The sequence below is a fragment of the Chlamydotis macqueenii genome, chromosome 21, assembly GCF_036417535.1.
Source record: "Chlamydotis macqueenii isolate bChlMac1 chromosome 21, bChlMac1.mat, whole genome shotgun sequence".
Taxonomy (NCBI): Eukaryota; Metazoa; Chordata; class Aves; order Otidiformes; family Otididae; genus Chlamydotis; species Chlamydotis macqueenii.
In genome coordinates this window covers 5,494,483-5,634,419 of record NC_141576.1, presented here as the reverse complement: position 1 = coordinate 5,634,419, position 139,937 = coordinate 5,494,483, and the positions used below count along the sequence as shown (strand labels likewise).

At 52.1% G+C, this 139,937-nt stretch overlaps 1 protein-coding gene across 4 annotated transcripts; it reads left to right on the top strand.

Moving 5' to 3' along the window:
• Positions 1–45,582: 45,582 nt before the first annotated feature.
• CASZ1 (castor zinc finger 1) lies at positions 45,583–139,523 on the top strand. Of its 4 annotated transcripts, none has more exons than XM_086764600.1 (19): positions 45,583–45,703; positions 87,628–88,197; positions 95,406–96,246; positions 98,718–98,786; positions 103,635–103,725; positions 105,803–105,967; positions 108,491–108,663; positions 109,419–110,287; positions 112,248–112,389; positions 113,590–113,653; positions 116,198–116,358; positions 119,777–119,899; positions 121,182–121,517; positions 123,136–123,334; positions 123,864–124,035; positions 126,823–126,971; positions 128,817–129,051; positions 130,435–130,728; positions 134,241–139,523. In XM_086764600.1, the coding sequence occupies exons 1-19, from the start codon at positions 45,655–45,657 to the stop codon at positions 135,488–135,490; spliced, it is 5,952 nt and encodes a 1,983-aa protein (XP_086620726.1). In that variant the 5' UTR covers positions 45,583–45,654; the 3' UTR covers positions 135,491–139,523. The 4 variants fall into 4 exon arrangements, with proteins under 4 accessions (XP_086620726.1, XP_086620724.1, XP_086620723.1 ...); XM_086764599.1 differs by lacking the exon at positions 130,435–130,728 and adding an exon at positions 69,049–69,208 and having other exon boundaries at positions 45,620–45,703; positions 112,245–112,389; XM_086764598.1 differs by lacking the exon at positions 130,435–130,728.
• The last annotated feature ends 414 nt before the right edge of the window (positions 139,524–139,937 follow it).

Genomic DNA, 139,937 nt, shown 5'->3' with positions numbered 1-139,937 from the left:
GCTGGATCGGAACGTGGCGCATTGTCCTTGCGTGTGGCTCCGCGCCAGGTCTGATCGGCGGTATCGGCCGCTGTTGAGTCTTGCAGGATGTAGGACCAGGAAATGACTTGGCGCTCCCGCGAGCTCCTCGGTGCGCAGGAGGGTGCGTGGATCCCGCGGGTTCTTGCGGGAATGGAGGAGGCGGCATGGCTGGGAAGAGGCAGCTCTGCTTCACGACCCAGCTAAGTTTGCGAAGTCACAACTTTGGGGCGAGGGCTAAGTTAGGGGAGCAGGATGGGCTCCTCCACCACGGCGTGGGGTCCACCTGGCGCTGGGAGCGAAGGAGGCATCTCCTCCTCTCCTGCCATCTCTTGCCCTTTCCTCTTCTCCCTGGAGGGGCTGCAGGACCGGTCAGGTACCAGTGCCTCTCCTGTCGTCTGTTCTGGTTTTGGAGCACTTCAGCACTGCCAGGCTTTTACGAGTCCGCTTTTATGACTTGGTGGCCTTTTCCCATACATCTTGAACACTTCCTGAGCCTTGTGAGACACCGGCCTGGCACATGACTTGCCCCACAGCCCGTAGCCAGGCGGTGCAGCCAGCTCTCCTGGCTGGACTGCTGCCACCCGTGCAGGTAGCTGCCGTGGCCTGCGCTCCAGCAGACGTTGCGTGCTGTCGCTTCTGTCCTTGTTGTCTTCACGTCTCTCTGCTTGAGGTTCCCTGGCTGCCTCAAGTGACTCCTGGAGGGGAAGAATGTTAAAAATTCGCTCTTGTAGTAAGTTGGCACCGTATCCAGCCACCGTCTGCTCCGTGCCAGAGCTTAGCGAAATGTTGGCGAGGGCTGCGGCTCGGTGCTCAGGCCCCCCTTCCCCTTTTGTCTCGGTTGGTTTGGCAATTGCACGCTGGTGACACAGCTCGGGGTGGCACGGGAGCTCTGCTGCCCGTGTGCAGCTGGAAAGTGGAAAGGGATTTCCAGGCAGAGCAAATGATGAAGGGAAACGGGATGTGAGGGTCGGTGGCAGCCAGCCAGGGTCGCGCCAGGCGTGTTGCTAACCCTGCCACCTTCTCTGGAGAGATGCCGAGGACGGATGCGCACCGCACGGCCCCGGGGGAAGGCGCGCGGGGCGCGTTGCACCACAGGCAGCCGGGTCCCTTGGCTGCTCGTGAGGAGAGGCTCTGCGGAGGGCTCTCACCCGAAGGCAGGGCTGCTGCCAGGCTCCGGCTGCTGCGCATCCCGTTTGTTGGCACTGTGGTTGCGTGCGCGGGAGCTGTTGGCCTGGGCAGGCGAGGAACGGTGCCGTCTCCTTCACGTTGTTGCTTTGCATCTTCATCACTCTGTCTTAGTTCTCTCGTTCATTTGTTCTTAATTATTTGTTAATTTCCTTCCCTTCTTCCTCAATTTGTTCTCTCAGTCGTTTGCGCTCTCATTTGCTTTTTCTTTCTTTTGCTGCTGTTGTTTGCTGCCTAATTTCCTTCTTTCGTTCCTCTCCCTCTAAGCTCTTCTTTCTCTCATTCCTTCTGCTTTTTTCTCTTATTCTCTCTCCCCTCCCGTGGGCATTTCCAGTATCTGTGACTTTTTTTCCTGTGTTGTTTCTGATCCCAGGTGCGTTGCTTTCCTTCAGAGACAACTCACTCTTCCGTGCCGAGCTCCTAGGGCTGCTGCCCTGCTTGTGCAGTGTCCCTTACCTTGGGCTTTGGCTTGAAACTTGGAGGGTGGCCCAGTGAGTGAGCACCTATGGGGGCTGGCATTGGGAAGGGAAGGAGGGGACAGCACTGCCATCCTGCCCCGAGCGGAGCTTCGTGGCCAGGGAGCGGTGGTGGCTGGCCCTGCTCCTCGCGCCGCTGGACATGGCACCCAGCGGAGGAAGGAGGACGCTTTGGCAGGGCTGCGTCTGTGACCTGCGCCCGGGCGATGTACGTGTCCGCAGCGGTGCCAGGCTGGGCGCTGGCCGCGGGCAGACCTGCACGTGCTGGTGCGCTCGCCTGCACTGGTGCCGAGACGCCAGCGCCTGCCTTCCGCCCGCCTCCGCTCGTGCGCCCCTTCCCACCGACCTGTTTCTCCCGCACCGCCGTGTTTTCAGCCACGGGTTTGCCTCCCCACGCCTCGGCGCGCGCACGCGTGCTGACGCCCGCGCCTCCGGCCGGCCCGCGGGCGCGGGGTGCCTCGCTGCGTCCACGCGTTTGCCTTCCTTGGCACGCGTTTCGCTACCGCACATGCCCGCGCGCATTGGCGCTCGCGTGTTGCCGGTGCGCGTGCCGCCGCTGCGTACGCTGCCATGTGCTTTCCCATGCGCTCGGCCTCGCACGCTGCCATGCGGTGAGTTACCTCCCCCCTGCGCCCCACCGCTGCCCCCTCCCCAAAACCCAGGCCGACTGAAGTGCTGTAACATAGTAGCTGCCTGAACTCCGATTCAAAGGTTAATATCGAAATCTGGAGCGGATTACCTAAAAATTACTTACAACACCATTAAAATTCTGAACTCTTTTTGTTGTGGCTGTAAATTAATTTAAAATGTCAGTTTTTTTGAGAAATCCAATAAGAAATTGAGCCAACGGAGCAATCTGTAAACTGTCTGGCACGGAGGAAAGTGTGTCTTTTCAATCGACAAGAAAAAATATGGGGCTTAACTGGAACCATATGGCAGCGCACTTGAGAGAAATCTGCTGGAGAGGAGGGAGGGGAGGGGGAGCCCGTGCGGGCGGGAGCAGCGGGAGAGCTGGCAGCTTGTGTGGGAGAGGAGCTGGGGCCGCCCGGCGCGGGGACCCGCGAGGCAGGTGCACGGAGGTGGCCGTGCGGGAGAGGGCAGGCCCCGAGGAAGCGGGAGAGCTGGGTGCTCTGCGGAGACCCCCACGGCTGCCCCGCGTCCCGTGTGGGAAGCGGCGGAGGTGTTCCCAAGGACGCTGGTGTGAAGGGGTGTCTGGTTGGGGGACAGGGCTTGACAGGCTGTGAGGGGGGCACCGAAAGCTGAGAAGTGAGGGCAAGTGGAAAATGAGGCGTTAAAGTGGATTTTCTTTGGCGTCTATGCCCCTTGCTAGCCCACCAGCATCCTGCCGCCCAGGTTCTCCATCAGCCTCCCAGCCTGGCCCCTCTGACCAGTGTCCCCCGTGCCAGGAGGTGTGGATGGCTCCTTTGCCCCGACCCAAAGGCAAGGCGGGCGCTGGGGGGCTGGTGGGGAAGGGCTGTGCCTTCACATCCCCATCCCCTGCCCCAGCCCCCTCTCCTTTGGCTCCCATCCCCACGGCATTCCTCGTGCTGGTGAGAAACCCCGCTTCCCCTCTGCGTCTCCTGCCTGCCGACATGTGTTACCCATTAGGCCTTAATTTCAGAAGATTTACAACACATTAAGTAATTTGTAGGTTATTTCAACTTTAATCTGCTGAAGTCGAGAAAATCAAAATTAAATTCAAAACACACGGATCTTCAAAGTACTGGGATTGGGGACGGGAGGGGGTTGTTTACCAGCCCTCGCTTGTCTCTTCTCCTGTGCTGCTGCCTCCGTGCCTCTTGCCCCCTCCTGCGACGCTGCCCTTCCTGCCACCTTTGCTGGGAGGAGGGCTGATGAGGGCTCTGCAGATGGGATTCAGGGACCTCCTGGTTTTGGTGGAGGGGTGTCAGTGGTGGTGATGCCGTTCAGAGGTCCTCGAGCTGATTGACCACCTCCGTGGCACACGAGGGAAAGCATTGGGCAGTTTCTGCTCTCCCCGTGCTCGTGTCTGTCATTAGCTCGAGTGGCAGATGTGCCGATGCTCCTTGGGCTCCAGGGACAACGAGTTTGCCGCTCGGCGCGTCACTTCCCTGCCTCTGTGTTGGGAAGAGGATCATGCCCTGGGAGACTGGGTGTGCTGAACCTGTAAGGCGTTCATATGCTACGGAAAGGGAGACTCTCAGCCCAAAGGAGCTAAACCAGAGGTGAGGACCTGGGGACAACAGTTGTTCCAGGCTTTCCTGTTGTTCTTCTACATCCACTGGCCCTCTACATCCCACTCTGTCCCTCACAAGAGTATTCCTCCTCCTGAAAAGGGGCTGCCGTGATCACCTTCACCTCTTCTTCTTCTTCCGTCTGTAAGTAAGATCACAGGAACGCTGTCCACGTTGTGGATCTAAGGTTGGAGATTTCCCTGTGGGGTTTATCCAGTGTTGCCATCACAGCACGGAGTACACCTCCTGCCCATAGCAGATCAGATCAACAACAGCTTTCAGAACTGGTTGGAAACTGGTCTGATCATTCCCTGCTATGATTGGAAAAGCCAGAACTGAGATCTTCCTTAAACTGTTGGGGTGGGATAATGAGCTAGTTGAATCACGGAACTGGGAGTCTTTTCTGATGAAGAGAGGCTGGTAAGGCATTATCTTGGGGCTCAGGAGATCTGAGATTTGTCTCAGCTTTCTACTGTGCCAAGTTTTCTGTTGATCTAAAGCAAATCACTTACCCCATTTGTGTCCCCGCCTGTGTAGTTGAGATAACAGGCTTGGAGGAGAGTTGTGAGGGGGGATGTGATGGCTCTTAAACGCTGCGGTACTGAGAGGCTGGGGCTCGTATGGCTCCTCAAGTGGAGTCCCCAGGTGGTCTCCGTGCCTCAGTTCCCCCATGTGCGCAGGGAAAATAATAGCTTTTTTCTCTCCCTGGAGTCTGATGAATGGAAAGTGTGTGTGTCACAGCTCTGCTATTTCGCACTGATCTCTCCACCCACATCCTAGACGGTTTCCGGGTTCCCAGCCCACCAGATCCCTCAGGCATCTCTTCAGGGGCCCTTTCCTCTTCCAGTTTAGTGCCGCCTTATCCCAGAGCTGGGTGGTGGGGTGCAGCAGACATCCCATTTGGGAGCAATCCAGAATTGCTGAAAGGATGAGCGTGCTGACGCGTTGGTTTTTGTGCGTCCCTGCATTGCAAGGGTGCTCAGCCCAGAGCTGACTCTGTTGCCTTGGCTGTCTGTGAGCCAGATCCCCTGGAAGTTGACTTTATCAGGAAATGTGTCATTGAATTACACTTAGGGATACAAGCATTTTTGAGGGCGATGTCCCCAGTTCTGCTCCAGCAAGGAATCTGGAGGTGCAGGAAGTCTTCAAGTGTGTTACGCTTCATCTACATCTGTAGGTTTTCCTGCTTCAGGCCTGAATACCTGGCTCTGTCCATCTCGTATTCTTGCCTGCGCTGGGAAATTGTTATCAGTACCATCACGGATTTGTATTTTCTCTGAGATTACTTCACACGCCTTCCACAGCTGCTCTGGCCTGTTTAAGGGGGTAGATGTGGATACGGATGTGGAGTACGACTCCTGTATTTTATACAGACCACTGGGCAGCCATCGGAGTAGTAACTTTGGGTCCCTTTTGGCCTGGGTTGGTTTTAAACCAGATGTCAGAGCGTGTGTGGTTTAAAACAGAAGTTGTTTTTCTAGTCTCTGCAGAGTTCATCTCCTGGGTCTTCTCTTTGCGAGGAAGAAAGAAAAGGATTTGTGTAGAGCAGTTGTTTGCTAACCCTTATGAAAAGTCTTGTGTGGAAAAGGTAAAAATTAATTTTGCTGTGTATTAGCTGTCCAAGCTAAACCCTAGAGACCAAAGCAGATCCACACTAATAAGCTAAAACATGTTAAAGCCACAACCTGCCTTGTCCACGTGAAGTATGTCTCTGTTGAAGTGGATGGCAAAGCTCCTAGTGACTTCGTTAAGACCTAGATTTCACTTCAGGTTTAATGGTGTCAGGAGTCTACTGGCTTTCTTGCTCCTGTCCTAAGACCTTGGTCCTGTCCTAAGACCCTGAAAGTTAAATGAAATACTTCTGCCGGCCGCTCATGCAGGTGGTGGTGCAAATCTGTGTTTCTTTTTTGGTAGCGAGTGCTGGGCTTGTAGGAGGCACAGAGAGATCTCCTCCCGGCACAGGAACGCCGTTTAGCAGTTAGTCTGGGCTCTGGGGCTGTGACGTACTTGTCCTACTGCCCAGCCCTTTCAGCTTTCCCCCACCTCCTGCCCATGAGCGTAGGGGGCTTGCGGGGGCTGATGTGCTGAGTTAATGGAGATTTGTAGAGAATGTAGGGATCCTGTGGTGGAAGGTGCTGGAGTGGAACATGAACACGCGCTCTGACGGTCGGGTTGCCGTTTAGTTCATGTCGAGTGCCCTTGTTCCTCTTGTGAAGATCAGGGAAAGTTCAGGCTTCGTGTAAGGCTGAGGAGCGTTATTGCCTGCTTCGAGCAAAGGGGAAACCAAGTCACAGGAAAAGTTAAATGAATAATTTACAGGTGTTCATGAGCCCTTGGCAGAGCAGGGAGTGGTTCTTGAGCACCCGCCTCTCAGTCCTGTGCTCTAACTTCTAGATCAAACGTTCCCAGACTTCTTTCAATGGATGGGAGGCAGCTGAATAGAGAGTTGGCCTGATTGATGCCCTTTCTGTACATAATCACAGAATCTCCCTGTGGCAATTCCAGCAATTGCTTACGTGGGAGGTAATGGCAGGAAAATACTCACAGTAGGATTTGTATGTGCTTTGTGTTTGCCTAAACCTGATCTCCTTGAAGTCCCAGAAGTTTGACTAGCCACTTCAATGCCAGGAGAATTGACCCTAGCGCTAGGCATTTCTGCAAATCCGTGAAAGCAGGTAGCTGGGGAAAGGAGGAGGAACCGTCTGTATGTGAGTAGTCAGCTCTCCATCAGGTGATTTTCTAGGGCAAGTATCAAGATGAACACCCAGCAGCTGAGAACCTCTGCTTTGAAACCCTGCTGCCTTTGGGATATCTCATCCCTGGTGTCCTTGTCCATCTTGGACTCTAAAATACAGTAATCTCTGGGTCTTTTGCTCACTACATGGCGTGCTTGGTCTCTGGCAGAAGTGCAGCCTGTGCAGCGCTGGGTGAGCGGAGCAGCTTGGCAGCCCCTCACCTCTCCTGCGGGCTTTGACCAAGGCCACGGCCTCGCAGCTCGTGCGGGCGTGCTCAGCAATGGCTTTAAATTTGCTAGCCGCAGTGTGGGCAGCACAGAATGTGGTACAGGCCGATTGCCCAAGCTCCGTTCAGCTTCTCCAGAAGGTTTTGCAGCCCTCGCAGAGCTGCCGTGGCTGCTGAGCCTGTGGTACCCAAGCCGGCTGCTTAAAGCTGCCGTGCATGCATTTTGTGTGTGCAGGGTACGGCTGGGACTGGGGTAGGGAATTTGTCCAGTTAGATATCTAAGGGCACGTGGGAAACTTTGGGTATGCTCTTTCCCTGTCTGATGGTGTTTGGTTCGGTGTCTTTGGACCAAAACCACTTCCTGGTTGAACTGCTGAATTAGAATGAGTTACTGGAGCGGAGAACGTGATCCAGAAATGCTCAGCTGGGCAGTGCTGGTGAGATCCCAGTTAGGTGCATCTTCTATGGGCACCTCTTGAAGGTGTGAGGTACAGGGATGCTTCCTAAGCACAGTTTGTGATAGCGCAAAGAGGACGGGGGAGGACCAACACGAGTAACTCCTGAGGCTTTTGGAGGATAATGGAGCATCTTCCCCAGAAAGGGTTATGAAAAGCCGTTTCTGAGTGACTCTACTGGTTGGGCTGGAGAAGGATGCAAGCTGGAGGGGCTTGGCGTACAGCGGGAAGGAGGCCCCGGCTCATCCGAGCGTGCCAGGCAGGTAACCGGTTGCCCTGTTTCTCCTTGGTGTCTGCTAGTCTCCGAGTCCTGGTTCACAGCTCCCTGCAAGCCAGGGATGGAGGAGATCCTATGAAAATGATGATATGTGACAATCAGTCACAGCAATTAGTGTTTTGGTTAACAGGCCTTTTTTGTTTTCTCTCACCCAGACAGAATGTCACAAATAAATCCTCGCCTGCATTTGCATATTAATTGGATCGGAGACGTCAAGCATCTTTCATTAAAGAAAATGATCTGCATATTTGGAGACATAAAATAGTTATTTTGATGGGTTTTTTTCATAAGATCAGGGGGTGGGGGAGGAAGGTGATGGGAGCAGTGGAAATTGAGGTAGAGCAAAGGCAGAGAAAGCAGCTTTGGTGGTTAACCCCTTGTGGCCCAGAGCTAGCTGGAGCCCAAAGCAAAAATAATAATATAAATAAATAAATGACAGGGTTCCGAGCAGCTGGTAGAGCACTGCGTCATTCTGCCATGGCTTTGTTCTTGGGGCCACGGTGGTGGTGGGTAGCCACAAATGCACTTCGAAAATGTCTTCCCCTGCCAGCTCTGTCCAGCCACAAAGTTACGGGGTTGTTACGGGCTCCTCCTTGTCATCTGGCTTTCTCAAGAGCACCTTGGCTGTCCTGTTGGCCATGCCAGCTTCAGGCCTTTTGGATGACAGGGCTCTGGGATCCATGTGCCATGGGCGCCCTCAGTGCCTGGAGCAAGCAGAGCAGTTTGGCCAGAGAAGGAGATCCTTGTGTTCAGATCCTGCTTCCCTTGCCTCCAGCTGGGATGAGCGAGGTGCCGGAGGGCTGGGGCTGGATGTGAGCTCCTGCGTCGGCTGTGACCTGGGTCTCCATCAGCTCTCTCGGTTCTTCCCAAGGCAGTACTTCTCCCTCTCTCCCCAGACAGCCCATGGCAGTGCCCGTGGGGCACGTAGGGATGAAAATGGGAGTTCTGGTGACAGGGGTTTCTCTGCATGCTGGGCTGGGAGTCAGTGCGAGCTGTGCAGTAGCAGATTTGAGGCAGGGAAGAAACTTTCCCAGTGCCCCCAGTCCAGACCAGTGGTGGTGTACATGGTGGATAGGAGGGTTTGTGCTTTAACTCCTGGATTTCTACCCCTACCCTAGACTTTGAGTAATTTTTTCCTTCATGTTGGCAGTAGCATTGCCCAACAGCCCAGGGCAGGATGTGAGGAACATGACCCTCTACTTTTGAAACTGTCTGGGGATTTTCTGCAGGCAGCATGCAGTGGCTTGAGATGGATTTTGGCCAGGACACTGAGGTTAACACTGCAACGGGATCCAAGGGTATGTTCGCATGAATGTAAATGATCGTATTATGGCAGATTAGCAAGTTCCCGCTTGTTAGCCGTGCTGCGGTGTGGGACCGCGAGCACACTCCTTGCCTGCTGCAAATTCCAGGTAAAATGTATTAACTTGAAACCGCTGCAGACAGGGTCTGAGTGACTGGGGTTTCCTTTGCAAGTTACTACGGCATCGGTGAGTGCCCCCACTGCACGAGTGGCCTGAGTGGCACCTGCTCACATGGAGGCCTCCCTCCCTGGAGCCTGGTCCCGTCCTCACCTGCTGCTCCGGTGATGTGGACCAAGACCCTTTCCAGGCTTATTTCACGGAAGTGTCCCCAAAGACGAGCTGCTCCAAGCTGGCAGGTGTGGCATCAGCTTTGGTTGTGCAGGTTCCTAGTCCCTCTCTCTTCAGAGCTGCCCTCAGGAGTCCCGGCTGAGCATTGCAGAGGAAGGCAAGCTTGAGATTCCCTGCCCGCTGCTGCGGGTGGCAGGAGCTGGCAGCCTCGCCAGAAAGTGGCCCCTGGCCCCAGGGATGCTCGGAGAGGAGCCCGTGGAGGGGTCCCTGCTGCTCGCGAGCAGTGGCTGGGGTGGCACAGCTTTAACTCTTGACGAAGTTTCCACTCCCTGCAGGAATGCTGCTGGGCTTGGGTCAGGGAGTGGGTGGCGAGAGCCAGGCACGTTTGCAATCCTGGCATCATCTGTGGTACGCTTTGCTTGACTCGTCTTTTAAAAGCTAATCCAAGCCAGAAGGACCCCTGAGGACGTTTGCTGGGGTCAGTTTTGAGGACTGCCCATTCCTGTGCTTTAGAAAACAGGAGATTTGGTTCAGAAAGCCCGCCTGCCTTTTGGGCAGAGCACTGGGCTCACCATGGGACAGCCTGGCACGAGCAGACCTCTCGGAGGCCTCGTTTGCTCAGCGGAGTTCCCCCACACGGCAGACACAGCTCGGTCTTGAAGCTGAGAGAGTAAGGACAAAGCGGAGGCTCAGGTTAGACAAGAGTTGTCAGCAGTGGAGTACGCAGCGTGGGGGCAGCTGGGGTAGGTTTAAGGAAGCCAGCTGGGAATAGATGAGAGATAATTCGCCTTATCAGAGTGCGAGGGAGCAGGTCTCTCCGGGCGTTCGGAATGGCTGCCAGAAGGTGGGGAAGATGGTACCACCTAGGGCATGTGAGTGCTGGTTTGGGGACCCAGCTTCTTTTGATGGCTCTGCCGTGACCCATCTAACCTTAAACGAGTCATCAAGACATGAAATCTTCTCTCTCAGCCTTATTTCCCTTTGCCCACCTCATATTTTAGCCCAACTGCCAAATACTGGTCAGGGGCTCAGTATTCCCCTGGCACACAAGGGATCAGACCTCTTGGAGTGGCCGTAATGGAGGCTGTAAGGCTGCCTCCCCTCCCTGCTTGGAATCTCATCAGGAAAGGCTCTGGCACACGATGGAATCTTCAAGGCGCTCTCTTCCCTGGAAAGATTCGGCTCCTAGCACCAGAGAGCTCCGTCCTAGACGGAGGGACTGTGTTTCACACCCCGATACTGCCTTGTTTCGCAGAAAAGCCTGAAAGCCTGCAATTAGCCTTGGTTCCTCTCTTCACCCCACACATCAAGGCATGTTGCTGGGTTTTTTTTTTCAGAATCCTGATCCTAGGAAGCCATCCGTATCCAGGGAACTTTATCACACGCACTCGAAATAACCCAGAAAGCTGCCAGCCCCATATTAGGGAATGAATCCCTGTCGGAAAGTAAAGTGAATGCAAAATTTATTGACAGGCTACTGTGACTGCAGGCAGTTTGTGACCCAGCCCCTCCTTTTCGTCCACCCCCTCCCCATGAACAACCCACAAACCCTCTTCAGTCCTGCAGCCTTTATATTTAGCATGTCTGGGTCCCTTGTCTCTGCTCCCAGCGTTTGCAGTGCGCACGGGAGCCTTCCCAAGGGAATGAAATACAAACTTGCGGGAAAGGAGGTCTGCACAGTGTCCTCTCTGTCTGTCCCACACGCAGTCTTCTCCATCCTCTCCAGCAGCTCAATGCAAATGCTTAATGGAGAAAATAAAGATATCCAACAAAACCCCAGCACTTGTCAGCCAAAAAAATCCCTTTCCTGAGCTCAAAGAAGGCAGAGTTTTGCTGTCCTCACTGCTCCGGCGCGAGGCAGGGTGATTTGATGGTTAGAGCAGGAGGTGTACAGGAGTGAGCTCCTCCTCGGCGATGCCAAGGACAGTGCTATCTCAGTCAATCGCGTTCATCTTCAGTGACTAAGTTTCCCCATTTGTAAATCTCTACCATCTCTGCAGCCTCCAAACGCCTTTCGTGTCTACTGGTGAGTTTCCTGGAGAGGTTCACAGAGCTTCTGGAGCTGCTGCTTGAGTGTCAAATTCTGCTTGAAGCGGGCGTTTGGGATTCTTGGTTGGGACTTTTAACAAAAGGTTTTGTTTATGAATTTTTTCCTGCTCTTGCTTATGAGGAGGGATAGGCATTCAGGAATATCTTCTGAGAGATAGCCTGGGCTTAGGCGAATTGCTGGTGAGATGTGAAAGGTCGCTGTGCTGTATACATATTGGGTTCCAGAGAAAAGAAGCAAAGTGTAGGATCCCTGGAAACATTCCAGGCCAGGCTGGATGAGGCTCTGAGCAACCTGCTCTGGTTGGAGATGTCCCTGCTCCTTGCAGGGAAGTTGGACTGGATGGGCTTTAAAGGTCCCTTCCCACCCAAACCGTTCCATGGTTCTGTGTGCGTTAGCACTTGCACTGCACCAGGTGGTTTTTCCCTTGCAGTTCTCATGAGAGGCAGGTAACTGCCAGGTTCGCGCTGTGCCGAAGCAAAGAAGGGTTCAGCGTTGGACCGTGGCCACCAAGCGACTCTGCATCCAGCAAGGACCATTCCTCCTTTCCCGCCCCTCAGTCTGCCTCTGACGCTCTTGGGCTCCTTGGGCCCTGCTGGGACTGAAGCTGGGGCAACAGGGAAGAGAACATGGGAAGCAGGGAGAGAGGGAGCTTCTTGCAAGAAATATTTTCACCGAATTTTGACCAAAAGGCAGGGACTCCCAGAAGAGTCAGTAGAGACTTGTAGCTTGGTAGGTGAGCAACAGAAGATGCACTTGGTCTGCAACCTTTTCATCTCTCTGCTGAGATAGCCAGAGTTGATAATCTGTGCCGGTCAAGGTGCCGGCTTTTCTCCTGTGGCTGGCTGCCTCCCAGCAGCTGGGCTGAGCCCCGTCCCACCTCTTTGATTCACTTAGCTCCAGTAAGGACAGCCACCAGCTGGAGCTGGCCCTCGCTCCATTCGGAAACACGGGCTGACTCTGTCCTCACTCTTGCTTTACACCGGGAAACTGCAGAGGGCTTTTAAGTTCGCTCCTGATTTACGCCGGTACGGATGGAGAGGAGGATCAGCCCTTGGCCGGCGTTCAGACTGGTGACCTGCAGGTGTTGCTGGCACAGCCACGTACTGGGGCTCTGTGTGCTGCGTACCTGTCCCTACCTGATGCTTGAGATGTGCAACTCCAGTCTTTCCGCTGATTTCGCCATCCAGGACGTACCAGCACTGCCACAGATATTTTATTTCTTAAAAACCACTAAAACTCGAAGGGGCAGGGAGGTGCGCTGCTGAGCGTGTGGTCCGTTGGCGCAGGAAGGCATGGCCACCCCCAGCGAGTGAGGGCACACTGGGGTTGTGTGGGAGGGGAGGGCTCAGGTCTGAGGGCCAGGGTGGTTTGGGCAGAGCCACGTCTCCCTGCGCAGGAGTTTCCAGCAGAAGAGGGTTTCGTGGTTTGCGGTGCATTCAGCTCAGCGGACGGGAACTACAAATTGTCTCTTTTCAGTGCCTGCTGTCCTTTAGCAGGCGGCCGGCACCATCAATCACACCCAGACACCATCAGGAAATGATTCCCAATCAATTATAATTGCTCTTCACCTACTTCCTGTATAAATCACTGATGTTTTACTGCAGATGCCAATGGAACAGGGGAGCGAGCGTCTCTTCCCTCAACTTTCTGTGTGTGTCTCAGGCCCACCCACTGAGTTCCTTGGGATGGCCCTGCCAGGCTGAGAAACAGCAGGTGATGGGGATTTAAAAGCACCGGCGTGTTTTATTGCTCCTGGAAGCCAGGGACAGGGAGGAGGAGGATGATGCTGTGTGCTCTCCACATCTCTGGGACCTGTCCTCAGGTGAGGAGAGGGGCTGTGAGGCAGAGCCTTCAGTATTTAACTGCTTGCAGAGGTTTTGTACGGAAGCAGCGGAAGCAGAGGTCACAGTAACACTGGATTAGGTCCTAAACAGCCTTTCCCAGTGGGGTCATGGGTGGAGTTTTCCAAGCAGGTGTTCTCACTTTTTTATTAATTCTTTTTCTGGTTCCTCTCTTTCCTTGTTTCTTCTTAATCTCCTCCAGGCTTGATTGCATGCTTGGCAAGGAGAGGTGCGAGTGGTCGGAGCTGGATTTGAAGCAGAGTAGGAGACGTAGCTAAGCCAGTAGAGACCCAATGCTATTTGGTTTTTGTGGTATCAAAACATCGTGAGCCCTTCTGTTGATATCTCAGCAGTGCGTAAGATGGGATCAAACACCTTTTGGGAAGGGGAGGTCAGAGACCGAGTTATCCTTTTGGAGAATGGCAGAAAGCCAAGCTGTAAAGGAGAACTACTCAGAGACCGTGGTGGTGGAAGAGGAATGGGGTGAGGAGTCTGGGTGCACGCGGGACTGCCAGGTGGCCCAGGCTGGGCACGCAGCGGGATTGCGAGTGGCGGTGGAGCCGTGCCACCGCGGATCCCGTTTGGCCTGTGCAGCCGGCGCTGGCTGGGCAGGAGCGTGCGTGGATGTGGGCGTGTGGTGGCAGGGGAGCCCGGCCAGACGAGAGCGCGCCGAGGCAGGCGCGGGCGGGCGGCTGCAGCGACTTCCAGGCGGATGATTATTTTATGGAGTCCTCAGAAGTCCAAAGTTATGTGTGTTTGTTAAGCGCCGTAACGCTGAGTTTATTTAATGTGGTTTTAACTGCCGCACGCTTTTATAAATCAAAATAATTAAAAATAATAAATTTGAAGGTTAAACAACAGCCTGCGCTGTGGCGAAGAGGAGAGAGGATGTCTCCGGGCTGTGTTTGTGGGGAGGGAAGCAGGGGTTCCCGGCGGCTGCCTGTGCGGCTGTCGCATCGCTTGGGGGACGGGGGCAGATTTCAGGCTGGTGTAGCAGGGGAAAGGCAGTGCCAAAGTCCAGGCTGCGGCACAGCCGTATCTTTTCACACCCTGTGGGGAAAAGCACATCCAAGGAGCAATGGCAGCCCAGGTTTTGTCTTCATGACAGCCCAAAACCTCCGGTTCTCTTCCCCTTCTCCTGGTTTAAAAGCACCTACAGACACTTGGGTTTGCCGTCCTCCTCATAGGATTTTCCGGCTATCGATATTCTTCTTGTTGCAGGGCATTTCTATTGATGCCACATCTCGGCTTGCATTATTTACACAGAGCTATCGAATCTGTCCCAGTATCCAGGACAGAACCCAGCCTCCCTCTTTAAAGGTTAAACAGGCTGGGTTCCCTCGCAACGTGGGCTCGCTGCTCGGGAAATGCAGGGCTCTGAGCAGCTGCCTCCCGCTGCTCCCCCCCTCCCGTTTGAGCTCGGAAAGGTTACCCTGAGGTGCCTGGGACTGGGATGTGGAGGGTGCTGGAGAGTGTGTGTGTCTCTTTAAATGCTCTTTGTGTCAGCGTGATAAGGAATTTGATGGCTTTATCAGAAATACCAAAGCTTTATTTAGCAGGGTGAGGCGAGCGCCACTCGGCTCCACACAATCTGCTGATAAATTGGAAAAAAAAAAAAAAAAAAGGAGGCGGTGGGGGGAGGAAAGTCTAAACTTTCCTTGTTTGCCTTTGGGCATGGCCCGGCTTCCAGGGGACGCAGAGCTGGGCTATTCCCTGCCCGACCACAGCCGCGCGGGATGGTGAAGCCAGGTGTGTATCAGTGTCCTTGCTCGAGAGCAGAGGCCTGTTAAAGGATGGAAGCAACTTGGTTTTATCCCGTTTACTTTTTTGGTGTCCCCACTGTCTCTCTTCACGTTCTCATCTTGTCCCCACTTTACTGCTTGTCTCATCTTCCCTTTCACCTCTGCCCATGGTACTCAGGCGTTTTTGGCCAACATCTGGCGTTGAGAGACGCCAACATCCCACCGAGCTGTGAGAGGACGTTTGCCAGGGCTAACCCCGAGCTCCCGCTGGCGATGGCGTACCTCCGACGGAGAGTAGACTTGATGGAGGAGCTGGTTTGGGTGAGCTGCTGCTCCTGGAGCAGAGCTACGTGACCTGGTTTAGACTATTGCAGCCCACCGTATCGCGGGGACCTCCTGCAGCGAGGGCAAAAGCGTGTTGGAGAAATCTTCCCTTCTGCCCACTGGTGATGGGTTTAGGGAGGGCGGCGCTGCGTGAGGAGGCTGGGATGCGTGACCCCATCCTGCTAGCGCTGTGTAATGCTTACGCTGCTTTGCTTCGAAATGGGCTGAACCTTGATTTGGTGGTTAAATCATGGAACTGGGAATCCAGCCTCTCAATCTCCAGCCACAGCTCTTCCACCAGCTCCCCCATGGAAATCTGCTGCCTTCCCCTTGCCTCTGTGAAAGGACTCCACGCACAGGAGCAGAGCAGCAGAGAAGGAAGGAGCGTGCAAGGTCTTCCAAAAGAGGGCTCCACCAAGGCCAAAGGAGTTGCGCTGCCTTACTGAAACAAGTCTAGCCCCATGTTTCTTTGAGATCCAAGTTGGTACCCAGTATTTCTCCTGAACTGTGTTTATAGTTAACAGATGACATCTATTATATATCGATACCATGTTTTGTTGTTCATTGCGTGCCTGCAAGCAGGCCACACACATTGTCACAGATCTGGTCCCTTCCTGATCTCGTGCCTCCACACCTTTTCTTTCCATCCTTCTGTTCATTCTTACTCCTCCTCTTTCCTTTCTCTCTTTCTTTTGATTTTTCCTCTCCCCTCTGCTTGCACGCACACACACAAACCCGTACACATACAGAGCCCTTTCACAGTTGGATCATCTGTTCTTGGCTCTCGCCCACATCTCTTTTTGATGTGGTTTCTAGAGGGTTTGGGCCAAGTCCCCCATTTCTCTCTCTGTCATCAGGAAGCCTGCTGCAGCCTCTGATTCCAGCCGGATCTGGTTAACTCTCTCTTAGGAAACCTTGCCACCTACTAGAGTAAGACTGGTGCTCTAAGCCTGGCCGGAAAGGAGCAAGAGGGCTTGGGCTAAGTTGCAGCCTGATACTCTGGACAGTTACTCCTGATTTACACTGATGTCCCTGAGCACGGAACAAGGTCCTGAGCTGATGCAGCGTGGAGCGTCTGGAGGCACTGGCTGTGGAACCGCTCCGTTAGAAGGTCTGTTACCCTTGTTGGCATTGTGTGGGGCTTCTCTGCTGAGCTGGCAGCTGAGGGGCAGCACCCTGAGCTCTGGGCAGGGCTGTGGCTCTCAGCTGTCATTTTGGGGCTTCTCATGAGAAAGTAGAGCACATTTGATCTTGATCCCAGCCTGGAGCATCTTTTGGCTTGCTCAAAGCCCTAACCAGTGCGTTGCTGTCCCTCAGACTACTGTATGGGAGGGCAACCTGTTCACTTAAGCACCAAGTCAGAGAGAACCGTGATCCCTGGGAAATGCAGCTTTCAGTTCTCCAGGAGATTCATCCTCCTTCGCAAAGCGGTGTAAAGCTGGTGCGATTGCACACGTGAGAGGGCGAGTAGACGAGTTTAGAAGAGGCTTAACAGCAATTAGTTTTAAATGACCCCTCTTCTCTGGAAGGTTTCAAACATCCCGAGTCGCTTTTGGGAAGAGAGGCTTTCCCGCGTGCTCCGTGTCGGAGCCGTCTGTGCGGCAGCCGAGCGGCTGCGTGGCAGCTGCTGCGCTCAGAAGTGCGTTGGAGTCCCCTGGGGGCTGCTGCTCGGAGCCGTGCTTTCAGCGCGGAGCGGGTGCGTTGGGCAGGAGGACGGAGGCAGGGGACACAGCCCTCTCTTCTCAACGCTCTTCTCGGGAGCTGCTGGCTCAGGCTGCCGTTACGGCTTCACTCAAATCCTGTTAAGTCGGCAGCAAAACTTTCTCCAGCCTCAGTCCGTGGGCCAGTAAAGAGCAAACGTTTTCAGTCAGGTCAGTTGCAGGGCCAGGGATGGATTTAGGAAAGGAATACCTGAGAGACGGCTTGCTTTAATGAAATGGGGAGGGAAGTGAGAGTAGATTGCTTTGGGCATGGGTAATGGGGCATGGAGACCTCGCTGACTCAGCCGCCGCTGCAAACTCTGTCCTGGTCACTCAAGCTGCGGCCGCTTGTCCTCTTGTCTGCAATGAGCCCATCATCTCAGCCCGCTGCCCAGCAGGCTCGTGGCCCCTGCCACAAAGCATCTTTCCGTGTGGCACTAACTGGTTCTTGCTGGCCGTACCAGCCAGGAGCCGGGGCTGGAGCGGCTGCGGAGCCTGGACCCGCTTTGGCTTCTCGTGCAGCTCGGTGACGAGAGTTAGCCCCGTGGCTGCCCAGTGCCGCTGTGTGCACACAGCACACACACAAACTTTGCATTTGCTGCAGCCAGTGATCCTGGACTGAATATTTTCCTTCCTAAAAGGAAAATTTGAACAGAACGGGCTAAAAGGCCCTGGGCTCCCCCAGTGTAGGCCTGGGGTGCTGGGACAGCACAGCTCCTCCCTGAAGCTGGCTAATAGAAATCAGTCCTGATTAGGATTAGTCCAGCCAGCACTGAGCTGGCAGGCTGATAATCTAATAAAAATTCCCGGGATTGGTTTACTCTGGGGAGGATTTGCACTGGACGCGGGAGGAGCAGGATTAGCCCAGCTGTGCTGGGGATGGGAGGGTGGGCAGGGAGGCTGCCGAGAGGGTGGGGGAGCAAGACAGACAGCAAGAGTAAGTGGAAGTGACAGGGTCAGACCAGGCCTTTGTCCTACAGCCTGATTAGAGAGTCTGCCCCCAGTTTCTTACACTTTGGGATGTTGTCGGACAAACTGGAGCTTAAATCTGTCAGAGCGCAGTAGAGATTGGAGTTGACGTCCCGGGAACATATTCCTTGCTGTGCAGAAATCCAGCCCTGCTGGGAAAATGTAAAATGCCCATCCCAGCCCGCTCTGAGCTGGAGGAGATGTGAGCTCAACTTCTTCCGTCGGCTGTGTTGGGTGGTTGAGGCCGAGCAGCTTGTCCAGAAGCAGGTACCTGCCAGGAGTGGTCCATGTCCAGTTCCAGACTGATCTCTCCAGCTTCATCCCCTGATGGAGAAGTAGTCCTGGAAGCCAGATTGTTGCTCCTCCAGCTGAAATCACCAGGCTTCTCTTGACATGGTGGCAAAGGCACCCACCAGCTGTGAGTGAGAACTCGTCAGGAGATCCTTGTTCTTCCAGGGAATCTCAGGGTGGGCAGAAAAGCTCCTTTGTAGGCAGGGAGAAGGCCTGAGGTGGCAGGCAGTGAGTCTTCAGACTGGAAGTGCCAAGGACTTCTTTGGCTGCTGTTGTTGAGGAAGACTCTCAGTAGGAGAGGCAGAGCAGGAAGGTGTTTTGCAGGCAGTATTAGCCAGACCCCAGCTATGCAGGCGCTGAGGGACATGCTTCACAGTGTTGCTGTTTTTTTAGCAGCCCTGAGAGTGCTCCATGTCCCACCTTGATTTGCTTTGGGAGCTGCTGGTGTGTCTGGTGCAGTGCAGAGGCATGAGGAGCTCCCGTAGCCCTCCTCTGGCTGCTCCGCTGGTTAGCAGGGGAAACCCAAGCTGCCTTTCTGCTGCAGGGCTCCTCAGTGTAAAAGGCAGGAGAAAAAAAAGAGTCCCACAACCTCCTGACCTCATCCTTTAACTCTCCCTGTTCCTCCCTTCAACTCATCTGGACTGCCTCTTCTGTTGCTTGCCTGGGAAGTTCATCACAAAATCCCAGACTCTTCAAATGCGTCTTACCCCGCTGGGGACACTGCGGTTGGGAAGGGATGCCTGCAGAGAGGGACCCTTCGGAGCACTGAGCAGGGAGTCCTGTCTGGAGCAGAACCAGAGCAGCCACTCCAGATGTTCCTGGAGACAAGGCAGGAGCTGTATAGGATGCAAACCCCCTTCTGGAGCCTGAACTCCACGGAGAAATGCCCTCAAAGCTCCCGAGGTTGCAGGTTGTGTGAGGAGGTTTTTTCCTCTTCAACAGCTGCAGCTACTGTGGATGGGCTGGAGCATTTCCCAGCTGAGCGCATCGCTCTCTGGACCAGCATCCTAAAAGCTCTGGGGTGTGGCAGTTGTGTGGGAAACATCCCCTAACCATCAACCCCCACCCCCAAAAAGAAAGAAAGAAAAAACCTCTAAGATGAAACCACGATAACTAAATAACGAGAGCAGTGTCCTCTCCAGGCTCGGGTAGCTGCATATATGATTGTCAACTTGATGAAATCCCCCCGGATGTAATGAGCTGATTTTCTGCTGTTAATATTGCATCTGCTGATGAAGGATTCGTTAGGATAATGGAACGGAGCTAAAATATAAATGACTCGCTGTCAAGAAGCAGCTTTTGCTTGTGTTCTCCTGACAGTTCCTCGGCCACGGCGAGGGAGTTTTGTGCGCTCCGCACACGTTTGCGAGGTGTGTGCGGTTATTTGGTCCTGCGTGTACGGGGACACGCGTGGCAGGTCGTGTTCCCTACAAGCCGCTTGGCCCGGTGGCCTGTAAGCCCTCGGTGCCTGCCCGTCCCGACCTGCCGGCACGCTGCTGGGCGGCCGAGGCACCGGCGTTTGCCTGCGTGCCGGTGACTGCTGCTTTTTGCCTGCCGATGGGGACGGAACGGTGCTGCCGTCGGAGAGAAAGTTGCTCGTTTGCTAGGCTGAGGCTGCCAGGAGAGCTGAGGGAAGGTGTGCTGCTGGAAAAGTGTCTGTGCTTTTTTACTCCAATCTTTTTTATATCTGGCGTGTTCCTTTTCTCTTTTTTTTTTTTTTTTTGTGGCCAAAGTTCCTGGGTTTTCTTTCTGAACAAGAGAAATCAGTTTAAGCCTGTTAGAAAGTGAAACCAAATTTGCTCACAAAGCTTTTTGAAATGCAGAGTATTATTTTCATTGAAAAAGAATTAAAAAAAATTGATAAAAGTGGTCTCTTTATTGCTGAGTGGCAATCTTACATCTGTGCGTAAAATCCCAAGGTCCCACTGCCTGTCCTGTGAGATGGGGCTGTTGTTTTTCCGTGCAAAAAGTAAAATGGAGCCAGCTCCGTCACTGAGAGAGTTCGGCTTTCACACGATTTCGCACACGCGTCCCCAGCGCTGGTGTGCTCATCCTGCTTCAGGGTTGTGTGCGCGCGTTTGAGCGGGTGTTACATCTTTGTTATCGGATGTGCAGGGAGGAAAGCTAAGGATGTGTTTGTAAGTATCTTTGGTATCTTAGACTTTCCGTACATTTCCTAACAGCGTTAACCAAAAGACAGCATCACCAGCTCCTCCTTTCGCCCTGTGCCTAAGGGCATTCGGTGTTTTCCCTGAAAGTCTGTGTTTCTGGGCACAGGAGAACGAATGGGGATCTCAGCTTTCATTATTTGTTTGGGTTTTTTTAGTTTTTAATCATATTTCTCGCTCTTCTGATTACCAAGGAAGAAAAAAAAAAGAAAACATGAACTGTAATGGCACAAAAATGAAACTTAAGAAGATTTTGCTTTCTGTTGTTATTTTTCAAATCACTTTTTTCAGCCAATAATGTTGGAGATTGGAGCAGTGCTTTATTTTTTTTCTAACAGCTGGAGCTGACACTCCAGCTGTGCTGTTTTCCCGGAGGTGTGAGGCGGAGGTGTCCCAGCCCCTCTAACCTGCGTGTCTTTGGTGGGTGTTCAGACTCCTCTCCCAGCCCAACAAAGCCTTGCCTGGCCCGGCTCCACTTTTGGGGAGTTCCTCTCACCGTTCAGACTCTTCTCCTAGCGAGGAACATCAGTGGTTTAATGGAATCATTCTTTACAAAAGACCATGAATATAAATGATGGGGGAGGGGGGACACACATGAATATGATGCTAGACATTTTGCGTTGAAACATATTTGATGGCAAACAGCTTTCTGACGGAGTGACATTCAGAGTGTGTGCTGTGTGCGTGTCTAAACGTATATGTATCACTTTCCAGCCCTTTTTTGTGAAAACATTTATTTGCTCTTCAAAAACACTACATGAAAGAAAATTTTCAACTAAAAAATTACTTTCCCCAAGAGATTTGGCAGGAAGAACAGTCCTTTTCTGGCCGGCGTTCGTTCCGAATCTGAGCTGGTTGTGTGACCTGAACGAGGAGGTAGCAGTCCCTCGCGCTGGAGGCAAGGTGTGAGGAACGGTCAAGTCCAGGGCTAGCTGCAGGCGTCTTCCCTGGCCCCAGCCCTCAGGAACCCCCGAAGAATCAGGACTCTGGTGCACCAGAAAAGGCAGAGCACTTTCCAGGGGATCAGAGTTACTCCCAACAGGAAGGTGGTGCAGAAAAGATGGAAAGCTTTTTGTGCTTCCTTGCTTTTTATTGCACAAGCTGTAAAGTCCTGGACTCACGGAGGAAGAAGCTGGTGAGCAATTTGCAATTTCTGTGCTGCCTTTTGGCAATAGTAACGTAGCCGGTCCCTGGCAACTGAAAGTTGTAAGCTGGGCTCCAAAAATGTGAGCTCATCCTAGAGGCTTTGAGATGGAGTAGGTAAATGCCGAAGGGTACGGCGTTCTTGGACATGCTTGGTGAATCCCTCAGCCTTTCTGGGCTTTTCTCTGCAGAATTACTCTTGGCAAGGGAGAGAAGATGGGCAGGGAGGTCTGACCAGCGTCCTTCCCTCTTGGCGTCTCTGGGGCGTTTTATACCGGTTGCTTAAAGGCAAAGAGCCAGATCTCAGGCCAGCGTAAACCAGCACAGCTCCTTCGGTGTCAGCAGGGCCTCCCTGATTCACACCCGCTTGGGCTCTGCTCCCGCCGTCGGGGAAACTCTTTTGAGGAATTTGGTTGCAAATTCAAGCACTGCTTGGCTGGGACAGCGTGTCTGCGTTACGGGATGGACCCGCTTGGCTCCGGGGGCTTGCTGGCGTTGGGCAGGCTCGACCTGCAGCAGCCAGCCTGGGGGGAATCACAGACCCTCTCTCCCCAAACCCTCCATCTCAGTTTTTCCTCTATTTCTGCTCTTGCCCGCGTGCCCCCAGGGCCCAGCAAGCCCTGTCACCTCTTCCCACGTACCTGGTCTCTTGGGCCATCACTTTGAGCGTATATGTGTGTTTCTGTGTGTCACTTTTTTTTTTTTTTTTCTGGGGTCCCCTGCTTCATCATTATCTTAATCACCGTTGTGTTAAGTTTCATGCTTTCTTTGACCTTTATTTTTGGCCTGGTTATGCTGTTTATCTGCCTCTGACACTTGTCCCCTGGTGCTATTGCCAGGGAAACCCAGCACAGAGGCCTTTCCCTTTTCCCCCACCCCATGTCCCTTTCTGTTTAATTTTTTTTTCTTTCCTCTTTTTTCTTTTTTTGTCTTTTAACATGGTTTTCCTAAAAAGTTTTTTAATCAATCAAATTTGAGGCAGAAAATAGGCTTGGTCACGCCTGGTCCTTGGGTCGTGTGACACTCACTGAGGGTCCTGACAGCTCCTCAAAAGGGGCACCCGGGACGAGGAGGGGGGGCCGGCAGCGCGTTTCCCCAGGAAAGGGCCCGTTTCCATGGCACTGCCCCCACCTCTCCGCCATCCGCCAGCCCGACGTGGGCCTGAGGCTCTTCAAAAGGGCCATTGGGAAGCGTGCGTGTGTGCGGGTCCGGGGAACAAAACGGTGGCGCGGGGGCGGCGGTGGCGGGGTCGTGCTGGCTGCGCTGACAGCTGCCGGGGTTCTCTGCCACCGGAGCTCGTGGGGAGCCAGCGGGAGCGACGGCGATTGAGCCAGGGCCCCAGCCAAATCCGCATAATCAGGGGCTTTTCATAAATGCCCCATTTTTCATCCCCATCTGAGGCATTTGCTCCCAGAGAGCTGGTAGCCCTGACGTGGAGGGACAGGCTCTGCCCTCCTCGCTTGCTCTGCTCCCCCTGCACCCTCTCCCTCCTCCTCTGTCCTCATCTTGGCAGGTTGGTGGGCGCCCGCTCCTCTGCCAAACTGCAGCTTGTGCCGCTCTGGCTGTGGTAGGGCCCTGCCGGGGCTGGGACGGTGGAGGGAGCGTGGGGCTCCTCATGGCCGTGCCCATGGTGCTGGCTCCTGCTGCGGCAGGACCCGGTCCCTGCGTGCACCTCACCGTCCTTGGCACCGTTGCTTTTCCCTCAGGTCCCCCCCTGCTTCCCTCACCTCCGCCTCTCCCTGCCCTGCCCTGGGAGACCACTTGCCCTTCTGCTGCCTTCATCCAGGGCTCTGTGCTGGGGATTTTAAAGCCCTTTTCTTCCCCCCTCAAGCTCTCTTCTACTCTGCTCCCTCCTGTCTGTCTTTTCCCTATGCCCTTTCCAGTTCTCCATTTGTGCAGGGTCTTTTTCTCTCTCTCTTTTTTATAATTAATGATTAGTTTTAATTGGTTTGCTTAGGCAGCCTGACAGCAAATTAGCAGGAGCCAGCCCAGGGCTGCCGAATGCCAAGTTTGGGGATTGCTGTGTCGGGGCGGGAGGTGAGGTGAGCTCCTTGGGATCCTCCCTTGGCTCTCCCCCACCTGCTGTGCTGGGAGATGGGGGTCTGGGGTGCCACCAGTGCTGGGAAGCTGGAACCAGCCATGGATTGGGAGCAGCAGGTCTGCTGTCTCCTGTCCCTCTGTCCCGTGCCTGGCTCCCGCGCTCCAGAGGTGGCCGACGGGCGCTGAGCTGCAGTATTACCTCCAGGATATGGCCCATGTCCCTTTTCTACTGCCCAGCACTGCTTTTCCTCCTTTTTCCGTCACCTTTATCGAGCTGGACTGGGCTCTTCTCAACAGGTTGGAGGGGGAAAAGGTGAGAGGCAGGGCAGGGTTTCTCTGGGGAGCGCTGTGCCGAGGGGGAGGCTGGGGAGCGATGAAGCAGGCGGCTCTCCCGGCGCTAAAAGGCAGGTAATGGGGAAGGGGTGGAGAGGGAAGGGGGGCTTTGCTCTTTTCTTCCTTTGCAGTGATTTCTCTTTGCTTTGCTTTTCTTTTCTTTGCCTTTTTTATAGCTCCCATTTTTCTTTTTTATGAGAGAGAAACGGCAGGGTTCTCCCAGGGCTGGGAAGAGCGCTTGGTCCCAGGCTGCTCCCAGCCAGATGGAGTGGAGGAGAAGGGGGGCAGTGGGCCCGTAATCCTGGGGGGAGAGTTTTCCTGGTGAAAGAGGATTGGAGATGGAGTCTAGGACATTTCAGCATGTTGTTTTAGGAAGAAGGGGCAGACCATGGCCTGTTTGGGATGCTCGTTACCCTCATTTTCAGCACAGAACTTTGCTGAGAACACTGACAGCTGTGTAGGCCTAACAGTCAGGGGATGGAGCTGGTTTGTACTACGCTATCCATCATGGCAGCCAAGAAAGGGGGAAGCGGGAGATGACACAAGTTTCTCTCTCCTTCAGCCCGTGCGTTTTTCCCTGGGCAGCCCACGATCAGTAGGAGACAATAACTGGGTGTCACTGTGCGGTGACAGCGTGCAGGCCTCTGTCCCGGGAAACTCAGGCCTCCTTCACCTGCCCCTCGCTCGGCCCTGTCGTCGTGCCGGTTCCTCCCCTCGACTCACCGGCTCCTTCCCCTGCATAAGCCGGACTTGGGCCAGTCTAGGGACATTTCTGTGTTACTGTCCCATCCCCTCACTCCTGAGAGAGTGCGTGAGCCGCTTTCCTCTCAGCGTCAGCGCCTGGAGAGGATCCGCGGCCCAGGGCCCCGGCTGGGCTTGCAGAGGAAAGGGATGAGGTTTGTCTTTGCCTTTTTGTTCTGAGACATCTACTCAGCAGATGACAAGGCCCAGCTGCATCTGTAGAGCAACTAGGATATTCCAGCCCTTCCGCAAAAGCAAGAAGCCTTGTTGAACTGGTGACAGTAGGGGATCTTCCTGAATCTTCTCAGTTGTCCTTGCTTCAGGTGTTAATGGGTACGTTTGCCCTTTCTGGACACCAGTCCAACCCTCTAGCTGAGTGTTAATATCTACATATGCCTTTTTATGGGATGCAGAGCAGACGTAGAACTGAAATCAGAGGGATCTGGTGTCTTCCTGGGGTTGCTGTCATGCAGGAATAGCCTTTTCGTCTGTCACAGAGGTCCCTGCTGTATTCCAGATTCATGAAAGATGGAAGCCCGCACAAACACGGCTGCTAGCAGATCCGGGTGTTGTTTGGCTGTGAGTGTACTGGCAAGCACCATGCTGTGATACCTGCTGCAGCCTGGCCCCTTCCCCAGGGACCCGTACGTTTAGAGCTCACTGAGGTGAAAATACCGATAATGCACACAGAGACTGATGCTGTGCGGGCATCCCCCGAGGCCCAGAGGCTTTGGTCACGGTGCTCATTCCTCTGCCCCTGCCCTGTTCAGGCCATACTGCTCAAGGGTCACTCCCCAGTCCTGATGAGACCCTCAAGAGAGTCCGTCGCGTGGCTTTGACAGTGTTTTGGACCTTCGTTGAGCTTTGCGCCTCTGCAGAGCAAAGCTAGAGATGAGTCTTCCTTTCCTGGGGAGAGAGGGAGAGGGATGAGGGAGAAGTGTGGAAAAATACCTGCTAGAAAAGGCACTTCGGTTCATTTTAGTTCTGCGATCTTGACATTTTGGTTGATTTCAGTTCTCTGTGATCTTGGCTTACTCCCACAGCTGATGTCCATGGAATAGCAGAAGACACATTTTGAACTGCTGCAAAACTTCCATGTTCTGCACACTTGGGAACTCCTCTTTTCCTTTTCACGCACTCCCCTTCTCCGAGGAGGTGTTAAGACCCTTTTCACTTTCTTGTAGGCTCTTTACATTTCACTGCACTTCATTGAGCCAGAAAGGGCTCAAGGAATTGGCCGTGTGCTGCACACCCTCGTGTGCCAGCAAGACGGGGACAGAGCCAGCTGAGCCTGGTTGTGGCCCAGGCTGTGTCGTCTGTTTGTTCGTCCCATATTGTCCAGTGCTGAGGAATAAGTCACGCTCAGACTTTTTTTTTGCCAGGCGAGGCTTGGGCCAGGCAAGGCATGTGACCGTGTGCCCGAGCCCTGTGCTGTAGCTCCTACGAGTGAGTCACTTGCGGCGCGCGGCAAAGAGCCGAAGGAGTGGCAGCGCTGTGGGGGCTGTATTCCCGCCCACGGGGCCGAGCTCAGGGTGTGGGGCACTTGCTTTGCAGCTTACCAAGTTTATTGCTGATACTGGACTGATCAGGAACAGTTTCAAAAACTGGTAGTGCCACTGGAGCGTTGGGCACTGTACAAAGTTAAGGGGAGGTACGGCTCCTTCCTTATGGGAGTAGCCAACGCTCTCCATGGTGTCAGAGCTGTCCCTTCACTTCTCGTTCTAGCAACATGGGTGCCCCCTCTCCCTTTGCAGGTTAGGGGACTCCATTGTGATTGTGTAGTTCTTGACAATTGAACAGCGGCTGAGGATCACCAGCTGTTTCACCGTCGAGCTATGGGGGGGAAACTGAGGCATGGAGCTGAAGGTGCCTGAAGATGCCTTCAGAGTTCTGGAGTGACTGACTGAGGGATTATCCATCCTTGGTTGCACATCCCGCAGGCTGCCAACACAACCCATCGTTGTGAATGAAACTGAGGGGAACAGGAAGCAGCGATATCTCCTGCGTTTGGCTTGGCTTGCTACCCTTCCTCTCCTCTTCCTCACTACCAGCACGTGCCCTCAGTCCTGCCTCGGCCGGCAGCCTGAGCCGGCTCCTTTAAGGCAGGCACGCCGGGGAATTGCGCGCGGTGCCAGCCTTCGCTGCCAGTGCCGCTCCCGCTTCCCCCTCGGAAAGTTTCCTGCCCAATTGTTATGTGCGATCCGATCTGAAAGTTGCTCTCTAAGCTTCTTGTCACATTTTGACTTAATGAAGTGCAACTGGAGTGGGAATTGGGGTTCATCACGCCAGTCTCACTGCGCTCCCTTGTTGTCAGAAAACAGGGGCGGTTGGGGACCGTAATGCAACGCTGCAAGTCGTTATCATTCCGGTCAGTCTGTTTAACACAAAATTAAACAAAGAACTAATTAGTGCCTCATGAATTAATAAATGCGCAGTTGCCGGGTAGGAAGGGGAGGAAGGAAAAAAGGTTGTTGAAGGAAAGATACTGAAAAAGTCGAATTAGGATGTTGTGTCAAGGGGAAAAAAAAAAAAAAAAATCTGAGTCCACTTTGGCGAAGAGTTTGGATCCATTGGTTTCCTTGGAATAAACTCCCCTCCTTCTCCTGTGTCCTGCTTGTCCGCTCTAGAGCAGCGATGTACGGGCAGGCGTGGGGAAGAGGGAGGTCTGGATTTCTTCACCATGTTCCCTGGAAGCTGGAGCTGGGATCCACAGGCCAGTAGCCAGATATAAATATTTATCCAAAGAGCTTTATGCCCAGATGTGGGAGCTGAGAGCGTGCGTGGTGGAAGCCCTTCCTTGGAAAGGAGAGAGGCTTCGAAGATGGTGATGGCGAGCAAGTCTCCTCTCTTTGTCCGAACGTTCTGGAGCTTCCTACTTTCTGGTGAGGGGTGTTGTGAGGGGTTTGTGTCCCCAAAAGGTTTGTTTCCCTCTGACTCAGGGGAAGAAGCCCACCTTTGGTCTCCCAAAGCAGACGAGAGGACCAGGGCAAGTGAAAGGGGAAGCCCCGTGGAGGAGGGCAAGGAGGAGAAGGAAGGGTGGCGGTGGGGTAAGAGGAAGAGGGGCCGGGTGAGGTGGCACCCGTGGCCTCAGAGGTGGCAACACATTGCTCATTTTTCTGGAGAATCCAAGATCGTCACAGTAACAGTGTGTAATCTCAGATTAACTGTGTCCCAGCAACGCTCCCGTTGCCCCTGCTCCTTGCCCGGCCCGTGCCGGCTGGCCCCGCTTCCCGCGCGGAGGCATGCGGTGCCGGGGAGGACGGCCAGCGCTTTCGCGGTGGAGCTCGGCGTGCGGGCTGTGCCGGACGCCCACCCGGACGCCCACCCGGCCGGCCCCGCAGGTGCTGTGTCGTGCGGCGCTGCGAGCGAGCGGGCTCTGCTCTGGCGCGTTGTCAGGCAGGGAAGCAGGCAGAGCTGGGGGAGGGAAGAGTCCATCCTTAAGAGGACATGTCAAGTACAATTAGCGTTATCTGTCTAAATATGTACTGGGAACACAGAATACAAGAGGAGGCCTGGCTGGCTTTAATGGAGACATATGCAAGGTCATATTGCCTCATACAATCCCCCAATCTGATTTGGGGATTACACATTCTAAGTAAATTGGCGTTATTCCTCTTGCATCATTGATAAGCTGCGGCCGAAAGAAGGGGAGTAAAAAAAAAAAAAAAAAACAATTAAAAACTCAAACCCAAGAATTGACCGTGCACAGGGGGCGAGGGAGTGAAGCCAGGAAGGCAGAGTTACAGGCAGAGCTCGGGAAAGGAGGAGAGAACAAAAGGGAGGGAGAGAAAAAAGAACATGACAGAACGGCAGAGAAAGCGATGGGAAGAGCAAGGAAGAAAGGGAGAACAAAGGGAGGAAAAAGGTGGGAGAGAGGATGGGGGAGCCGGAAGGACAGAGGGTGCCAGGGTGGGAGAAGGACCTCAAGTAGGGGAGCTGGTACTCCAGCCGTGCCCTCAGCCTCGTTAGCACCAGGATTTGAGTGGGAAAGGAAGGAGCCAGGCTGGTTATGCATCTTCCTCACCCAGGGGCTCCCTGCGCTCAGTGTCCGTCCGTCCATCTGGGATATCTCACCAGCTCCTTCCCGCTCTGGGTCCCAGCCAGCACCAGGCATCTATCTTTGGCACGGCGTGCAGGCAGCGGTGGGGTGCCAGTGACAGGAGGAGGCCATCCGCTCGCACGGAGCACCGGGGCCCCCGAACGCGGGGCAAGGAGCAGTGGCAGCACAGACTCCCCAGAGCCAAATCCCTCTCGCTTTTCCTCTCAGAGGGGCTAAAGCGGGGTCCCTGCGAGGCGCTGGGTCGTGGCACGCGCTGCTGCACCCTGGAAACCGAGACGTGCTGCGAGCCGGTGCTTGGCACGGGTGGTTGGGGCTCCTGGATCCAACCACGGACTCACTGTGCGTGACCTCGGGCCAGTTTTTCATGTCACTGCCACGTCTCGGGCAGTTGTGATAGCTGTTTTGGCAGGGCTGCAAAGCAGAGGCTGCGGGAACGGGCCAAGCACCCTTGCCACTGTGCATGAAGCCGCCCGTGCTCCCTCCCACCTTCCAGCTCTGGGAGAGGGAAGTCCCTGGCTGGGGAGCAGTCCTCCCCCTCCCACGAGCTCTCCTCCCCCCTGCCTGTGCAGGATAACCCCCTCCGGAAGTCTCACGGCACGGCTTTTATGCTCTGTCACATTTTTGGAACATATGGTTTTAAATAATTCAATTTACTTTTCATGTGTTTTGCTGTGACTTTTTCTCTCCTGTCCCTTTTCTCTTTCCTCCTGGCTCTCTGCGTTCTCCAGGAAGGAAGACACATGGATGAGTGGATTAAGGGGGTTCAGTGTCTTGGGACCCAGTCCTGTACACCCTTGTCTTGTGCCCCACTGGTGTGCAAGGGAGACCTCAGCACTGGCCCACTGGTGAACCTCTGGGAAAGAGGGGTCAGCAGAGGAAATGGGAAGATCGGACGGGGAATAATTTGGCATGGAGCAGAAGGCACCCTGGGTTGCGTGGGCAAAGTCCGGTGCGGACCAGCACGAGGTCTGTCTGTGGTACCTGGGAAGCGGGATTCAGGCCAGTAACAGCTGCTCTCTCTATGCTAAATTATTCCCAGCCCTGTTAGGAGCCTGGTGTACAGCGAAGTGCAGAAGTGCGGTGTGCATGGCCCTGCGTGGTGCAGCCAGAAGCAGGAAAGCTCTTTATTCCCGTGTGAAGTCTGAATGCCCCAGGCTGGCCCTGCTTGCAGCTGGGTTCTCACCCAGCTTTTGAGAGTGTCTGCCCCTTGGCCTTGCTCAGGTGTGCCCTGTTAACTGGTTTCTTTCTCTTCCCTCCCCAGAATGAAGTGAATTTAGAGCTAAAACAGAGGCGAGAACCCAAGCCTTGAAATCTCCGAAAGGTAGGAGAGACTTCAGACTGCAATGGGTATGTCACTTCGCCCTCCTGGGTTCTCTTTTCCTCTGCGTGTCTCTCACACGTTATGGCCTGGTCTGGGGCTGTGTCTGCACTGGAACTTCTGGGACTGAACGTTGTTAGTTAGAAAGAGAGATGAGGACAGAGGGTGCCAGGGTGGGAGAACACATGGCCTATGTGTGTCCTAATCCCGTCTTTGTCTTTGTACACCAGTTGTTCTGGGCACCTGGGTTTGTCTCTGTGGGTTTTCCTCAAGATCTTCTCTGTTGCCTCTATCTTTACAGATAAAAAAGTGTGTAAGGGCTGTGGTGAGGAGGGTACGACTTTATCTTCGTCCATGTGGGCTGGTGGGAGACGGAAAAGGTCCTTTCACCAAATAGGATGCCGTCTCCATCTACTGTGAGGCTTTGCTGAGCTCAGATCATGTAATTTAAGATGGTGACGTGCACGCTCTCCTCCTCTGGCACATTTTAGTCTGTTCAGACTGCAGCACCGTGCTGGTAGGGCGGAAGCAGCTCTCTGTCTCCAGCAGAATCCTAACTTTTCTGAGTTTTCCCTTTACCTAGACCCTCATGGTCTGTGTTACTGCAAAAAAAAAAACAAAACCAACTTCACAGTCTCCTAGAGCTGGATGGTCACTCAGTCCATGCCTGATAAGAGTTAGAGGCTTGGAGCCCAGGGAAATGAAGGGTGGTTGTCTCTCTTAAAATCCTCATCTCCATGTGCTGGTGAGAGAGTCCCTGTGCCACCTCAGGTGATGGTCACTGAGAAGTCCCTGCTACGCCAAGGCAGTTCCCACTGTCCTTGCCTCTTCCTTGTGGCCCCAAGGGACGACAGGGCTCCCCTGTGTGTCACCCAAAGAGTTCCCACTCTCTTCCCCGTGCCTCTGGGCCGTATCCTCTGCAGCGCCGCCAAGTCTAGCCTCTCCTGATGCTTTTCTCCCTCCTTGGGTGCCAAGGCAAGTCTGAGACCAGGCCAGGGCAGGAGTGGCAGTGGCGGTGGGGTGGGTGAGGAGGTGAGGAGCGCTCTGCCCTGTGGGACATCACGACAGAGGCGGTGGGAGCCCTCACTGCGCCGTCTCTGCACTCGGAGCATCCCCGCGGCAGTGGGGACCCCTGAGCCCCAGCATCAGGGAGCTCGTATGCTGGGTCCGAGCGGTATCAGAGGGGCCCCGGGCTGGCGGGGGCAGGAGGGGGCCCCAAGGCGGGCTGGGCAGTGTCAGAGGTGACCGGTGGAAGGCCAGTGTTATGTAAATACCGCTGCTGTAACATGGCAGGCCTGAATGGCCCTATGCGTCCATCCATCATTGCTGGGGAACAGAAGCCTCCCTGGGAGCACGGGGGGCCGGCAGCGCGGGGCATGCAGACACAGGCAGCATGTGCCCTACTCATAAACTGTTTGTTTTCTTTTTGTCTCTCTCGTTTCGGGGCACCCTGCCGAGAGCAACTCTCGTTTTTGTCCTTGCAACCTCTCCCCCAGCCTTCCCCCCACCACCTCAGCCCTTCCTTTTCCTCCCTTCTTCCCCCCGGCTCTTAAAAAAATGGGGGCTCAAAAAAAAAGAGAAAAAAAAAAAAAGAGAAAGTCCCCAGTTCACATTGCGGCTTCTTTCTCTGACTTCAAAGGCTCCCCATCATTGTTTGGGATCGGCAGGCAGTGGCCCTGAAAACGTGATCACAGCCGGGCACAGTGTAGGTCACCACCGAGCGCCATGCTCCGAGCGCTGAAAGGAACAGGCAGATTCTTCCCTTTTCATGCTTCACAACCCTGGTTACAGCGCTCTGCCTCGCCCGCGTGCTCCTCGCTGCGTGGCTATTCTTGCTCTTTTCTCCTCCTTTTGCTCCCGCCCTCCCTCTCTCCCTTTCTCTCAGGTCCCTCGTTTCTCTCTTCATTTGCTCTCCTTCTGCCTTCCTCTATGCCCGGCATCACTTTCCACACTTTCTTTCTCTTTCTTCTTTCCCTTACTTTTCTTCCTCACTCTCTCCTGCCTGCGTGACGCTGCTGCCCCGTCTCTCTCTCTCTCCCTTTTTTTGATGCTCTGTCGTATGAATCACTGTTTTCTTTCTCCCTTTTCCCTCTCCCACAGGTCAGGCTGGAGGTTGATTTCCTCACGCTCCCCGTTCCTGTTCAGTAACAGCCTTCCTCTGACATTTGCCCGTGTTTCTGTCTTCCCGTGTGATATCTCACTCACCGTGCCCTGAATTGCGGAGGTTTTGTAATCTCTGGATTAGCCCCAGACAGCCTGCGGTCCTGTTCTCCCCGCAAGGTGCAAGCTGACTGCTTTCATGTGCGATGGGCTTACTCCTCCGGAGTTCAGCGTGGCTTTATGCGGGGAGGCAGCGCGCGCGGTGCCTGCCCACAGCGTTCGCTTCCCAACTTCCTCTCTGGCTTTGCTGGTTAACCTGCAAGGAGCTGGCAGGCAGGGTCGGTGCTGTGGCCGAATTTGTGAAGCCAGGGGCTGACCTCACAGATATCGCAGGGAAACAGAGGAAACATTTCAATGCCATAGGTCTCGTGTGGAACGTGACACTGGTGGTGGTGCTGGAGGGCAGGGATAAGGCAGAGTGAAGTTGTCCCAGCAGTTTGAATGGGCATCCCAGAATGCTTCTGAAGTTAATTTCAACCAGGGAGCATCCCCTCGTTGTACGGAAACTTGAGCCACGGTCAGATGGCAGCTGGTGTCCTGCAGAGCGTCCCCCCCAGCAGCACCCAGGGTTTCGTTTTGTCGGCAGCAGAACCGCGCAGGGCTCTGCACCCCTCCAGCACCCAGCTGGGGTGCAGCTGCCCTGTCCTCCGCCCCCAGAACCGGAGATCACGGTGCTTGTGCCTCTGGTGATTTGTGAGGTTGTTTTAATGCCGAGGAGCCCACCAGGACTTGTCTCTTGCTAAATAGGCATATTAAGGGACATTGCGGCAGGGGTTATAGAGTAATAATTTGTCCTAATGAGCTGGTGTCACGTTCTCCTAGGCCGAGCTGTGTGTGAGCAGGAGCCGCGGTAGGAAGGGGCTGCGCTCGCTGACCTGTCAGCCCAGGTTAATGAAGTACTGCGGCGCCTGGGGGGTCAGAGAGCAGGAGCTCAGCCAGCCCGCCGCGGCTCCGGGGGGGCGTCCTGCACGGCCGGGGCTCTCCCCTGAGCTGGATGTCCCCGGGAACGGCCTGTGCCCTGCAGGATGGAGCAGCGGGATGCACGATGTGACACTGGGATCGCCGTGCTGAGTGCCGCTCTATCCTCATCAAACTGTGCCTGGGGTTTGGCAGGGGTTTGTCTTCCGGCCGTGCAGGACGGCCCAGGCTGGCACACATGGAAGGAAGCTCGAAGAGTAAGAGAGAAGAGATCTCGTCTCTTTTATGGGTTCTCCCAAGACTGGCAGGGCTGAGCTCCCACAGAGCCAGACCAAAAGAAAAATTCCTCGCGACACCAGGGAGTAGGTTCAGGCAGGTGACTGGCGGTGATGACCGGTGTTGAGCTGAGAGGTTTACAGAGATGCCGCATATTCATCCTCACCTTCCTCTGTGTGCAGAGGGTATGAACTGCCAGAGGAAGGGCTCTCTGTCCTTCCTGTTCCCTTTTTCTCCTCCCCTTATGCTTCTCCGTGGCTTGCTGAGATCCTTTGCCTTGCGTGGCAACACTAAACCCAAGCAGTCACTTCCATCCCTTCTGGGTGGCTGGGCAGCAAAGGCACAGGAGAGTTTTGCCGGGTATTTGGGAGCAGGCTGGGGGCAGGACGTCCTGGGCAGCTGCGGTCCGAGCAGGGTGCTGCACTCTCTGGGAAAGGGTGGGAGAAGCCAAGAAGGGGGAGTCCTGGCCCAGCTGCTCCACTGGGGATCCGTGGCCTGCCTTGCCCCTGCGGATCGCACCACCCATCCGTGCTGGGGCAGGACGGTGCCCTCGGCCACGCCAGCGCCCTGTGGTCTACAACACAAGCCCTGTATGCCATCTTCCTCCTCCTCCCACTCATCTTTCTTTTCTCCTCCCCCTCCCCACTTCTCTTTGCTTTTCTCTGTCTCCATCTCTCTCCCTTTCATCTACTCGGAAGGCTTTACTCTACTTCCTTGTCACCCTAATTGATTGCATTAACCTTTCAGCGTATTGGATTTCCCCAGCACCGTGCAGAGAGCACTGTGCAATATGCTTATAATCTGGGCTGTAATGGACAGGGAGCAGTCAACGAGCCCCTGCTCCAACAGGTTCTGCTGACAACTTCTTCTTAGGGAGGGGGAGAGGGAGCGTGGTGGCGAGGCCTGCCCGGCGCGGCGGTCCTGCAGCCTGCGCGGACCCCACCTCGCTGGTCCCCAGTGAGCAGGGTGGCAGTCGTAGCTTGTGAGAGCAGAGTCCTTTGAAAAAGATCCAGCTCAGGGAGCAGGGGGGGAGATGCTGTATTTGACCCTGTTCCTGTAATTTTTTCTTGGATCTGAGCTCCCTTCTCCCTTGTCTGCTCTGTCTATAGTTTTGTTCCATCTATTCCGTACTAAATTAACGTATGCTTTACATTCAGGCACTTGTTGCTAGTGGCAGGATGAGAAGACAATATCATGGAATCTGCCTATTTTCGTATTGTGCTTGCCTTTCCCTTTTCCTTTAATTCTGGTGTACAAGGATGTGAGGGAGGTGGACACTTTTTGTGGGGTTTCAAAGGTAAAAGCGTAGGAATATCGTGCTCGTGAGGAAGGCAGCACCAGGGTGCAGAGAGATCAGGAGGCAGAAGCCCTGAATTACGTCTCAGGCTTGGCCTTGGGTAAGTCCTTTCACTCCTTGGTACCTTATTTCCCCCTGATTTCGGCGCCCCATGACGTGCTGCAGAGTCTGCAGGAGGGCTGCGGGGAGAGCCAGGGCTGTTATCTCTGCTTGCTGGGCGAGGATGGGAGAGTGGCTGCAGACAGGTGGTGAAGCTACAGCCAAGTGTCACCGCTCACGCTGGCTGCGAGGCAGGAAATAAACCCACAAGATCAGCGGCAAGAGCATGCGAGTCTGTTAAAGGCCTGGCATCCTGCTGGTGACCAGGGCCAGAGGTGAGAGACGCTTTGGCGCTCGTTTTATTTTAAAGGACTGCGATGGTGGACCTGCCACAATCTTCTGGCGATGGTGTCCCCTTTGAGGTATCCTGGTGCAGGCCTCAGTACAGCAAAATGCTGTCAGCACCAAGTTGAGTTTTGCTTAAGCCAAAGTCATTTAAGCACGTGTTTAGAAGATTCACTCAGCGTGGACCATAGGATGAGCCATAGATGCTCGTGAGGCCCTTCTATAGTTCCCCTTTTTAAACAGCGTTTAGCACAAGATGGGTCTTCACGTACGGTTACAGCTTGCAGTGTAAAAATAGCAATAGTGGAAGGGTTTCTGATCGCTTCGTAGGTCTTTAGCTCAAGCGTTACATCATCTTGTTAAAAGCAGAGTTTCTCTGCCGCGGGGACATTTAGAGACTTTGCAAGTTCCTGAGTGCACCAGGAGGAGGGGACAGGGCTGTATCCAAAAGGTGAAGGTAAATTCCCCAGTCTCCCTTTGTTTTTCCAGGAAGAAAGGAGAAATGACAGGAGTCAGAGACGAATAAAAAACTTTATTCCAGGTTATCATTCAAAAAAGTGTGAGGCATCTTACAAGCCGGGATGTAGTTGAGGGGAGGGACTTTATTTTGTGTTAAATAGAGAAGGAATAGGAGCAGGAAGCAAAGGATGAGAAATCTCAAACAAGCAAGAGAGAAAGAGAGCGAGCGAGAGCAGCACCTCCTAAATGGAAGAGTAAACAGGCACTCGGAGGCATTAACTTAATTGATTGTTCTGCAACAGGCTGAACGCTGTGTTATTCTGTCACCGTGGCAACAACCCAAAAAAATTGTCAGCCTGTTTGGATGAAGTGAAGCGAAACATTCTCTAATTTGCGGTGATCCGGGTGTTTGTTTTCCTTCCGAAGAGGCGGGGGCTCTATTGATCTATTGTTTGCACAGAGCTTTTTTTTCATGGCGATATGGGGAAAGCGGGAGGCCGGGGTGTGCTCCCCGGGGCAGGTGAGACGGGGGTGTCTCTGCCGTGTTTCCCCGGCTCTGCCGTCGCAGGGTGGCGAATCCAGCTGAAACTCCAGCGGTAGGAACCGTCCCGAGGAAGCTTGAAGACAGGGGAAAGTGTTTGGCTGGGATGAGCTTGTGCCAGAGCTGCTGCTCCAGTCCTTCCTGCTGTGTTGGGTTCTCGCAGTCCTGTCTCTGTGACGGTCTCTGGTGTTGGGTAAGGACAGCCACAGCCGCACAGGGACAAGAGCAGCTCTGTCCCCCCAGTTCCCTTCCCAGGTGCATGTTAGTGTGTGCAGACCTCTGCCAGTGCACTCTCTGTGCTGGTGGGATCTTTGCGCACTCGGTGGAGGAGTCGTGTCTGAGTTCTACCCCAGGACTACTCAGTGTTGAGATAAGGAAGCACCCACTTTGAGCTCCCCCTCATAGCAGCAAAGAGACGAAATCTCTGGGCCAAAGGATGGAGGATTTTGGCCCCTGGGATGGGGGCCAAGCTGCTGCAAGAGGCTGTGGGAGGTGGGAGGTGGGGATGGCCGTGGTGGGACGGGTGGGAAGGGTGAGTGGCTGCAGGCACAGCTTGGGCCAGGCCCCGGTGGCGGCGCGGGTGGGAAGAGGCACCGCAAGCTGTCCAGTGGCTTGTGCACCTCGTCAGCTGCGTCTGGCCGTGCAGAGCCCTGGGGGCCAGGAAGGAGCTCCTGGGGATGCCGCTCGCTGTCAGCACATGCTTGCTTTCCGAGTGAAATGTCGCTGCAGCGCTTGCTTCAGCTGGGAAATGCTCAGGCAGAATGGGAAAGCCCAGGAGACCAGGGAGCAAGCCCACGTGGCCAGGGGTGAGCGGCAAGGCCTTGGGCCAAAGACGTGATGCCAAGAGACGGGTGCTGTGGCAGCGGAGGAGAAAGTTGGCAAAAAGGTGCCTTGCAGGTCCACAGCAGGGTGAGCAGGCGAAGATGGCTCCGAGCCAGCGTGAGGGTGAGCGGCAGAGGTGGCTCTGGGCCAGCAAAGGAGAGCAGCGAGGGTTTCCTCCTGACAGAGGATCAATAAGGGGGACAGGCTGCTGACCTTCCTCGTGCATGGCCCTGCATGGAGGTTTCACCCTCTCGTTTGGGGTTTTCTGCGCTCCCACGGCCTTCGGGCACCCCGGTGAGGAGCTCTGTTTTTCCCGCCCAGGCAGATCATCCTCATTTCTCCTCGGCGGTGTCCCAGCCCACGCGCAGCTCAGTCCAGCTGCTGCGCAGGGGCTGGCCAGCTGATCCTCAAGGTTTCAGGGAGAGCTGTGGAACGTGTTAGTGTCAAGAGCTGGAGAGTGTTGCTTTGTGGGGTGTGCAGGGGCAAAAAAAAACCAGTACGTCCCTGTGCTCCTCCTGCCTCCCTCTCTGCTCTTTTCTCTGGTGTCTTGGGGGTTTTTCCTCCTCTGTTTTTACTGGTTTTGCTTTGTTACCCTTTTTTCCTTCTCCCTGTCCTGTATTTCACTTTCCCCATCCGGTTTTTAACTCTTCTGCTCTGTTGCTCTTTCTCACGGTGTGCATGTGGGTGGGGATAAGAGACCGTCGCTGGCAGGTGAGCAGTGTCCCTAGGCACTGCGTCCCGCTTGGAGATCTGTCCCCCGTGCTCCCCGTGGGTGTGTGTGGGTGGGGGCACCGTGGGCGGGTGAGAGAGGAGTGCTTCACGTCTCCAGGGAGAACGCGGAGCTGCCAGTGAAAGTTTGGTGGTTATTGGCGTCAGGAGAAGCTAAATAACCCTGTAACTGGTATGAAGGTGAATTCATGGTCTAGTGAGCACTGAAAATACGAGAGGGCTCTGAGACAGGCAGAGTGTGGAGAAGGGAATGCAGCTCGCCCGTGGCTCAGGGCAGGGCTGTGTCTGTAGAGCGGCGCGGGGATGCGTGCTGTTGCCATCCTGAGCATCAGCCGCAGCACGCCGCCTTCCAGGGCGCTGGCCGGGACGAGGAGGGTGCTCGGTACCACAAGTTTGGTGACAAATGAGGCATGCACACATTGACACGGCAAGAATGCCCGCAGAGAGAGTCTGTGTAGCTCTGGCTGCAGACAGCCACGCATCTGACTGCATAGTCACACACGGTGGCCGCGTGCCCACGCGGTGCTGCGAAGCTGTGCACATACATGTGCACAGACGTGAGGAGCCATGCAGGATCCCGCAGGTTCGTATCCCCGCGTGTCCCCTGTGTGTGTAGATGCATCCACAGCTTCGCGAACGTAGGGGCGCAGGCACGCACATGCTAGAAACGCGGTCCTGTGCCGTCTGCGTCGGCTCGCAGTCGAGTCAGATTCCTCTCCGGTGTAAGTACGCTCTGGTCAGGCAGCACAGACCGATTTATCCCAGCGTATCTTGAATGTCTGTGTGGTTACCTGCTGTGAGCGGGAGAGGAGCTGCAGGAAATCTATTCTCCTTCCAGCTGGGAGAGGCTGATGCCTCGGAGTACCGGGAGATGTGCAGAGAGGAAACCCCTTTCAGCTTTTTACCTGGAGCTGGTAATCTCCTTGCGCCGAATCCCTGGAACAGGGGAATTGCATCTGAAGCTCAGCCAGTGGTGATTTAGTGTTAGACGTTTGCAGAAAAGACTTTGATTAATTCGTAGTAAAATCGAGTAACACTTGGGTGCCAGCACCACATTCCAGGGTGAGCCGGCGACCGAGGTGCGCGCTGGGCGGGCTGCCAGGTGCCTGAGCAATCCCGGCGGAGGTGGCAGCGCCATCCAACCCGCAGCCTCTCCCTGCTTGGGCTTCTTAATTATTAATTTATTTTTCTCCCTTCCTTGGCAAAAAAATAGTATTTGGTAACGACCTCAAATTGCAAAATGCTGATGATTTGGAGAATGTGTCACAGAAGCTCCAGGGTGATAAAGGGGAGACGAATCCCAGCCAACAATCCGGCTCAGCCAGTTTGCCTATTTATTAAAGAAAAAGCCCAGATCATTAACTTTTTTGTTGTTGTTCTGTTTGCGGGCAACTCCCTGCTGGCAACTTTCGGGCGCCCAGTAAATTAAACCGAGTATCGGCCTGGTTCGGGGCAGCCTGAGCACCTAGTTAGAGCTGTGAAATGCGTTAGAAACTGTCTTCGTTTATGTTAGCGCATGAATAAACCCTTTAGGGTACCACGCAGAAGCGCTCTCTGGCATAAAAGCGGTGTTGGAAAATCCTCCCTCGCTGCCTTGCGCAGGGTCAGGTATTGTAACTGGAGAGCTTCGCTTCGCTTCTCCTCCCGCCGCTTGTTCGCGCGGTTAATTGCCCCTCCGTACGTTGCCGTGCCGTGTTGGTCCCCGGAGAAGCGGGGCTGGAAGAGAGCATCTGTAGGCACAGGCTTCGTTGGGTCCCCGTTTGCCTGCTCGGTTTGGTCGTTGAATAAAGAACAGTTTCGGGATGGGCTTGCCTGCCTGGTGCCTCTGTGAACTCAGAGAGTTCCCTGCGCTATCAAGGAAGGGCGATCACGTCCCCCTCCTCTGGAACATCCCACGTGTTTGCTGAAGTAGTGCTTCAAGCTAAATCGGTTTGCTGAGGGCTCCAGCTTCCCTTAATTCGGTGTCAGGACCGGGCTTGCATGGCTATTATTCAGGAAGCTTTATCAGAAGCACAAAGCTAGCATCTGCCCTCCTGCTTCCCTCTGGGCATCACCAGCTCTCCTGCCCTGGGTTTGGCACACAGAGGCTCCAGGGACGGCCTCACCGAGCCCGTTTGCAAGCAAAACTCGTTTCAGCTCCTGCAGAGGCTCGGCTGTTGCGCTGGGACAGGAGCGTGGTGGCTCGTCACTACGGGCAGAGCAGCGCGGAGGTGCGGAGAACCAGCTGGAACCGAGGAGCTCGTGTGGGAGAAGGGAGCGGGGACGCTGCCGAGATCGCCAGCCTCTCCTCTTTCTTCTTCCAACCCAACTGAGCTGTAAATAGGGCTGGATTTTAGGTTTTAATCCCAGCTGATGTTCGAGCTCTTTCCCTGAGAGGTAGCCACCTCCTTCCCGAGGCCTGGTTCATGTCCCTCCACAATCGTTTCTCCGGTGAAGCCTGCCCAGACCCGTGCTCACGTGGGTGCTGATGGGAGAAGGGTATTTTTCAAGGTTTCTGCTAGGTTTTTTTCTTCTGAAATACAAGGATGTGCAATTTTTTTAGTTTCAATTTAGCATTGGAGAATTTTATAATTTAGTAATTAAAATCTCTGATAGGCTTTAGAAATTGCAGCTAATTGAATTTAATGGGAAGATGATTTTCAATTTTATTTGATTACCCGGACCCCTGGCATTGGTATTTATGGGAAAAAAATGGGAAATGTGCTGTGTGGGCTAAGATGGCATAATTGAATTAGGGCTAATCGGATTTCTTCGTCATGAATTTCACTATAATTTTCCTATAATTTTCCATTAGATATCTAGTTTACAAATATTCACAAAGAAATGAAGCTCTTTCGGAATGGAGATTGCTGGCTAACAGGATTACAGGGACGATAGCTCGGCACTGCCAGCCCGGGCTCCTTCAGTAATGCAATCGCTGCGTCTGCCTCACACTTACCGCCCGCCGCTGCTCCCCGCACCCCCTCCGGCCCACTGCCAGCGCTCCCGAGGGGCCGCCGCCGCGCTTTCTCCAGGGTCTTTGCTGCCTTTTTACCGTGGTGGCCGCGCGCCACTTCACCGCACACGGATCCTCGTGCACATCACACACACGTGCCCGCCGGTGCTGTGCCGGCGCGTGTGCGCGCGCGGTGGTGGCGCGTACCCGGGCTCGCTCAGTCACTTGCGTGCGTGCTGGCATATCCCCTGTGTCAGCACCAGCGATGCTGCGGCAGGCTCGTTGCACAAGCAGGGCCAGCCCACGCTGATGCACGCGTGCGGCACCGTGGGCATCGCTGCGCGTGCTCCTCACTGATGTTTGCCTTCCCTTCCTGTTGCTGTGGTGGGGATGCTGCTGTCGCATCCCCGGGAGGGATTGCAGTCGGTGCCCACTGCGTCCAGTCCAGGGTTTCCTTTCTCTGTTCTTGCTCTGCCCATTTCTTACCGCCTCTGTTATCTGCCCTCATTGTCCCTTCTAATAAATTTAGATTTAGAGTAGATACTAGGAAAAAATTTTTTACACTGAGGGTGGTAGAGCACTGGCCCAGGTTGCTCAGAGAAGTGGTGGATGCCCCATCCCTGGAAACATTCCAGGCCAGGTTGGCCGGGGCTCTGAGCAACCTGGTCTGGTTGGAGATGTCCCTGCTCCTTGCAGGGGGGTTGGACTAGATGACCCTTGAGGGTCCGTTCCAACCCAAACCATAGTATGATTCTAAATGAGTGTTCGAATAGAGTGGAGACCATCCCTACTCCACAGTGTAAGATTCCTGGAAAATCCAGCCAGTGTCTCTGCCTGTCCCATCTCTGTTGCTTGCTGGGCTGCAAACTGAAAGCTTTTCCCTGCCTGCCGGTGTGACCCGGCCCGTTTCAGTTGCTGGGGGAGCGAGTCATTACCCTGAGGAATAAGTAGGGTAGCATCTCATCTCTACCCAGAGCCGCTTGCCACCTGCATAGCGTCAGGCCTTCCACATACGTCCAGAGCAGGACAATCTCTGCTGAAACCTCCGTGACAGTCCAGCCCTGGCGGCATCACACCAGTGTGCTGCAGGAACCGTACCAGGACCTCCCGTGTTCGTACGCTTAGGTGTGAACGTGCGAGTGTGCACGGGACGTGTACCTCGCGTTTTGGTTTGCGTGTGTGTGCAGGAACACAAGCTGCCTTGCCGCTGCTCTGGACAGAAATAACCTTTTTGGGTTATGTTTGCCCCCTGCTCTGCAGGAGTGGGTTTTGCCCAGCCTGGGACCTGCCCTTGGGCAGCGGGTTGCTGGTGCCTCCGAACGCCGTCCCAGTGCCTGGTGTGCCAGGCTGGGGCTCGGGGGCTTCGTGGGGGCAGCTCTGGGCCCAGTTCAGGGTGGCATTTGCTGGTTTCATGGCAGAGCGCCTGCTCTTCAGTGCCAGGTACCTTCCCTGTTGGATGCGGTGCCCGGGTAGGACTATCCCCTTGTCTCCTCGCCCTGAAATCCCCAGGCTGCACTTTTAATCGCTGTAGTAAATTGTAACTAATTGTTAGTGCGTTCAAACCCCTGCCAGTCCTTCCCCCTAAGTCTTCTGGGTCCCTGTGGGTCACGAGGACACGCAGCGTACGTTCACTGGCCTGCTCCCAGTACAGCCGTTCCCTCTGGGCAGTGGTCAAGAGCTGAGCAGCGTTTGGCTTCCAGCGGATGCTGGAAGCTGTGGAGTGTCTGGGAGAGCAGCAGCCACATGGTGGGGAGCTGGTGTCAAACTGTTTGAGTCACGCCAAGGAACAGTAAACGGCAGAGGCGATCCCGGCAGAGCCCCACCCGGCACACTGAGACTCGGCACGGCCGCTTTGGCAGCGCTTTCTGGGCACCATGTGCCAATAATGTGATTGAAACTGAATTGAGAAGGAAGGAGCGAGAGAGAAGGAAAGGGAAAGAAAGCACGGATTGTCTGCTCCTGCCGCCCAGGCCCCGAGGCCTCTGGGCGCCTCCCTTGACGAAACAGAAATCAAACAAAATTACAGAAATAGGGCAAGAGCATTTGCCTAATAGACTCCCCGAGCAGGAGCAGGAGGAGGAGCGCAGTGCTGCCAGATCTCCAACCTGCAATCTGGGAGCCAGCGCCCTGAGCCCACATGAATCCAGAGCACGGCCCCAGGCCCCGGGGTCAGCTCCAGCGAAGGAGGGAGAAACTGCCAAGAAAATGGGATAAGCATAAAAAAACAAAGGTAGAAGAGACACACAAAGGGGGATGTCCCACATATCAGAGTGACTCACCCCCTGCTCAGCCCTGGCACACTGTCTGCGGGGAAAGCATTAAACTGTAATAATAATAATAAATTAATCATCCTTCCCCCTCCCATTGCACTTTTCATCTGAGGATCTCTGAGCACCTGGCAAACATTAATTACTGAGAGCTCCCGACGCCCCTGGGAGGGTGGGAAGGGACAAGGAGAGATCTCTTCACCTGCCGCGAAAGGGCAGCAGCGGACGGCGCGGCTCTCGCCCTGGCACGGCGGCGCGGTTCAGAGCAGGATGAGGGGTGCTGCTGTCCCTCCAGTGCTCCTGGGGACAGGGGGTCTGGGAGCCTCCTCGTGCCAGGGCATGGTGGGAGACAGCTTTTCCTCCGGGAAGGTCCGTACCCTGAAGGGATGGTGGAAGAAGGGGAGATGCTGCCTGAATGGGGGGCACGGGGGTCCTCAAAGGATCAAAAAGCTCCAGAGCCTCTGAGAGAGGAAAGAACAAACTTTTCTTGGGTAAGAGGCAAAGGAGGGAGGATGGGGAAATAAAGCCTGATCCTGTGACTGGAGATCGCCGAGATAGGAAATCAGGCCTTGCCGTTGCGTCAGCTGCAGGGCGTGGACTTCACCTGAAAAAACACCTTGGCGAGTTGTTCCTGCAAGGAGGAGCGGGAGGGACAGTGGGAAGTCTGCGGGGGGGATCCTCGGGGTGTGTTTAGGTTGTGTGTGTGGGTTCATGTGTGTCATGGTCTGTGGATACGCGTGTGTTTGACTGGGAGCGAGCACAGCGTATCATTTTCTTTGTTGGAGCGCATATGCATGTTGCGTGTGCGTGCTGGGACGGGAGGGGTGGGGAACGTTTGGATGCGGATGTGTGAACGTGCTCGGCTCGGTGCATGTAGAACAGGTATGTTTGGAGGGTCTGTGCGGCTGCATGTGTGCGGTGACACATCTGTGTTACGGTGTGCGTTCCCTCTCGTGAGGAGTCGGGAATGCAGCTGGGACCGCTCTCCGAGGGAGCAGCGGTGGTGAGCAGAACTCACTTGAAAAAAACAAACCTTGCTCACTGCTTAAATATTAAGTTCGCAGGAGAAGTGGACATGGAGAAATCTGGGTGATGCGAGGTGCAGTGAACTTATGGGACCCGGCAGCAACCTCCCACCTGAAAGAAACCCTTGGGTCCAAACTGAGCTCTTACAAAGCCAGAGATAAGCCAGCACAAACATTTCTGGCACTCTCCATCGCTTCCCAGGGCCGGATATTCCCTGGCAGGTGCTGTAGCATCTGACTAGGGCGTAAGGACCAGGGTGGGCTCTGGCGAGGGTTGCGCGTGACATTAGCTGGCCTGGTGTCCGTGTTGGGGCCGAGTGAAACGCAGGCAGGCGGGATTTTTAAAGGCAGCACGGGGTGACAGTGGTGGTCGGAGCCGATGGCAGGGTCAGAAACCCGCGGGGGAAGTGGCGGCGATGCCGATGACGCTTTGCCCTTGCCCCAGGTGGGAAGGGGAGCCCGGTGCCGGGGCTCGGCTCGGGAGCTGCTTGGCTGGGCTCCCGGTGGCTGGGCAGCACCGGAGCAGGGCACGCTTGCCTCCTGCCTGCCACTGCTGTCCCACCGCGCTTCCTGGCCCGGGGGGTCCCCGGCTGGCTCTGTTTCACTAGCCTCTTAATTTTTTTTTTTTTTTTCCTGGGAAAAGCCACAATACTTGTGGTTTTCACAAATGACTCCCCCTCTCCTCTTCCTTCTCCCTGCCCTCTGGCCTGGTGCGCTGCTCCTGTGTTTTTCACCCGCGCGGACGCGGCGCTTGCTGGGAGCTGGGCTAGGCGATGAGCCGCGGTGGCAGCGGTGGCTCTCTGGGCTCAGGACGCTCTCCGTGCGCAGCGTGTCCTGCAAACAGACCTGGGCTCCTTCCAGCCCTGTGACAAACCTGTCCGGCCACTTTTGGCGAGTCGCTTCCCTGGCTGGTGCCTCAGTTTCCCCATCCCTGCAGTGGGGTGATGATGCTGGCCTCCTTTGAAAAGCACATGGAGTTCTGCTTATAAAAAGGATTTAAGAGCTGGTGAGCTCACGGACTGCTCCCCGGCCCTGGTGAGAAGCCCTGCTCTGCCAAAACCCGCGGAGCCAAAGGTGGCGTGTTCACAAAAACAGCCTACAACCTGCTCAAAATACCTATTTAATCAGGTAAATAATCTGCTCGTTTGTTTTAAAGAAAGAGGCTTATATCTGTGTTTACCCAACACGCCTCTTAGAACCTCCCTCACATTCTTTGCTACTTAGAAAAATAAAGCAACAAAAAATGAGGAAATTCGCTGCAAAAGAAAAACCACCCCTCCTGTGGGCCAAGGGCTCCCGCGGCGGAGCAGCGCTGGCTTCCTGCGGGGCGTTGGGCAAGATGCTTTAACGTCCAGGATTGTGACACCGGCGGCGAGTACCCCACGGGCTCCAGCCCTCCTCGGTGCCGTGCCCCGGACACGCGTGGGACAGCCTTGCCGCCCCGGACACGCGTGGGACGGCCCTGCCCTTGCCCGAGGGCTGCAGGTCCTGCCCCCCCCCCCCCCCAAACCCCCGCCCCGGGAGGTGGCGGCGTGGTCGCTCGCCCCTCGCCGGCGGCTCCTTCCTCGCCTGCTGCCGCCACGCCACGCGTGGGTCCCGCACTCCCCGCCCGCTCCTTCCCGCGGGGCACCGCGGCCGCTTCGCTCGGGCCGGTCCCGGCGGGCACCCCGCGGCCCTGCCTGCCCCCGGGTGCGGGGCTTCCCGGGCCGGGCCGGGCCCGCCCCAGCTGACCCCGCCGCCGCCGCCGCGGCCCCGCACCTGCCCCCCGCGCGGGGGCGTGTCCGCCCGCCGCCAGTCACCGCCCCCCGCGGCGGCCGGCGCCCGCCCCCGGCCCCGCTGCCAAAGTGACTGGGAGAGGGACCGGCACGGCAATGACATCAGTGCTTTAAACAACTTGTTATTCGGGAGCAATCAGCTGCAATTAGGTATTAATTAAGTATTATGAAAGTTGATTATTTAAGTGAATTCGGCTTTCGTCTCTCCGACTATGGTAAGTGCGGCACAATTGTCCTTTCCCCCCCCCCCCCCGCCTCCTCCCGCAGCCCCCGGTCGGTGCCGCTGCCCCCCGCGCCGAGCGCTCCCTGCCCCGGCCGCTCCCCCCGCACCCCACACCCCTCCGGCTCCGCGGGGCCGGGCCGCCGCGCTCGCTTCCTCCGGTGTCCGGTGCCGCCGCAGCGAAACTTTTCCCGGGTGCGGGGCGGGTGCGAGGGGCTGCCGGGCCGAGCGGGGCGCGGGGGCGGCACCAGGTGCTGCCGGGGGCTCGCCGCCTCTTTCGCTTTTCTTTCGCTTCTCTCACGGAAGTTGGCTTCCTCTCCTCCCGCCGCCCCGGCCCCGCTCTCCCCCGGCCCGGCCCGGCGAGGTGAGGTGAACCGGGGGCTCCGCTCCGCCGGCTCCTTCCCGGCAGCGGGGCGAGGCGCGGGCTGGCCGGGAGAGGATGCGGAGGGGAAGTTTGTGGGGGTTTTGAAATGATTCCGCGTTTATATTGGTTGTAAGTTGTGTGGGTTGTTTTCTCTTTCATTTCGTTCCCTTTCTGAGCTCCGGCGTCTCGTTGGTAAAGGTTGCTTGTCAGGTTCTTGTGCTGGCTAAATGAAAAGGAATTTAATTTATTTGGGACAAGGCAGTGGCAGATGAAGAGGCTGCTTATTACATTTAATGAGTTTTGTTTTTTTTTTTTTTTTTTTTTTCCAACCTGGGCATATCTGGGATGGGTTTGTTTTTGTCCTTCCAGGGGAGGTATGTGAGACCTCCCCCACCCCTTCGCATCGCGCAGGGAGGAGGAACGGTGGCCGGACTGGGGTAATGTTTTGGTTTTAGATTACAGGCCTCAGCATTAGGGCTGGGTGTGTTTTTTTGGCTGTAGCTTTCTGTGGCGCATCCCCTGGTTTTTGATGGGGTATCAGGACGAGGAGCAGGGGCTGGCCTGGCGCTGGGCTGGGCGGGTGCGCGGGCTCGGCTGGGTGTGGTGGTGGACCGGGCTCCATCGGGCTGCGGCCCGATTGCAGCCGGGGCCTCAGGGGCTCGCTGTGCTGGTGGGTTTTCCAGCCCGTGGCCAGTCTGGGGCAGGGTCTCGTTTAGATTTCACAAAGTGGGCAAATTCAGAGTTTGATAGGAATCCCTTGGCCGTGTTACCTCCCTCTTTGGAACCCGGTCTCACCGCTTCAGCCCCGTACCTGCTAACACAACTGTACCTGCTCCTCCAAAATGGTGTAAACCATTCCTTCCTGTTTCAAAACTAAATGGCAGCGATGGGCCAAATGGGCCTGCGCTGGCGATCCGCCACGGTCCACGTAATCGCTGCCAAAGCGTATGTGTACGTGTGTGTGTGGTGTTTTTTTTAATAAGGAGTAAGATGGTAATAAACTGGTTGATGATTGACTGGGCCTGAACTATGTACTCTGATATTTTGATGGAGAGGATAATTTTGTCGTCGTTTATTCCATTTATTTATTTATTTCTATCATTGATATCAGGAACCCAGCGGCTCGGGAACTGCTTCCACCCGCGAGCGCGACGTGCCGGCTCTGGCTGGGTCCGGCCGTGGGCGTGTGGCTGCCTCCCTTCTAGATCAAGGAGCTGGGAGGCTGCGTGGGCAGCCCGGGATTTAAGGATGTGGTGAAACTGCAGGAGGGCAAATGCTTTAAAGACTAATAAACAGTGATTTACCCCTGATCCCCATCTCCGGGAGCTCTGGCGGCGCGGAGATGGGATCAGCAGGCGGCTGCCCCGCGTTCCCGGCCGGGCTTGGCCCCGCGGCCGGCGAGGCGCTGCCCCCTGCCGGCTGGAGCCCTGCCCGCTGGCCAATGGGCCCCCGCGCCCGGCCCCCGCCCCCGCCCTGCCCCGCTCCCCAAAAAGGGCCTGCAACGCCTTCCCGCCAAAAGGGACCCTCCTCCTCCTCGGAAGTTTGGTGGGCGCTTGGCCTTCCCGCCACCGCCGCGCCCGGGTAACCGCGCGGGTTTCGGTGCTCCGGTGTGGGAACCCGGGGCCGCAGTAAGCCATGGAAATGAGGATCTGGGAGATCTGTTGAAGTCAGCATTACAGTCTGTGTGTGGGTGAACCCGTCTTGTCATGATCTTGGGGCAAAGACCTGCCCCATAATCACCACCTCTAGCCCTTATCTGCTTGGGCCGGCTTATCTCCCTCAGTCGCTGCCTCCTGAATTCTCTCCAAGCCCTCAGGCTGTGCCTCCCCGGAGGCCGTGCCCGAGGGCTGCTCACACGAGCTGCCAGCTGGCGCGGGCGAGTCCGGAGGGGTTTCTTTCCCAGAGGGAGCGGGTATGTGGGGTCTGACGGTCTGCTCTTGCTGAGGCCTTTCTCAGCTCACTCAGTCCTTGCGTGGACCTTCTAGGGCCAGGAGCGTTCGTAGTGGTTAAGGGCTGGAAAGAATTCATGGACTGAGTCCATCCGCCCGGGATCGTGGTGAGATGTTCTCTACATGTGACTTTCTGCAAGTCTGGTTGTAAATATCTTGAGTGACTGGGCACCTGTCACTTCCTTTGGGAAACTGTTCCCCAGCCTAATTATCCTTGGTATGAGATTACAGGAACTGATCTCAGAACGTGGACCAAGAAGCCTATGGTAAACGGGTGGAGAAACACCCAATTTTCCACTCACAGGGTCATTTTGTGACTTTGTTTTGTCAAATCGCTGTTGTTGTTTGGAACACCCAGTGGATAGGAACACCTTCTCTGAGCTGCTGCCAACTTTTTTTTTTTTTTTTTTTTGACAGTACAGATTTTTGGAGAGACATTGGCTGAGTCAGGGTTGGTATCACTCCTGTGCTGAGCTCATGGTCTGCAGAAGGTTCACGGGCAGTTTGTTTGGGTGTTCGGGTGGCTTTCCAGCAGTCCTAGAAGATGCTTGTTGAGTGCAAAGCATTTGAGTGCTTAAGCCTACCTAGTGAAGACTCTTCCTTGGGAGAGGCTTTACCCAGGCAGGGATTAACCTTCTTGTCATGGTGTTAAGCAGGGCCTACTTATTACTTGAAGAGCGTGCTTCAAAGCCGGTTGGAGTCTGTAGGAGGGTTTCTACTGATTTGGCGCTGCAGAGTGATAACTCACAGAAAGACCAGAAAGTTGATCCTTGAGATAATAAACTTCTGTTTCCCCGCCTGCAGCCTGTCTGCTGGGTCCTGTTCCTTCCAAGCCAGGTCTGCTACCGCCAGAGTGGGGTCTGCTGATGTGTGCAGGTACTGCATCCTTCCGCTGGGAAACACGGTGTCCGAGAAGGGGAGAGGCAACGCGCACTGAAACCGGCTGTGAATGATACAGATGCCTTGGCTGGAAGGGGTCAAATATTTAATACGTAGCTTCCGTATCATCACTTTCCCTTTCTGTTTTCCTGGACTACTTATGCTTCCGCTCTCAGTCCTCCTTCCCGCTCTCAGAAAAGACTCTCTGAGCTGGGAATTTGTTTCAGAACTTTTCCCTGTGCAGCCTTGTCTGCCCCGCTTCCCATGCTGCCGGAGCGCTCGGCTGTCCTCGCAACGGGTGCCTTTGTGGCCACCCTGACTCTCCCTCTGACATCAGTCACACCCCTGGGCTGCTGCATAGCCTACAATTTAGGTTTCCCTCTGAAAAGTTGGTTGAAAGTATCTAGAAAGTAATGAAAAGTCCTGTGGGAGGTGAAGACAACCACTGCCCGAGCTGCATCTCCCACCTCCACCTGGGCTCCTTCCCTCCCTCCCAGGGGTTGAAGACGCAGCCGTTCCCAGGGTTTGGGAGCTCAGGTGCCACCCAGGGCTCAGCTCCCAGAAGCGCTGACATGGCAGAGGCCGCGCTGGCCGATCCAGCTGGGATTTGGGAGAAGCCGTGTCCTCGTCCTCGGCTGTACTTTTGCAAAGCAAAGAGGGGGGCAGAGGAAGGCTTGGCTGGAAGCAGAGGAGGGGCAGAACCTACAGCCAAAAGTCCCACGTGGCACCGTCTCCTCCCCTCCGGTTCAATGCGGACTGGATCAATTTGGACGTCTTCAGCAATAAAAAATGCCGATGTCGTCCTAATTCACCAGGCCCCGAGATGACAGCAAATTTACATTTTTTAATTAAACTAGCAGCCAGTTTTTATGAGAGGGGGCTGGGTTATGCAAATCAAATGGTTGTGTACGAAAGATTAGGAGAGTTTGGGAATAAATTCCACAAATGCTAATAAAAAAAAAAGAGAGAAAATGAGAGGGGGGAGGGAGAGGGACATTGTTCCATTAGCCCCTTTTAGACTGATTTCCCTAGGGAGAAGGCAATGGGGGGTGAGAGATGGCGGCGGCTTTCAGAGACAGGTAAAATCCATTTTGAGGATTGAGAGCCCCTTGGACCAGGACCTTGTTGCTCCCTGTTTCCTCTCGCAGGGGAGATGGAGGCAGACATCGGTAGCAAAAGAAAAACTTGCCAGCTTCTAATCCCTGTTCCTGCTTGACCGGTGATCTTATGGACTGAAACACCCGCCGGCGCTGGGGAGCTGGAGGCTTCGTCACAGTGGTGTTGCAGGAGGGTGGACCTGGTGGGGTGACGGAGCAGTTCCTGGGTGGGCAAAGCCCAGACTCTGGAGCTGCTCCTGTTGGGGACCATCCTTGGGCTGAGCTGAGACCAAGAGCAGGGCTGGTGGTTGGGATCGGTACCCCGGAGCTACCCCCACTCTTCTGTGCGGCTTTTGCTGGTGGGCTGCTGGTCCCTGGCAGGAGCTTGCTGGTTAGTCCGGCAGTAACTGTGATGGCAGCTGTGGGGCTGGGCTGCCCTTCCGCACAAGCACAGGCTTCGTCTGTGGAGCAGAGCGTGTTTTGGAGAGGGACGATGATGCTTTTCCCTTCCCCAAACTGTAGACCCCTTGTTGCCCATCCATAGGGCTCTCAGCGGGCTGAGCCCAGCTGTTAACTTCTCTTCCCAGTGCCTTGACCTGGCCCGAGCCTCCTTCTCAAGAGGTTTCCTATCTTTCTTCATGTGGTGATTCCAGAAAATAAAACAGTTTGTCCAGTCTTTTCAGGAACAAGTAGTTACAGTGAACCAAAAACATGCACTTCACTCGTGTAAAATATGTTCTTGTTTAAATTTCCCAAAGAATTCTGAGTTCTCATTATGTTTGGGAGTTAGGTATGGTGGCCAGGTACCAAAGCAATTGTTTGCTCTGCCATGGAGAAACACAACCAGAATATTTCTGGAGGCTGGGAAACTTCTTAAAGCTTCCAGTCCTAAGGCAGTTTCATGCAGAGAACGAAAGCTGAACAACCCGTGTAGGCTGGCAAGAGAGAGCGAGGGGTGGAGAGAAGGAGATACAAGGAAAAGAGGATGGGAAGAGTAAAGTCACTGGGTGCGTTTTATGGCAATCCCCTGAGGATTTGGTGCCTCACTAGAGAATTTTGCCACCCATTCCTGGTTTTGGGGTGTGAAATAATGATTCACCTACGTGCACATGTTTGGCTTTGGAGAGGTGACATTTTAGCAGAGGCTCTTGTGAAATCGGGAAAAACTCCGCTGGAGCATTTCTGGAGGTGTTCCCCACACCCAACACCTACGTCCCCGTCACCCTGTCCTGCACATGCACATCTGCCCCGGACACTCGCCCACTTCCACGCTCCTGGACGCTCACGTGCCCCGTGTCGGTGTTGTGCTGAACTCTGAGTTGCTCTGTCTGGACATCGCCTTCCTCCGCGCTCCGGTTCTGTGGGCTTGTGTCATGGTGGTGATCCATGGATCTTTCTTAGCAGCAAGAGAAGACCGGTATGGTCTGTGCCCTGTGCGTTGGGTGCCCCTGGGCTCCCACGGCTCCTGCCGTGCGTCTCCCACTGTTCCTGCTGCCGGGGGGGAACGCTGGCCTTGGCAGCAGGCTTGGTCCGCAGCCGCAGGCAGTTGTACAGGGGATTTTTGTAACACGAGTTTCTGAGCTGAACCGGGGCCAAGTTCAGCCTAAATCTAACAAAGAAAGCTCCAGAACAGGTCTGTGATTTGGTGTGGGATGAATAACTCCTAATCTATAAAGTGGGCATAATCATACTCCCCTGTGCAGCCCAGAGCCAGGGCCGGGCGCTTCAGTGATGGAGATAAGTGAATGAGGGCTGGCTGCTCTCCACGGATGGGTGCGGGGGTCGGCAGGAGCGCTCCTCCCTCCAGCCGGGGTGTGGTGGCTGGGGCGTGGGAGAGCCGAGCCCGCTCCCGCTTCCCGGGAGCTCCTGCGCCCGCCTGACCCGTGGCACCCTCGACGTCCCGGCAGCTGCAGCGCCGCAGGCACCCCTGGGTCCAGGGCGGGGTGTCGCGCACCCGCAAGGGGGGCTCTCCAGGACGTGGGCAGGGCGATGCAGAGCTCCAGCTGGGCTCTTCTGTTGTAATGGTGCTGCGGTGTCAGCCCCTCTCCCTCTGGCTGGGCCAGGGCAGAGCAGAGGAAGAACCAGGAACTTTCAGCTTCCATACATGGGAAACTGTCAAAAGCCAGGTAGCAGCACCAGCTTTTGTCTGGTATTTCCAGAAAAACCCGGCGGGACCTGGCATCCCAGGGCATAATTTATTATGGAAAAATAAAATAATAAAGTCCCAATCCCTTTGAGGCCTGACTCATAGAAGCATCTTCTCATTAAAGCAGCTCCACCTCTCCGCATGGTGTTTGCCAGCACCGTGCCCGTATGAATCCGCGCCCTGAGCCGGCCCGCCCAGGGCCACCCTCCTCCTCCTCGCTGCCTTCCCCAGCACACCTCTCCTCCAGCACCCCTTCCCCTATCTGGAGGAGCACGACCAGTTCCACATCTCAAGCCAACTTCTCCCCAGGCCTCCTTTCTTCAGGCCAGGGGGATGTTTTGTAGACAAACGTCTTCATCTTTTCACCCGCCTCCCACCCCCTGCGCTCTCAAGTTCTCTGGGCACGGCCCTGGCTCCCACGTCCCCCTCTCCCTGCCATGTGGTGTGGAGGTGTGCGTGGTATCTTTCCATGGCTTTAAGCTCTCTTCCAAGTGGCCCTCTGCAAGCAGGGAAAGGAGAGGAAGCTGCTCCTGGAGTAATTACCATCTGCATGTCCCGGAGGCAGGCAGCAGATGTTAGCAGAGGAGGACTGGGTTGGAAGAGGATGAGGGAACGGAGACTGAGGAGAGAGGGTCCAATTTTTCTCCTTGATTGCACGTGAATATTTTTAACAGAATGACAGTTTTGCAAAGTTGTTCCATGTGCTTGGAAACTTTCAGGGAAAGCTCCCTTGCTCTCTTGCTGTGTTTTCCCTCATTCCCTCGTGCATTTCTCAGCCGTTTTCTGTGCTGCACTCTTTAACTCTTCTGACTAAACAGCTTTCCTTTACGTCCTCCTTCCTTTCCTTATTCCCACAGTCCCGTCACTCTTCGTCACCCTCCTAAACTTCCCATTCTGCCTTTGATTCTGTCTTGGTTTTCCTTTCCTTCCACCCGCCCCCCCACCTCCCTTCCATTATCTTACTCTTATTTTTCCTTTCCCCATTTGTCTGTGGGCTGATATTCAGATGAGCAAACTTCCTCCAGTTACAGGAGGTCATGAATATTAGGATTTTTCTATAAAACGATGAAATATGGCTCAAATTACTTTAAAGAATAGAGCCCGTTTCATAAACCACCTGCTGGTTTTTTGAGAGAAAGCACAACCACGCTCGCCTGTGTGCTTCAAGCAATTGTCTCTCATCTCCACCTTGCCAAGCTTTGCCGTTCCAATTTCTTCTTCTGAATTTGTTGCTCTTGGTGGAGTACGTCTGCTCTTCCCAGACTGCCAGCACCCAGCGAGTCTGGGTTTGGACAGGTTGGGACAGGACGGCGATTCTGGCAGGATCCTCAATACTTTGGACGATGGTTTGTGATTGTGCCTTTTTTTTATTGCAGTGAGCTTATTTTGGGGGATTTATTTTTGTTTTCAACAACATTTTGGTCAGAAAACTCCTTGCCTCTCGGTTTGACTGGGAGGGGGATGTCATATTCACGTAGCACCCAGTGGGGCATGGAGACCCACAGACACCCCTCCCTTCTCCATGTCTGGCTGGTGTGGACCACCCCTCTCCCCGGGTCGTGAGGAGGGCTGTGGTGGAGGTGTCCTGCTCAGGCCTGGACACCAGCCCGGGGCTGTGGCCATACCCCCCAGCTTTCACGGTAAGCCTCTGCGTGTGCTGAGGCTGAGCCGAGCCCTCGTTCCAAACTGAGCTGTCAGGGCTGGTTTTAGTACAGCCCGGCTCACCGCTCAGGCTGGGAGTTTAGTTTGTCTGTTCCTGGTGAGGCGAGTGCTGTGTCTGCAGCATCCCAAGAAATAAGTTAGAATAGATGTGTGCCGGAGGTGAGTCCCTGAGCCAGGCAGGTGCCCTCTGCGGGGACGGGGGTGCGCGCTGCTGTCCCCTTCCTCCCAGCCATGTGGCTTCGGAGCTGTGAGCGCAGCGGGTGCAGACGCCCTTTCTCCTGAGACCTCAGAGAGCCAGGTGTGTGCTCCATCACATCCTATCCTGCCCGTGGTCCTGGCTGTGTTTGGCCGGGCAGTGCCCTGCCTTTGCCAGTGCCAGCGCAGCTGGGCCGTGAGCCCATTAGTGGGGACGGGGAGAGCGGTGGAGCGGTGCCCCAGGGGCCTGGAGGGGCACGGGCAGACGGGTCTCTGCGCTCCGCTTGGGAGCTGCTGTGAGGCAGGTGTGGGCCATGCCCACGGGGACAAAAGAGGACACCAGCTTCTCTCAGACTTGTGTTTCGTTTTCAGTCCGGCCTATTTACAGTCATCATAGTTGCTATTTTTTCCCCAGTTACATGGATGTGTCTTCCATCTTGCCTGAGCAAACCTCTCCGTTTTCCGCCCGTCTGTCCTGGGAGGCACACAGCATCGTCCCTCCTGGGCAGAGACCACTCTTCTCCAAGGAGGCTCCTCTTGGCCATGCGCTCCTTCCAGGAGCCCGGCGCGGCCCTGCCGCCCTCTCCCACCCAGCCCGGCGTTTCCCTGGACAGAAACCGCGTACGCAGCCTGGGCTGTGTGAACACGGAGTTTGTTTTGCCAGGGTGACCTGTTTAATCATCTCATTTTCTGGTGGCCGTTTATTCCTCGTTTCCACGGTTACAGCCCCATTAAGAGGAGAAGCAATAAGGCAGCGAGTCAAACAGGTAATAAAAACATTAAAGCCATGTGCGCACTGGGAGGGAGGGAGGGCGAGCGGCACTCAGTGAGACGAGACGGGCCGTGCCAGGGAGACAGAAGGGTCGCGGGGAGCCTCCGTTCCCAACCGCTGCAGGGCCCTGACTGCCAACACGGCATCCTGCAGCATCCCACCCCGCTCCCTCGGAGCAGCTGCCGCTCAGGACGGCCTCGTGGGTGTCAGCGTGCTGCGCTCACTGCCGCTGTGCTGCTAACGCAGAGCTGCGAGTGCGCACAAGCGCTTGAAATCAGAGTATTTTTGCAGCTGTATTTTATCTCAGGGCTGTGACTGCCTGGCAGAAGTTGTAGCTTGCCGTTCCTGTGCAGTCACCGTGATGCTTGTCGGCCCAAACGTTTGCTGTGTGGTACTTGTCGGGGTCCCTGCTGTTACCGGGGTCAGCTGCACTGCTACCCCAAGGAGCACAGCTCTGCCGAGTTGTGCCTCTGCGCAGTTCCTGAAGTGATGCTGACTGTTCGAAACACCGCACTAAGGTATTTACAGCTAGCTACCCAAACCAGCACAGCCTGGGGTACCACGGCAGTGCTGTGAGGCTCTCCTCGGCAGAGTAAGTCTCTGTTTCGGGAAGGTTGCAACCTCCAGGAGAAGGTCAGGCTCCATGGAGACAGGACAGCTAGGTCTGTGCTCCTTGGAGACTGTGGGGAGCGGGTGGGAGCTGTTCCCCCTGGGAGCGGTGGGAATGCCTTATGGGTGAAGCTAGAAACGGAGGGAACGCTGCGGAGGGCAGGCAGCATAGCTGTGAGTTCCCTGTCTTCTGCTAGGCGGAATCCCCAGATTTCTGTTTTTCCATTGTGAGCTCGTAAAAGGAAAGTAGCAACGTTCAGCAGCCTAAAGCAACTTCTCTAGAGCGAGGAGAAGGCAGAAGAGCCCTGCTGTCTCAAGAAAAAGAAGGGAGTTGCTTTCAGAGCAGCTCGCTTCCCTCCAGGCAGTGCTCCTCAGGGGTCTTGGTGACCCCTTTTGTGACTGTGCTTGTTATCCCAGACCTGACTGTCAGCGAGGAGATTGTGACCTGTCTCCCTTGGGAAACTGCGGGATGGATGTACTTTCGGGTATAAAACCATGACCTGACTACAAAAACCAGCAGAGTTACTTTTTGTTATCATTTCCCAGTGGCCGTGGAGGCCAAGTGGCATTGGATCTCAGATGAAGGTGTTAGCGAGTGAGTTGCCGTTTTTAATACAGGTCTTTCGTGCGCGGGCCAGTAGCTGTCCCTGATGGTTGAATGGAGATTGAAATGGTGTCACTAAGAAATAATTTTAAAACTTCCTTGGACTCTGCAAGCCTGAGGATTGGATTTTCAAAGCCACTCTGTGTTGGCCAAATTCTGTTTCTTTGGGGTTGGAGGTTGATCTAAATTGCCCCGTCTCGGAGCAGCGAGGAAGGCTGGGGTCTCGCAGACCTGCCCTGGGCTGGGGAGTACAGGCTTTGCAAAGCTGCTCGTCGTAGAACTGGTCTGTGAGCTGACTTGGTAATTAAGTATGAAAACGATTCTCCAGGACCCACTCCCACTGATGTGAAGGGCTCCGTCCACTCCTGAGAGCGCGGAGCGGGGTTTGACCTTTCTTTGTGTGATCTCTGGTTACGCCATGTTGTGCGGTGCATTACCCAGGGTAGGTACAAACCCTGATGCTTTCTGCAAGCTGCTTACAATTAATGGGCTTAGGGAAAACAAGCAAACCGTGTGGCTGAACACTCCCCAGCTGCGGGAGGGTTTGAGCTGCCCGGTCGCTGTCGTAAAGGAGCAGGTGCCCACGGGCTGGAAGAGTTCTGGCCTTTGGACGAGGGTGAGTTTCAGTGTGGGTGAAGAGAAGAGGTTAAATGTAACAGTCTCCCTCAAATAGGTGGCACAGCCCTAACAGCAGAACAAAAATATTCAGGAAAGCAAACAAGGAAAAAGAAAAAGAAAATAGTAATGGAAATGAAGGGAAATGGAGTAAACTAACTCCGAGGGTGTTCTACCTGCTAGCTTTCTCTGTTTTTTCTACCCCATTACAGCCCCGCTTTGCCCTGTTGGGATTTTAAAAAAATTATTTCTGACGTTGTTTTTGAGTTTTATAGTTTCTTTTCTCCAGACTTTATCAGAAAGCATATTTGTGGTGAGCGCCTGTGAAAGGACCTGGCTTGCTGAGTAAATATTCAACGTGGAAATGAGCTGCGTGACCTTGAGGGGGGGAGAGGGAGGAAAGCTGCGAGAAATTCATAAAAAGCTGAAAAAGAAAAGAACAAGGAGAAGGGAGGGGAGAGGAAAAAAAGATAAAAGGCCTGGCCAGCCTGGAAGAAGTCACACAGGAGAGAAGTATTGGTCTTTCTTGTTAAAGCAGTGATAGACACGTAGTATTTGACATCTTGAGGAGGCCCGATTCTCAGCTGTGCGAAGCACTGACACTGAAAAATAGGCCCATTTAAGGGGACTCCAGTTGGGCAACACAAGTCAGTAGTCACTTTAGATCATCTTGGCCCGCGTTCAGAAGGGTGAATTTTATCCTTGGCGAAAGGCCAGCGAGAGGCCTTTCTGTGTACTGTTCCCGTTCCCAGAATAGGACTTGGGGTGGCTCCTGGGCCTCGTGCCGGTCCGTCGGGGCACAGGAGAAACCTCCGTCCCCAAGTTCTGCCCTCCCCGCGCGGAGGCCACCGATCGCCGGATGGACTCACGTGTCACAGCCCTGTCGTGGGTCTGAATTTATTTGTGGACTTTGTGGGGCTGTGAGTGTCTGGGAAAGGTGCTGGACGGGGCACAAACCCCTGCCCTCAGTGCAGGGGTAGGAAGGACGGCAGTGCAGGGTCCACTGCCCGCAGTGTGTGAGATTGGGATGGAGATACTTGCTTTTGGAAACTAGCGAGGATCTCAATTGGAAAAAAACATGAAAATACCGTTGTGAGGAAAATGCCTAAGAAAATTTGGGTAGAAACATGCCACCGGAGACCAAGATGTGAAGTCCAAATGCGCTCTGGAGTTCAGGGTTCCAGAACTGCCTGGCTTGGGCTTGAAGGTTTTTACTTCAGTCCCACAGTCCAGTCCTGGATGATCTAAACTGGATTTTTAAGTTGTATTGTAGGGATTGGAGAGAGATGAGTATTGAGTTTCTGCAGGTTTGTGTTTTTCTGTATGGGATGTTCCTCTAGTGTGTCCTTAGTCTCTTGATGACCCCAGCGCCGGGAAGCCCCTCGGTCCTGCAGCTGCAGCCGTCAGCTCTCTGCTGCCCGTTTCCATGGGTCGCAGGCGGGATTTGGGTACCCAGGGAGTGGCACCCGGCCGTCCTGGGCGCTGGAGCACAAACCCTTGCACTGGTCTCCAGGCAGCCGATGGCTTCTGCTAGTTTTTGTTGTCTGAATGCATGAAAAAAAAGATTGGATGCATTTAGGATCTCCTTAGAGCTCATCGTGTTGGCATTTCTTCAGCTCCCCAAATTCTCTTCGTTTTCGGGAGGGGAAGTCTGACTTCACTGGCGTCAGCACTTCACAAACGCTGCGCACTGACATCAGCATTTCGGTGTGGGGCAAGGAGCGTGCCGAAGCAGACCCCTCGTTTGTGTCGAAACAGTGCTGATTACCGTTCTTTGGTTACAACAAAATAGCTGCTCTAATGATCTTTGCATATACATCTTTAAATTTTTCTTCATTTAGGTGAGGGGATGATTTATTTCTTTCTGTAAGCCTGAAAATTGTAGAATTAGCTTTTCGTTGCTGGTATGGGAGAGCCCTGCTGCACGGCGGAGAGCTTTTTTTTGATTTCTTTCCAGTTGGAGTGCATGAAATAGTAGGGAAAAGTCTTGTCCAGTGATGACCTCAAAATGATTTCTGTAGCGGCGCAACGTGATGTCAGACAGACAGTATGCAGCTGGGTGGGAAGTGCAGACAGAGGGGCACGGGTGCCTGACACAGGGAAAAACCGGCATAAATAAAAACCGTTCGTTCAAGGCTTGGGAAGGAACTGGAGCAAAGTCACCGGCGCAGATGCCAGGGCAGGGAACTGTAACTGTACGTTTAATGGCTTTGGACGTTTGCTTTTACGTGACAGTTGCTGTTCAAGCAAACAGATTGGAGAATTCCAGTCTTGCGTGCATTTCAGGGATTTTATTTGTATGTATTCGGCGCAGGACACGAGCAGGATGGGCACGCAGGGGGTGTACGCAGCGGGAGGAAGGGCCCGGCGCCCTGCTCCTCCCTGCCCTCACGCTCCCTGCCCCGTGCACCTTGATTTACCCACGCGTCTTCATTCCCTGAGGTGAGCCCTGAAGTCCTTTCTCTGCCCTGAAGTCATTCTCCCCCCAAATTCACCTCGCTCACCCGCTCCCCATGGCTCCTCGCGCTGTCCTGCGCTCCCAGGAGCATCCTCTGTCCCGTTCCCATGGGTGCACATCCTCTACCTCAGCCACGGCACCCGGCACCGGCCGGGGACCTCTGCGGCCTGCGGGAGCCCTGCCCTGTGCCGACGGCCCCGTCTGCAGAGCAAGCGGCCGTGCACTGCGTGCCCACCCTGCCCGGCTCTGGGTTCAGCTGAGACCGTCCAAAGAAAGGCAGAGGCATGTTTTGGCAGTTTATTCTCCAAAAGGAAAGCCTGCAAGGGGTGAGGGGCAGACTCCTCGCAGCGAAGGTGTTAACAAATAGCAGGTGATTAAACATGACAAGCGGTGACATTTCTGTGTGGGGTTCTCAGTACCAGCAATGCCAAGAATGAAGCTATAAACCCTGACATTTTGTGTTATGCACTGAGGTTTTTAATAGACATCTTTCTCTCCCTCCCCCCTGTTTATTTTTTTTTTATTCCTTTTTTTTTCTCTTCTGTCCCCTTCTCCCTTTCCCTCTCCTCTCCCTTCCTGCCCCCCACCCTGGCTCTGCCCCGTCCCAAGTGCCCCCCGCCTCCGCTCCCCGTCCCTGCCCTTGTTGTTGCTCTCTTGCCCTACCAGACTCACTTATTTGACGGCCTTCACTTTCTCTTTTGTTCCTCTCTTCCTCCCTATTTTCTTGTTACACTTTCCCAAGCTGTTTTGCTTTCCGTGGCATCGTTCCCCCTTCCTTGTTCTTCTCTCCCTCCTCCTAACTCCGGTCCCTGCCGTACGCACAGGCCCTTGCAGCCTTTCTCGCGCGTACGCCCTCCCACGCTTTTTGCACGCACACCGCCACTTTCCGCACACTTTTCTGCTCTCCCCCACACGCTCGCTCTCTCCGTCTCGCACTCGCTCTTTTCTTTCTCCGCTTCCCCTCTCTTGCTCGTCTCTCTTTGTCACTCCCTTCTCCGCCGTCCTCCCTCCGTCTGCTCCTCTCCGCTCGCTCCCCTTCTCCCTCCCTCGCCGTTCTCTTTTTGGGCCCTGATGTAATTCGCCAACCATGGGCAGCCGGGCCAGTTGCTTGTCAGGGAGCAGGTGTCCCACCCCTGAGTGATGTTTTTGTTAATAACATTTCTGCCCTGACTCAGAAGCCGGCATTTTGGAGATGGGTTGTTGGGGTTTTTTTTAAGGCCAGGAGCTGAGGAGGCTGCGCTTTTGGGAACAGTTGCCGGGTTTGTGCTAAAAGGACTGCAACAGTTGTTGTGCTGAGCGAGAAACGTTGGAACAACTGCAGATTCCCTCTCTCTCTCCATATCTATCCAAAGGGCATTTGGAGGTGACACCCAGTGCACCGTCCCCCTTGCAGCCAGCTCTTATTGGAGCCGGCGGGCTGCCGCTGGCTCCCGGCTTTAGGAACAGGGACTCCTGCTGCCGGAGTTGGCCCTACCTGGCAGCCCTCTGTATGGGGAAAAAAAAGCTTTTTTCACCTGCTGCCTTCTCCTGATGAGATTATGGGCACAAAATGCCAGGGTGACCGGAGCGTTCAGATGCAGAGCTCTCCTCCGTGTCAGCAGGTCGCTTGGTCTCCAGGGCTTGGTAGTAATGGCCCAGCGACACGATCTGAACATAAGAGAGTGGTCTCCAGGCGCACAGAGATTTGTGTGGGGTTTGGTGGTGGTCATCTGCTCCCCAGTGTCTGACTTGCCTGGCCCACTGTGTCTTATCAGGCTGCGGTCTCCTTCACGGAGAGGCCAGAGGGCAATGCGTGGTGGTTTCCACTCGGCAGGATGGAAAGTGCGTGGGCTGCCTCGTCAGGGCCCATCTTCTCTGCCAGATCAGCTTGGCTATCAGTACCGGGGTCTAAACCTTCCCCATCCGGCTGGCCCCGGCGACAGTCACACTGCCAGAGCCGTTGTGAAGTGCCGCCTGGGGACTGGAGGCATCTCCAGAGCCTCTTTGAGCCACACAGCGATTCCTCCTCACCCAGCTACGGGAGTCTGCCTCTCCCAGGCCCCCGGGGAGGGTCCGTAGGGAGCTCTTGGAGCGTTACCGTGCGCACGTGGTCCGTGCTGTGCGGCGATGGCCTGCCAGCCCCTCACTGTAGCTGGCACTTCTGTGCTGAGAGCATCCAGGCAGGCAAGGGGCTCTTGCGGGTGGACAGTGAGGACGGAGGCTGGGGCAGCTCCCATGTGCAAGAGGGCACCGGGGCCCCAGCGTACAGGGCTCAGCAGGTATTTGAAATGAGTCCAAACTAAACTGCAGCTTCAGTCCCAGTATTTTCTCTTCCTTGACTCTGCAGGCGTTCTAAAAATCAAAATACTTCCCCCTAAAGACCCCACCTTCCCATAAAAGTGCCTCTCCCTCCCAGTCCGCCCAGGTCTTATTGATCCAGCACCAGAGACGGTGGCTGCAGCTTGAGTTGCCAAGTAGGGCAGATCGATAGAGACTTGGTGTGGGATTTTTGGCAGCTGGGACATCCATTTGTCCCTCCTCCCCTTCTGCCATCCCTCCGGGAAACGGCCGGCGTCACAGTGGAAGCAGGTGGAGCAAAGCCCCGTCCTTACGCGTTCCTCTCACCTTGTCCTTCCCTGTCCTCTGCGCTGCAGCCGCCGGGATTGGAGGCCTGCGCGGGAGCACGCACGAGGCCGCGGAGAGCACGTGGCACGTGCGGAGCCAACAGTGGTCCCCTCCTCTGCGCTGGCTCCACCGGCCCCTCTGTGTCGCTTACGCTTTGCGATGGCAAACTTCACCCTTTGCGTACTGGGGCAATCCCGTGCGTCATTCCAGCGTCCCCAGAGCAGGATTTGGTCTTTATTGTTTTCCAAGCTCTTCTTGTTGAGCTTCTTCCCTGCCTGGTCCAAAGTAACTCCCCTCCACCCTTCTTCCCTGCTGTGGCCACCAGTGCTGCTGTCGTCTTTCTGCAGATGGGGAAAGCGAGGCACAGTGACACGAGGTGAGGCACGGTGACACGGAGTGAGGCACGGTGACGTGAGGTGGCTTCCTGAAGGCCAAGAGAAGGAGCCAGTGCTGGAGCTGGGGTTAGGGGCCACGTTTCTGGCTGTCCTTCACCAGTGGGCCTGGGACACTGCTCCTTCCCCACGCATGAGGCTCCACAGGGTGCCCCGTCTGTGTGGGTCCAAAAGCTGTGGGCTGGTCTCCATCATGAGCCTGGGGAACCGGAGGCGGAGGGAAGCAGTGGGGAGTAGAGCGGTGCTGTGCAGGCTCCTGGGTGTCAGGAGAGAGGGGTTAGCTCTGCTGTAAGACATCCTTAACCCTTGCCAGCCCTCCTGGCTGCCCAACCTCTGGCAGGTGCCGAGCGCCGCGCGCGGTGAAGTTAATGAAATGAGTATTTCGGGGAGGCGGGAGGGAGGCTCTGTACTGCACCCTGGGGCCCTGGGTTTATTAATGGTGACCTGCCATTAAAGACTAAAGTGCTAACCTGGTCATATTTAGCAGCTTTCAATGGTATCCCAGCGGCCTCCGCCTGCAATATCAACTCCTGCCTTCCCCCCGCAGCCCAGGCCGGCAGGAGCTGACTCCAGAGTTTCTCTGCTAGGATGAGTCTGGTGGGCAGCACTAAAGTCTCCGCGCTGCTGCCGCCAGACAGATTTCCACCCCCTCCTGCTGCTCTGAGCAGCTTCCCGCTCCGACTGCCAGGTCTTGCCAGGGAGAGCTTGGAAAAGAGGACCAGATCCTGGCGTTGTGTTCTTCTTTGCTCAGACAGAGCCCGGGGGTCACGAGGAGAGGGAGACGTGCCAGTATGAAGCGCGCAGGATTTGGCCGTGAAGGAGGGGGGTATTCAGGCTCTGCACAGAGCTCCCCGAGAGAGCACTGGTAAATTATGCCTCTGAGGTGGCAGGCTGGGAGACGAGGCAGCAGCTCTGCCAGACCTGATTAAAACAGGACTTGGGGCTAACGGCTCTGGGTCAGAGCGGGAGGGTGGCTCGCGATGTCACTGTCCCTCTTGCTCTGGTCCGAGAGGGGCTTGGAAAACCCAAGCGTGCGGAGATGTCCCCTAGGGAGCACAGCAGTTGGAGATTGCAGTGACAGGCACTTTAGAAAGATGCTGAGGGCTGCTGCTGGTCCAGGCAGGAGTCAGTGTAAGCAGAAGAAAAAAAAAAAGCCCCAGAGTCTCCTTGAAGCTAATTCTGCTCTGGATGCCTCCCCAGAAGCAAGACCCTGCTGTGCTCTGTGTGCCAGTTGAGATTATTGCCTTCCCTGATCACTTCTTCCTGGATTAAAAACTCAGCACAGAGTATTTTGCCATGTGTTATTCCAGGATACCCGCTAGAAGCTCCGCATGGCGCAGAGCCTGGCAGAGAGATGGGGGAATCACGGGGCATCGCCAGCTCGGGCTGCTCCCGCTGCTCCAGCCGCGGGGCGGGGATGCGCCTGCCCCCTCGCACCTCTGTTCTGCCTGGAGTGGAGGCACGGAGAGCCGGGCCCTGAGGGATTTTCCTCTCTCCAGCAAGCCCTGTAAGCCATCATCTCTCGTCCTCACAGCCCTGCCCTTCGTGTGGGCACGTTTGTCAGTGTGGGCTTCAGGCCATTCCCCAGCGAGGGCAGGGGCCTTGTTCCAGCGGAGAGCTCCAGCCCTCGCAGCCTCCCAACAGGACGAGTGCCGGTTTGGCAGCCAGGCTGGGGGCAATCCTCGCTCTCTCCTTTGGCTCTACGCCCCAGCTGATCCCGAGCCAGGTTTTGCTGTAATCCCTACATCCTGTTGCAGGTCCTTAATCAGCTGGAGCCAGCCTGGAAAAAAAACAACCGAAAAAAAAAAAAACCCAACCCCAAACTGTTGTGGTTCAAGCTCTCCGCTTCTGGGTGGTGGGGAGGAGTGTGCGGCAACCTGCCCCGGCACGAGCTGGGAGCCGGAAGGGCCGGGAGAGATCACAGCTCCCTTGCTAGGGATGAAAGCAGAGAAAAGGGTAAGCGTGGGTTTCTTCTGGGGGTCTCGGCAAGACCCGCTCGTTGCCATTCCCCTGCAGAGGGGACGGGCCTGGGTTTGAGGCAGTGGTTCCTCCTGTTCTGCCACCGCCGGCACGGCTCGGGACGTGGCCCCTTCAGCCCTCGCTGGGCAGGCTGGCAAACTCCGGGTTGTTGTTGAGTTGTTTTTTTTCCCGTTTAATGCATAGAATAACACTGATGGGTCTGAACAGCTCCAGCCAGGCGACGAGGGGAAAGAATAACAAGCTCCTGAATGTCAGGCGAAATTATGGGCCATCGCTATTTAGGGTGAGTCTGGTGGATTTAGGGCCTCTCTGTTCTATTGTCCCAGCTGCTCTGAGCATTGGAGCAGGCGAGACACAAGTCGGGAATTTTATGTGCAGGGGAAGGCTGGTTCTGAGCGTTTCCGGAGTTGAACAGCAGCGGTGGGGGACAGGGGACAGTATCTTTTGGGAAGTTGGTGAGATAGGATACTGGGAGGAGGTAGGAGGCTGGAAGTCCTGCAGAAGTGGTCATCCAGCAGAGAAGAGAGCCCCTTTGCTTCCTGCTCTTTGTCAGGATCCAGCTCCAGATGTCCGTCAGACTCCCCAAGTCCGTGTTCTCCATCCATGGGACCTTGGCTGGCTGTCCAGCCACCGCTCTCTGCAGGAGCTTCCCTTGCAGACCCTCCCTGTCTCCCTTCTGCGTCTTGCGAGCGCACGGCTGTTCAGCCCCTCGTCTTCTCGCCCGTCTCTTGTGAAGCATTCAGGGAGGGAGGTGGAATGAAAGACAGTGCATAAACGGGTGCATTGAATGGGGATGAGGGGTTTCAGTGCCTTCTTTTGGACTGCTTTTGGCTTGCGCTGGTCATATAACCAGGGCTGGCACCGTGCTCGCGTGGCCTGCCAGGTATTGGGGGGAAGAGCCCAAACGAGCAGCGTAAGAGAACACGTAAAGGATGAAGAAAGTGCTTTCCATGGGAAAGTGAAGTCTGCACGAGTCCTGAACAAGGTGTATCCCAAGCTTCCAGATTTTGGCAAATACATCATGTCCCATGCCAGGGTGGGGAGGAGCTGCAGAGAGCAGGAAGCCGTTCTTGCCTGGCTGTCTTCACCGGCGTGAGGCTCAGCAGGGTGAATTCTTTGCTTCTTTGGGGCTCTTTTTATTTGACCGGATTAAAAAGCCTATTTGAGTTTCTTAAACCATTTAATCTAAAATCCCCAGGTAGATGCGCCATTGGATTCGGTTTTAAGCTTACGAACAAAATAGGTCTGTGTTTGTCTCTTCGTTGTTTTGTTCTAAAGGAGATCGGGTTTGACCCGTCCTCCCTGGAGCCGGGGGGGAGTGGGGCTTCTTGCGCTTATGAATCCCCCTGAGCTTTCCGAAGGGTGGGAAGGTGCGGGGTGCTGGCGTGACCTTCCTGCGGCTCCGGGTTAGGTGTGCGTGTGGCCTGGGCGGTGGCGGGAGGAGGGAGCAGAGGCCGGGCTCCGCTGGCCGGGTTCTGTAAAATCCCATTAAGACCAAGTAGTGTGGGGAGGTGGGAAAGGAAGAGACCGTAGGAAATTTGAGAAGATGGGAGGAAAGCATACTGCAGTGTGATCCACTGGAGCGATCTGGGTAATTCTTTCCAGTTCCCCCAGTGCTTTGAGAGGAGCTGGTTCTCTTCCGCTCCCAGCACGCCCAGCACCTTTCAGGGTTTCTTCCTCTGCCCAGCCTCTCCACCCTCTTGGGGTTCTTGTCTCCCTTCCAGCTCTGTATGGCTTTATTGCTCCACTCCATGCACTTCTGAGGAGGTTTCATGGACATGGGACCAGTTGGGACTGCTCTCGGATGGGCCCAAAATGGGACAGTTCATGATTTGTGTTTGCAGGAGAGAGGTGCTAATGATGCCTGCAGGAGCTACAGGAATGTCACAGCTCCGTGGCCCACAGTGTCATGTTTCTGACAGTGGCTAGTGCCAGATGCTCTGAAGGAAGGTACCAAACCCCCCAGCAAGCAGCTGTAAAGTGATCTGCCCCCGTGTCCCCTCGATGTCCTTTCCGTGTGTCCGGCAGAGACCAGCTCGAGTTGGTGATGCCTGCATGGGGTGACGGTGGCAGTGCTCAGCCCAGCCCTAGCAGGAGAGGTGTCCCTCCAGCTCCCATCCCCAGTGCTGGCAGCGGCAGCAGAAAGCCCAGCAGAAAGGAGGCCGCCTGCCGTCCCAGCTCCTTCGTGCAGCCGTGGAAAGGCTCGTTCCAGCCTTCTCGCCTCCTGTGGTCTTTGCTGGGAGCAGAGGAGCCTCCTGTGTCCAGGGCTCTCCAGGAGATGCTTTATGAAAGGGGATGGTGGGAACAAGGCTGTATCCTTCTCCCCCCTCTTCTCCTGAGGAACTGGAGACAGACAGAGGGACAGGCGTCTGTCCGATAGCTGGGATAGAAGGGAGCCCTCTTGGCTTTGCCGAGGGAGCCTCTTTCTATATGGAAATGAAGAATTTAGGCTAATGGAGCTCAACCATCTCTAATTTTGCGATGGCAGGAGGATTTTGATTGAAAGTAATTAAGCAAGCTAGCTGTAAAATTAATTAAAGCAAAAGGGGGGGATTTTTTTATTGGATTGGATAGCGATATAGCGGCTGTCAAATGGGGGACGGATGGGGGTGACCTGAATTCTCTGCCCTCCCTCCTCCCACTCGGGACGTTTATGTCACTTTAATCTCCTTACAGCGGCTGGTGTGCATTTGTTTGAAATAATCAAGGAAATATGGTCAGAAATTGTCAGCTTTCAGATCTAATTTACCTGACAGCCCTGCGCGGACCAGTAAGCCTCTGTGTGCGTGTGTGCGAGTGTGTGTGTGTGGTGTGTGCGACTGTGTGGTCATGGAGGACTCCTTGTCTCCCTTCTCCCCGCTTTTTCTTCATCCTGTCTGCTAATTCCTAGCAAAAAGACTTCTGACATATCTGGGACCACCCAGCACCTTGCAGGAAAAAGAAAAAGAAGTTTGAGATTTTTCCTGTGGTCCCTTCTCCACCCCCACCTTCCATCACTGCCTCCTCCCAACCTGCTGCCTCATCCTTGCACCATAACCAGCTTTAGGGTTTAGGCAAGATAGGATTAGGGGAGGTGGCTGTAATTCTTTATTCCAGATGGCTGGCAACTGCTAAACCCACTGTCACAAGTACCGAGTTATAAAAATACTTAAATTAGGCCCTTTGTTTCAGCCCATGTCCCTGCCAAGCAACTCTCCCAGCGTCCGGCCAGGAGCTCCGCTTGCACGGCCCAGGTGCGGGCCGCTGAGTCGAGGCTGTAAAGATGCTGGGGAGAGGCTTCTCTGGACGCACACCTCTCTGGGTTCCCGTGCTCAGCTCCGTCTGCTTCTTTTCCCTTGAGCACTCGAAGGGAGATCCTGCAAGAAGAAAGAGCTTGGTGTACATGTGTGCTCACCGAGCAGGTGAAGGTCCTGCTCCAGGAACATACCAGGGCTGCAGCTCTCATACCTCTTACTGGGGTGACAGAGACCCAGATCCCCCGCTCTGGACCTAACCCCGCAAGTACCCGGTGATCTGAGCTCCGAGTACTGGAAATTGGGGAGGGAGGGCAGCTGCCGTAGGGTCAGCGTTTCCTCAGAGCTGCCCTGGTGCCTCACATCTGTCTTGCTAGGTTGACACTTCGGGTTATTATTTATTATTTATTATTGTTCATTAAGTGCTGACAGAGTTGGGGCTTTTGTTTGTTTTGTTTGAGTCTCCATTTAGAGGCCTTCGCTGAGGCAGACTGAAGTGCCAAGACCTCAGGCACTCTTACAATTACAGCCCGTGATCCTATTGTATTGTTTATGTAATGACTCTCAATCCCAAGGGATTCTGCAGCCTTTCTTAGACCCGAGCACCCAGCACCTGGCAGGGAGAGTGCCGGGCAAGTGCTGGCCCCTGGTGCCAAGGAAAATCTCTGGGCTTTATGTGCTAGGGGATCATTAGTACGGAGCCAGATCAGGCTGGACCTCGCTGCGGGGATCCACATGCAGGGAAGATGATTAAGATGCTTCAGGAGGAGCAGATGATTCATCCCTGCCGCAGTCTGTTTGGTTGCGGGGTGTCTTGGTGGCTCAGACCTGATGCTCTGGCTGTTGGGTGTCCGCAGCCCGCCAGTCTGTCTCCGATACAGCGAGCTGAGTGACTGGTCTTCGTGGGCGGGCCTGTGTGACCAGTCCCCCGAGTGTCTCAGAGCACCCCGAGCCATCTCAGGGACTGAAACTTTCACTCCGTTAAGTAGATGTGTGGAGGGCGCCACACCAGCTCTGAACCCCGCCGGACGTGGGCAGGACACGGTCTCGCCCATGCCCAGCCGCGTGCGGCTGCGCTGAGGTGGGTGGTGCTCTCAGCACCACGATTCCCAGGTTTATTTCCAGCTTTGCCATTGATTCGCTTTGTATCTGTAGCCATGCGAGTGCATAGCTGTGTGCCAGTGCTTCCTCATCAGCATAATGGGTATAATTAGGCTGCCCTGATTGAAGATAGTGCCAAACGCTTAGTGTACTGGCAGATTTTTTTCTTTTGTTTAAAAGTCCTTTCCAAAAAAAAAAACGAGGTAAGACCCAATTTTAGAGTGCTGGTTGCCATATTGTGGTTCAAATATGTGCGGATTAAAATCTCCGACAATATCAAACCCTTTCCGTGTGGGATGGGTCTGCTGGAAAGTGTGGGCTTCCCACAAACCCAGCAGAAGCGGAGCTAGGTGAAGACCAAGCGCTTCTGAGCACACAGGCTCCTCCCTGTTCAGCAAAATACGGGGATTGCAGGATGTGGCACTGCTGATCTTCTGTGTTAATTACAAATATAACAATGTCGTATCAAGAATAGTCTAAATAATTTTGTGGCCTGTTAACCGAAAGAGAGTGTGAGTGCTGGGACGTGGACCAGGCTACCCCTGATAGTGGTATCTGAAGTCAGTGGTGTCTGGAAGAAGGGTCATACTGTGCTGGCCGCTCCTGTTTCCTTCTGTAGATTGCAAGACCAGGTGATTAAAAGTGCATTAGATAATTTTCTAACATAACGTTCCCTACAGGCAGTTACTGGCATTGCTGTAGAGGCATCGTGAACGACGTGTTGGAAAAGGAAGTGCGCAGGACATTCTTTCTGCACTGTGGAAATGTTTGAGACCCCCGTGCAAAGCTGTGCTCTGTTCTGACTCCAAGTCTCCTCAGACATGGCCGAGGAAAATGCACGTGAGTGCTGGCCTGGGGGCACCTTCTGTTCTTCTGTTTGCTCCTACTTGTACCTGCTCAACACCTCTCCCCTCTCAAGCACTGCCGCTCTCGCGGCAAATGAGTCTGGGGACGCTGACTCCAGCACAGCCAGGAGCTGGGAAATGTCCCGTTGTTGGGTGAACGGGAGGAAAAGTTCAGGTTTGGGTGGCGTGTCTTTTTCTCTCCATTTGATGTGAGTGGCAGTGGAAAGCCACAAGCTCAGTTCTCCCGTCACTGACGTGGTGTCAGCTGGGAAAATCATTCTTCTGAGCTTAGCAGAGTGACGTTAGCATAAGAGCTGTCAGAGAGGGGTCGAGCGCAGTGGGTCTGGAAGAGGAGAGAGACACTGGGTCAGAGTGTCTGGGGTATTCGATGTGTTGATTTTGCTTGCTTGTGCTCAGGACTGGAGATGATCTGCTCATCCTCAGTCTGTGGAGCAGGAGAGTCCTTCAGAAGGCAAACTGGCAGCTCAGCTCACGTGTAAGGGAAAAGGGCGTCGGTATGTCTCCCACTCACCCTCTCCCTTCCCCCTTCCTCCCATCTCATGTTCTCCCTGGAGCACCACGCAGGTTTATCAATTTACACCAGAATGCAGTAGAATCACTGAGGTTGCCAAGGCCTTGGTTTCGTTAATTCTGAACCCTGATATGCCAGCCTCCTGCTCTGGCACTCATTTGCAGGGCAGTCGCTGCTGGTTCAGGCTCGCCTCATGGCTTATTAAACCGGCACCTTTGGAACCTGGGCTGAATTCAGATTCCTAACATCTGATTCCCCCATGTCCCTTGCTCCCCTAGTGCCTAGAAAACAGCTTATTAAAAATCACCGTTGGTAATTGCCTGGGAAGTCACACTTTTAACACTTCTCTTCAGTTCTTGGCAGTGGAGCTCTCTCCCAGACCACGGAGTAAATCATGGCCATCCCTGCTATTTATTCCAGACCACAGAGAACTTGAAAATGTTCCTGTAGAGCCAGTCTGCCCTCAGGAAAGCCACTGGATCCCAGTCACAGTTGTATTTGGGGGGAAGGAGTTCTGCATGAGGCTGAGGGTTAATGACTCAAAGGCAGTGATTCCCCATCCCAGGGCAGGAGCTGCCAGCAGGGAGCCAGGGTCTGCAGGGACCCTGGGCCCACCGCTGCTCTGCGCTCTCAGCATCCACAAATCCCTCTGCTCTGCCGTGTCTGGAGGTGGCTGCTTCTCCCGGGCCTGGCGGAAGAGCAAGGGCTGGGAAATGGGTTGCGGAGCAAGTGGGCATCCCCACGGGGACTGAGCGGCGGTGGGTGGCGGGAGGGCAGGAGCAGCAGCGTAGCCAGGACCCCTCGTCAGTATTTGTGGCATTTGTCGTGTTGGTGGGTGTTTGTCAGTAAGTGACAGCGTTGATCTGGACACCACCGAGCTGCTGGAAGTAGAATGAGACCTGTTAACTTTGAAGTAGCTTGAAATGTGTCTTGCGCTGCAGTGCCAGGGTGGCAGCTGCAGAGACAAGCTGGTTAGCTCACCACTGAGGAAGCAGAGGACAGAGTCCTCCTCACTGGCAGGGGAACTGAAGAGGAGCAATCAGCTTCACGCTCTGAAGCCAAGCCTGTGGCATTTGGGGTACGCTGTCATTGCAGGACCGCTGCACAACTCTGAGATAGCAGGTTAGCCTCTTGGAGGTGTGAGCAGGCACACTGGGTCTGAGCGTCCTCGCTCGAGTGACTCGTACTGGTGTGATACTGGGGCTTCTGGGGCCATCTCCTGTGGTTGTTCACAGAGCTGCCACAGACTCCCGTCAGCGGTGGAGTCTGGGAGAATTTTCCTCCTCCTGCACCCCAGCAGAGGAGGGAAGGGAGGCTGTGGAGTGAGTAGGAGCAGCTGGGGCTGGATGGTCTCCACGTGCATCCTCGTGGCAGTGGGGCAGCTCCCCAGCCCCGGTGAGAGCCACGCTGCTGTCCGGCTGGGCTGGCTGGCCCGGGCTGCGAGGTACCAGACTTGGGGGAGGGCTTTGGGGGAGAGGGCTCAAGGCAGCGCTCCCCGAGCTCACTCTGCGCAGGAGATACACCCTTACGGAGCTGTCTTTTTATTTGCAAACTGAGCAGTTGTACTGGAAGAGCTTTAGCAAACATGGGGCTGCACAATGCTATGTGTACTGAGTCACACGTCAGGGCTAGAGCCAGCTAGCGCTGTGAGCTACTGAGGCAAACATTTGAGAATAGTCACAATAGGCACCAAAAATATCTTCAAATGAGATCTTTCTGCATTGCTGCATGTTGGGTAAGAGGGAGGGCTGACAACCTAAGCTAAAACTCTACCCACATGCTCTGGAGCTCATCCTGGGCAAGGCAGGCAACTGGGATGGGAACAAAACACAGGAAAAGCAGTTTTGCTCCTTTAAAGGGAGCCTTGATTAGCCAATTTCACATAGGTTGGGAAAGTTCTGCTCTGGTGGGAAAGCCAGGGTTGTGGTCCTGCACAGCGAGGTAGGCTCTGGTGCTTGGCCCTGTGGTTGTGGCTGTGCTGGCGTTTCAGGAGGGGATGACCCCAGAATTGCTAACACACTGCTGGATCTGTAGCTCAGAGCTCCCCGCACCTGCACCGGGCCAGGGCAGGATCAGGCCCTACAAGATGTCATCTTCTGTCTGGTTTTAAAGCTCCCAAGCGAGGGGGCTGCTCTTGGGGTCTCTCGTAGAAGCTTTCCTCGTTGCAAGATTTTCTCAGGGTTTGCTCTGCGGTTGCCGTTTCCTCTCTGCCACTCTCTTTTGAAGTAAAGGAGCTACTTCCCCAAAGCCCAGGTCTGGTTTCACAGACACAGTTCCCCAAACTCCAATTCTGGGAGGCTTGTCTGGGCCATCTCAGCAGAATCGGAGAGCAGGCAGCGGGGCCTCTCGGCGCTGTCCGGCACTTGCACAGACCGAGCGCAGGGTAGCAAGCACCGAATCCATCCCAGCCTCCTGCCAAGTGACCCTTGGGCATCCTTTTCGCCGTCCCCCCGAACCCTTCCCTCGCTGTCTCCTGCTCTCCGCACCCCGGCGCTGGGGCTGGGGTTGCACCTCGGCCTCGCCGCGGCCCCTCCGAGCACGCGATCTCTCCCACTGGTTTTGCAGCCGTTTTTTTTTTGGTGGGTTTTTTTTTTTTTTCCTGCCAGCGCAGGGCACTGAAAAGTGCTGGCACTGCCAAAAACCCTGTGTGCACTACGACTCCCCAAACATCCCTTTATTTTTATTGTTCTGTTAATTACTGTTTAAACTTTAATAAGTCACTTCGTCAGGAGGGGGGACCTGCAGTGAGGTTTCTGTGCAAACACTGGGCCCGGCAGTGACTCTGGTGTAACATAACCCTTTATACAATGTGGGAATGTTTAGACTGTAACAGAAACTTGTTATTTTAATGACAGTTAAAGGGGGAAAAAAAAGAAAGGAGCGAATGAAAAAGGGAAGCAAGTTTGTTAGGGAAATGGCTCATCTCAATCTCTCTGTCTGGCCTCTTTTCTCTGGGCTTTAATGGGAGCTGGATAAGGAGGCTTTATGGCTTCTGTTGGAGCGGGTCCTGTTCCCAGAGATGCCCTACTCGCGGCAGTATGTGGTCCTCTCTGTTCCGCAGGGCGAGGCTAACGGCGGAGAGATGCTGATGGAAGCAGCATGGCTTGATTTTGCTCAGAGGCAGCAGCAGATGCCGAAAGCCAATTTGAGCTCAGTCTAATTATTCTGACCCACACGAGAGACTTTCCCCTTCTATCCGGAGCTTCTTCCACTGTTTAAGTTTTTAAGTAGCTGTGTTGAAACAGATGTTGGGATGACATAGATAAGAGGATCCACATCCCATGGGAAAATGGACCTCCCAGCTAGAAAATGGTGCCTTATTTAACTGGTCACCACTCCAAAGGAGGAACCATTGTGGACACCTGAGAGGGGGAAAGGGAGGGACGGAGAACCTGGCTCGTACTCTCGGCGGTGGGAGGACAGAGAGTTCCCAGGCATCATTGATTGTGGATTGGGACTGTTGACATCTGTATTGCTTTGAGGTGGCGGAGGGTGCCTGTGCCGTGGCTGGTGTCCCTGCATCACAGCGCTGAAGTCCCCTCCAGGTCTGGCTTGGCTATATTTAGCACTCGCTATAGACAGGACCATATAGAGTGATATATGTGGCCTGAAAACCTTCAACTCCTGCTGACCTCTCTGCTGCTACAGTGAAATCCCCAAAATCCGTACAGTCTGGGTGAGGAGTGACACAAGACCCTTCACCTTTTCCCTGACAGGTTTCATCTTTCCCGCTCCTTGAGTTGGTCGCTGGTCCCTGGCGGTGCCAGTCCCCTTTCTGTGCCAGCCCTGGGCGGAAGGACCACAGGGACGGAGGGGAGAGAGGCGTGAAGAGGGTATGGGGGTGCGGACTGGGGCACAGGAGGTTTGCAGGAGATGTTGGGGAGGAGGGAGCTGGGTTGGTGTTGGGAGCTTGAGGAAAGACGAGAGGAGGAGCACGCTAAGGCTGAGGCTGGCAACTGGGAGGGGAAGGGGGACACAAAGGGCAAAACTTTGGAGGGGAGGATGGAGGATGTGGGGTGCATGGAGCACTTTGCTGGAAGCAGAGCCTTTCACGGCATCGAGAACCTTCCACAGGCGCCAGCTCATTGCCAGCAGTCCTGTTCCTCTGTGCAGAGCCCCTCTCACCTCTTTGCCGAGTTTCTGACCAAAACAGGGACCTGGGGGGCTTGCACTCCGTAAAGCTTTTTGGTGAGGGCGAATGCAGGGTGGAGCGGGAGGGGATGGAATCGTGGGCCGGGGGGGGGGCTGTGTTTTCCCAAGTGGATGAGCACGCAGGGAGCAGGCCAAAACGGTTCACGCTTTCCTCGCCCGCTGCTGGGGTTGTGATTGTTATTGATTGGGTTTGCTGTTCTCGGCACTTTGTGTTTTTCCAGCTGAGCATTGGCTGCCCCTTGAATTTTTATTTTTTTTATTATTTTTTTTTTTTTTTACCTCTGCATTAGTTCAAATAGCCCCAAACATTGCACACGGGGCAGGTGCGTGTGCAGCACGTGTGTGGTACCGGTAACACGTAAGCCTGCTGTCCGTAGGATTAAATTCGTGGGTCTGTGTTCTCTCTGGAACTGTGTCGTACGAAAAGGTAAAGAAATTCACTCTTGTAGAAAAACCAGTGCCGGGGCTTCACGTTGAAGGAAATAATAGGAACGTGCACAGGGATTTCCCGTGCTTTGGCGTCTATAATGTGTGTCTGGCTGGGGGTGCAGGAGCTTCGACCCCAAAGACAGAGGGCCAGGGGAACTGTTAGCTGGAGAAATAGTTTTGTTTCGTTTCCAACGTGTGGTCGTGACTTTCAGACCCCGCCGAGCCCCTTGTGTTGGCCTGCTCTCGCTCCGGCCTGGCGTGCTCGTGTCCGTCCTGCGCAGAGCTGCGCCTGCTCACGGGGCCAGGGGCAGGAGCCGTCCCTTTAGGAATGGCATTTTCCAGGTTCCTGTGTGAGGCTGAACATGTCCCAGCTGCAAAAATAACTAGCCTCTGTACCCCGCGGAAACAGGAGCAGCAGCGACACATCTGTCTGGTCCGGGCAGAGCCAGCTTGTAACTAATGCCCCAAAGAGGCACCGAGCGGCGGCGAGCCACTTCTCAGGGTGTGGAAACCCGAAATAGAGCCCTCTGGGGAGGAGCAGCCCGTTGGAGGGGCGAAGCTCTGCCACAGGCAGAGCAACAAATACCCCTGGGCCTCTCCTAGGACCGGTGGGTTCCAGAAAGACGTTAATATTGACTGGCTTCTCTGGACCAGCCGCGGGGCGTGCAGGCTGCTGGCGGGGCCGAGGCGAGGGGCCGGGTACCAGCATCCCCAGCCTCTGCCCCCCCAGCCCCCGCGCCCGCGTCCCCCGCGGCCGGCGGGGTCACTTTGGTTGGAGAGCGCGAGCCGAGCTCAAGGATAGAGCCCCCTGGACGGAGCCAAGGAGCCGCTGTATAAAAAACGCTGAGGTTTTCCTTTTCTGTACAGCGCGTTTCCCTAAATTGCCTTTGACTGTGTGCATCGCTAATGAAAGTTTATGCCCTTGTTAGAAGGACAGGCAGGTCCGTTCCAGTTAGGGCTGGGTCTATCCTTCTGCCAACTGCCCTCCCCAGCACACACACACGCTCGCTCGCTCTCCCTGGTGAATAAGTGGAGGCTGTTACAAAAAAAAAAAAAAAAAAAAAAAAAAAGAAGGGGAAAAAAAAAAAAGAGGAGGGGAAAAAAATTTCCATATTTGTGTAAGTTGCTTTAAAAGCATTTTATCATGTCATAAAAAAAAAGGAAAGTACTCTCGGAAATTGATCCTGCGCACGAGCCCATTGGACAGAAGGACGTCGGGATGTTAATGGCTATTTTGCTCCAGGGTGGCTTATTAAAAAATTTATACATAAATGCTTAAAATTGCATAAATTATTTAAAAAAAAAACATAGTAAGCAATTTGCAATCCCGATCCACTTTTCCTCTTTTTCTTTCCCTTGTCATCCTTTTCGTCCCTTCTTTCTTAGGGGGGAAAAAAAAAAAAAAATCCTTCCTCCTCTTCTTACCCTTGTCCCCTCCCTGTCTGAAAATGTGATGTGTCCAAAATTGTACATGGATGTGTGTAAAATAAATACGATTTTACATGTGACTCGCCACTGGCCGTTGGAGCTAGCTACGAGGGGGAAATAAAAAAAAAAAAAAGAAGGGAGAAGAAAAAAGAAAAGAAAGAAAGAAGTTTGGATATGATGAGTGTTTCTCGCAGGCGTGGAATGTCACCCACATATCCTGGAGATTGTACTGGGGAGGTTTATGATGGTTTCCCATTGATTTGTTTCCCCGACGCAGCTGCCGACCTCTATTGAGGGACAAACATAATCAGCACTGACGCAAATTAGATGGTTATTCGTTTTGAAAATTGACAGAAAAACAATAAAAAAGATGAAATGCTCCCAAATCAATAGATATAATGAAATTCAAATAATCCGAGAGATGAGGTCTCCATGGCAACTGATAATGTGGAAAAGAAAACAATTTAATAAAGGACAGACACACTTTGAAAACAGATTGGGCAAAGGGAAGGCGGGGGGGCGAGGGAGCAAGGGGGGCCGTGGGTTGGGTGGCGGTGGGAGGGGGCAGCGGGAGGAGGTGGTGGTGGGGAGCCGGAGCCCGCTGCCTCTCCGGTTGGTTAGCGGTGCTGTGGTGAAGGATCACTGTCCATCCCAAGGACGCTTGCCATAATTAAGAGAGGCTTTCGGTCCAGAAAGTGCAGATTCAGGTTTTAATACACAAAATTATTTCAGGAGCACTGAATCGGAAAGTCGTTTGTTATGACCTTCCTGAGAGGCCTGGAGCAGGGCATGTTGGAGGCGCGGCGGCTGAGCCAGCTGAGTTATGGCATATTTGTGTTTTTATAGTGCGGAGGGGAGGGGGGAAGGGGGGAAGAAGGTTAAACAGTATTTACAGCTCAGTTGTTTTCAGAAAGGAAAGAGAAATAGAGTTCATGAAAAGATGCGAGTGGAAGAGAGAGAGAGAGAGAGAGAGAGGGAGAGATCCCCTGCCCGGCACACTCACTCCGCTGGGACGCCCGCTCCGGTGGGACGCTCACCGATGCGCTTTTTGCCTTAAGGTGTGAGGTGCAGACGGGCTGGGGGTAAAGAGGGGCTCCGTGGTGGGACGGGGAGTGCGTCTGTCCCTGCTGCCGGCGCTGGCTGCAGGGTCCGGCTGCGAGCCCGCCGTCGTCTCACTCCAAGCTGCAGAATAAACCGCTCCCGGCGTGCGGGCTGGTGCCGAGAGCGTGCGTGCGTGCACGTGTGCGTGTGTGTGAGTGCATGCGGGGTGCTCTGCGCTCGCACGGGTGGCTGCCTGTGCACGTCCGCGTGTGCGGCTGCGAAAACGTGGGTGCTCACGGCGCGCGCGGGGCTGAGCAGAGCTCTGTGCGTGCGGGCGCGTGCCTCCGGGGAGGCGCGTACGCTGCGTTTCTGTCTGTGTATTGCGGCGTGCGGACGTAACGCTTGTGCAAGTCACAGGTCCGCAGACGTCGGCGCGCAGCGGCGTGCGTCCTGCGTCCGTACCGTTTCACAAGCACGTGTATGGGCGTGCGAGGGCGTGTGTTTGCGTGCTGGGTCGTGTGTGCCTCTGCGTGTGATAGCGCACCTGCACGGCCACGTTCTCGTACACGTGTGCGTTCCCACTGATGGGCATTTGCAATTAGCGCTAGCGCTGGCACATGGATGGGCTCACGAGGACGGGAGGGATAAGAAGATGAGCCCTAATGACCAGCAGGAAGAGCAGCAAAAGGCAAGACAGAGAATTAGCGTGGGTGTGAGCACCGGGAAGCGTGGGGCGAGTGCCCGGGCAGCTCAGCCCGTGGGGTTTCTCTCCCGTGCCGCTGTGACAGGACTGCTGAGTTAACGAGCTTGGGGATGACCCACTGCTTTCACACCAGAGCTCGGCTCTCCTCTGGGCAGGCTGTGAACCTTTTCCACATGAACGGGACGGACAAGTGTTTCTCCTAACTGTGTTGCACAGCATGTGCGGGTGCCAGGCATCTCCAGGGACTAGGGAGCTCCTAAACTCCCAGTGCTGGATGTGATGGGTGCCAGCTCCCAGCCCCACCCGGGGATTACAGAAACCTTGGAGGGATCTGAGTGCCCCCTTTGCATACCGAGCCCAGAGCACGTCACCCGCTCGCATACGGCTCGGGCAGCGGTCATGGCCGTGGGGAGGACGTCACGCAAGCGGGAAGGGCAAGATGCTGCAGTTTGCTCTCCGTCATGCAGCTCTTCCCGAGGTCTCTCTCACATCGTGCAGGCTAACACACTGATGTACTTTGCAGGACCAGAAAAACCACAATAATGAACTTCTTCTGGCCCTGTGTTTCTTAGTGATGCAACAAGCATTCAGGCTCCCAACTCCCATTTACGCTCCTGACTTCCCACTGCAATTAATTAGGAGTCTGCGCTCTTTGGTGGGTCTGAGCTTAATAGTGCTGAAAGGGATTGCAGATCGCTCCTGAGCGGCCTCCCAGCTACCAGCTGGGTTTGGAGGGACCCTTTTTAGGAGGTGGCTCGCTTAACCCCTGCGCTCGATTAGGAACGCCGCTGGGCCTGGCCTGAAGCCAGGGAGCTGCTCTCCACCTTGGAGGTGGGTTTGGATTCTCTGCAAAGTAACTCGTTAAAGACAGTCACCGAGAGGGACTGATGAAACTTTGAGCAATTCCCTTCCAAATCTGCATCCTTTAAGAGACTTCATGTCTCTCCCAGGTCCTGGTTATTCCCGCAGCGTCGGGTTCCCTCTCCACCACCTCTCTGGTTCCCTCTCCACCACCTCGGTGTTTCGCTGCACCCCCTGCCCCTTTCGGCATTCACAGAGGGCTCTGTGCGCCGTTTCGAAGAGGCTCATGTCTTGGCCTCTTCATTCCTTGGGAGCTGGCTCCCGTACGGGCTGGCTGGCCCCGCTCCGAAGGTTTTCCCAGCCCTCTTGGCTCTCCACAACCCCTTCCCTCCCTCTCCCTGCGTCCCCCGTGTCCTCCTGGCATAGCACCCGCAGCATGCACGTGTGTCTACGGAGAGGTGAAGTTAGGCAGTGTGTTTGCATTGAGTTGCCCTGACAACATGTCTGGCTTCATCGGGAGTTTTCCAAGGGCCACAGCCAGCCGGCAGGGACCTGGGGGTGATGAGCTGTTACTCTTCGCTCTTCATTTTACGTCTTTTCCCCTCAGTTTTCTTCACAACCTGTGGGGAGATTGATGGTGGGATTGTGATGTAGATGTTAGCGGTTCCGCTTGATTTATAGAGTTACTTAGGCTGAGTGAGGCCACTTAGGCTCGTCTGGGTAGTAAACCTTTTAACTGGACTAAAAAATTAATAATAAAGAAATAAATAAGGCAAGGAGGAGAAACTGGATGAGAAAAGCTGATCCTCATGGCTTCGTGTTATCTGAAAGAAAGACTCTGGAGATAGAAGGCTCCCAGGGAGCAGTGAGACCCTGCTTGCGGCGTTAGGCTGGAGCTCCGAGTTTCGTGGGACCAAGAGGAGGAAACTGTTGAAATGTCTCCTCAAAGATCCTGCCATTGGCAGATGGGCTGGAAGGTTGGCTGCAGGACGCAAGGGACTTTGGAGCTTCAGACTGTCCCAAGTCAGTGCTTTTCCTCTGCTGTTACTTGAATTGCAGTAGCACCTAAAATTGCAAGCGAGGTACTGGTCCCAGTAAGCTAGGCAAGAAATCTCGACCCAGATGGCTGGCATCTGAGGAGACCCAGGAGGTCAGGGGCAGACGGGAAGCCTGCGTGGTTGTGTGCCCAAAGAGAAGGAGCAGGTCAGTAGAACCAGAGTTCCTGCCCCCCGTTACTCACTTTTTTCCCTCTTCTTTCCGCTCTGCTCCTTTTGCTAATTCTGCAAGTTCCCTGTGTCACTTGGGTGCAGAAAGAGGGGCTTGTTTCTTGTCCTTTGGAGGCTCGGGGTACACGAGTGCAGAGCGGGCAATGGGAAGGGCAGGGGCGAGGAGCTTTGTCTCAGAACTTGGGGTGAGCAGCAGAGCCTTAGCGGCTCTCAGAGCAGGGGGCTGGTGGTAGACAAGATCAAAGCACATTTAGGATCATTTTTTGAGATCTGCTCAGGAAAAGGTTCAGACGTGCGTTACTAAAGAGCTGTGAGGAAGGATTAGTCCTGTCCTTGCTCGCCATTGAACCGCTTTCCCCACCAGCTGTGCCAAACGCCTGTGAAGAGCTGGTCAGGCGGCAGCAGGGCAGGTCAGCGGCAGGTGAGAAGGCAGCGGCGCAGGGGAGACCGTCGCGGTGCGAGGGAGCAGGGCCGGTGCGGAGGCCGTTGCGGTTCAGCTGTGCAGGCCCCAAGCAGGGCTGAGCTGAGGCAGGGTGAGGAGGACGGGGTCCGCGCAGGTGAGGAGGCCTCTGCGGTGGGAGAGGGCCGCTGCGGCAGCCCAGGAGCCGGCGCAGTGCTGAGCGTTAGCAGGTGTCCGTCCTGCTCTGCTGCCCGCCAGCCGGGCTCCGCTCTCCGGCGGGGACTCTGCGGACTCCGGAGGACTCTGAGTTGCAGCCCACTGCACCATTGCAGCGGCAGCGGCTGTGCCAGGGCCAGCTCACTCCCAGTGTGAGGTCTGCGCTGCCTTTCTCTCCCTGGCCAGTGATATATGGCATAAATTAGGCCTCTGAAGGGGGATACTGCATCCTTAAGAAGAAATATGTCCTCATTTTTCTTAAACACCGTTTGCACTGAGTGAAATGTTTAGAAGGGACGCTGAGGGATAACTTTATTTCTTACTAGGGAGTTCAGAGCCGTTCAGTTAAACCCATAAAACATTGGGAGTAGGGAAGCTGACAGCCTGCCCGTGCATTAGAAAAGCCATTACTCATCTAGGGGAAATTCACCCCATGCTGGAGCCTCGCCTTACCAGTGGGGTGGTCCAGGGGAGGACGCAGGATCATCTCCCTTGGCCATCTAAGGGGTCAGGCAGGACGCTCGGAGGTGGAAAGGACTCGGTTAGTAACAATCCAGCACAGTGACAGAGTGCTGATACGGAGATCTCAAAGCACCGAGTAAAGACGGCTGGGTTCAGCCCGCTGGGCTGGTGGTCATCCTCGTTCCTCCTCCTCTGTATGGGGAAACTGAGGCACAAAAAGCTGGGGAGACTGACAGCTACACCATGGTTGGGAACCAGGCTGGAAGCCAGCACTCCTGGTTTTTAACCCCCGGCTTAAATCTCTAAAAACAAATTCCCTTCCAGGGCGAGCCATGAAAGTCAGGAGCTCTGACCCCCTGCTCCGTTTCTGCTGCAAGGCCGTGTCCCAGGGTGGAGTTGGGAGTCCTGGCTCCAGCTTCATTGCTCCGACGTTCAGCCCTTGCTTCCCGACGGGATTTAGAAAATCCATGGAAGACGAAAGCAAGGTCTTGTAGGTGGCAGTAACGGGAATTCCTGTGTCGGACGATGGTTGGTGGTGTGTTGGGCTGTGTTACAGGTGTGGCTTCTGCTCTCGCACGGGCACCTCACCGGTGCCGGCTGCCATCGTTCCCGCAGCGACTGGTTGTCCGAGGGCACAGGGCCACGGGCGCCCGACATCGTGGCAGACAAGGCATTGGCCAGCAAGAGGGTGGTGACTTTCTAGTTGATATTTTATTTTGGAGGCTTGACACCAAAAGATTTAATATTTGTTTGAAATGAGAAACAGTTCTCAAATGAATTTGGAGAGCCTGGGAATTAATGTCAGCCCCCCTTCCCCTCCCTAAACACCCCTCCTCCCTGTCAGCTCAGCCCCCCCCTTTCAATTTCTGAAGCCTGCTGATTTGAATATTTATAAATATCAGTAAATTATTTATTGTAGCAATCTGCTGTGCCATTTCACCAATCGCCGTTAACACTTTAGGGCTCGCTCTTCAGGAGGACGCAATGAGGGAGAAGGGGCACCGGGGGGCTGGGAGCAAACTCTGGGGAGGGGGCTCTCGTGCCGGGGCAGCGCCCACGTGGCTGTGATGCCGGGAGGGGTTGCCTCTGCGTGCGGCACAAGAAGAGATGGGGGTGTTTGCAGGAGAGGATGGGGACCCTGTGTGGCCAGTGCTAGGGGTCACTGCAGGGGGACACTGGGGGAGGACGTGGCTGGAAGGGGCGGCTTGCGTTAACGGGGCAAGGCAGCGGGGAGGATTGTCTGACGGGATGTGCCGTCGGCTGCAACACCCGGCTTTGCCCTGCCGTGTGTGAGGACCTTGCTCTGGCTTAGAGCTCAGTGGTAGCTCTCTGCTTCTCGGTTCTGTTCCCTGGAGAAAGAAAATTCCATTTCTCCTGTCCCATTCCCTTTCTCCGTAATTGCACCTCTGCAATGACAATCCACACCATTCAGAGATGATGCGGCTATTTTCTCTTTGGGGCAAGGGTGGGCTCCCCGTCTTCATGAGCTGTTCTCCTGGAGAAACCCCGGCAGCAGCACCAGAGCAGCCGGGTGGGAAACAGGAGCTGGCAGCCCCAGTGCAGGGCACCAGCATCTCCAGAGCCCCGTCGTTTCCCCCTCCTCTCAGGATGCCTTTTGTTGTTCACTGCCCAGTGCTGGTTTCTTTAAGCTGCCCCTCACTGTCACCAGAAAATTACAGCTGAACTCTGCGGCTGAGAAGGTTGAGCAAAGGGAAGCAGGACAGGCTCGCTGAAGGGAACTGGTACTGGTCTCTGCCCCTTTAGGCAGGGGTTGAACCAGGCTCTGGGAGCTGGAAGTAGGGAGAAAAGTGGCCTCCTGTGTAGCTGGAGATGGCAGCGTGGCAGGCAGGAGAAGGTCAAGCAGTGCTGAATGCGGGCAGACGGCATGCTGACAAGCACCGGCCACGGGGACCAGCGCAGAGTCCCCAGCTTTCCTCCATGGTTTACGGATGGGGTGTGCAGGGAGAGCCCTGACGGCGATGGGAAAGCAGGGAGCGTCGCTGGCAGCGCTTTGGTAAGGACGCCCTGGCTGCTCACTTTGTTTCTCCTCCCACGTCTTTGATTCTCCTTCTCCTCCCTGCCCAGTGCTGAGCTGGAGCCTGTCGGGTCTGAGTTTGGCACTGAGGGCTTTCCCCAGCTCCGCGCAGACACGCGCAGGCGGGATCCATGCTTGCAGGGCAGAGGAGGTTGTTAAAGAGCCTTTGTGAACTCCCCAAGGTCAGCCAGAAGAGACAGCATCCACTAATCCAAGGTCATTTCCTGGGCTAAAAGCAATAAAATGTTTTATTGATAAACTGAAGAGGGGAAAATATACACACTAAATCCACTCTCACACATTGTGGGCCATGCCTGGGCTGTTCCTGCCGTAGCCCTGGCCCTGCCTGGGATAATGCACGAGTCGTCGTGCTGGAGGGGAGATGTTTGCTGGAAGGGGCTGAGCCTTTGGCTGCCTTCCCTGCCTCCTCCCGGCGTGTGGCTGGGCACTGCCAGGGCGCTGCTCCGGGGAAACGCATTCCCAGTGCCCCAGCGGCCCTGTGCTGTGAAGGTTTGGCTCCGTCTTAGGGACGGCAGCCCAAGTGTGAAGAGGCTCTGGCAAGCAGCATCCTCACCCCTCCACCCCAGCAAGCTGTGCTGCCCGCCCTGCTTGGGACTACTGGGCGGACTGGAGTCACTCCAGTCAAGCTTGCACCACAGTGGTTAAAAAAGAAAAGGACTGTGCAGCATGTCGGTCCTCCTACCCTCCCCCTCCCCGCCCCAAATAATGCTGTTAATAATTAATCGAATGAGAGCTTGCAGCTCCTGGAAAGCTGGCACTGGGACCTCCCTCTTGAACGGAGCTGCTCAGCTGGGCTTAAAACTCTTCAATAGGAATATGAAAGCTCCATCTGTTCGATGTTCCCGGCCCTCTGAAGTGACAGCGCGCCGTCCCTCCCCAGCCAGAACCCCTCTCCCCACAGCATGGGCCCTCCTGCCCCTCCTCAGCCCCTGCCCCATTCGGTGGGGGTCCCTCCTGCACCCCCAGCTCTTCCCACGCCGTTAAGCTTCTGCCGTGCAGCCAGGGCCCCTTCACCTCCACCCATGCCAGCTGGTTCCTCCAGCTCCCACACGCTCCTTTTTCACAGCCAGGACCCTTTCTCCCTCTACGGGCGTGCGTTTTCCTTCGCTGACCCCAAGCCAAAGCCAGACGATGCCGTATTTCTGTCCATGCTGCGAACCCCTTCATTCCGCACATGCTGTGCCCCCCGCAAGCCCCTCTTCTTCCGTGGGGGAGGCAGAGCTAAGCCGTGCCCACCTTGGCAGCACCCCAATGTGGAGTTCATGGGTGAAAAGGCGCTGCTTTGGGGACTGCCAAAGGGGCGGCACACGGGTGGGGACCCAGGGAAAGAGGGGTGGTGGGGGCAGCGACCTGGGCTTGTTGGCAGCAAATTCAAGGGGTGACAAGGCAGCAAAACGGTGAGGGGAGTTTTCTCCTCGTCCTCGCCGGGCCTGGTTGTGGCAAGCCCGTACCTTTTCCCCAAAGGGAGGTTTGCTCGCAAGATGCCACCGGGCTGGGTGCGGAGCGGAGGGAGCCGGTGTCTCCTCGCAGGGTGTGGGGAGGGGGCAAGCGGAGCAAACTCCCGGTGGCATTGTTTTCAGAGGAAGCGCTCAGTGTAAATAGAGCATGTGGGAGAGTTTGTCCTGGGCAGAGATGAAAAGTCCGTGTGACAGGCTCGGGTTATAAACGGCTTCCTCAGATTGATGCGAAATCAAAACATTTCTATTTAGACGAAGAAAATGAAGGGGGATGTTTACTTAGCCTGGAATCTTTAAACAGTGTGATGGAGATGCAGGGTGATTTGGGGTGGGGAGCTCAGCCTGGGGGGGAGGGAGCCGCTGACGGCTTCGGGGGTCCCTCCCTGCCTGACAGTGCTGGCCTTGAGCAGATACGAGGGTCCACAGCTCGATTCCTCTCCCTCTGCCCAAGTGAAGGAAACTCAGATGCTGTGGTCCGCTCTGGCCTGATGGCCATCTTCAGCGGTTCTTTGTAAGAAGGGTTTCCCTTCTGCTTTGCAAATCGAGAGGCTAAAAGGGGAACAGAAATGTTGATAGAGGTAAAGTCTCTCCTGTTCCATAGACTAGGAGTGAGGCAATGGAAAGATAAAATGATGTGTCCAGGCTTGCGGAGAGCTGGTTGCAAGGTTGGCAGAAGTTGGGAGTTCTTCCTGCAGCCGTATGTGCATGAGTGGGACGGCGATACCTGAGAGCCCTGGTACGGCAGAGCAAATCCCATCTCAGGAAGGTCTCTTGGAGGGTTAGTTTTATAGAGCAGGAAAAGGTACATTTTCAGAACTGGCTTTATTTTCAACTTAAACTTTAGGAAAAGATTCTCAAAATGTTAAAGAGCAGAATTGCTGTCCTCAAAAAAAACATCCCAAACACAAGGACAGGGAAGATGCAGAGGGGAAGGGCAGAAGCTGGGGGGCAGAGGGGCAAAGCCAGGGTGTGTGAGGTGGAAAGAGGCAGAAACGGGAATGGAAGACAAGTTGCAGGCTCCTTGGGGTTGCTGCATACGCAGCAAGTGCAGCCTCGGGAACGTCTGTTCCTCTCTTCCTTTGAATAAATATTTATGTATTCATTTGCCGGCTGGTGCACGCACTTGGCTGCTCACCTCCAGACCAGAATAATGGGACCTGTGCTCGTTGCAGAAAGGGGGAGGGCAGCGGGGATTCGGGCTGCCGCGTGTCTGCCTCCCAGTTATCTCCAGCTGCGAGCCGTGCTGATCTCACCAGTTAAGCGGGGCCGGGTATCGTGAGAACGTGAACGGGGAATCACCGGGCAGCGCTGGGGAGAGCGGCGCTGGTGATTCAGTGCTGACCCAGTGCCCCAGCCCTGGGCAGGCGCCGCACGGCACGGGAGGCACCATCCGAACCACCTGCAGCCGCGGAGGCTCCGCTGGCCCTTCGCCCAAGCGTACAGGCGTGAGCCATAGGTGTCCTGGCCCAGCTCCAGTTGGAGCTCACGGCAGCCTCCTGAGATTCCCTCTGTGGTACCAGTTGCGCGTACGATCGGCCTTCACTTTCCGCCCTAAATAGAGTGGGAATGTGATGGGGAGGGAAGGTGCCAGCGCACAGAGACTTTTGCAGCTTCCTGGGCGTCTGCCTGTGCCCATCAGTACGCGTGAGGACTGCGCGCGCGTCGGGGGAATGTGTGAAAGGGAAGCGCGTGGGGAAACGTACGGGGATGTATTTTGGGGAGATGGGGCTTTTTAACCCGTACGTGTATGACTGCGTTTATGGAGCGTGCCGGCGCATGCACACAGCTCTGGAACAGCTATAATTTCTAGACGGGGAGGTGTGTTTTTCAGGGCGACGTGTGCTTTCCCTTCGTGAAAGCATGATTGCACGTAGGTGTTAGTGCCGGGGGGGTGTGTCGTTGGAAAAGAGAGGAGTACATTTTGCCTCTCTTTGTGTGGGGGGCTGATATATTTCTTGGGGTGTTATTTTTCTTGCAGTCCTTGACAGGGAAGTGTGTCTGAAGCTGTCAGGAGTTTACGCTAAGCAGCCACTCTCTGGCTCTTGGACAGCAGGTCTAAAGTTTCAGTCTGTTTGTATTGGGCTGTCATGTTATGGGATTAGGGGCTGTCACGGTGGCTTCTGGATGCGTCGTAGGGGGTCTGATTAATCTCACTCTGCTTCTGTGGAGCAGCACCTCTGTGCTGGTGACAGGGAGGTGTGGGCTGAGCTGCCATGGAGGAACCCCTTCTCACCGTTCGAGGCCTGGAGACGGTTTCTGTTCGCTCTCGGTGTGATGGGCTCTTCTTTCAGCACGACGCAGAGTCCAAGAGCACGTTTTGGAGGGACGTCCAGCAATGTCCACACAGTAGCTCCAGTGATGGCGTGTGTCCGGCAGGCGTTTTACCGGGCGCTCTTCCTGAGCCCTGGGACACAGAGCGGGCTCTGGGAAGAGCCAGGCTGTGTGCAGGTTTCCTTCCTTGGGACCTTTAACCCTTCTTAGTCTGGGTGTCACTCAGAGGTATCAAAAATAAAGAGGGAAATGAGACAACGCAGCTGCTTTAGAATCAGTTTTTTGCTTTTATTTGTGATTGAGTCTTGTTAATTGTTGGTGCAATAATTATGCAAGTGACTCTGTGATAGGGACCATTTAGTTCAAGATTCTCTGTGACCTTGAAGTTAAGACCTTACCTTCTTCCTTTCTCCCCCCACTTTCTCTTACCCCTCCTTTACTAGCTGTCACATATGAATAAACTACATTAAAATAACAAACCAACACTAATTAGCTGATTGTGCTGGGAAGTGTGAGAGCAGAATTTCCTGTGTGTGCGAGAGCGAGCGAGCGAGCAGGCAAAAGGGCCTGATAAACCGATACCAGCCCAAGGCGATTTTCTCCCATATGACTGCCACACACCAGTATGGTGCTCCAGAGCACGCGCTTCCCAGGGCTCCTGTCCTCCGTACTGGTTCTTTCTGGTCCGTACTGGTTCTCTTCTCTGAAACTATGCATAAACCCCATTAAGTGGATTAGGCTTGGGAAGCTGTTCTCCCTGCTGCAGGTGCTTGGGTGCAGTCACTGGCTGGTGTGGTTTTGGCAGCTGACACATCTGGGATGGAGCTGGGGACCTAAAAGCAGGAGGTGCTGCAGTCTGAAGGACAGAGCAAGTCAGGCTTTTACCAGACTTCATATCCTGCTTGAGCCGGGAGCAAAGCCTGGTCCATACCACGTTCACCTGCCTGAGACGTTTGGGGCCTTTTTCTGCCCAGTTCAGTCCCAGCATAAATACGTGCCTCTTTCTTGAGGCCAGTGGCATCCTTTGGTACCAGCAGGTTCAGAGCGTGCCTCTCACCGGACTCTCCTGGCTGGGCTTCCACTCAGGGCTTAGGAAACAGATGGCAGTCCTACCTTTCAGGAGATGACACTGGCCATGCCTGAAGGCCTGTTGGGTTGGGACCAGCCATTTGTTGTTTGGGTTCGAGTTGTCTGATCCCACTAATGCCCTTCCTTGCTTCTTTCCCCTCTCTCCTTCCAGCTGAAAGAACTATATGCACTGACGCAACCTCAGGAAAACCCACAATGGCTGCCAAGCGCAAAGGCGGCCTGAAGCTAAATGCAATCTGTGCCAAGCTGAGCCGCCAGGTCGTCTTCGACCACGGGGGAGCCGAACAGGGACGAGCGGACAAGGGGCCGCAGCGGGAGAGCAGCAACAAGGACCTGCCTCAGCCTGGGACCAAGGAGCTGGGGACGGAGTTTTCAGATGGACTCAGCCGCGTGCAGAAGATTGAGGAGGACAAAAGGAGGGAGGTGATTGAGAAGTGGGTGAACGGGGAATACAACGAGGAGCCCTTGCTGGGGCGAGCAGAGGGCAAGGAATGTAAAGGTGCGGAGAGCGCGGAGGTGCCCCCCGAAGGGGTTTACATGGTGCAGCCCAAGGGCTGCAGTGATGAGGAAGATAACGGGGACGAGGCGGACGCGCTGAGGGGCTCGCAGGATGGCAACTTCTTGGATGACAGGGATTCAGATGGGCCAGCCTCGAAGGATGATGCCTACCGGTCCTCCAGTGGCGAGACAGGCTCCAAGCTGGGGGCAGGAACCGCCTCAGGTAAGCCCTCTGCCCCCTCCCCTCTCTGTGCGGGGCAGCTTCATGGGATCGTGTTTTTTGTCGGATGGATGAAGCTGTTGTGTGTCGATGCCAAATACTGTCAGCGTCTGGCAGCCAGGGAGGAGGGTGAAGGCCCCAGGCCCCTTACACAGCCCTGGCATTTTGCTCTTGGGACCGAGCTGAGCTTGCCTGTGCTTCAGCCTCCCCTTCCCCAGAGGGAGTTTGCTGGGGTGGACGTGGCCGGGTGGCTCTTCCCAGGCCACAGAGCCCTTGGTAGAGTGGGTGTCCCCCCACAGACCCGATCACACCATTCAGATGGAGATAGCTGTGGGGAGTACTGGCTCCCTGGTTATGTATTTCCACATGGGGAGGGAAAAAAAAAGCCAGGTGGGTTTATCCACATCGCAGGCCGGCCGCGCTGGGCAGCACAGTGCAGGGTTGTGCAAACATACCCGTGCCCACCGATCAGAGCTGACCACGGGAGCCGGCCCCGCCCCGCCCAATGGCGGGCCCACGGGAACATTCTGGAAGGAGCGGCCGCCGCGGCGGGAGGCAAGCGGGAAGGCAGCGGCTTTCCCCGGGGGAATGGGCGGGGAGGGGAGGCCGAGCTGGGTCAGGGCGTGCCCAGGGTGGCCGCCCGTCCCGGGCGGGACCCCCGCCCTCTGCTGCTGCTTGGGGGCTCGCCGCTTCGGGACCGGCAGTGAGATGGGAGCCAGCCGCTGTCTAGCACGGCCTGTCTTTATCAGCCATCCCTGGCTGGCCTGCCAGCACAGGTGCCCCTTTCTGGGTGTTGAGTAAGAGCCTATAACAGCGCCGTCCAACATTGTGTTCCCTTTTTGCTGCTACACATTCCTTCATCCCGGCCGGAGGGGCTGCGTTTTGCCACGTTATAGCCTCCTTCACGAGGCAGGCGTGGGAGGCCCTCCTCCAGCGCTGCGGGACACCCGCGGTTTGGGCTCAGGCCAGTGAAGCTGCCGGTTCCAAACCTGTCTATCGCCCCTGCTTCAGTCCAGGATGCTGGCTTGTGTGCGGTTGCAAGGTGTTTTCTCCCAGGCTGTGTGTGCGTTTCTTATTTTTCAGATAGCATCTACTTTATTTTTGTGGTTCATTCAAAAGCTGAATTCAGCAAGAGATGTTGGGGGGAAGCCCCAGCTGAATTTCCTTCTCCCTTGCTGATACCCAGGGTCCCCCCAGATTGATTTTGGGAGATGTATGAGTGCTGAGCCTCGGTAAAAGCTTAGGGTAAATTGAATTCTCTCCATTAGGGCAGAGCAGCTCCCTCCCCCGATTTGTCACCCAGCTGGGTTGGCTCTGTAATTGAAAGATCTCCCCCTAATCTGCTCCACCTGCACGCACCCCTCCCCTGATCTCAGCACTTTGTGAATCCGTCAAACTTTCCTCCTTTTGTGTGCGCGCATGTTTTCCTCCTCCTGTTAATAAGGCAGCTGAAACTCATCTCCGTCTGTCCGTTCCCCTTCTGGAGAGGCACATTCTCTAGTCTTCACGAGTTCAGTGGCAGCGCACATAATTATGCATATAAGATATAAACAGAGCTGTTTAATTATCCTTCGCCACATCAGTGACAGAGTAATTAACAAACATTGCAAGATCAATGAGGAAAAGTGTGACCTTCAGTTTCCTTTGATAGGAAAGCCCTTGTCGTTCCCAGACACAAGGTGATTGTGCCTGGACTCCGTTTTTAGTTTGTTTTAATCCTCCCCCCACTCCATTTGCAGCTTTTATTTGCTACGAAAACTAGAAAGAGGGGAACTTAAATGTAAAAAATATGTTACCCAACTGGGAAAAATGAGGTTTCTCATTGGGGTAGGAGTTCCCAGTAAAATGCCTTTGTAGGGCTGTATTGTCAAAGGATTATGCAAAAATATATAAGCGTTCATGGGGGGCTGGGGACTCATTTATGTTTAAAGCAGGTAATGGCACATGCGGGGTCCAGTTTACATATACAGCCGCATGGGATTTGACTTGCAAACAGACGTGCTGCCAGGTCTTGAGCATTTGTTTCAAGATCACTGTTGGAAATGTCGCTTGCAATGTTTCCTTGGAAAGCACAAACTGAAACATCGCTTGCTTTGGAAAGGACAAAGTTCTTTTCCTCGTCTGCCTTTTCCTGTCAGTGTTCCAGAAAATGGATTTTAAGCTGTTCCATCACTGAGTCCTCTCAGACCTGGTGTTTCTGGGTGCAATTTAAGTTTATTCCAGTGAGATCTGGAACTGCCTGTACCGAAAAGGAGGGGTTTATTTTCCTGTGAGTTGAGGGGTAGCAGGAGGCAGTCAGATCAAAGGAGAAGAGTATAGCTCTACCCTCCTGGTCAATGCGGCTTCAGGGGAGTCATTGCAGGAACCTGGTTTTGGAGATTCTTAGCACCCGTTGCTCCCTCTGAGGACATAGAGGGTACAGAGCTGACAGTGCTCAGCAGCATTTAAAATTGAGCCCATACTTCTTTGATCAGCCAGAAACTTGGGTAAAAAGCAGGAGCCACGCAGAAAACCAGATACTACATCTGGCTGGGTTTTCTTGATCAGTGGGGAAAGTGATCCTAATTAGATGGGGCTGAGGAGGGTTCCTGCTTGCTGGAGTCCTAGTGTGTACACACACAGCCTGCTGTATGGGACTTCAGCTACTGCTCGTGTCCTCCACTAGCACCTGCTGTAGTCTGATCCCACTTTTGTCTCTTTCCAGGGTCAGACAGTGAGCCTTGTGCATCAGGCAGGAGTTTGCAGAGGCTTGGTCCATGCTGTTCAGTCCTCATGCTTTGAAACAAGATGGGGAATGTGCATGTACGGCATCCCTGTTTCTTCTTCTGAGGCACCCCTTGGAAACAGGGGACTAAGAAGTTGGTGCTCAGTCTTGCCCCATGTGCCCCCCTCTCTGATACAGCTAGGAAACGTGTTCAGGGGTCTGTCAGGAGACGGATGTCAGAAGCTGATCTGGACATGCAGATACATTTCTTCATTCATCCACGCACGCTCTCTTGCACACTGACTGACCCGTACTTCGCTACACACATTTATATATAGCATTTAGATTTCCCAGTACGGTCCCTGACAGAGAACCCTTTCCGCAATCTCTCACTGACGCACACATACCCAGGGAGATTTTCCTATGCAGTCCCGTGTTCCTTACCCTGCCTGTTACTGACATAGCAGGCTGAAGTACTCACCAGGAGCCTTCCCCTGTATGAGCTTTCAAAGTTCTCCTTTCTTTTCGAAGCCTGTTGGCTGAGTCTCTTAGAAAGGGAATATTGGCCCAGTTTTCAACAAAGGGGGGTTTTCTCTTCATAATTTCCTGGGGAGACTCCGCTTAGGAGAACACGCGTGATGAGTGCCAATTTCTTGCTCATTATCCTCAAGCCCCCAAGTCTCACGTTTTCCCTCCCAAGCAGAATCAAGGACAGAGCCCTGGCTGGGATGTCCCATCCCCCAGTATCCAGACCTTGCACTCCATTTGGGCTGTTTTGCTTTTCCTTCCATATATAGTGTGCTGCTGCAGGCTATTTTTAGCCCCTTTTTTGCTAGCTTCGGATCCTTTGTGATACGATAGCTGCTCTGAGACGCACAGATCTCTGCTCTTTGGCAATGCCCACAAATGGAGAACAGCGGCAAGGGGAGAGGAGCCCTTTTATTATCACATAGAAAAGGAGAGAAAAATGCGGTGCAGGGGAGGGGGAAGAAGACCAGGGACAATGCTTCCTGTGCACTTTTCACAGCGATTTGTTTCCCAGCCACTGTCCTGCTTCCATTTTATTTGCATGTGGGTATGAGGAGGGTTTTCTGTTGAGTAGGAAGTAATAATTACCTCTTTGCTGTTGGTTGAAGGTTTATGTGAAATGAGTTGGTGTATGTGAAATGAGTTGACTCTCGTACCATCTTTGTGGCGAGACAGCTCCCTTCTGTAAGGTGCCTCTAGCTTTCTGTTAGGTGCCTGTGCAAAGAAGTGAAGGTTCTCTTGGCTTTGGGAATGTGGTGGTGGGCTCATGCTGGGATGAGTGAAGGTGTGCTTACTAGGCAGTGAGGAGTGGGAACTGGCCAGGGTTTCGTCTCGAATGTGGATGAGGGAAGACTGAGCAGCGCTGGCAAAACTGTTCGTCAAGGAGGGTATTGCAATCATTTGGAACCAAATTTGAACCAAGGAAAGCAGAATGCAAGGTGGTTTGGGGGATGATGGGATTAAATCCAGGGTAGTGAAACCTGAGCTCAAGCTCAGACTTTGCAAAGCTCAGAAGAAGGTTTGAAAAATCCCCCTTTCCTATGGTCTTGGGTTTTACATGTAGTTGTTTGCACCAACTGAGATCTAGCCACATGGGTACCAAAGATGCTTTCCAAGACCACGTGTGCAGATGATAGAAGTTTAAAAAGGAGCTGATCTCCTACAACATTTCATTTTCTCCAATTTTAAAAGAAAGTACTAGGTTTTCTTGAATCTCCTCTCTGGGTTTGTAATGTCTGTGCGGCCTGAACCGAGCTGGTTCAGGGATTTGTAAAACTGATTTGAGATATGGGATTGAAAAAGAAGGTCTCTGTCTTTTTTGTGTGTGCTGCAGGTTAGGATAAAGAAGGAAAGGGGTTGGGTGGCTTTCAGGGCAGCTGTTAAAGCTAGTAAAAATCACACTTAATAATTTAATTTCCTATCACATCCTCTCTGTGGTATTCTTTCTCCCCTTGCATTTTGGCACAGGCTGGCTGGAGTTCTTCTGTGCAGTGCTTGGAAGTCAGGGCACTGTGAAGGAGGCTTGGGGATTGTTTTACAGATCCAAAAAGAGAGGAAAAGCGAATAGGGAGAGCAGATTTAACAGAAAACAGGGACGTGTTAGACCCGGTAGGGATTTCATGGGTTGAATCACTTTTCTTGGGTCACAGGGTTACACTGAAATGGAGGTGGAGAAAAAGAGGTAAAAAGGAGAACTACTTTAAAGCAAGACAGAATTATTTAATATATCTGTGTGTGAAAGATAAAGCTGATGGCTTTGATAGGGTGTTGAAGGGGGTACAGGAGAGGGCCAAGTGGGGAAGCACAGATGAAATGATCCTGCCTCTGAAGATGGAGTAATACAGCCTTTCCTTGTGGTTTCCTTCTGGCAAGTCTTGTTATTGGACACTGCAGGGCATGATTCTGCACTGAACATCCTTTAAGATTGATACTGACCCATGAGATTGTGCAAGGACGAAAAGCTACAACCTGAGCCAGACACTGCAGGGGCATTGCTACCTGTTCTGTAACTAACAAGGTGTTTATTCTGAAGTCAGGCATCCCAAAATCCCACACAGGATGCTGGGCTGAAGCGCTCAGAACTGGGAGGTCATTTTAGGCTAAACCAGAGGCCAGCACTCAGCAGGTGTGTCCTTGTCCTGCTGCTTGCAGGCTTCAGGCATGTTCTTTGCGTTGCCTTTCTCACGCGCCACGTACACAGGCAACTAGTGCAGCAGCATTTCTGCTATGTGAACACAGCTACACCGGGCAATATTGAAACAGGAATCTGTCCTGCACCTTGCAGTGCCTGTTGCAGGCAGTCTCTTCCGCTGTGTCATCCTGTGGAAACTAGTTTGTGAAAGCTAATGGCTGTAGAACTTTGACTTTGCTTGTTGGCTGGGCCTTTTGTGCACGGGAATGCTCTCGTGTATGTGCATCCATCACTGGCTGTCAGATCCCCTCGTCTGTACGGTGTTTCAAGGCACTGTTGGTTTGGTTTGAGCTGGACCCAGTGCACGCAACGTCCGAGCTGCTGCCCGCGTACCTGCCTGTGCTGGCTCCCCGTGAACGAGTGTGTTTGCCCGTGAGAGCTAGAGCGAGTGATTGGAAAAGATGACGAGGGAGGTTTGAAGGACTCCTGCACACAGTAAATCTTTACGCTGCAGGAGAAAGCAAGAGGCAGAGGAGGAGCGTCCTGTCAGACTGAAGCCTAAATGAGTCCAAGCTGGCACGTCAGAGTGATCTTTATTTCCTCCTTTACACTGATGTTGGGTGACCTCCAGATGTGTGTTCTTCCCCTCCTGGTGGCCTGTGAAACTGCCGAGGGAGCAGGGGAGGGAGGAAGGGAGGCAGAGACCCAAAGAAGGGCAGCTTTTGCTCGTTCTTCCTCCTTGTGATCACGCTTAGGTAGACTAAGGCCTTCTTGCCCCTTCCCCAACCCACGCTCCAGAGAACAAGCTTTCTCCCGCTCTCTGGAGCCCACATCAGGACTACAGCTCTTTCTGTCCTCAGTCCAAGTCACGATGGAGAGAAGGCTGTTCCTTACCCATTTTGCACCAGAGTGGGCTTTTCCCTTTCCTGGTCTTACTGGAAGGTGTTCCTGACTGCTCAGGAGGCTGCCTGTAGGTTTCTACAGCCTTTGCTGAACTGTGGCCCCTTTTCACGTGGAGAGCAGCAGCTCTCCAGTCATTGGGACTGAGAAAGAATAGAGGAGTTGGGTGAAAAGAACCCGTACAAAATTGACAGGGAAGGGCAGGACTGCAACAGCTATGGGGAACTATCCTTTGTCTTGCCTTCTCCACTCCTTCCCCCAGTACGCCTCACTGCCAGGCTTCTCATGCATACAGCCTTTGCTGCTCTTCCCTGACCTTAATTCATCTCCACCTCCGCTGCTTTCCTTCCCTCCTCTGCACTTTTCCATTTGCCCTCCTCCTGCTTCACCCCGTACATTGTCTTGCCCTCTCTCCTGCGTCCGTTTCCCACCGTGCTGTCCTGCCCGCTCTCAGCCCCGCTGTTCACCACCACACGTGGCGTATCTCACGCGTTTCTACCCCCTCTCACACACGCGGACACGCCGCCATCTATCCTCTGCGCACCTGCTTCCGTATACAGACAGGCACAAGGGCAGAACTGTACAAACCTTGGCATATTGGCGTTGGTCTCACTTCCAGTAAAATTACTTTTTCTTCATATTAGGCCAAGGCAAGAGTGCAGAGACATTTATGAAACTTTGTTTAATGTACTGAAAAGCCATCGGCTAGAACATTTAGGAAATTGATTTTCCTGGCATTGATGAACTCTTTTTATTTTACCCCAGTATTAATTACTTTTTTTTTTTAAAACAAATTAATTTAAGAGTCGTAAAACCTAACAAGTGAGCCAAACGTCAGTAGATCATGTTCCCCTCTCCCCTTCCTCCCCCTCCCTCCTGCTAGCGCCAGTGTGGGAGAAGAAGAAAAATCAACGCCTTGCGTGACTCTTTCGCTTTGGTTCTCTGTAGGGGAAGCTTCATCGCTGCGAGATTATGCCGCCACCACCATGAATGAGTTCCTGGGCATGTTCGGCTACGATGATCAGAACATGCGGGATGAGCTGGCCCGCAAGATCAGCTTTGACAAGCTGAACGCTGCTACCTCAGAGGCCACTGCATCTGCTGCCTCTCTCCCTGGCGAAGATGCCATGAGCAAACGAGCCCGCTTCTCCAAGTATGAGGAGTACATCCGCAAACTGAAAGCTGGAGAGCAGCTCTCTTGGCCCATGCACTTGGCCAAATCTGAGGAGTTGGGCTCCAAGATGGGCAAAGAAACTTCCTCAGTGCTGGCACAGCCCATTCGGGTGCCAGGTCCAGACGCCTCCATGCTGACGGAGACCAAAGCCACCATCCTGCCGCTGCCCTCTCCCAGCAGTTCCCAGATGCAGGGCCTGATGTCACGGGCCTCCAAATACGACTTCTTCATTCAGAAGCTGAAGACAGGTGAGAGCATCAGGCCACAAAATGGCAACACTTACAAGAAGGCCTCCAAGTATGACCTAGAGAACGTCAAATACTTGCACCTTTTCAAGCCTGGAGAAGGAAGCCCAGATATGGGAGGAGCCATCGCTTTCAAGACAGGCAAGGTAGGCCGGCCTTCCAAGTATGATGTGAGGAACATTCAGAAGCTCACTCCAGTAAAAGCTCCAACACCCAGCCTGGCCCCTGCTCCCCTCGCCAGTACCCCCGGCAGCACTCCTGTGGCTGGGCCAGAGCAGTCCGTCTCATTGCCATTCAACACTCCTGAGTACCTGAAATCAACTTTCTCCAAGACAGACTCCATCACAACTGGAACAGTCTCTACAGTAAAGTAAGTGTCCTCCCACTTTTTTTATCTTTGTATTAGTTGGAGGATCATACCTGGGTGTGGATCGGTGTGAAATTCCAGTTCGTGTGATGATAAATACTCCACTGTTCATGTGATGGTCGTTTTGCTCTCTGTTGGAGTGCTTGCTCCTCTGTTGCACCTTACATCTCTATTTGTCTTATTTGCACTAAGATGTGGCTTGTCATCAGCGGTCACAGCCATGACTCTAGAGCCCACTAGCCCCTGAGTTTGTAGGTTAAAACAAAAGATGAGGGGACGTGGTGCAGTCAGCACTCTAACGTCAAGGTTTTAACTATTTTACTTTCTCCTTCTTCTGGTTCCTCAGGCATCCAGCTGTGTCTGCAGGAGAACCTGACTGTTGCTTCCATTTAACTCGATGGCAAAAGTCTGCTGACTTTAGTGTTAGTGAGATGGAGCTTTTTGTTTGTCCCAGAGCTCAGAAGACATTTTGGTGCCTAATTCCCATCAATTTTCATAGGAGTTAGGCATATACATACTTCTGTGGGGCCAGGCCTGTGTCTTCTCAATTTGCCTGTTCCTTACACAAATAGAGGTGATTCAATTACCCCTCAGACTGGGCAAACTCATTAGCCCAATTACCACTAATACCCTCCTACACATACGCCTGGCAATCTCTGCAGTGATGCCAATGACTGAATGGAGATATCTGAAGGCCTTGCCAAACTTGGATTAGTTTTTAATGTGGCTTCCAGAGGTGGTAGCTGCAGAAAAGCTACATGTGTATGTGAAGCTGCAAACGGGGAGGAAGGGAGGGACTTCTCTGCTTTCTTGTCATGGTTTGGATTTACTTGTTTCTCGTTGTGGACCTGGGGCTGTTGTGAGCTGTGAGTCCTGTGGGGCCGTTTGTAGTAAGTCTAGGACCTCTGGCCTGCACTTCTGTGTCAAATGCCATCACATGCACCCTACTACTTCGCCCTCTGGTAAGCAGGAAGGCTGTTTTATGTTTAATATTTGGACCTAGGAGGCCTTGGGCTGAATCCTCGCTCGAATGCTTGTTGCAGTCCCAGGAAAGTCTGCATCCTCCACGTTTCTGCACCTGGAAGGCAGAGCGAACGATCCCGGTCTTCCGTGTGAAATAGTCATTTCCCAACTGCCTGCAGACACGTTTGGGAGCTCTGCAGTTAAGGTGTATAGGAAGGGGCAGAGGATTATTAACATTTGCATCTGGTCCCTGCTCAGGATGACCCTGTGTGTGCTCCAGACAGCAGGTGGGGACTCCTGTTAGTAAAAAGCACTGTGCTGTAAATATTCCTGTAGGCACAGTGCCTTGTTGTGATGGCCAGGGACTCTGCCTGAAGAGTCTGCAGAGCGCTCAGCTGCCTGGAGTTCAGTGGCCATCCTAGAGCCGTGCTTGGGGGGCTGTGAGCCTCCTGTCACCTGCTTTGGTGTTGCACTGGGCTCCCAGTTTGATTTCCTTTCTCTTATTCACTTCCTGCCACTTGCAGATGTGAGTTTGCAGCAACATGGTGATCCCTCCTCTAGCCATGGGACTTCCTCGACTCGGGCATCGTGATGGGACTGCAACAGGAATGGAAGTGCCCCGGGCCTTCAACCTGGCAGTTCCCAGTGTCTTGATCTGGGAGTACAGAAGGGGCTCTGGTCTCTTCTCCTTCAGGCTGTTTATGAGATACAGGCTTTCATGATAAAAGAAAGCAGGCCATTAATTGTGCTGGTGGAGGAAGTGCTGACTGTGGTATCTGGGATCTGGCTTTCCATTCACAGTCCCCACTGGGACCAGATAACCTGGCAGGAATTACCCCTTACTCTCACACATATGCGCATATACCCTAGCCGTGGGTCTAAACTCTCAAACGTCTAATGCTATTAACCTGCCCTGAACTGATCTACCTACTTCAAGTCAACTCTGTGAGAAAGTGTCCTTGTTTAAACCATGCTACAGAGCTGTCCTGAGTAGGAGTGAAGGTTGGGTGGGGGCAAAACTCAGAAGGGAGACCTTGTGCAGCCTGTCTGGGACTGTGTTGGTATGCCACTGTCTCTTAGGTAGGCTGGAGCCTGCCCCTGTATCTCTTTTCCTCCTGCTGAACTCACTGAGGATGTAATCTTTGTCTGCTTCCTAATGGTGTTAAGTAACTCAGGGTTACAGTTGGGTGCAGTTTGTCTGTGCGTAATTAGGTTTTTTTCTGTGGAAAACCAGGTTTTCATGGTTGGTCTTCTCAGTGTTGCCAACAAACTGAACTGAGTCCTGCAAAGAGGGAACATACAGGAGAGGTGGTAGGTGGACTGGTTCCTTAGGAAGAGAAGGTACAGGATTTGAAGGATAAGGGGGAGGGAGGTTAAAATCACCGTTGTCTTTGGGTGCTCTTCCATGGGCCCTCTCTCCTGGTGCATCCCTGGGGTGTGAGAGAAAGAAGAAGTTAGACTGTACCCTGTTCTGCCTGCTAACCAGCTCTGCTCTGTGTGTTTCTCATTAGGAATGGATTACCCACTGACAAACCAGCTGTCAGCGAAGACGTAAATATTTACCAGAAGTATATTGCCAGGTAGGCAAAACTCTTAACTTTCTTGGGGAGAGGGCTGGGAGTCAGAGGCTGGAGTGGCAGTGGGAGAGATGAGGTCTTGTCCATCTGCATCAAGTGTTTAAACCAGTCATTGTCACTTCCATTTCCCTCTGGCATCTGTACTTGCTCCGTTCCCCTGCTTGGGAGAGCAGTAGCTGTGAGAGGTGTACAAGCATGCCAAGAGCGTGCGCGGCTCCCCAGAGCTGTTAGACTTTGTGACAAATAGTGGAAAAATGCTTCACTGCAGAAGCCCAGGATTTAAATGGGAGTGCTGTCTCTTGACTGTCGTTCTTTCTGTCCGTTGCTGTGCTCTCTCCAGCTTTTTTCCCCTGCCATGTCCAGTGCCTGCAGGAGCCAAGCGGAGAACATCTCGCCTCTGAGAATCTAGGCTGGAGGAATTCACAAATGACTGGAGTTTAGGCAGGTCTTGGCATCAATGTGGGATGTTTGTCCTAGAATATTTGGCAGCTCATTTATATGAGGAACCCTGGCTGAATCAGGTGGAGACTAGGGCACCTTATCACAGCTCTGGGCAAGCTTAGGTTGGGAATGAGCGATGCTGAGAAAGAGCCCAAGGCTGTTGTGGTGAGACAGAGTGAGACAGAGGAGATTATTGCGTAACACCTTCCTGTTTTATCGCTCACGGTGTAAAGGATTCATCAGCCTTTGCCCTGGCCTGTTGAGTCCCTCATCTGTGCTGTGAGGAAGCTCACTACGAAAGCCCCGTGTATCCAGAAAGACACCAGTCAGGGAAGCAAGCAAACACTTCTCTCCAGAGATAAAACTGAAGGGTTTGTTCCCACCAGCACTTGAGCGCTTATTAACAAGAGGGGAGGGAAATGTGTGCTGTGCTTTCCCACCTTGCCAGGGTCTCCAGTCTCTCTGTGGAGGCAGTCAGCTGCTAGGAAGGTGCAAGGGAAGATCTTGGCGCATCAGCAGGGAAAAAGGTGGGAACAGTGCTCTCCCTAGCTGGAGAGTGGAACGAGAGGTGATTTCCCTTCCATCCCTTTTGCCCAAATCCCTCATGTAGGAGAAGTGGGCGGAAGACCATACTGGAAGAGGGGACAGTTGCACCACCACAGGCAGCTCCTCAAGCAGCGATGCCTCTAGTGCGTGCGGCAAGTCGCTGCCTCCTGGGAGAGCAGCGGAATGAAAGCAGGGGTTTAAACCTATTTTTGCATCGGGCAGAAGGAGCAGCACGCTTTTATTGCAGAGATTGCAGGAATCGCAGAGGTTGCAGTGAGAGAGGAGATGCCACCCTTTCTGTCCCCGGTTCCCCTCTGAGGAAGAGAGCTGTGTAAACACTTCACCCACATCCACTCCTCGTAGCGCTCTGCAAGCCCCTTCCCTGGGTCAGGCAGGTGACTGAGGGAGGCTTGTGAGATAGCTAAGGGACACCACATCCTGCTTAAAATGCTCTGCAAGCCACCCGTTGGCAGCACAGCCACTTCCCTTCAATTTACACACAATTTTAAAAACAGTTTAAAGCCTTAAAACTAAGGGGTGGGGGGAGAGAGACATGACACTCTATGTCTGTACTGCATAATTAGCTTAATGAGTTTGCCAAAGCCACTGCCAAAAGCTGCCCAGGGATAATCCATTCTCTCACACAACAAAACAAAACCTCTTACTTAGCTAGTTTGGGTTGGGTTGTTTTTCCCCCCTGTATATTTATAATTAAAAAAAAAAAGACCACAGAAAAAATTATTATTATTATTATTAGTGCCTCAGCAGATGGTGCTTCTGGCAGCACTTGCTTAAATATTTATTTCTATGTGGGTTTCCTCCCCCCTTGTAATTGGGGTGGGTTTTTTTTTTTTCTTCCTTCTTTCACATCATCGTTACAGGGTAATGAGTCTGTAAACACTCTCTAAGCATGCTGACTTCTTTATTTATTATTTTTATTATTATTTATTTATCTTGGTTTTTCCTTCTAAGTCTTGCCAGTTCAAGACTAGTTCTTTCTGGCAAAAAAAAAAGAAAAAAAAAAAAGTGAACCGATTAAAGTAGGGGAAGGGGGAGGGGGTTGTTCTTGTGAAAATGAATCTATGTGCCTGTACGGACAATTTCAGAGTTTGGATTTGCATAGCAGTGTGATTAAATGGTCTGTGAGTTTGTTTCAGGGGTGTGTGTTTGTGTCTGGTGGTGTGCGTGGTAACTGTGGGTGCGTTCATGCAAATGACGAGGGTGTTGATGTACCTGAGAGTGTGCGCATGTAAATGTGCACGTGTGCGTGCGTGTAAGTGAGTGTGCGGTGTGTAAGCTTTCCTGTTATGAAAAACCTAAACAGATGCTGTGCTTTAAAAATTAATAGCTTTGAACTGTTTCAAGTGTCAGGAGAAACACAGGATAAATATAACCCTTTAGGAGCCTAACCTCACAGACTGAAAGAGCAGAATTTCCCCTTGGTGCTGTGCTTGCTGCGTCCCTCCTTCCCCAAGCGCGCGGTTTGGTAGAGCACTTGCCTCTCCCTTCCTGCGCCGTAGACACCGCACGCACACACCTTTCTATGGCGCGTGCGAGGGAGGGTAGGAGCTTGAAGTGCTAGAGTGCTTGTTTAGCTGTTGCTTGTAAAGCTGAGCCCTGAGTTACTCCTGACAGGATGCTTCAGGTAACTCATTCCATGTCAGATCTCTTTGGTGTCTGGCCCTTCTTTTACTGCAGCTGACATCTCTGGTCAATGTGCGTCCTCACTTTCAATAATATTTTAGACTGCTTTGCTTCAAAAGTATATGTTTTGTCAGCAAGGTTTGTCTTCCTCTTCTCTCTGCCTGGCCTGTGCTCCGCAGCTCTCCAGCCCTTTACTCTCTCCTTGCCATCTCATCAGTGGAATAGGGAGGAAGCTTTCCACGGAGCAGTTTATTTCCTTTAAAGCTGCTGGTGGTGACATAAAGCCCTGGGCTAGCAGGACCAGTTCAATCTGCTGCCAAGCTGTATGGTCCTGGTTCATGCCATGGTGACGCAGGCTGCTGCCTGTGCCCTGCACTAGCCTTACTAGCCTCACAGTTGCCCAGGTGTTGAGCAGGAATCGCTTCCTCTGCTTTCAGTTCCACACCTTTGTTTGTGTAGCCAGCCTTGCTGTTTGCTTTGTGGTTTGTTTCTTCTCCGCTGCTGAGGTTTGTTCCAGTTTCTCAATCACCTGTTCTGACGTGATCCTGATTTCCTGCAGTATTTCTTCTCCTTCCCCAGGGAAAGGCATGTCTGCTCCTGGCATCTGTCCCTGTCTCCCTTTGTGAATGCTGAGGCAAAGAAGTCATTTAATTTTTTAGCAATGTCTATCTTTTCTGTCAATTAAGTCCCCTTTCCATCTCCTAGAGGCCCTGCTGTCTCCACAGTTGACCTCTTCTTCCTTACTGTGCATCGGAAAAGCCTTATTTAGTACAGGTTTTCATCCCAGCTTTTTCTGTCCTGTAGCTTAGCGTTACCTCACCTTATGATGATCCATAATCTTCCCTGGTCCTGCTCCATTCCTTGTTTGCCCCAGCGTACCCTCACTCCTCTCCTTTTTCCTTTTTACCCGTTGCCCTTCCTTGTTTCTTTCCCCTGCCCTTTATCATAGGCACTCCTGCTGTGTTTAGTACGAAGTGACGTGAGGAACCTTTGAGCAGATGGTGCTTTATCTTTGAATGTTTCCCCTCTGAGTCCCCTTCTCTCCACTGCTTTTGCCTTTCAAGCTCTTTGACTCCTCTAGGCTCCTCTAGAATATACATCAGGGTTCATTGCACTCATTAGCCCATTACTGGAGCATCCCCTTTTGCCAGTTACTGTTGTGTCTATCTGTCAATAACTTCTATGTACTCTCTGTTTGTATGTAGATATTATATGGCTTTCTGGTTTTGGTTTGTTTGTTTTTTTTTTTCCCCACCCTGTATGTCAGGAGTTTCCAGGTTGGCTGTGTGGAATGCTCAGTGCTGGCCTGCAGAAATGGATTAGCTGCATGGTGTTGGCTGTAGCTTCTTGTGTCCTACGTTTAATTGCACTCAAAGGCAGGCTGAAAACCCTGTGCTTTTGCATTGTGCTATTTTTTGATGTGAGCAAATACTGTATCCACATGGAAAATAATGATTAGCGGGGCTGCTGTGCATGGGAGGAGATTGCATGCACAGGATTGAGATGAGATGGTCTGCCTGTGACGCTTTGTTCTGTTCTTGTTGATCTGTCTCTCCATCTCACCTATCTTTCCATTGATCTATCTTATTGAAAGTTCCTACATAATCTTGCCGTGCTCATCTTCTATCTGTGTGGCTTACCATCTAATCCACTGGTTTGCAATCTTCTCTGTAGTGTGGTACCATACTGTGATTAAAAATAGTCTTGAGACATAACTCATACAAACAAATGAGTGCCTGAGCTTGTCTGAGGTCCTACTAGATGGACATATACCTAAAATTTAGAATCCATATTTGACTGATGTTTATTTGTCTCTTGGCATCAGAGATTTCTGAAACTTGTTGCTGTGGTGTCTGAACTCCCACATTAGAATTTTAGAATTGTATGCTGTTTGATTGAAGGAACCTTCCTTTCTTACTCTTCCCCAAGTAAGCAACTTAAATAATGGAGATGAATTTCAAAGGGAAGGACAGATTAGGGGGGTACAAGAGCTGAACGATCCTGCTCCAGAAGCACCTTGAAATAGTGACAAATACGAAAAGGAATGCGGGAGGGTCACCATCCTTGCAGCGGATAAAGGAGATGGGGTTTAATGCCGTAAACATGTAGGATGAAAGCAGGAATGGGACTTACTTTATTTGTACCTTATAGGCACTATTGTCAGGACACTGTTTAATTTTCTCTCCCTTTCTTTCTTCTGCCCTCCTCTCATGTGTGCAGGTTCTCTGGCAGTCAGCACTGTGGACATATACACTGTGCATACCAGTATCGAGAACATTACCACTGCCTTGACCCAGAGTGCAACTACCAGGTAAAAGAATGGTAAAAAGTTATCAGCACAGCTACCTGAATGTAAAGGGGAACAACCTGAGGGAGGTGTTTGTCCTCCTGGGCTTTCCTCCCTCATGCATGCACATGCCTCTTCATTTTTTCTGCTTTGAAAGAGGGCAGAATATATTTTGAACTTACTAGAATCCTATTTGGTTCCCTTTTAACCCAATCTAGCACCATTTAACCAGTCCCAAACCACTATAACAAAGAGCAAAATATGATCAACTGAAGACAGTGGGAACTACTCCAGATTTACATCAGTGAAACCAAGAGAATAAATTCTGCTGTGTTAGAACTGTGCCTGAAACGAGGGAATGCTGATCTGTTAGTCTGTCTCTTTCCCTCCTGCTGCCCCAGTGACATTGTAGCAGCAGTATCTGCAACAAAACACCCAGTAAGACCAGCAGCAGGCTGGGATTTGTGGGGAAAGCGTGGGGGCAGGAGCATGTGCGATGCTGTAATTACTGGGAGGATTGCCAGGGTAGCGACGTCAAGCCAGCCGAGTCACGTGCTGTGTTTGTTTACCCTCTTCCCGGGTCTGTGAGTTTGGCACTGCCATTTCTGTGGTCAGGCTGCGTGTGTGTAAGTGGCAATCCCAGAGTTTTCCTACGCTGTGCAGCAAACACAACTTCAGCTCTACCCTAGGAGCCCTTTGAGTCTCAGAGGAATGAGCCTGACCACAGCGTAGGAAGCTGATCTGGATCTGCTGAGCTTGACTGCGGGTTTCTATTGATCAAAGGAGAGTTTGTCTCTGGGATGCGTGTAGTGGTCCTCCTAGCCCAGCATCTGGTAATGGAGATGCGTCTGTCCCAACTGTGACACGGATATATCTGCACCAGAAAGAGAGACACACAAAGGCTGGAAAGACAGAAAAACCTATTATAATGATTGGCCTCATGATTATTTCCTAAGGAATCTGGAAGCTGCTTGCAAAGGAGCTGTCTGGTCTCGCAGGGAATAAGGATTTAGGCTGCTTTTTAAAATGCAAATTATTTTACGGCTGAGATATATTTTAGAATAAGTAACGCTCTGTAATAAGTGGGCACAAATTAACGATGATTGGCAATAGCAATCCTGTATGTACGCCCTGGGAAATCATACCTCCAGCCTCCAAGGGATTCCTGTTGAAATCTATATCCATATATTCCCGTGCCAATTCCAGCAAGATTGATCAGGATTGATATTATAGAAGGAAAGAGTGGAAGTGATAATCATTTGTTTCCTATGAGGGAGACTAGAAAAGTTGTTAAACATTAGAATACAGGCCTTTTCAATTACTCCTCAAAATAAATGGATATTGATTTCTTTTTTAAAAAAATCAGATTTACTTTCCCACCTTCACTGTTAAATATTGATGTCTGTGGGAAATAGAAATGAAAAGCTTCGTTTTAAAGGCACTTAGCCTGCTTTGACAGTGGGGTACCCCGTCGTTACTTCAAGTAGGTAGAGGATGAAGAGGCTACTCTGGTCATACAGATTTAGCTCTAAGCCTGACTACCATCTTTTTCCATGACTGGAAGAAAGTTCTGTGTCCTTGTTTTCCTAACAAAACCATCCTGCCTTCTAGGGGAGGCAGAAGACTTACAATGGGAAGATACTATAAAAAAGCAGAGTGTTTTTCCCAATTTCTAGTCAGGCATGAATGTGACAGCCAGCGTCTTGCTAACCAGTACAGTGAGTGATTTGGAAGCTTGCATTGCTCTCTTGTAGGCTGTTTAGTTCACTGGTTTGCTTTCTAACTATAGCAGTTCTTGAGATAGTAGCAGCTAAAATTATGTTAGAAGAATTGCAGTCTTAAAGCTGCAGGGAGCGTATTCTGGACATCACCCCACTGTCATGTTTACTCTACAATTTTCATGTGTATATACTTTCCCTTTACCAAGAAGATACGTGCGCATAGTTCCTCTTTAATCTGACTCTCTTGAGGTGATCACTGCTGAGCTTTAAACTCCTGGTACCATAAGTTTAAACAACAACCAAAAAAACAAACCTGCCCCCAGGATTACTCACCCACTCCCATCACGTGTGTCTCACTCTTTGTCTCTGTATCTCTCCAGAGATTCACTAGTAAACAGGATGTGATTCGGCATTACAACATGCACAAGAAACGTGATAATTCCCTCCAGCACGGCTTCATGCGCTTCAGCCCCTTGGATGACTGTAGCGTGTACTATCACGGCTGCCACCTGAACGGGAAGAGCACACACTACCACTGCATGCAGGTAACAGCTGGGCTGGGGAATGGATGGTAGCATACCAGGCAAATTAAGAGCCATTGTTTGAGCTGTGTCCGTTTTGGGGTGCACTGAAAGGATTCTTGAGTTCAGGCAGCCCAGCACTTCCTTGTCAGAGGGCAAAGGGGCAACATCTCAAACATTCATAGCCTCTCTTGCTCACTTGTGATTCAGAAACCTCTTTGAAGAGTCTGTGCCCTGTCCTCACTGCGCTTGCCCTGCCAAGTGTTGGTAAGGGTGAAGGGAAGCACCATTCTCTGTTTTTAGAAGCTTTATGCACGCAGTGAGGCAAAGCAGGTCTCAAGGTTTTCTCACAGCCTTGGCCTTTACTTGTGCAAATAAGTCCTGTTCTGTGAGATTCGGGGACTTCTTTGTGATGCCACTGCACTGCCTCTACCCAGATCTGATCTGTCACTCCCTTGAAATCAGACTTTCCTGTGACACATCTGCCCATTAACACTGGGCTAATTCCCTCCATAAACAATTTCTAAAGTAATTAAACTTCAGTGTCACATATCTAAACTTAACACCCCTGGTTCTCCATCTCCTTCACCAGTGGTACTGGAGTTCACTTGTCTGTGGTTTGGGCTGGGAGCCCTGTTGCAAGAGCCAGCCAGGCTTCAACAGCAGCGTAGCCAGAGTTGGAGGTGCTGCGTAGGTGTAACTGTGATGCCTTTACTGGTTTTAGACATGGCCACACCAGATTGTTTGGGTCTTACCCTGATCGTTCTTCAGATTAGAGGGTTTGATATGCACTTGTTTCATTAGAATTGTGGCCTAAACCTTTGCCATGAGACTGTGCTGTAGTTACAAACAGAACAATCGGGCAACCCCTGCTGAAAGCTTTTCTGTTTGGAAAACTCAAGTCCAACTTCCTGCCCTGTCTCTGCAGTTTAAGACCCCGGTTAAAGTCACAAGGCCTTAATCACATGCTTACATGCTTTGCTGGGATAGACTTCAGCGTATGTTTAACTTGAAGTCAGGTAAGCTTTCTGAAGTCAATGGGGCTTAAGTACATGCTTAGATGTTAGGCATGCCGTCAAGTACTGTCCTGAATAGGGGCCGGTTTAAGCATGTGCTTACAGCGTTTGATGAATTGGGAACTTCATGTGACTTTCTCATGAGGACATTTTATGTTATGCTTCCATAATATTGATTGCTCAGTTTCTCCAATTGACCAGGATGGGGTTTGTCTAATTTTTTTTTAGCGTACGAGGAATGTTTCACAGCTTTAAGTCAATCCAAGTTTGAATAGAGACCCTCATTTATGCAACTATATATGGGTAATTCCATCGTGTGCCCACTGTCTTCCAGTAAAATAATGCCCATGTAAGCAGTGCCGTACAGGAAAGGTGTCTGAATATAAACTCCCAATTAAAGAAAATACTGCTTAAATGGCAGAATTTGTGCCATCCATCTCATGGGGTTTTTTTCCTTTATGTCCATAATTGGTGTGGATAAAATTCAGTTAGTTGTTTATATAAACTGACATTTTTTTAGGCTTTAGCACCAAGAGCTGCATTGCAAATTATTCCTAAGGAGGTTTTTGTTTAATTCTTTTTTTTAATGCTGTGCAGGGTCTGTCTTTTTTCAAGGTGTCAGTGTGCAGAGAGAGAGGCTCTTTTATATTGGAAATAGCTGGAGATGCTTTTTATTTTTTTTTCTGGGTATTTGTCATGGGTTTTGTTATTGCCTGTTTGAATCAACCTGGGCTGAACTAAGAGGTGGTGTTTTCGTTCTCTTCACTTCTGAGATGGTGCAGGCATTGGCACACGTTGTGCTAGAGAAGAAAAGAAAAAAAAAAAATCCGCCCTCAGCGGGGCTGAGGACGTTTTCAGATTCCAGTGTTTTTTTACTCAATATGGCAAAGTTGCCCGCTTTACCCAGAGGAAGGCAGGTTTTCAGCATTCCCTCCTCGTCACACCATTCCCATTTGCTGCACGAGTTTAAAATTATTGAAGTGGTAGTCTTGAGCAGTGACGGGGAAAAAAAGTCACTGGTTTGCTAAGATCAGCTGAACACAGGGCTTGTGCTTTGCTAGAAAACCCATATATTACAAGCTCAAAAGACTGGCCTCATGTTGCACCACCCTGCCTTACCTCTCAGAAGCACTAAAGAGGTAAATAACTCATTCCCACTCAATTTTGTATTCCCCAAATAGATGAAAGTCCTACTTCGTTCCATGTTGCTCCAAGATAACAAAAAGGAATGGCGTCTGTCACTGTTCTTTTCTCCGCAAGAGCAGGAACCCTGCCTACTGCCTCCCTAAGCAGGCATGATTATCTGTGGCTGGTCTTTTATCCCTTTGCATCCTCCCCTTTTTTCCTTACTCTTTCATGGCCAGAGTTGACTTCTTTTCACAGCTGCTCTAGAGATGACTTAATAGTCCTAGGAGAAGTGCACAAATGGAACTATTATGTATGTGTGCTGCTCATGTGTTTATTGTTGCTGGTAATAATGGTAGAGTGTTAAAACACTGTGCTGATGACTCCCTGTTTTGGCCTGGGATAGGTGGGTTGTAACAAGGTCTACACAAGCACCTCGGATGTGATGACCCATGAGAACTTTCACAAGAAGAACACACAGCTCATCAACGACGGATTTCAGCGGTTCCGTGCCACGGAGGACTGCGGCACTGTGGAATGCCAGTTCTATGGGCAGAAAACCACTCACTTCCACTGCAGGTGAGGCAGCAGGGAAGGGGAGGAATCCTGCCTCAGAGTTGCGTGGTCTGTTTGCCTCCTTCTGCCAAGTCATAAATTGAGGAGTATACAGAGGGACTTGATTTTCCCTGCTGTGACCTTCTCAGCTCTGCTCTGGAGAGAACTCTTGCTCCAAGGCAGAAGTGATTTCCAGGATCTTGCCACAGACCACTCTGAAGGCAGGAGTGTGATCTGAGGAAAGGGTACCCCCTAGAGAATATATCCTAGAATCATTTGGGAAAGAGATCACAGTGCTCTTCAGAATCTGACTGAAGTAGGCCATTAATACACTGCTAATGGCACTTCCATGCTGGAGTTCTCTCCAGCCAGCAGTCAGCTAGCTCATCCCTTTCAAGGCCAGACTCCGTCTTCTGTACACAAATGGTCTTCTATTGATTTGTCGTGTTCTCAGGAAGGGCAGGAAAGCACAGTTCGTACCTTAGTCCTCTTTAGCTGCTGTTTTGGTTGGAACTTTTAGTGGTGGGTGCCTACCTCCCCATGTTATTCTGGCTGTTCCTTGGAGTGGAGTGAGCTTCCCAGCTCTCTCACGTGGCAGCGTTTTGGCTTGCCTTGGCGTCCCAGGTTAACACGCATAAAGCTCCTCAGCCCCTTTGCAGCAAGGGCCCTTGTCTCATACTGGCCCTGGTTCTTATCCCAGAGGGAGGCAGGTGACAGCAGTTGCTTTGCGCTCCTAGCCCACACAGCCAACCACCCTCTCCTCCTCGATGCCTTTGCAGGCGACCTGGGTGTACATTCACCTTCAAGAACAAGTGTGACATTGAGAAGCACAAGAGCTACCACATCAAAGATGATGCCTATGCCAAGGATGGCTTCAAGAAGTTTTACAAGTATGAGGAATGCAAGTATGAGGGCTGTGTCTACAGCAAGGCCACCAACCACTTCCACTGCATAAGGGCAGGCTGTGGCTTCACCTTCACCTCCACCAGCCAGATGACCTCCCATAAACGCAAACATGAGCGCCGGCACATCCGGAGCTCAGGAGTGCTGGGCCTGCCTGCTTCTCTCCTGGGGTCCAAGGATAATGAGCAAGAGGAGTCCAGTAACGATGACCTTATTGACTTCTCCGCTATGAGCTCAAAGAACTCCAGCCTGAGTGCCTCCCCCACCAGTCAACAGTCTTCTGTTTCTCTCATAGTCCCAGCTGCACCCTCCTCTGCTGCTGAGCTTGCTTCCTCACAGGCCAGCAAGTCTGCCAACAGCATGACACCATCCACCAAGATCTCTGGCCTGCTCTCCCAGGCTCTTCCCAGCAATATACCCTTGGCCCTGGCACTCTCCAACTCAGCACTTCCTGGAACAGCTGGATCCTTCTTCCCCATCATCCCCAGTCGGGTCTCTACGCCACTTCCTGCCAGCTCGGCTAATCTGATGACTGCTGGTTCTTCTGGCACCAATCCAACATCATCTGCTCCTACAGATTCCTCATCCCAGGCCATTTCAGGATCTGGTGAGCCAGCGACTACTTCTTCTCCAGCTCCAGCGGCATCTATAATGGAAAGGATCTCTGCTAGCAAGGGATTAATCTCCCCGATGATGGCCAGGCTGGCAGCAGCTGCGCTCAAGCCTTCTGTGGCACTGGAAGCAGGTGAGTTACCCTCATCAGTTGTGCTAGTGGTGGGAGGAAGAGGAGCCTGATGACTTGGAGAGGAGCAAATGAGAAGCCACCCAGTTGTCTATGGGACTGGAGGTGGGGAGGAGGTAGTACAGGAACATAAATGGGAGAATAAATTGGGTCATGTCCAGTTAACGCTTGAAGAGGGCAGTCCTGGCGTGGTTTCCTGTGGAGCCTGGCTGTACCCGCATGGCCAGAAGAGAGGCAGGAAACGCAGTTTTGCCCACAGAGTGGGCTTTTCCCAGCTCTGAAGGAAGTGCTGCCGTGTGCGCTGCCGAGTTTGCTGTAGGCTGAAAAGAGAGAGACACTGTGTTGAAAATGGACGTGAAGAAAACGCTTGGCCAATCCTTGCAGGCCATACAGCAGCCCAAGCACTCTTCTGCAGGCTGTGGTGAGTTTTAGCTGGGCCTGGTGCTGTTGATCCTGTAGCTCATTGCCAGTTGGTTTTCTGATCTGGGGTTCTGTGCTCCAGCTCTGTTGTCCCAGCTGTGGATTTGAAGGCACTGTTGGTATAGTCCACAAACCGGGCCTTTCTCCTGTTCAGTTCTTGCAAGATGTGCTTCTCTGTCCCTGCAGCTCCCTGAGGGGTGGGTAAAAGATGGGAATGAGAAGTCCCCAGAGGCAGCCCGGAGCTCTTCCTGGTGCCACCTAGACCTGGAGCAGGTCATTGCCTGTGCCCAGCCCTGCCAGCAGGGACGTGGGGCTCCCTCAAGAGCACAGGGTACCTCCACCATCTCCTGCTCAACACGCTTGGCTCATGGTGGGCAGCGTGAGGTCGTGGAGAGGAGGCTCTGCCTGGCAGCACCCCATGGCGTTGGGCTACCCCACAGCCTCCTTCCCCGGGGCACGGAAAGGCCGGAGGAGGCTGCTGGCCCAAGCGTGTGTGGGTGCTGCCGGTGTTCCCTCCTACCCGAGCGCAAACGAGGGAGTAGGACAAAGTGATCTGATTAAAGAGGGAGGGGAACTTTCACATACTTTTAAAATTATTATTTGAAAAATTGTTTCCTAAAGCAGAGAAAGGTCATTGAGGGAACTGTTTTCCTTTATTTTTTAATAAAATGCCACTTGCTGTCTGAGAAGCAGCTCGCCGTCAGCTGTACTGCCGGAGGGTAAATTAATATTTTAGTCACTTGGGGATTGTGGAAAAAAGCTCTGCAGACATGTTCCTGTCAGCAACTTTTTTTCCCTCCTTTTTTCTTTGCTGTTCTTCCTAATTTTTTTTTTAATTTGTTTTCCTGTTTTCTCCGCTTTCCTCTTTTTCCCCTTCCTTTAATTTGAATTTTTCTTTCATGGGCTCAGCACTAAACCTTCCCCCCCAAAAAAAGAATTATTCCCCCTTTTTGTAGGGGCCAACGTGATGGCGGTGGCAAGGGGTCGCGCAGTTTGAACCCGTCCCATTGGCTGTCACCTTCGATAGCCCCGGCAGGGCAGATGCTCCTGCTGGGCAGGCGCAGTGGCGGGCCATCGCTGTCGCTACGGCAACGCTGGGATTGGGGACGGGAAAGGGGGCTTGACTAGCAGTCGAAAGCTGCCACATTGCCTCAGCATTAACAGAGTCTTTAATAAACGCTTAAGAGGCAGCCCCGCAAATTAGTTATGACAGTTTGTGCAGAGAATCAGGTCTCCCCCACGCTCCTTCCGCCCTTCTCCTTTAAAGGGCCCATAGCCTGGACAACTTTGACATAATTTTGCAATAATTATCACTTGAAGAATTTCCACGCTGGAGTGGACGTCAGAACCCATCATGTCAGCTTGGCAATAAACGATGACCAGCAATCCCAGCGCTTCCCTCCCCCCCCACTTTTTTCTTTGCTTTTTCCATTTATGCACTGGTGCTGGTAATTTAACTTACTTATTTGCCATTGTAACCTCATTGTAGACCTACATTTTGCATTTAATTTTTGCATTTAATTTCGGTGTCTTTCTCAAGCAGGAAATGGACAACCAGCAGCTCCCGGACGCTTCAACCCGGTTCAGGTGAAGCAGGAACCTGTAGAGGCCATGGGATCGTCATCTGCCACCAGTCAGGACTCCTTGCAGGAGCACAGCTTGGACCTGAGCGTCAAGGATCACGGGTGAGAGAAGCACGCAGACAGGCACACTTAGCTCTTTCCAGCATCACACTCTGAGAAAGTTTCTGTTCCTGTGAAATGAGAGGACGTAACACGTTGAGGAAAAGCAGTTTCACAGTGGCTGAGTCAGACACCCCAAACTGGAGACAGGGAGGCTCTCTCTACTCCTTCTCAAGCGTATGTTCTCCAGATGTTTTTTTGAGCTCACTAGCACCTACTGACTCTTTGACAAGAGCCTCACGTATTGTGCTCCCCTCTGAAAAATAAGCCACTGGCAAAGCTCCTTCTTTCACTTAGATATCCAAGAGCTGATCGAAAGCAGTTCCAGTGCCATAGTTCAGCAAACTTTTAGCAGGAGCATTTGCGCTGATGTAATAGGGCATTGAATCAGGTCTGAGAGAGGCACCTTCCAGAGAAATTGGACACACAAAAGAACCTGTGTGACAGACTAACTAACTCACTCGGGTCTGAATCGGGCATAATGACAAATCTTTGCACTTGCGGAGATGTGAACGCACCTACCTCAAAGTGTGTGTCCCATTTCTCCAGTGTCACTACTGAGAACAGGGGTGTTTGGGGGTTGTGCTGTGTGGAAAAACTGCAGAGAAACTGGTACTGGGATAAGTGAGCCTGCTGCACTTTGACCTTTGCATACGTTCCTTTCCATACTTTATTTAAACAAGCCTCAGTTTCGGACCCCAGCACTTGTAGTCGACGAACTATTCCTGATGTGTGTGACGTACTAGGGTTGCCTTTCAGCATGCTTAGCTGGAGCCATGAGGATGGTTGCCTTCCCTTCTCCTCTCTTGCCGACTGGGGCCGTGTCCCTCGCAGTGCGAGTCTTCCCTCAGCATCCCCTCTGGGCATATTTTGGAAATTTCTAATGCGATGAAGGAGTAAAACATGGCTGGGGTGGGTGTTGAGTCAGCTAATAAAAAAGTGTGATGGTGTGGACACTGGAGGAAGAGGTCTGGACTGTTTAATAGCTGAAAGAACGAAATTCTGCAAACTTGGGACCCTCTTTCTCTCTATGTTGGCTATCACAAGTGAGAGTTTGGCCTGCCCGAGGGAGGGTGGGCATCATTCTCTTCCTCCGGATGTAGCAGGTGAGCAGCGAGGCAGCTTGAAGGGAGAAGGATTAATCTCGGTGCTCGCAGTCCCTGTGCACATCTTAACTAAACCCTGTTGGTTTGTGTGTTCCAGTAATGAATCAAATGGCCACACAGTCTCGGCAAATTCATCTCTTTTATCCTCGCTTATGAATAAGGTAAGAGCCATCCATCAAACGCCTTTCATTCCCCCCACCAAGAGAAATTAAAGCTGCGATGGCGGGGAGCGGGGGGGAAGAGATGCGTTTGTTTTTTAATGTTTTGCCTCTAATAAGATGAGTTTGTACCATTTAAATTTTGAGACCATTTTTCATCGGGTATAATTTCAGAGCCACTGCTTACGAATTAATTTAATGAACTGGCTGAAGAAATATATTGCAGCCTCTGACACCTTTTTTTTTTTTTTTCATCCTTTCTAGACAGAGGAGGGCTCCGAAAGAATTTTTTTTTCTTTTTTTTTTTTTTCCTTTTTTATTTCCAGAACCTGGCAACTTCTCTCTCGCTCTCTTTTTATAGTTACTCATTTTGTTTATTTACTTTAAAACATTTTCTTTTATTGGGGGAGGGGGAAGAGAATAATTTGTTTCTATGAAAGAGAAGAAGGAAAAAATTGGAAGTTTTGAGCCAAAATCATCAATTTCTCTTATTCTGGTATGAGTAATGGTGTCCAGCAGAGCCCCTTTTACCATGTTCTATAATATTTATTTTAGATAATGCACGGTTTCTTTTTCCTGACTTTTTCCTGTAAATTATACATCATCTCAAATATATATTTCCCTTTCACATGATAAATTCTACTGTACCAAGATTAATTTTGCTGTTGTATACAACCGCAGTAGAGATGAGGGCAGCCTTTGAGCCATGGTTTCATATTCTACTGCGTGATAGGTTTTACAGGCATAACTATTGCCATCCCCTTGGCTCTGGGCGTTCCGTGCATCGAGGCCATATAACCCTCAAGAGAGGGCAAAGTGACTTTGCCTAGTAATCTCGCGCCTCCTTGCTGTCTTATTTCATCACTCTATTTTTCTCTGTGTCGTTTAATTTCTCCGTTTATCCTTATGCCACTTTTCTCCTCCATTGGCTCTCTGTTACACTGGGGTTTTGATGTTCCCTTTTAAACTGAATTTCTTATTCCTTCCTGTGTATTGTCCCTTCTAGTGATGCCAAATACGCAGCTCTTTCTCTAGTGAGTAAATCTATTTAGTAAGTCTGCTTTTGGGGGTCCTGAGTCATTCTGAGGGCCCTAGCTCAGGTAAATTCTGTTTCAATAGATACTTCACTGCCAGCAGTATGTGAGATTTAAGCACATGCTTAGAAATAAGCTATTTGTTTGTGTGCAGCCCTGCGTAAGATTCTTCATGTTCTGCAGAATAAGTCTAGCACAGGTACAAAATAGAAGTTCTTCAGGTTTTTTTCCTTTTTTTAAAGAAGGAATGGGATTAACCGATGACAGAAACCAGCAAAGAGTAGAGCCCACTGATTCGAAGGAGCTGGTTCCAAGACTAAGGACTGCAGAATCAACCTCAGTGTGCTCAGGAACACATCATGCGTGCTTCTTCCTCTTGCTGCACACAGTTTCTGTTCGTGAAGGAATCCTTCATTATTTGTCTAGGAAAAAGAACCCATTACAGAAACTGCCCAACAAACACAACGGAAAAAGACGACCTGAATTTCTGACTCCAGCCATAAAGAGCTGCAGTCTCCACATAGCAGCAGGGGCTTTACCTTCAGGGGGCATTAAAAGAGCCTCAAATAGCCAGGGTTCCTGTAGCGTATTGCGGTTTATTTAGGGGGGCTGTCAGGCTTAATTAACTGATATTTATAAAGGACTTCAAGATCCTCGAGTGGGTGGAGTTTATAATGCAAGTACTGGGCCCAATCCTGCATTTTATTCATGCTGTGAATTTCACCGTTGTTACTGGAGGTAACAGAGCACAACAAAGCGAGCAAGCGTCTGGGAAGTTGTGCATTTATTCTGAAAGAAAATGTGCTCTCTAAGCACTCTGGAGTAACATTTTCTGTCCTGCACATCATATGCCAGGGCCTCTAAACCTTCTCTATGTAGAGTCTGTTTGAAGCCTTTCACACAAGGCAAATTGTGAGTCCAAGACCTGCTTTATGGAGAATATGTCCATTTAGCTCAAAAAGTGACATAATTTAGTTAAGTTAGTAAAAATTTTCCAGGAACCTAAGTGGAGCCAGAATTTTCCCCCAGTTTTTCCCCCTAAGTTTTTCCTTGATAAGTTGCTTTAAAGGACGAGACGTCCTTCTGTCTGAGAGATATGATTCTAAATAAACTAGAGCTTACCAGTTCTCACTACTCTGTACTAAGACCAGTGTTTTGTAGGAGCTGTACAGGGTTATTAATGTTTAAGCCTGCACACCTTCTCCACACTCAAGGTATGTCTCTCTTCACCTCAGTTTCCCCGCCTGTAAAATAGACACGATGCTTCATGACTTTACGCAAGAGCCATGCATATTAGATGAGCACCGGAGTACTCTGTGATAGCTGGGTGGAGGATGCAGAAGAATGAGGTGTTATTAAGTTTTGCTGATGCAGTTGTGGCAGCCTGTGCAGACTTCTTGTCTTCTCTCTCAACCTTTGAAGACACAGCTTTCCATGGGACAGTCCTGAGGGTATCCAGACCGGCAGAGTCCGCGGCTGCGTGCTTGATGCAGTGTTTATGTTCTTGTTTCAGATGTCCAAGTCTAGTGCCAGCCTTGGCAACCTGCTGAACATTAAGACAGAAGGAGATGGCATCCAGGCTGGAGCTGGAGAGCCAACACAGTACTTGGGCAAGGCGGTGAAGGCACTTGTCCAGGAGAAGCTCTCAGAGCCATGGAAGATGTACCTGCGCCGGTAAGGAGAGTGTGAAACTGGGAATAGAGGAAAGGGAAAATTACTTCCTTTGCAAAGTGGCTGGCTGATGAGTTCACACTTGAATGCAGGGTTCTCTTCAATTTAAAGGCCTAATTCTGTGATATGTTGATCACCATTTACTCCTCAGTCTCAGCTGGCTGCAGTAGGTGTTGGTGCAGTAGGTGTCCCACAAGAAATATCTGTTCTCATAGAATTATTTTGCAAAGGGATCTTCAGAACCAACTACCAGTGCAGATCTTCCCATAGTACTGTTAGCGTTGGCTTCATTTTAGGCTCCTTTTTGTATCCCCGGTCTGCAAGGCCAGGGGACACACGGCAGCTTGCTCTTAGCGCTGAACTTTGTTGGAGCACGTTTAGTTATTACGCACAGATCACAGAAGCCTTAAAATGCCTGCTGTGGCATTTCATCTGATCATAGGAGCGGGCCACTGAAACAAAATAAGGAGTGTAAGGGCTATGGGAACGGGGATGGTTTCTACTGTTTTTGTTGTAGACAAGGAGGTTTGAAAGGAAAATGGAGCAGATACAAAACTCACCCACACACCAGCACATGCACATACATGCCCAGTCAGACACGCGCTTTGAGCATGCACAGTTACACCCAGGCAGACGCATACGGATTTGTGCTCTGACACAGACAGTGGCCTACAAATGCCTGTGGACACTTCGTAAATCACAGACTTCAGTGGAGAAGACTAGAAAGTCTTCCAGTCCATCTGCCCCTGGTCAGTGCGAGATCCTTGCCTGCAGTCCGTTTGCATTTTGCCCAGCCTAGTTTTAATTACGCCGAGCAGTGTGGCTGTTTTCTTGCCTGGCAGTATTATTCTACCACCTAATACGTTTCACTGTCACAAATTTTTTTCATGGTATGCTGCCTGAATTTCCCTTTTTGTAATTTTGTTGTGGTTCTCCTGGTTATATCTCCTTGAACCGCAGCGGATAATTCCTCTCTGCAATTGGAGTTCACCCCCTTCAGATAGTCACAGACTTTTAGCATACCATTTAACCGCGCTTACTTACTTCCTTTAATCTGACTTTGTAAATGAGTCCCTTCAGCCTGCTGCTCGTGTTGTTGCTGTTGTCGTTCTTGCTGTTCCCTGAATGGCTGCAGGACTGGGCTGCCATTCCTGTATCGCCGCACCAGATATCACAAGCTTCGTGCTCCCATATACGCAGCTCACAATCACGCTACTTTTTTTTTACATCTGTATTGCATAAAATATATGTATCATGTTTGCCATCCACAGGGTTGTTTTTAATGTTCCTCTCATGAGTCCCCTATGTTTAAACATACACCCCCCCACCCCCAGATGTGTTAGCTGTATGTTTCCAAATACGACTCTCATACTCCAAGCCTTCTCCCTTGTCTTGCAGGGCCTCTCTGTGTTATTTTTCTCCTCTTGCACTGGTGTTGCCAACTCCTCCCAGTTTAGTATCTTCCGTGAATTTCATTAACATGCTGTTTACTCCTTCTCCGAGATTACTAATGAAGACGTTAAATAAGCTCAGACCTAACCAAAGTCATCCTTGCAGCATTCACAAGATGCCTCCTCCCAGCTCAATATGTTGCTGTTGTCATGAGCCTTTGTTTACGGTCCTTCAGCCAGTTTTCAGTCCATGAGGTAGCATTCACATCCAGGCCAATCTGAATTAATTCTAAGCATATGCGAGACTGTATCAAAACGCTTTACTAAAACCCAAATATATTGCATCCCTTCATCCACTAATTTTGTAATTCTATCAAAAAAAGCAATTAAATTTGTCTGCCAAGATTTATTCTTTATAATCCTGATGCTGTTTATTGCTCATGGTTCCTTTATCCTCTAGATGTTTAATGATTTTCTCCTCCCTCTTAATATTTGTTCCATTACTTTACTGGAAGGAGAAGTTAAGACTAGAGGTATCATAATTGCCAAAGATCACTTGTCTTTTTTTTCCTGAAAGAATCAGTACATAGATTTTGAATTATTTTTTTTTTCTGATTTCCTAGTACCTCCCTCTTCTCTATAGCTTAAAAAATAGCAAAGAGTAATGCAATCAGTTTGTGAGTTAATTTCCATTGCACTTCAGGACATACATCATCCAGACTGGCTGATTTGTGCATATTTATATGTTCCAGCTAGTCCCCTTATCTGCTCTTCTGGAAGGTCTTCATTTTATCCCTAATTGTCTGCTTTGTCTTTAGTTTTCCTACCCAACACAAATTTTATAAGGCAGCCGGTTTTGACTCATCACTTCCCATTTTATCGGACATTCTTCCTAAGTACGATACCTCTTGTCCCTGATAAAACAACCCTTTAGCTTGCAGTAACTTGCTTTCTTATCTCTTACCACACCTTTACTTTCCTTCATCTTCTCTCCGCAAGCCTTAACTGACTGCATGTACTCTCTATCTACTGACCTTCCTTCTCCAATAGAAGTTCTTTTTTTTCTTTTTTCCGTTACCCTCAAATCGTGAAGAGGTCCCCCGGGACCGCACAGGCTGCTGTTTGTTTCTTGCTTTCCTGCTCATCAGAGCAATTGTAGTTTGTTGTATCTTAATTATGCAAGATTCCCCTGTTAAGTTTCAAATCCTTCCTGCCAGTGGTTTTTACTTAACTTCTTGATTCCCTGTGATTCTGGAGTTTCCTGAAATCACGTGTATTTGTGCTACTCTTAACTAAGTGCGGAGAACCTCAGCAGTAGATAAGCAGTGAAACCCTGCTTAATAGTTTTTTACCCTCTTGACCGTTTCCTCCGAGATGACAAGAGGCATACCTTAGATGATGGGTTTTGCTCCGGTTTTTGCATTGCAGCATTGTTTCTTCTGAACTTTGGGGACTGTGCTTTTCAGTATTTATGGGCATTAGGCTGTAATTGCTCTGTAGGCAGTGCTTCATCTCCCATCTGTGTGATACCCTGTTGTTTTGAGGTGGGGACAGGCAGGTTCTGGATCTAGATTCCTTTGAACCGCTGTTGTTTCTTCCCCTTTGCTACTCTCAGAAAAAAAATAAATACCTGTGATGTTTCAGCAGTGTCCTCTTGGTCTGGATTTCCCTTATTTACTAACCTTTGATCGTTCCTCAGAGCCTTGGCTTTTGTGCATAGGCACTCAAGAACATTAATGATTTTCACCTTTTGTTCCAGAGCAGTTCTGTATTTTGCTCCGACTAAAAGTGAATGGGAATTTCTTCGTCAAGTTCAGCTGGAGAGGAATTGGGAGCTTGTTTTGCATGTTCAGATCCATATAACAAGCAATAATCAGGCAACTGTGCTAGCAGTGCTCTTTGTGCAGCAGGGACAGTGACGTTAGGAAACAGAATGGTAGTAGAGTTGAAAAACAAATGAGATCTGTCTGTTCAACATCACTTCTCCTGTGGGGCCTTCTGTAAGATGCCTGCTTGTCTACTTTGGCCAGGTTTGGTACCAAGGATTTCTGCGACGCGCAGTGCGACTTTCTCCACAAGGTGCATTTCCATTGTGTCGTGGAGGAATGCGGTGCCCTCTTCAGCACCCTGGATGGAGCCATCAAGCACGCCAAGTAAGTAGAAGAGCACGAGTCTTGGGAAATGTTGAGAAAATTCTCCAAGACGCACACCGCAGGACAAGAGAGACCTTACTGAGTAACACTATTCGAGAGCAGGAAGGTGCGCAGTCCCGAGGCAGCAATTTGGGCATCCACGGGCTTCCTGTGTAAATGTGCTCAGCTAAAATTTTTGCAGAACGCTGTGTCCTCTTTGATTTTGTTTCCCAATAAATGCGCTCAGCTTGTGAAAAAGAGGTGTCTCTCACAGTGTTGGCAAGGCTGAGAGTTGGACATTTGTGGTTTTCCGTAGCCTACTGGACAGACAGGGTGTTCAGGGAGACCCAGATTTCTCACAGTGCACAAACACACCAGCAGGAGGGAGAGGATCTTGTAAACCCAGCTGTTGTCACAGGATACAGACTTTTTGTGGAGTAGACAGCTCCCCATCACTGCAGTGTAGAAAACATTTTATTGTTCTTTGTCTTGTCATGAAAAATCGCTTGTAACAAGTTTTCCCTAGCCCTTAGCTTATATGGTTTTAAGAGGTTTTTAGGGTTTTTTGTCATGTGGATAAGGACCTTGAAAGGAAGTAGTCAAACTGTCCAGCCCAACAGCAACCTCCTCCTCACCTTGCCATGTTCTCTAATGTAAGCCCTTTGTCATTGCACATCATTTTGGACAGTAGCAGACAGCCCAGAGTTCGGTAGCCAAAACTGTAGGCTAGGTGGCCTGTATTAGTGAGGCTGTACAGCATGCTCAGATTCTAGATGACTCGTGGGTGAAGAATGAGTTTGAGATGTGCTCACACAGTTACAGTGAGGGACTAGCAAAGGAAGGCTGGGATATTGGAAGTTTCCCTGTTGCAGAGTTCTACAGAGCATACTGTGCAGTTCAACGGGAAGGAGATGTTGCAAATTTTAAGACAGAAAGATCTGTTCGCACTGTTGGTCTCTGGCACTGGATGGTTTCCTGTGGTTGACTACTACAAACTACGGGCTTCTCACAGCAGCGATGGGAAGCTGCCCTCGTAGGCACATTGATCTTGCTGACTGCAACGATTCTTGCATCGCTCTGATTTCAACATCTTACTGCACCTTTCTGTCTCCACGCTTCTTAATGAATCCCCTTCTCTTCACAGACAGCCTAGGAGGCCCCTAAATCTTTCCACAATGTTTGCAGAGCCCCTTTTAGGATTTAACCTCAGCTAATTTGTTTGCAGACTTCTGCCACATTCCTGTTGATGTTTAATCAAGTTATAGGCAAGAATTTATGTCTGAATCATACTTTTTTTTTGCAGTTTTCACTTCCGAACTGAGGGTGGAACTGTGAAAAGTAACTCTGAGTCTCCCTTCTCAACTACTACTGAGAACAAGGCTTCTCTGGGCCCTTCATCGCCATCTGCTACTTCTGTCACCATGGCAAGTGCTCCTGCCCTCGATGTGCCCACTCCAAGTCCAGCTACTGTGCCCTCTGCCCCAACACTGCTCGCTTGGAAGCAGCTGGCGTCGACCATACCCCAGATGACTCAGATCCCAGCATCAGTGCCTAACCTGGCAACGTCACCCTTGGCAACGACTTCCCTGGAGAACGCCAAGCCTCAGGTCAAACCCGGATTTCTTCAGTTCCAGGAGAAGTAAGTTGCAGATGCTGTTTGCCTCCTTGTGTCCTCTCCAGCTTTGCAATCCCCTCTTTACCGCTCCTCAGAACTGTAGTACATCTGCATTCACCCACTGAGAGACCTTCTGTCTAGAAAGAACTCTGGGATTTATCTTGTGGAAAATTTACTTCTGTACAGTTTAGAAAATACAGTTATCCTAGGAAAAAAAAAAAACAGAATTTTCGGGTACATCTGGGAGCACTTTTAGTTATGAGTTTAGAGGAGAAAAAAAACTTGCTGACATATCACTGAAACCTTTTTTATACCTCATGAGAGATGTACAGAAATACGTGGGTCTTTGCAGTATTTTTGACACTGAAGGCCACAGAGGAAGAATAGCACCTTTAACATTTTCAGCACGACTCCTGACTAGCCCACCTCCAGATCTTGGTCCACGTCTGAGACTTGCCATGAGTTTCTGCAGTTGAGCAAAAATCAGTGGGCAACTGAGTGCTCAGTCATGCAAAGGTGAGGGGTTACTGCAGCAAATTACACAGAAATACCTCAGAGTAGATGTCTACAGATACAGCTGAAAAGGAAGCTTGCTAGATTTGTCCCCATTAAGCTCTGTGGCCTTTTCCTAGGAATGCCACCTATAACTCAGTATAATACAGCTTAATTTTATTTTTTTTCAGTGAAGATCATTGGGAGTCAGATAGCGGAGGGGGCACAAGTGCTTGGGCTCTGCCTCACCAGGAATGGGTCTCTCAGCAGCTCAAGGAATAGGGAGCAGTTCTCTCTCACTTCAGATTTGGCAAAGTTTTGCTGTCCTGGCTGAACTTCTGTACAAGTGTCATGAGTCTCCTTAAATTCTGTGCCTCTGGTTTTGTAGTGTTAGTTTACAAAGTAATTCACAATGGAGGTGCCTGGCAGAAGGTAAGGCACAGAAATTATGTGGTTGCCAGGAGGGCACAGCAGTCCAGGGTCAGGTCAGGCACTGTAGCTGGTGGTGTATCAGTCTCTGGGTCATACATCGACAGTCATTTGTCTGCTTTCAAAGAAGTTTATTAATTCTGTTTCAGGTATCTGAGTAGGTATCATTGGGTATGCTGCTTGGGATCCAAGAGATCAATGTTCAGTTACCTCCAGTCTGACCTCTGTTTGTGCAGCCAGAAATCCATGGAACTGGGGAAGGAGCAAGGTGCCAAAACCATTTAGCTGATTAAATAGGCCACTGCTGATTTTGTCTGATCAGGGGAAGCCCTGGCATCTTGCAGAGTGCATGCCCAAGAGTTTCATTTCAGTCACACAAAACTGAGATGGGAGAAACCATCTGAATTCACTGAGGTTAGCACAGGCAGAAAGGGAGAAACAGCATCTATCTGGATCTGAGAGAGCTTTAAATGGGAAGACCGCAGACCGCACCGTGCATTGCTGTATTGTGATAATCCGAATCAAGAAAGTGTGCTAGCTTGGTGGAACGGCAGTAGTGTTGCCAGCATCAGTTTCACTGCAGAGGAAGGTGGCTGTGGGAAATCTGTGGGCCATGTTTGGAACAGAGGCTTCAACGGGGCTCCCCTCGAATTAAATTTTGGCAAAGAAACAAATGTGTGAAATGAGTGAAGGTGATGATTGGCTTTTGGATGTATTCCAGTGATCCCTGCCTGGCAACGGACTGCAAGTACGCCAACAAATTCCACTTCCACTGTCTCTTTGGGAACTGCAAGTATGTGTGCAAAACCTCTGGCAAAGCAGAATCCCACTGCCTGGACCACATCAACCCCAACAATAATCTGGTGAATGTGCGAGACCAGTTTGCTTACTACTCATTGCAGTGTCTCTGTCCGAACCAGGTAAGCACAGTTCAGAAGCAGCGTTCGTGTTCTAGCCTCAGTATGTGTGGGGGAGAAGAGGAACGGGAAAGGGCAAGTTGGGTATCTGATGGGAAGTAAGGCTGAATGTTTCGTTCCTGGTCTTAATTAGTGTTCTAGTAAAATGTTTGATTTACATCAAATTCAAAATTGCACTGCTTTTGTGTTTCTTTGACTTGGGTGGAGTGGACAAGGCAACTAGAATGATCTGAGAGACACAAGATTAAATAAAATAAAAATCTGTGGTGAATACGAGTAAAAGCCACGAGCTAGGTTTTGGATATTTCAGCATACACTAGTGCAGTACAGAATACACAACAGGAATACCAAATACACGACAGGGAACAAGGTTGCAAGGTTGCACTGCGGCTTGTGGAAGATAAACTGGATGTGATCTGGAGTACCAGTTCAGGCCTCTCATGTCTCAGAGGGACAGCGTTCGTAGCAGGCAGATGAGAGTGCGTTTGTTTCAGATACGCTTAAAGCAACCTCCCTGTTTGCTCCTCCCTAGCACTGTGAATTCAGGATGCGAGGGCATTACCACTGTCTCCGTCCTGGCTGCTACTTTGTGACTAACATCACCACCAAGCTGCCCTGGCATGTGAAAAAACACGAGAAGGCAGAACGAAGGGCAGCCAATGGCTTCAAGTATTTTACCAAGCGCGAAGAGTGTGGCAGACTAGGTGAGTTTTCTTCTCTTTTCCCCCGTCACCTTTGTCATGTGGTCTGTCCCATGTCCAGGCTAAGAATGCCATGGGTTCGAGCCTGTGAGTTATGCTTAAGATGTATTTGGTTATTAAATCGCTAAACAAGAAACGGAACAAAGCAGAAAGGAGTTCCTGATCTGCCTGAGTTGAAGCTGTTTTCCCAAATAGACCCAAGTTAAATGGATAGAAACTGTAGCATAGAGGTTTAAAAAAAAATTATATATATGTCTGGAGATACAACTTCCCCTTTGTTTTTCCTTTTTATCTAATTGTCCAGGCCTTTTTTTGGTTTGCTTTTTTGTACTTTGCAGTCTTTTGGGCCTACAGCTTGTCTTGGGTGGAACTTAAGAGTGCTCTGAGGAGTGAAAAAGAACCGCACAGGGGAAAGGCTTGTTCTGATGAGTGCCTTGTGTGCAAGTCTCCCTGTATCAAGGAAATTGGTGCTTTGCTGGATTCCAGGCAGCTTCAAATGATTTTTTTTTTTTTTTTTTTTTTTGCCAATGTGGTATATTGAAAGCCAGAGATAGAGGTATAGAGAAGCATGCAATAAACCACTCCCTTCTCCTCCAAAACTGTTCTCCACAGCCACTTGTGAGCAGCAGGGAATACAGTGCTGTGTCTTTGTGCCAGGCTTGCACCAGAGCACGGCCTAAGGAAACAGCTGCGATGTGCCACCGCCACAGCCCGTGGCTCACCCACTTGCCAGAACCATTAGAGCGCTGCAGTAGTTATTAAATCGAGGCGCCTCCAGTGTAAACCTGGTAAAACAAACACACACCAACAGAAAATAGAACGCATTCCTGGGGAGGTATCTAGAGCTGAAATCCAGGGCTCTGAGCTGGGGGGAATCCCTAAAGATAGCTCCAGCAGAGCTCCATCCGGAACTGCCTGGGATTCACTTAACCCTTCCCTTAACAGTCTCATAGAGCCCGTCTTCCCCATCCCTCCTGGTTGGACAAAGGCTGAAGCAAAACAGCGTTCAGAACACCACTGCCAGGTGCTATTCTCTTGCTTGCAGGGAAACAGCCACACTAACAGAACCAAACTTTTCTTTTCAGCTTTGAATACATCAAGAACTTATACCCAACTGGTAGCTTGTTTGTGGTATCCAGGGTAATGCCTGTCTGCATGCCACAGCCAGTCCTACCTAGGGCTCATTGACACATGGCAGTAGTCAGCAGTTGCTGTTATTTACTCAACTTTAGGTGTTTCAGGTGATAGCAGGGGCTAGACAAAGCAGGACAATGATATATGACACCCAGCCTACACCGATGCCCTAGCAACAGGCAAGCCTTCACCTGCCCTGTGCCGATACTGTTTCAGTCCTGCCAGCACTGTTTGTTCTCCATCCCAAAGAACAGCGAACGCGATGGGGAGGGCAGCTGAGGTGGGGCTGTGGGGGAGTGCGATACCTAAACAAACATAAACTTGGCATGCACATAAAATGCTCTGTGTGAGCTGAAGATGGGCTTGGTGATTCAGGAGCTGGTTGGCAGCGAGGCAGCTACAGGCTGTGCCTACGTCAGCGGGGTTTATTTTTGGGAGTGATGGGTACGTGCATCCAGCAGTATGTACATGTGGCTGTAGGCCGGGCGTGCTGCGCGATAAACACACGTTTAGCCAGCGCTCTGTCTGCCTGTGTGGATAGAAGCAGCACGATGGGATGGCGTAGCTGGATGTGTAGGTGTGTATGGTTATACCAACACGTAAATGCACGGCTGCTTCTCTGTACATCTCTCTTTTAATGCTGCATATGTATAATAGCAGGTGCAGAAAGCCCTGGCCTGCTTTAAGGGTTGTGAATGTGTCTGAACAAACACACACACTAGCTTTGTATGTGTATGTTTGCGTGTAGAAATACATGGAGGGAGAGAGATGAAAAAACACATACGTATGTAAGTAAAAGTAGAGAGATGATAGCTGAGTAAAACTGAGCCTGTCTGTAGGTCTGTACCTCTCTGGGTGTAAGGGTATGGCCAAGGGATTATGCAGAGGAGATAAAACCTGATCATGGATGTTGCAACAAGCCGTTATTTATCAGCTATAGAATGCAGCTGTTTAGGATCGTGGGGTAACGAGATACGCAACCTCCCAGCATGCACGGCATCAGCCACGAGGAGCAAAATGTGTCAAGTGCCGTATGCCAGAACCCATATAAACTGCTTGTTGTTTAGGAGCTGCCTCTGTCACACTACAAAGTTGGAGTGGCAATAAATGCTTCCTGGCTCATTTCTGTCTGACCAGAGAGCATACGTTGTCCAGAGCTAGGGCTGTTAAGAGACTGCTTTTCTGAAAGCACAGTTAAAGGAAAAAAGAGGAAAAAACACTTTTCATTTCTAATTTAATTATGAGCGTGTATTTTTCAATTGTAACTTCTCTGATACAGTTAAACGTCTTGGGTTTTCCTTTGTAAGGGAAAAGGCACTAGCTGAGACTGGAGAGCACCAGGCACTACTAGATGTTCCTTCCTTATCACAGAATGAAGTGGGATGGGACTGGTCTGCAGCTCAGGCTCACTTCTTGCAGCTGTGTACACTGCAATCCTCTCTGGCAGTTGCTCAGCAGGCAAAATATCATGGTTTTTTTGGTTGTTTTCTTTTTTTATTCAACCCTGTTCCTGAAGAACTCGTGACCAGTGATGATCTCCAGTCCACTAGAAATCCACGTAGCAGCAGCCTTGTCTTGTCTCCAGATCATCTCCCTTCAGCCCCTTTCCCTCTTGGTACCTTTCACATACTACAAACAATGGTTTTGTGTCTGTAGGCTGCAAATACAACCAGGTGAACAGCCACTTCCACTGCATTCGAGAGGGCTGCCAGTTCTCCTTCCTGCTCAAGCACCAAATGACATCCCACGCCAGAAAGCACATGAGAAGGATGCTGGGGAAGAACTTTGATCGTGTTCCTACTCAGGTGACTCACTGGTTATTTACGTTGTAGATCCGTGTGTAGTGTTGGTCCCTTGCTGCAGAACTGCTCTAGTGCCAAGAGGCGCGTACCCAAACTCTTAAGGGTGTCTGTCTGCACCGGGGGATGCAGCTGGGACATGCAAGGCCACCCAAGCCAGCTCTACCTGGTTGGACTTCTACCATATGAGGAAAGGTGAAGCACAGACATCAAAGCATTACTTAGTGTAAACAGATTTCCTTGTGAATTATAGAGAAAAAAAAATTGAGAGGGATAATGCTAAAATACTCGTACTTACAACTTGCACTCCCTCCCTGCTCTCTCAATACACACCAGTTGGCTTATTAAAATTAAAGTGCTTAGGATGTGGAAGAATTGAATGTGCCGGTTAAAGCAAACATTTCCTGTTGCACAGAAAGAATTATTTGCTGCTTCCACCTAGGACTGGAGAAATACTAGTCTTGAAATTTCTCTTCCCTTATTGATTTAGACTTAGTTTGGGGCATCCATTGTCCTTCTCAGGAAGTTGCAGGGCAATGCAGTTGCTTTTTTTCTAACACATAACTGAGAGCAACTGGCAGACCAGGTTTGTCTGTTTCCTTAATAAATCAGAGAGTTTCAACTGCAGCACTGAGCTGCTGCAACCTCCTGCTTGCTCTTCTTACTCCTTAGTCGCTTTAACTTCCATTGACTGGGGAGATGAAAGAAGCTAGCTTTATTTGAATGCCTGTGACTGATCAGACGCTAAGGACAACTTCTCTTACACAGAAAACAAAAGGGATCATCTGTAGAAGCAAGATGGGAACCCCCTTTCATTCCACAACATAGGACTGAGAAGTCCCTATTAGTTAAGTTAGTCAATAAGTTAATTGTTCAAGTCTACTGCTGTTGAATCTAATGAGTTCACAGATGCCAAGGAACTGGTGTTACTGTTGGGGTGGCTTTTGTTCTGAACGCAAAAAGCTTAGGTACAAGAATCAAACTTAGGAGAGATTTAACAACTCGATCTGTCTTCACTACTCTTGTAGTACATGCTGAGTCTAGCCCTAAGAATTTTAGTACATGCCAAGCAGAAAATGCTACTTTTGAGCTCCATCTCCTTTCACTGGCAGTCCTGTCTCACTTCAGCAGTGGAGAAGTAGTGTCTGTTGCTGTGCTTAGCCCATGGAGCGAACAACAAAACAAGGATGTAACCACAACCAGGGCATGTGGCAAAGCTCACCAGACTGATGTATTGCCACTGCCTTTCTACATTTAAATTTACTAACTGCAGTTCTCCCCACTCCTTAGCGCTCAGCAGGCACTCAGGGTGTTTGGGTGTACGTTGCTTCTGGGTACCTACCCATGTAACTGTGCAGAGAAGACCGTGCCACGCCGGGCCACAACAGCTGTGTGTGAACAGAGCACGCGCATGTCACTGGTTTCAGTCTGTGCTCCCCTCTGGCAGCGTCTCAGGATGCAGGCGCTAGGACAGTCATGGCAGCAGTCATACTTCCAGTCTCTAGACGCAGCAGGACCTACACAGTAAGGTAGTAATGCCAAGATTAACATCTCCTGGTTCTGAATGCATCAGAATCTGCACACCAGGCTACTGGTGCCAAGATTAACACTCCCAGCCTCTGAGCGCATCACAATTCACTTACCAGGGTACACGTGCCAAGTTTCATGCTCTGAGCTCCCACTGAAGGAATATTCACGCTCCTAACCACAGTGCCGTGGGTTCCACTCAGGAGCGTGTTCCAGCTATCCCTCATGAACTGTGGCAGAGTGAAACAAACGTGCAGATAGATGGTTTTGGTCTTGGCATCTTGCTTTTGGTGTGAAAGTCCCTGTCCTGTTTTGTTGCTGCAGGTTATTGGCCACACTCCAAGAAATGAAAATCTCCCCCAGGTTGGCAGCATGGCACCCAGCCCAGCCTCTTCAGGAACCCCAGCTTCCTTTCAGGGACCCCCGAGCATGATGGACACCGAAACAGATGAGTACATGGATTACACTGGCTGCAGCCCTGGGGGTATCTCCTCTGAATCTTCCAATATGGACCGCAGCTGCTCCAGCACTCCCGTGGGCAATGAAAGTACCTCAGCAGGTAAGAGAGAGACGGGCTCGGTGGTGGAATGGGTCATCAGTTGCCTGCTCTCTTGGGAGATAAACTCGTGAAGAGGGGCCAGAGGACAACTGCACCTTAAAATATAAACTGTACAGCTTCACAGTAGTGCCGTGTACTAACCTAGCTCCCTCCATCCTTTGTGAGAAGAGATCCATCAGAATGTGCACCTCAAGCATCCATGAACTAACAGCATATCTTTTTTTCTCCCCTGAAGAGAGGTTTTTATCCTGTGTTTTGGAGTTGGATCTATTTTAGTAACTGACTTTTTAACAAAAAAGGTTGTGGGCCTGGTCTGTACGTGGCATTTCCCCTGAGAGCTTTTTGTATTTCCGTGTGCAGCATCTGAAGCCAGGCACTTTCCTATCCTGTTGAGGTACAGAAAGAATGTACAGTAGCAAATATTAAATACCCAGGGAAAAGAATACCTGCCACATCTTCAGAAATCAACATATAAAAGCAGCTCACTGAGCTCCTTTCCTTATGCAAAAACTCTTGTTCCCCTTTGTGCCGTGTTGCGCAGAGGAGACCCTCTTTTTTGGAAGTAAGTTTCTGCCATTGTTTCCTGTTTGCCAGGATAATGTGCAGCCCTCTCCCACTGCCCTGTATGACAGGGTTATCATTTCAGTATTCAGGTGTCTTTTATGAATTCTGTTATCATCTAGTGGTGATCCAGGGATCTCTTAGCTGTCCTTCCCAGGGTTAAGTGTTACATTCTAGACAGGCTGCCTCACTCGTACACATTTTTCTAGTTTTCTTTCCCAGACCAGTTAGATGAAGGTTATCACACATAACACATCTAACCGTATGTTGTATGAGCACTGCTGGGTCATGACAGTGGTTGCCTCATGACGTTAAAGTTCCTCCCGAGAGCTCTGGTGGGACTGGTTCTGGCACGCTCTCCTTTGTCAGTATGGTGTCTGGCCCAAGTCACGCTTCCTAGGGAATGTCCCCCCACTGCTGTGGAGGTAGGGAGCAACTCCACCTGCCCGAAGGGTCAGAGCGCCCTTACAGCTGTCAGTTGGTACAAGGTGGCACTGTATAGATTAACAAGGACCAAGCAAGCAGGAGTTTCTGCATGGAAGCCTGTGGCTCTTCCCCCATGCCACTAAAGCCACCTTACGTTCTGCAGACAACCTTCCTCTTCCTGATGCTGTCAGTTCCTCCCTCACCTTCTGTTTCTTCTCTGTTACAGTTCTGTTTCATACATTTGTGAATGTATTTTCCATTTTCATCATATTGCTTCTGCTCTTGGGTTCTCATTTCAGTTCTTTTGTTTTTTTTGTTTTGTTTTGTTGTTTTGTTTTGGTTTGTTTTTTTTTCCTTTTTTTTTTCTGCTTTTTTTTTTCTCTCCACATTCTCCAGGCTGCCTGGTTCCTTCTACTGCTACTGCTGCTGCCGATGATGCTACCCACAATGCACCACAACCTCAACCACCATCTCTGCCTCCATCTTTCTCACAAGCCCTGCTTAGGTCTCCCCTTCCCACCCTCCCCTATCTTTTCTCTCCATCTTGTCTCTCATACTCTCTGCTCAGTGCCACTCTTGGATCCAGCAGAGGCATTGTCATGCCTGCCGCCAGCACCACTGGGTTCTCGCCCATCATTGCCACTCCAACTCCAGTAAAAAGTGACGTTCCCTTAGTTCAGGATGCAGCAGGTAACACTTCTTTGCTTTCTCTCTTAGTGTCTGCCCATCTCCTTCCCCACTCACCCTGCCCACATTTTTTTCTCCGCACCTTTGGGTCAGTAAAGAAGCATATGTCACTCTGTGTCTTATTAACTTTACCCAAGGGCCCGTCCAGGCCTGGGCTTTTTGTCTGCTGACACAGTAACCACAGCTGAGAAGGGTGACCAAAACCACAGCAAATCACGGAGAAATGTTCCGACACCTGAGAGCAATTTCCGCCAATTCCAAACAATGAGAAAAATCTAAAAAAATTCATAGTTAAAATGCCTCTTGATATCAGCAGGGTGGCCACAAAGCAAACTTTTACTCATGTAAAATCATAGAATGGTTTGGGGTGGAAGGGACCTTCAAAGGTCATCTGGTCCAACCCCCCTGCAAGGAGCAGGGACATCTCCAACCAGATCAGGTTGCTCAGAGCCACATCCTCATGTAGCCTTAAGGAGACTTGGAATTCTTGTTCAGATCTTCCAGGCCACCCACCCCAGTGCTCACCCCAGTCTGCTGCACACATCTCGGCAGGTAAATGTCTGGCAAGGTAGCCAGTTCCCATGTTTTTAGAGATCTTGTAAGCTTCACTGCTTCCTGTTCGTAGACAAAGCCATAAAATCCAGGGCTGCCTTCCCCAGCCCAAGTAACAGAGTGAAGCACAGTCAGTGTCGCCATGATGAGCTCATCAGACAGCTCAGGCTGTTTCTCACACTCATTGTTACTTACATCTGCTCTTAACAGCTGCAGAAAATACAGCTAGATTTTGGGTTTTAAGCTGCCATGTTTCCCATGTGTGACTAAGATCAGAGATATCTCAGGCTGGGGATTCTCATTCCAGCTGGGAATGTTTTTTAGGGTGTGTCTCAGTTTTGGCTTCTTTTCCCAACTCCCAGCTCTCTGCTAGTTAATTAAGGGCATATTTGTGCTTAAAGTTCACACTTAAGAGGATTCTGGCAGCTTATAACTGTCCCAGTCGTTCTTCCCGCCTGCCGGTTTCAGTAATGCGCAAATGTGAGGTGACCGGGTGGGAGTATGGCTGGAGGACCACCTCCACTTGGAAGTTCGCAGTTTTTTCTCATGGGACTTGGCAGGAGAATGATCCTTGTCCTGGCCAGAGGAGTGTGTGCCAACGAACAAAATAATACACAAGAAACTATATTTTTGCCTCTTTTTTTTTTTAACAGATTCGCATGCAACCTGAAAAATCTTTGTGCTATGCTTTCCTCTAATTACGTATTTTTAAGTTTCTTTTTACCTTTGTACAGTTTTGTGACTGTTGACATTATTAATTGTTGAAAAGATAAGCTTATGGCATGCACTTACCATTGAGATTTGCTTGGGATTAAATCTGTTGAGGCTTGTAATCTTCAGTTGGGTGCTAGGGACTGAACGTTGTCTAGTGGCTAACGGAGGAGAGCGTACCAGGTTATCATCTCTGGTTTTCATACGCTTGCTCTGAAACTTCACCTGTGTAAGAACAGAAAATTGGTTTAACTAAAGTTTTAAGCACATCTCTTTGAACTGTTGTCAAAGCTAGGCAGATACATTGACTTTAAAACAGGTAAAATTTATATTCTACTTATTTCCCAGATTTCCCATCCGGAGTGTTTCCCCTCAGATGGCTTATCCTGTATTCCTGTCTGGAGGCAGACAGGATGAGCATTCATACTGATGATAAAAGACTTGATGGTTTGGCTGTAATTTTTTTTAAAAGAAAGAGTAAGGAGTTGATCTGGATAACAGCGATTTGCCCAGGCAGTGATGCCCTTACACGAGTCGCCTGGAAGCGAAGAATGAGATTTTACAATACCAGATGTTTGGGAGTGGGGGAGCAGAGAGTAATTGGTCACAGATTCTATCACTAAGAGCTTGCTAATTTAAAATCCTCAGTGACAGAAAGTTATTCTTTCACTGGTAGCTGGTTCAATTGGCCTTAACGTGCAGTTTCCACCAGCTGCATGTCACTGAGATGGTCTCACCATGGATGCCCCAAGCTGGTGTCTTTGTTTCCAGTCTGAGCAGAAGTGTCACCTAACAAATGGGTGTGGAAAAAAATATTTTGGTCTTTGCTTATCCTGCAATCCGTATAGCCTGGCCACGCGAGTGATGCAGGAGGTTAGGTTGCTGCTACCATGTCCATTGACTTGTGTCTTTCAGTATCGTGCCAGTTTAACTTTTGGAGGCTTCCTTCAATGATCGCCACCTTCTCTTTGAAGGGTTCTCATTTGAAGGGCCAGATACGGCAAAAAATAGCATTCAACACTTTTAATACCTGCTTATCAGCCAGAAAAAAAAAAAAATTCTGCAACAGTCAAACAGATGATTGTTTCTTCAGTCTCCTAGACAAGGATGCAAGCTGCTCTGGAGTCTCGGGCCCCAGGCACTGCATGTCACAAATCATGCCTCTTTTTGAGAGGATGGCAGTTTCAGCATGAAGAGAGGCCAAGGAAAAAAAAGAGAAGTATGTTTTAGTTGCGAGCTATAATTTCCAATTACACTCACAGTTCTGCACCTGGTGAGAAATTCTTGCTGCCAACCTTGTCTGTGCTGCATGTTGATACTGGAGATTGTGGTTTGATTCTGGAAATAGCAGGCAGGGAAGAAAAAAAAGTTAATAGATATAATGAGGTCGAGTCCTTGATGTCAGCGTGATCCTAGGGGACGTGAGCACCAGCCAGTTACGCTGGCCCTCTGAATGGAAGTGGAAGATAGATGAGGGCTCTTTATTTACTAGGGGCATCATGTGATTTTTGACACCCAAGGGAAAGCTGTAGAACTGGTATTTTCTCTCCGAGTCCACTGGCTAGTGATGATGAGAATTAGCCCCATTGAACATCTGTCCATCTGTCTTTCTAAGTGCATTCATTGTAATATGTGGGCTCATTACGGTGAGGGATGGTGCAGTCTCCTGGCCAAAGTCCATCCTAGTTCTATAAATTCCCCCCTTGCAGTTTTAATCATGCATGGGATCTTCCCTCACTTCCTGCCTGTCCTTGGCAATTGTAGAGTATTACAAGAGCCTGGAGAGGGGAAAACAGTATATACCTACCAGTTTTTAGCATTCTTAAACTTTCACCACTTCAACTCCACTGAAAACAGTAAAACACCTCAGTCCTTGGACTGGAACAAGCCAGCTCCTCTGTATTATGAAGTCTGATTTGAGGAAAATAGGACTAGAGATTAACTAAGCAGCAGGAGAAAGTGTGAGAGTAGCAAAACAGAGAAGCAACAGTTAGCATTTGTACAACGTCAGGTGTGCAAGAGCAGCGATTAGAGGCAAGGGGAGATGATAGGCTGACAACTGAGAAAGCGATGTCCAGCGGCATCAGCCAGCCCAGCGTCCAGAGCTCAGGCTTGCTTAGAGCCCGAGGGACGAGCTGCTGGGTGGGAGCAGCTGCAGCGTTGTGTCTTGGCAAATACAGAGCTTGCCAGGATGGTCAGGGGAGGAAGAGACCTGGCTGTCAGCACCATCACTCTTTGCTTTTCCTCCTCAGGGAATACCATCACTATGCCAACTGCCTCGGGGGCCAAAAAGCGCTTCTGGATTATTGAGGACATGTCCCCGTTTGGCAAGCGCCGCAAGACTGCATCCTCGCGGAAGATGCTGGATGAAGGGATGATGCTGGAGGGATTTCGGCGCTATGACCTCTACGAGGACTGCAAGGACTCCAGCTGCCAATTCTCTCTCAAGGTTACCCACTACCACTGCACGCGGGAGAATTGTGGCTACAAGTTCTGTGGCCGTACCCACATGTATAAGCACGCCCAGCATCACGATCGTGTTGACAACCTGGTGTTGGATGACTTCAAACGCTTCAAGTCTTCGCTGAGTTGCAACTTCCCAGACTGTCAGTTCTCTGGCAATAGCACACACTTCCACTGTCTGCGTTGTGGCTTCCGCTGCACTGACAGCACTAAGGTGACAGCCCACCGTAAGCACCACGGTAAGCAGGACGTCATCAGCGCTGCTGGCTTCTGCCAGTTCAGCTCAAGCGTGGACTGCGAGGTGCCTGACTGCAAGTACAAACTCAAGTGCTCCCACTTCCATTGCACCTACCCTGGCTGCAAACACACGGTGGTGGGCATGTCACAGATGGACTCGCACAAGCGCAAACATGAGAAGCAGGAACGAGGGGAGCTTCCTGCCATCTCTCCTGGCCCTGAGGGCCTTGCCCACTCCACTCTTGAGTACGACATCCAGAACTCTTCCATCAACCTGGACAGTTCCCTCAACCTCAGCACTGACAACAACAGCTCCCTCTTCTTCCTCCAGAACGCGGCTGGTGTGGGCCTCAATGATTCCCTGGACCTCAGCAAGAAGCAGTCAGAAGTCACTGAAGGTCCATTACCGAGCAGAGCCGGGGCCGCACCTCAGGAGAGTGGGGCGGTGGCATCTGGCTCTGGTGATGTGGAGGACGAGGATGACTCTTCCCAAGAGGATGAAGAGGATGACGAGGAGGAGATGAATGAAGAAGAGGAGGATGACGAAGAGGAGGAGGATGATGATGATGATGATGAGGATGATGAAGAGGAAGACCTGAACACAGATTCTGAAGAATCCCTGCCTGACCCTGAGGGCATGGCCACTAAAGAAGATGGAGAACCAGAGGAGGCTGCTTCTTCCACAGACCATGGCGATGCTTCCAGGTCACAGGGCGAGCCAGCCCTTACTCCAGCCCCAACTCCTGCTCCAGCTCCAGCTGCTGCCCCAGCCTCTACTGTCGCTCCAGCAGCTTCTCCTTAACCTTAGAGACGACAGCGGCAGTGGTTTGGTTTTGCTCTTACACAGAATTACTAAGAGGACCCCATATGAGGCAAGAACAAAGGTTGGGATGGCAAGTGAAAAACAAACTCCATGCCACACACATGAGAGAGAGAGGAAGGAAGGAAACCCATGCTCCTCCAGAGGCCCCATAAGAGAGACGTGCTGGCAGCAGGACTGGTGCTGCATGACTTCATTCTGCAGATCACGGAGCGCGGGGCAGGACGCAGCAAAAACCACCCTTTTGTACGGACATGGACCTTGAGGGTAGCGGCTGCTTTCCTTTGCTCCCTGCATGGTGCGTGGGGCCTGTGCCCATCTGGGGACCCTTTGTTATGGGTGGGGCTCTATCCCCCCCCCTTTTTCTTTCTGGGTTTTGTTTTTCCATGTTTTCAGTTGTACGATATTAATAATAATCTCCACTTCTTGGAGGGGGGTGGGTGGGAACAACAGGTAATGAATTGTAGAAATATATATTTGTGTGTGTGTGTCTCTCTCTATATATAATGTACACACACACACATATATAAAACTCAAGGAATTGGTGTCACAGCGACAACTGCTCAGCTTTGCCAGGGGAAGGAGGGGGTGAGGGGTGCGCGCTCTCTCTCCCCCCTCCCCGCTTCTTTCTCCAGCATTAAGGAATGGCATCAGACAGCAAGGGTGGGAGTGGGTATTTATTGTCACAGAAATTAGGATGCATTAATGAATGAGCAGGGGTGGGAATGGGACACTCCTCTGTTCTTCCAGATCCATTTTACTATTAATGATGATAATTTTTGAATGCTATTTATATTGTAAAACCTTCTCAGTCTACACTTTCTCTGTAGGACCTCTCCTCGTCCCTGTTCTGCCTGTAGGGATTTAGCTGAAGTAACTTGGGAAGAAGGCAGCGGGCAGTTAAAGGGTCTGTCACACTGGAGGACTGGGGTTAATCGCCCATCCAGTTCCATCTCATCCCAAACCCCCAGGTGCTTCCTCTCTGTGGAGGGCGAGGCGTTTTTGTGGTGCTTCAGTAACCCCATCTCAGGAGGCTGTGAGCTGACGCTGCCCCACAGTGCAGCGCAGGGAGCACCGTGCTCACAGAAGAACATCCTAGCCATTAACGCAGCCTTGAAAATCCTGCTTCTCTGTGACCTACGCAGTCGGGCAATGACAGGTATGTCCCCAGCCCCCGCGCCCTCATCCCCAGCCATTCACTGGGGACGAGCGAGTCTCTCTCTCTGCATGGTGACACGGATCTCTGGTGACTTTTGGGAGAGGGCGAAGGCTCCGCTGAAGAGGGAGGAGAAGGCAGGCAAACGCTCAGGATCCCACTGTGGGCTGTCCTGCTCTGACTGGGCGTCTCTCTTGCTCAGCGCTGGGGCGGGCGGGGGGGCAGCACTGTTCTGCAGCACCTGTGTAGCTCTGGGCCCAGTTGTGGTTTTTGCAGCTACAAAACGTGAGGCTGCTGCAGCCTACGCAGCACAGAGACCTCAGAGATGTGGGAAGACGCTAGCTGAGGCCAAGATGTAGTCCAGCTAAGGATCAATGCACTTCTGCGTCCGTGCTGATAGATTTTGACGAAGGGGCTGAAGCTTGGGCTCTGCATCAGCAAACGCAAGGATACTGGGTTGGGACCTGCCACCTGCAGCAGCTCGGGCTTCCCCCTGGCTCTGAGCCCTTCCCTGCTCTCTTTCCCTAGCGCAGTCTGGGAACACACACTACAGGATACTGTCCCGGGCGCTGCCAGGTGAGGCAGGAGCTGTCTGACCCCCAGATTCTTGCCAGAGTCTGCGAGAGCGCATGTCTGTACCCCTGCCTCCAAGCAGGACTGGCCCTAGGAATGAATTCTGTGCCAGTCTGTAAGTACACCAGCCTAGCAAAAGGTTCCTCGTGGCTGAAGTTTGTCCCCTTTTAAAAAAAAAAAACAACACGCCTAATTGTTTTTTTTTTTCCTAACATGCTGCAGGCACCCCCCTCCCCCAGCTCCACGAGCACGTCAGCTCCAAGGGATCTCCACAATTTGTTTTCACCCTGAGCAGATAAAGGCCTCGAGAAGTTTAGGTTGCTTTTTTTTTTTTTTTTAAATTATTTCCCTAAGGAACTGGTGCAGATCAGGTCTGATTTATAAACAAGCAGCTCAGCTGTGTAAATGTGGGGACAGAATGTTCAGATAACGTTTCAAAAGGAAAGGCAAAAAAAAAAAAAAAAAAGTTGTACAGTATTTTTCCTGTAAAGGTTATTACTATATATAGAACAAAAGAGAAACCACCAATGCCAGGGGGGTGAGGGGGGTCATCTGCCTTCTGGATAGCCCTTAGATATGGTTAATTGTGTGCAATTTTTTTTTCCTTTCTTTTTTTTTTTTTTTTTTCTTCAATGTAGTGTTTATTTGTAGGGGGTGGCAGGGGAGGGAGGGCCTTAATGCTATGGTTTGAGGCTGACTTCACACTCCTAGCACTGACCGGAGCTGCACGATTCTGAATTCTAACTTGAATTTTGTAGAGATGAAACAAATGAAAACAAAACAAATGAACTATTGTTATTACTAGTTTGTAGTTTATTTAATTCTTTGGAGTTCTTTTCCTCTATCAGCTATTTGTGTGGCTTTTATTTTTATAGGTTTTTAATTTTTTTGTTTGTTTTTGTTTTGTTTGGTATATCCCCTGCCCTCAGCTGTGTGTTTTCTAGCACAACCCAATCCTTGAGTATAATGACGCTCACGTTCCTGGGGCAGAGTGAGGGAATGAGGCCCTGGAATTTCTAGAAATGGGATGGGGCAAGAAGATTTTACTTCAATGGCACTTGCTGCAGGTTCTACACTTGTACATTTTTCCCATATTCAACTACTTAGATAGTTACGGTGATGGGCTCCAAGGGGAATCCTTGGATATAACACAAGCCACATCTTGCTAACCAGATGTGTTTATTTAGTCCCACTGCGATCACCGCGATGTGTGGGAGCAGGATGGAGCCTGTTGCCTTCCATACAGCACCCTGCACGGTTTCCCGAAACCTGCCTGGGAGGCGAGGGGGAGCCTGGCTTCAGGGGCAGGGCGCAGGGCTCACCTGGGCTCCTTGTCTCCGTTCAGGACGCACAGGCTCTGTCCCTGCTGTAGGAGCTGGGAACCTGCAGGGGACGTAGGGTTTTTACCTCTTCCCTTTCATATCTGACCGGACTCCACTGACTGAATCACTGCACAACAGTGGGAGAAAGCAGACGCGTGGAGAAAAGGGGTAAAAGATGTACGAGTAGCTCTGCTAACACAGCTTTAGGCAGGTGTGGCCGTGCAGCTGCACCAGGCTCGGCGCAGGAACGGGGCCCCGTTTCACACGTCCTCCGGCGTGGCTAAGCCCACCAGGAGGGTCTGTGTTTATCTATGCACACCATTATCTCCCCCAAGGCACCCTACTTCTCCCTAACATCTCAGCCTTTCTCCCAAACTTCATCGCCTCTTCTCCAGGAGCTGGCCCAGGCACTGAGATCTCGTTCCTGCCAGGCTACTGCTAAGTGGGACAGCCAAGCAGGGCCTGGCCCCTGCAGAAGGTCAGGCACCCTCAGAGGACAGGGGCCACCCCGCAGGCTGGCCCTGGTCCCGCCCCGGGGCGCGTCCTACTCAACCTTGGCCAAGTCCTGTTTCTGTAAATCTCTTACTATGGCTCTGTTCGCAACAACAACAACAACAAAAAGTCAAGACCATTAAACCCGTTTTTTTAGTCTGCCCTGTTAAGGCTTTAATTCAGCAAAACTCTTAAGCAGCTGCTCTCTGAGCAGGCACAGGTTTAAGCCTGTGCTTAAGTGCTTTTCTGACCAAAGGCCGCAACAACAGCGTTCCCGATGACAGCGAGGTGTTGGTGCACGTGAAGCGATCCTAGCACGAGGCCCTTGGTACAATGCTATTGAAAGATGTGCTCAAAAGAACGACCAGAGGAAGAGGGGGAGATTCAACTGACTGTGTGAGGAGGGGGAAGAAGGAGAGAGGAGATGGAATGATTCTGTCCAAAACAAGATTTAAAAACCAAACAAAATAAACTTTGAGATGGACCCTCCTGATTCTGCTACCATTCACTGCTGAAGAGCAAAAAAAAAAAAAAAAAAAAAAAAGAAATAAAATAAAAACTATTGACTAGATTGTTCATTCTAGCCACAAACTCAACTGGATTAAAGTCTGTGTGGAAGGAATTTTGTAAAGAAAAAAAAAAAAAAATTTAAAAAAAAAATTTTCCAATGTAGCAAAAAAAAACCCTTTAAAAAACAAAAATAAAAAAAAAGACAAAGAGGGAGGATTCTAGCCTTTTGTAATATCCATATTGCACACTAGGACTATAAGCCATTGCTAGCTCATTTTGAATTTTAAATGTGTAATTTTTTTGTTTTGTTGTTGTTTTTTTTTTCTTTCCGTGGGGGGGAGGGGAATAAATGCTTGAACCACCAATGCTCTTTTTA

Coding starts and splice junctions, on each gene's coding strand:
- CASZ1 (XM_086764600.1), top strand. CDS start 45,655: ATGAAAGTTGATTATTTAAGTGAATTCGGCTTTCGTCTCTCCGACTAT. Junction 119,900..121,181: donor GGAGCCATCAAGCACGCCAA/GTAAGTAGAAGA, acceptor TTTTTTTTGCAG/TTTTCACTTCCGAACTGAGG. Junction 124,036..126,822: donor CGAAGAGTGTGGCAGACTAG/GTGAGTTTTCTT, acceptor TTGTGTCTGTAG/GCTGCAAATACAACCAGGTG.